General features: G+C 35.8%; 2 protein-coding genes across 2 annotated transcripts; both read right to left on the minus strand.

Annotated features, from left to right (window-relative positions):
- Nucleotides 1-1,167: 1,167 nt before the first annotated feature.
- Nucleotides 1,168-72,510, minus strand: gogo (thrombospondin-1 like protein golden goal). The gene is made up of 9 exons (XM_073982463.1): nt 71,675-72,510; nt 59,273-60,619; nt 42,998-43,128; nt 31,867-32,094; nt 9,788-10,142; nt 9,560-9,724; nt 9,217-9,502; nt 2,328-2,754; nt 1,168-2,256 (listed from the first exon to the last, which is right to left on the minus strand). The coding sequence occupies exons 1-9, from the start codon at nt 72,153-72,155 to the stop codon at nt 1,240-1,242; spliced, it is 4,437 nt and encodes a 1,478-aa protein (XP_073838564.1). The 5' UTR covers nt 72,156-72,510; the 3' UTR covers nt 1,168-1,239.
- Nucleotides 35,318-37,353, minus strand: LOC141401214 (cilia- and flagella-associated protein 157). Its single transcript, XM_073981224.1, has one exon. The coding sequence runs from the start codon at nt 37,238-37,240 to the stop codon at nt 35,414-35,416; it is 1,827 nt and encodes a 608-aa protein (XP_073837325.1). The 5' UTR covers nt 37,241-37,353; the 3' UTR covers nt 35,318-35,413.
- Nucleotides 72,511-144,179: the final 71,669 nt, after the last annotated feature.

The raw sequence follows: 144,179 nt of genomic DNA on the forward strand, positions 1-144,179 counted from the left end.
TTTTCTTTTGCGTACTGTAGACATCGAAAGGCCTAATGAAGTGCTTAGAAGAACTTCTTCTGTTTTTAAAATACCTTAGACGGTCTTCCTCTGCACTTAAGAGACCTTAGACGGCCGTCTTCGGCACTTAGAAGACCTTAGCAGGACTTCCCCTGGCTATAGAAGACCTAAGAATGTATTATTCTGTCCATAGAAATTATTTTCTGTTCTTCTTATGCATATAGAAGCCGTCAGAAGGACTTCTTCTATATTATAAGGCCTTCTTCCGTCCTTGGAAGGCCCCAGAAAGTATTATTTTGCCTATGGAAGACCATAAAAGTCTTCTTCTGCCTATAGACGACATCAGAAGGACTTATTCTACCTTAGAAAATATTCTTTTATTCTTCTTCTGCCTATAGAAGACCTTAGAAGGCCTTGGCCTGAGCAAAAAATACCTTACAATGTCTTCTTCTACCTGCAGGATACCTTAGAATCTTGGAAGGGCTTCTACCATCCTTAGAAGCCCTGAGAAGGTTTTCTTTTGCGTATTGAAAATCTTAGATGGTCTTCTTCTGTCCTTAGAAAACCTTCGGAGATCTTAAAATACCATTCACTGTCCTTAGAAGTCCTCAGAAGAACTACTTCTACCTATGAAAAACCTTAGAAAGTCCTATTCTGTCTACAGAAGACCTTAAGAAGTCTTCCTATAAAATAACTTAGAAGGCTTTCTTTGCTCGATAAAACATAAGAGGTTTTCATCTGTTTTTAGAAAACCTTAAACGAGCTTCTTCCCTCTGCAGAAGACCTTAAAGGGTCTTTGTATGTCTCTAGACATTCGATACCATCAACCTTGCCAATATGTTCGAGGACATAGAAAAGACTTCCCCCTGTCGCGTTTGAAACGTCGTTTATGGAGTTCTGAGTCAAAGACCCGTAAAATAAAAGAGGAGTTCCCCAATACGGAGGTGATATTTCCGGAACTACTTAACTTCTACCTTTCTGAAGTAGAACAATATAAAACTTCTATATTTTATTCTGAATTAAATTCTGGATTTAGAATTATGGGATACCTATTAACATAGAATTTAAACGACATGTCAGGTAATACGGATCTTTCCCACTAATTAAACATAAATGGCGCCTAACGTTGAACTTTTTTATTTTGCAATAAATATTCGTCTCTATTTGTAAAGAGAGCTCTATTTTAAACCCTTTATGTCCTTATCACACCCTAAAACCTTCGTTCCTTCCCTCCCCCTTTTAAACCTGTGTCCTTTTCATTGTAAGCGTTTGTTGTTGCTGCTGCTGCAGCAGTGTTCCGCTCACCTTTTTCATATCACGCACAATTTTACACTCTTCAGCTAAAATTTCTTTAGCCGATAATTTGCGCTGTTTCTCTTTTTGTCCTATGGACGATATTTCTGGATCACTTTCATCACTATCAGCATCGGCAAATTGGATATCGGTATAATTTTGTAAATCACTTGGTGATTTAACCACCGTTGTTTCCTTCTCGATATAAGAACCATTCATGGAATCGGTTTCTAAAATGGTTTCTGGTTCCACTTGTTGTAGCTGAATTTCTTGACGCAGCAGCAAATTTCTGGCCGACTTAGTTACATTTAATTCTTTCAAGGGAATTGATTCTTCCTCCTCATTGCAACCCAATGACATTGAGGATTTGGATTGTTGCCTGGCAGTTTTACGTTTTTTGCGTGATAGATATGGTGTTGAGTGTTTGGAGGAATTTTGAGAATTTGACGAGGAAATGGCCTTACGTATTAGGCAATTTTTCAAATCTGTTTCGGAGGGTGTGGTTGCCTTGGAATGGAAATTACTATTCAGGGGGGAAAGTTCATCTGATATGGGACTGGTATTTGTGGTAGTATTGTTGCTGGAATTTGTGTTGCTGTGGGGACTGAGATAGTGGCCATATTTCGGCATTTTAATATCTTCATAGAGGGGTTGATTTTCATCTGGCATGGGTTCTGGGGTTTTATCATCATCTCGCTCCGGGGAATCGGGTATATCATCAAATGGTGGTATCCATATTAAATAGGCAGGATCCATGCCCAAGAAAGAACCCGGCACCGCTTCCGCATTTGTGACATTGTAGTCGTAATAATCCAACTCAAAATCCTCTTGATTTCCCAACGAGAATTCAGAACCTGGTCTGGCCAATAACTTTTTGCGGTTTTGTTTCTCTTTGCTTTCCTTGGCATTTGTGCTCCGTATGGTGGCCGAGCTGATGATGCTGGAGGCAGGGGAATAGCAGCCCTAAAAGACAAAAAGAACATTTTAATAAAAATTTAGTCCCTTCGTAGCCTCTAAAACTGGTCCAAACTTACATTTGTCAAATTAACACTGCTGCACCGAGGTTGCCTCCTCTGTTGCTGCTGCTGTTGGTGAATTATTATCGATTTCAGCGACTCACAATCGGTTTTCTCTTCCATATAGGAATTGGTCATCTTTAGAGTGGCAGCATCATACCGCTCCGAATATTTACTACTTCGCTTGGTATTCATTGGTGGGCTATTACAGATCGAGGACATTCCTGATGATATAATACTCTCGGAATCCTTGGCACTATCCTTCCGCTTCAAAGTGGCATGCTTGGGATCATTTTCATCTTCTTCACCATTCGACGAATCAGTGGGTGTACCATTTACCAAACCGTCTTCGGTGGAGGGAGTACGACTTAACGTCTCGGTGGTGGGGGATATGATTTCATTGCGCAGAGTCACAATGGAACCAGTGCTGCCAAGTTCATCAACACTGTGGAAGAAGACGAAAAATGTAATTTTTATAAAAAAACATTTCAAGGACGTGGATTTTTAAAACAGCATTTTTCAAGTAGGCGAATTTTTAGAAAATATTTTTTTAAGGACTTGGATTTTCAAAAGAAAATATTTTTTCAAGGACATGGATTTATAGAAATTAGTTTCTAGGTCATGGATTTTTAGAAAATATTTTTTCAAGGACCAGGATTTTTAAAAACATTTTTCCAAGGTCATGGTTAAAAAAAACATTTTCAAGGACAAAGATTTTTAAAAAAATATTTTTTCAAGGACCTGGATTTAAAAAAAAATATTTTATGAACGACGTGGATTTAAAAATATTTTTTAAAGAAGGTGTATTTAAAAAAAGATATTTTTAAGGACGTGGATCCTACAAAAATATTTCTTAAGGACGTTGAAATCCTCAATGTCGAGGATTTTTGAAGATATTTTTCCAAGGACGGGGATTAAACAAAAACATCTTCAAGGACGAAGATTTTTAAAAAATATATGTTTTGAAGGACCTGGATTTAAAAAAAAATTAAGGACTCGGATTTTAAGAAAATATTTTTCAAAAACGTGGATTTTTAGCAAATATTGCTTCAGGGACCTGGACCTTTGTTGGGACCTGGAATTAATATTTTTCATATATTTTTATGGACACCGATTTTAAAAATATTTCTTAAGGATGTGGATTTTTAAAAAACTACTTTTCATGGATATGTATTTGAAAAAAATATTTTTTTAAGGATGTGCATTTTAAAAACAAGTAAAAAGTTGTTAAGCTCGGCCGGGCCGAACTTTTTATACCCTCCACCATAAAATAGTCTTAATTAAAATGGAATAATTAGGGACCTTTCACAATTTTAGGTGGAACAACATTTCGATAATATATATAATACTACTGCCACCCACTATTGCTTAAAATACACTGTGAACACAAATGTTGGGGCAGAGATAATTCCTTTTGGAGATGAAAGCCCTTAGTGTGTGTATATTAAAAAAACCCGAAGGACAGATGCGCCGTGAGTCGAACTTCCGCGTTATGGAGTGATGAAGTTTTTGCAAGAGACCCTGTAAGCCATCATGAATTAGTATTATATCTTTGTTTGTTGTTTTTGTAGAGCACTTAAGCAACAGTGAACAAAGATATAACGCTAATTTCTGATGGCACACAGGGTCTCTAACAAAAATTTCATCACGCCATAACGCGGAAGTTCGACTCACGGCGGATCTGTCCTTCGGGGTTAATAATATACTCACCAAGGCCTTTCATTTTCCGTACCCCAGACTTTCACATCCATTTTGTTGCACAGTGTTATCTAATATAATCTAAAAAAATGTGTTCAACTAGGTGAAAGGTACCACCTACGGGGCTGTATCAAAGAGTCAACCTATCTTTAAATTTTTTGGCGGAAAACTTTTATAGCTTATAGGAATTTATAGAGTCACATTGAGGGTAGTTTCATCAAAACAATGTAGACTCTCAAAAATGGACCCATGTTGACGAATTTTAATGAAGAAATTTCGTGATCACTGAAAATTCCCGAAAATCGGGAGGTACAGTTATATGGGGGGATATACCAAAACATGGACCTATATTGACGATTATTTTTGAATAGACAAAACTGTAGCTAAAATTCTTAAAATACCGATCATTACAGCTAGTTCGGTTTAAAATTGCAGCTAAAATTGTCAAAATACCGAAAATCGGGAGGTACCGTTATATGGGACTATACCAAAACATGGACTTATGCCCATATGCTTTGGGATATAAGTTTGTTGATCACTAGGAACCCTAAGTGCCAAATTATAGCTAATTCGGTCTGCAAAGGTGGCGAATAACGTCAAAATGCCTCAAATCCGGAGGTACCGTTATATGGGGGCTATACCAAAGAATGGACCGATATAGCCCATCTTCGAACTTGACCTGCCTATGGAAAAAAGACCCTCGGGTGCAAAATTTCAGCACTCTATCTCAATTATTGCGGACGGTAGAGTGATTACAACAGACAGACGGACAAACGGACATGTCTAGATCGTCTTAGAATTTTATCCTGATCAAGAATATATATACTTTATAGGGTCGATTAGTTCGATGTGTTACAAACGGAATGACAAAATTAATACTATGGTGGAGGGTATAAAAAACAAGTAAAAAAGTATCAGTCAGCTTTGCCGACAGAGATATACCCTCAGCCTGTGCATATCAAAACAATTTTTCCGAAAAAAAAACATATTTTGGATGTATGAAACGACAAAAATGTTGATTAGGATTAAAAATCAAAAGTTTTGCGGAGGAGATACTTAAAGGAATAGATCGACATTGACCATTATGGAAGTGGATCTCCACCCACTGTATATGGTGCCATAGGAGATTTTTACACCCTTCGGGCTGTTTGTTCAAGAAGTATGGACTTGCCCCTGAAAAAACTTCTACCATCGTAATTGAGGCAGCGAATGCATGTTGCTTCAACAAAAATCAAAGTGATTCGATTGCAGGTCTTAAGGTGAACTCATCCGAAATTTTGTGTGGGAGGTACCGGATGGAGTGGACAAATATAGTCCATATTTGAACATGATCTATATCTGGTACATATATTAGGACGTGTAAAGTATGGACCAATTCGGCCACTCCCTTCAAGAGTTACCGTACGAATAATTTTTCCGAACATTTTTGAACTTTTGTGGGGAAGGTACCTGAAGGAGTGGACCGATATCTTCGATATCTTCGAACTTAAACTATGTTTGGACATAATATTACTAAGGCCAAATTTTGGACCGAATCGGCAGATCCGTTCGAGAGTTATCTTGCGCTCCAACCACCTCAGACGGTGTCATAGGGGTTTTTTGCAACTTTCAGGCCATTTTCGCAGGAAGTGTGGACTTGCCCCTGATGAAACTTGTACCGTCGTATGGGGGGGCAGTGAATACAAGTTGCTAAAACAAAAATCAAAGTGATTCGAGAGCAGCTCCTAAACTGAACTTATCCCAAATTTTGCGTGGGAGGTATCCGAAGGATTGGACCGATTAAGTCCATATTGGAAGCTCATCTAAGTCTGGTAGACATTTCACGATTTGCAGAGTATGGACCAAATCGGTTACTCCCTTCAAGAGTTATCGTACGTACAAATTTTTCGAACATTTTCGAACTTTTGTGGGGGAGGTACCGGAAGGAGTGGACCGATATAACCCATCTTCGAACTTAAACTAAGTTTGGACAAAATATTACGAAAGCCAACGTTATCGTGCGCTCCAGCCAGCCAGACAGGCAGACGGACAGACAGACGGACGGACATTGCTCAATCGACTCCAAATTGTGTGAAACACATTTCGTCCAAACATACTTGGGGTCTAAAACCATTATTTCGATGAGGCACATTTTGCCCGTATGAAAGTGTATATCACGAATGTTGTCAAATATTTCATATTCCATTTCTAAAAAAATGTTAAATTTTTTTTCGCGCTACATCAAAGATTTTTGGTACATAGGTTAAGAAACAAATTCTCAGTACGAATCCGCTCGCGAGCCTGTTTTTTGTTGATGCGGACAAAAGTTATGGCGGTTTTATTTTCGTTTTAAAGAAAAAATTATTATAAAAACGCTAATCATTTTACCGCAAGCAATTGCTACTAAAAAGTTATGTGGAAGTGGATTCAGTTAGTAGATTGCATAATATTTGTTAAATGTTACTCAGTACTCGCGAAATGTATAATAAATTGATAAATTATTGAATGTAAGTCAACATCTTTCAAAATAAAGGTCCATTTACCCACTATAAAATTACGAAAAAAAATCGTATGGGAGCAAAACTTCACGGCGAATCAAATGAGACTAAAATCATACAAATTGGTATTATAGTTTCGATGTCACAGCCAAAATAAACACATATTTTGGTTAAAAAAATAATTTTTGTTTGAAAAAATATTTTTTCACATTCATTATGTAGTATAAAATTTTGGAAAAATCTATAGGAATACTTCCTTCATTTTGCTTAAATCTCCAATTAAAATATACGGATTTTGCTTTATAGACATTAATATAAAAGCTTTTCTATTGAGGAAGATAATTGGGTTGCTGAGGATATAACTCAAGGCTTCTGAAATGGAAATAGGGGTCACATAACCAATTTTAATTTCTATGCATTTTTAAATACGTGTAAATCGCGTAATTATCAAAATCATGTTGTCCGCATGTGATTTTCATGTACAGCAAGACCATATCTTTTAATTTGTATATATTTTTCGAAATTTAATTTGGAGGCTAAGATGTAGCATCGGCTGCATCTTAGCACTAAAAAACCTATAAAATATCGCTAATTTGCGCAAAGTGAATACAATTTTTGTCCGCATCCGATTTCAATGTTCATCATGAAAATCTACATCGATATATATATCTATTTCAAGGCGATCAGTCAGGAACCGTGGATGTAGCATCCCACACTATTTTTTGGGATAAAATGAATGTAGCTCCCTTATCATTGAAGTTTTCAAATCTCTGTTTCCGCTAAAACGAAGATGCTGTACTAGTTGTTTCATTGCAGTGGAAACGAACCGCAGAAAACGCGATAAAATACGCGATATTTTCAAAAACATTTTTAGGTGATTTTTCTACTTTGGAATTTATCGTAACTCGCGTTTTAGTAGATGGATTTTCACGGGGAATGATTTATTGGATCCGGAACGTAAAAAACTAAAATGTGCAATCAAGTACAAGGAATTCGAATGGCAATTGTAAAAATTAGGCCCGAAAAATATGATTTTTAGAAAAATGTTCACACAAAATTTCCGTATTTGGATGCAGATTTCTATGAAGCTGTGTAGACTACATTCACGGCACATATATCAAATAACTCAGAATCGCGAGTTCTACAATCCTATATACGATTTTTTGAAAAACCTGTTTGCGGAATGAAATTAGAAGAACATTTCAAAAAACACTGTAAATCTGGCTTCAAAATGTCAGCATCATTTAATGGTAGAAGCAGATCCAATTTTGAAAAGTCATACATTAGTGAGATGATCCTTATTTAGTTTGCTTCTACTTTTACTTTGACAGGAAAATTGAGAGAAGTGTGATTTACTCACAAATCAAGAGAAAACAAAAAAAGACACGTTGGCTTCAACCCATGTTTACCTATTTTTATACCCTCCACCATAGGATGGGGGTATATTAAGTTTGTCACTACGTTTGTAACTACTCGAAATAACCATTGTAGACCCCACAAAGTATATATATTCTTGATCAGCGTGCAATTCTACATCGATATAGCCATGTCCGTCCGTCTGTCCGTCTGTCCGTCTGTCCGTCTGTGGAAATCACTCTAGCGTCCGAACGGATTGACGTAGGTTGATGAAATTTTGGGAAAATCCATTATTTGTACGTAGGACTTTTGGTATTGAAAGTGGGTTATGTAGGTCCACTCTTTCGTATAGCCCCCATACAAAATGACGCGTGACGCGTCGTCGTTTTAAGGAATTTTGAAGATATTTGTCCCATTTTACCACCGAATTGGTTGTAATTTGGTACTTTGTGTCTCCAGAGGCCAAAAAATATTCCTACCAAAGTTGGGTTATATAGGTCCACGTTTTGGTTTAGCCCCCATATAAGGCCCCATATAAAGTACGCGTCATTTCAATATATTTTGAATGTATTAGACCCATTTGACCACAGAATTGGTTGTAATTTGGTATTTTGTGTCTCCAGAGGCCAAAAAATATTCCTACCAAAGTTGGGTTATATAGGTCCACGTTTTGGTATAGCCCCCATATAAGGCCCCATATAAAGTACGCGTCATTTTAATATATTTTGAATGTATTAGACCCATTTGACCAAAGAATCGGTTGTAACTTTGTATTTTGTGTTTCCAGAGGCTAAGAAACATTTCTACCATAACATGTTTATATAGGTCCACGTGTTGATATAGCCCCCATAATACAATATCTCCCGATTTTCGATGTTTTGAACGTTTTAGCCTCATTATCACACCGATATGGCTGAAATTTGGTATTTAGTCTTCTTTAGGCGTATAAAACTTTCCCCCAGAAATTTGTAGGTATAGGTCCACGCCATCATATAGCCCCCATAGAACGGTACCTTCCGAATTTCGGTATTTTGAAGGTTGTGACCACATTAATCCACCGAAATGGCTGAAATTTGTGGTGGAGGGTATAAAAAGTTCGGCCCGACCGAACTTAACGCTTTTCTTACTTGTTTTTTTTTCAACTTTTTCAAGAAAGAAATTATAATTAGTTTTTTCGTAATGGAAAATGTGGATTTTTAAACAAATATTTTTTCTTTAAAACATAAATTGTTCAAAGAATACTTTTCAAGAAACCGAAGTCCTTGAAAACATGGATTTTTTAAGAACGTTTTTAAAGACCACCAATCCCCTATTATAAGAATTATAAAGAATATTTTTTCACGGACCAACATGACTCATTTCGCACTCCTGCTCACCTCTTAATGGTTGGTTCCTTAACAATCTTCTCATTCATCTCCGTTTCCCTTGCCAAATTCTCAGCATCAACACTCTCACGGAGTATGGAGTGCCTCAACTGATGTTTAGGACGCATTTTTACCATATAAATCACTTCCGAAATAAGGGTGGTTGTGGATATGGCTCTCGATGGAGGGCTGGCCAGTGAATTCATTGATGCACTCGGTGTGTGGAGGCGGGAACCTTCATCCCGTCGCTTAGCTATGGCCAAATGATATTTGCGATAACGTACCACATATTGGGCGCCTGGGGGAGAAATTCATTTAAGTATATAGAAGGTAAATGGGGGGCGAGGAAACTTACCCAACAAAGCACTTATTAGAATAATGATACTGGCAAAAACAATGGCACTCAAATGGACCAAGGTAAATTTCGTTTTCAGTTTAGGTTTTTGAAGAAATGCTCTACTTTTCACGGTTAAGCCGGTGGCAGCCATTACAGGTTTTGAGGAGGCGGTGGAATTTTTTCCTGAAAAGAAAATTTCACAGATTTAAAATTCAACAAATAATGCCTCAGCTAAAAATCACCTACCAATTTGTTCCACATTAGCCAAAAAACCACCAGTACATATCAGGCCCGTATGAATTTCAGTATTGTTTGCAATGCTGCCACCGCTGCCATCCTCACCGGCAAAGAATTCCAACAACAATTGTGCTCCGCTGGATTCCACAATAACAGGTGAATTGTCATTTCCCTTGGCTGTTGTGGCTCCAGTTGGGTTGCTGCTGCTACCAGCAACCCCAATTCCCCTGCCACCACCACCACCCTGTAACTCTATCAACAAAGTCGATGATAATGATGGTCCATCACGTATTTTGATGTATTGTGTGGCGCAGGGCAAACGTAGGAAGCTTAACTGCAAAGCGATAGTCTCTTCACCATCAACCTGAAATAGACAGAAGGTAAATGGAAAACAGAGGTACAAAATGAATGAATGTTGGATGAATGTTAGTTAAAAGTGGGAGATTTAGTTTTTTGTTTTGTATTCAATCAATAGCTCGCATTGTCTAGGCCTTTGGGGAAATTGAAAAAAACGAAAAAATTGAAATGTGTCTGGTTTGGTGCTGGTGATACTGCAGGCTATGTGCCACCATTGTAGTTAGCTATGCAGTCGATATCATTTCAAAATTGAATTCATCACTCATAATGTATGTACACATCCTTTCAACGTTTTATGGACCACTGCGTTTGACAGTTAACCCTTAAACCACCGTGAATTTTTTAAAGAATATTTTTTAAAGGATCAAGAATAAAAATATTTTTTTAAGGATCAACCTGCGTGGATTTTTAAAAAATATTTTTCAAGGATTATCAACAGTACGTGGATTTTTAAAGAATATTTTTCAAGGATCATCCACAGTACGTGGATTTTTTAAAGAATATTTTTCAAGGATCTTCAGCAGACGTGGATTTTTTAAAGAATGTTTTTCAAGGATCATCAACAGTACGAGGATTTTTTAAAGAATATTTTTCAAGGATCATCAATAGTACGTGGATTTTTTTAAGAATCTTCTTGCAAGGATCATCAACAGTACGTGGATTTTTTAAAGAATATTTTTCAAGGATCATCAACAGTACGTGGATTTTTTAAAGAATATTTTTCAACGATCATCAACAGTACGTGGATTTTTTAAAGAATATTTTTCAACGATCATCAACAGTACGTGGATTTTTTAGAGAATATTTTTCAACGATCATCAACTGTACGTGGATTTTTTAAAGAATATTTTTCAAGGATCATCAACAGTATGTGGATTTTTTAAAGAATATTTTTCAAGGATCATCAACAGTACGTGGAGTTTTTAAAGAATATTTTTCAAGGATCATCAACAGTACGTGGATTTTTTAAAGAATATTTTTCAAGGATCATCAACAGTACGTGGATTTTTTAAAGAATATTTTTCAAGGATCATCAACAGTACGTGGATTTTTTAAAGAATATTTTTCAAGGATCATCAACAGTACGTGGATTTTTTAAAGAATATTTTTCAAGGATCATCAACAGTACGTGGATTTTTTAAAGAATATTTTTCAAGGATCATCAACAGTACGTGGATTTTTTAAAGAATATTTTTCAAGGATCATCAACAGTACGTGGATTTTTTAAAGAATATTTTTCAAGGATCATCAACAGTACGTGGATTTTTTAAAGAATATTTTTCAAGGATCATCAATAGTACGTGGATTTTTTAAAGAATATTTTTCAAGGATCATCAACAGTACGTGGATTTTTTAAAGAATATTTTTCAAGGATCATCAATAGTACGTGGATTTTTTAAAGAATATTCTTCAAGGATCATCAACAGTACGTGGATTTTTTAAAGAATATTTTTCAAGGATCATCAACAGTACGTGGATTTTTTAAAGAATATTTTTCAAGGATCATCAACAGTACGTGGATTTTTTAAAGAATATTTTTCAAGGATCATCAACAGTACGTGGATTTTTTAAAGAATATTTTTCAAGGATCATCAACAGTACGTGGATTTTTTAAAGAATATTTTTCAAGGATCATCAATAGTACGTGGATTTTTTAAAGAATATTTTTCAAGGATCATCAACAGTACGTGGATTTTTTAAAGAATATTTTTCAAGGATCATCAATAGTACGTGGATTTTTTAAAGAATATTTTTCAAGGATCATCAACAGTACGTGGATTTTTTAAAGAATATTTTTCAAGGATCATCAATAGTACGTGGATTTTTTAAAGAATATTTTTCAAGGATCATCAACAGTACGTGGATTTTTTAAAGAATATTTTTCAAGGATCATCAACAGTACGTGGATTTTTTAAAGAATATTTTTCAAGGATCATCAACAGTACGTGGATTTTTTAAAGAATATTTTTCAAGGATCATCAATAGTACGTGGATTTTTTAAAGAATATTTTTCAAGGATCATCAACAGTACGTGGATTTTTTAAAGAATATTTTTCAAGGATCATCAACAGTACGTGGATTTTTTAAAGAATATTTTTCAAGGATCATCAATAGTACGTGGATTTTTTAAAGAATATTTTTCAAGGATCATCAACAGTACGTGGATTTTTTAAAGAATATTTTTCAAGGATCATCAATAGTACGTGGATTTTTTAAAGAATATTTTTCAAGGATCATCAACAGTACGTGGATTTTTTAAAGAATATTTTTCAAGGATCATCAACAGTACGTGGATTTTTTAAAGAATATTTTTCAAGGATCATCAACAGTACGTGGATTTTTTAAAGAATATTTTTCAAGGATCATCAACTGCACGTGGATTTTTTAAAAAATATTTTTCAAGGATCATCAACAGTACGTGGATTTTTTAAAGAATATTTTTTAAGGATCATCAAAAGTACGTGGATTTTTTAAAGAATATTTTTCAAGGATCATCAACAGTACGTGGATTTTTTAAAGAATATTTTTCAAGGATCATCAACAGTACGTGGATTTTTTAAAGAATATTTTTCACGGATCATCAACAGTACGTGGATTTTTTAAAGAACATTTTTCAAGGATCATCAACAGTACGTGGATTTTTTAAAGAACAGTACGTGGATTTTTTTAAGAATATTTTTCAAGGATCATCAACAGTACGTGGATTTTTTAAAGAACATTTTTCAAGGATCATCAACAGTACGTGGATTTTTTAAAGAACAGTACGTGGATTTTTTTAAGAATATTTTTCAAGGATCATCAACAGTACGTGGATTTTTTAAAGAATATTTTTCAAGGATCATCAACAGTACGTGGATTTTTTAAAGAATATTTTTCAAGGATCATCAACAGTACGTGGATTTTTTAAAGAATATTTTTCAAGGATCATCAACAGTACGTGGATTTTTTAAAGAATATTTTTCAAGGATCATCAACAATACGTGGATTTTTTAAAGAATATTTTTCAAGGATCATCAACAGTACGTGGATTCTTTAAAGAATATTTTTCAAGGATCATCAACAGTACGTGGATTCTTTAAAGAATATTTTTCAAGGATCATCAACAGTACGTTGATTTTTTAAAGAATATTTTTCAAGGATCATCAACAGTACGTGGATTTTTTAAAGAATATTTTTCAAGGATCATCAACAGTACGTGGATTTTTTAAAGAATATTTTTCAAGGATCATCAACAGTACGTGGATTTTTTAAAGAATATTTTTCAAGGATCATCAACAATACGTGGATTTTTTAAAGAATATTTTTCAAGGATCATCAACAGTACGTGGATTCTTTAAAGAATATTTTTCAAGGATCATCAACAGTACGTGGATTCTTTAAAGAATATTTTTCAAGGATCATCAACAGTACGTTGATTTTTTAAAGAATATTTTTCAAGGATCATCAACAGTACGTGGATTTTTTAAAGAATATTTTTCAAGGATCATCAGCAGTACGTGGATTTTTTAAAGAATATTTTTCAAGGATCATCAACAATACGTGGATTTTTTAAAGAATATTTTTCAAGGATCATCAACAGTACGTGGATTCTTTAAAGAATATTTTTCAAGGATCATCAACAGTACGTGGATTTTTTAAAGAATATTTTTCAAGGATCATCAACAGTACGTGGATTTTTTAAAGAATATTTTTCAAGGATCATCAACAGTACGTGGATTCTTTAAAGAATATTTTTCAAGGATCATCAACAGTACGTGGATTTTTTAAAGAATATTTTTCAAGGATCATCAACAGTACGTGGATTTTTTAAAGAATATTTTTCAAGGATCATCAACAATACGTGGATTTTTTAAAGAATATTTTTCAAGGATCATCAACAGTACGTGGATTCTTTAAAGAATATTTTTCAAGGATCATCAACAGTACGTGGATTTTTTAAAGAATATTTTTCAAGGATCATCAACAGTACGTGGATTCTTTAAAGAATATTTTTCAAGGATCATCAACAGTACGTGGATTTTTTAAAGAATATTTTTCAAGGATCATCAACAATACGTGGATTTTTTAAAGAATATTTTTCAAGGATCATCAACAGTACGTGGATTCTTTAAAGAATATTTTTCAAGGATCATCAACAGTACGTGGATTTTTTAAAGAATATTTTTCAAGGATCATCAACAGTACGTGGATTCTTTAAAGAATATTTTTCAAGGATCATCAACAGTACGTGGATTTTTTAAAGAATATTTTTCAAGGATCATCAACAGTACGTGGATTCTTTAAAGAATATTTTTCAAGGATCATCAACAGTACGTGGATTCTTTAAAGAATATTTTTCAAGGATCATCAACAGTACGTGGATTCTTTAAAGAATATTTTTCAAGGATCATCAACAGTACGTGGATTTTTTAAAGAATATTTTTCAAGGATCATCAGCAGTACGTGGATTCTTTAAAGAATATTTTTCAAGGATCATCAACAGTACGTGGATTTTTTAAAGAATATTTTTCAAGGATCATCAACAGTACGTGGATTCTTTAAAGAATATTTTTCAAGGATCATCAACAGTACGTGGATTTTTTAAAGAATATTTTTCAAGGATCATCAACAGTACGTGGATTTTTTAAAGAATATTTTTCAAGGATCATCAACAGTACGTGGATTTTTTAAAGAATATTTTTCAAGGATCATCAACAATACGTGGATTTTTTAAAGAATATTTTTCAAGGACCATCAACAGTACGTGGATTCTTTAAAGAATATTTTTCAAGGATCATCAACAATACGTGGATTTTTTAAAGAATATTTTTCAAGGACCATCAACAGTACGCCGATTGTTTTAAAGAATATTTTTCAAGGATCATCAACAGTACGTGGATTTTTTAAAGAATATTTTTCAAGGATCATCAACAGTACGTGGATTTTTTAAAGAATATTTTTCAAGGATCATCAACAGTACGTGGATTTTTTAAAGAATATTTTTCAAGGATCATCAACAGTACGTGGATTTTTTAAAGAATATTTTTCAAGGATCATCAACAGTACGTGGATTTTTTAAAGAATATTTTTCAAGGATCATCAACAGTACGTGGATTTTTTAAAGAATATTTTTCAAGGATCATCAACAGTACGTGGATTTTTTAAAGAATATTTTTCAAGGATCATCAACAGTACGTGGATTTTTTAAAGAATATTTTTCAAGGATCATCAACAGTACGTGGATTTTTTAAAGAATATTTTTCAAGGATCATCAACAGTACGTGGATTTTTTAAAGAATATTTTTCAAGGATCATCAACAGTACGTGGATTTTTTAAAGAATATTTTTCAAGGATCATCAACAGTACGTGGATTTTTTAAAGAATATTTTTCAAGGATCATCAACAGTACGTGGATTTTTTAAAGAATATTTTTCAAGGATCATCAACAGTACGTGGATTTTTTAAAGAATATTTTTCAAGGATCATCAACAGTACGTGGATTTTTTAAAGAATATTTTTCAAGGATCATCAACAATACGTGGATTTTTTAAAGAATATTTTTCAAGGATCATCAACAGTACGTGGATTTTTTAAAGAATATTTTTCAAGGATCATCAACAGTACGTGGATTTTTTAAAGAATATTTTTCAAGGATCATCAACAGTACGTGGATTTTTTAAAGAATATTTTTCAAGGATCATCAACAGTACGTGGATTTTTTAAAGAATATTTTTCAAGGATCATCAACAGTACGTGGATTTTTTAAAGAATATTTTTCAAGGATCATCAACAGTACGTGGATTTTTTAAAGAATATTTTTCAAGGATCATCAACAGTACGTGGATTTTTTAAAGAATATTTTTCAAGGATCATCAACAGTACGTGGATTTTTTAAAGAATATTTTTCAAGGATCATCAACAGTACGTGGATTTTTTAAAGAATATTTTTCAAGGATCATCAACAGTACGTGGATTTTTTAAAGAATATTTTTCAAGGATCATCAACAGTACGTGGATTTTTTAAAGAATATTTTTCAAGGATCATCAATAGTACGTGGATTTTTTAAAGAATATTTTTCAAGGATTATCAGCAGTACGTGGATTTTTTAAAGAATATTTTTCGAGGATCATCAACAGTACGTGGATTTTTTAAAGAATATTTTTCAAGGATCATCAACAGTACATGGATTTTCAAAGAATATTTTTCGAGGATCATCAACAGTACTTGGACTTTTTAAAGAATATTTTTCAAGGATAATCAACAGTACGTGGTTATTTTAAAGAATATTTTTAAAGGATCCCCAACAGAATGTGGATTTTTTAATGACTATTTTTCAAGGATCATCAACAATACGTGGATTTTTAAAGAATATTTTTCAGGGATCATCAATAGTACGTGGATTTTTAAAGAATATTTTTGAAGGGTCAACGCTCCTATAAAGAACATTTTTTTCAAGGATCAACTTTATATCGACGAAAAAGTGCGACATTTTTGATTGTATTAAAGTTTGTATTTCCTTGGCTTAAAAGCTGATGGCACATATAATATTTAGGTGTTTTCCATGCTGAGTGACCCTTTGACTGGCGAGAGCTTGCTTAGCTTTTGAACTGTTTCAAACCAAATTTTTTATTATTCGTTTTCTTCCTCAAGAGATTCAAAGATAACAAGAGCCAACGTTCAATTTCGAGTAAACAGAAAAGGTCACGAATTTTTAATAAATTGTGGGCAAATCTCAAATACGAGTGTATTGTAAAAAACAAATACATACATATGTGTGTTTAAGTTGCCTATAGTGCAGAAGGGCAACCACTAGCTACTGGTAAAACACACACAGCAAACAACTGTCCTTGTCCATGTAATAAATATTCACTACAAAAGGGTATGGATGAATGATTGGCTATCAGCCACATACAATCAACTACCGGTTTAAGCACCAACTTGCTTTAGGTCAAGTATATAAAAGTCACGTCACATATATCTCTCTGTAGCACTTACTATGAAGGTGCCTATAAATATTCTTCTGGAGAAAAATACAGACACAACACACACCAACAGGAGAGTACCTTAAACATATCCTTTATGTTGAGTGAAAGAACATCAATGTAGTATAAAAAAGACATTGATATCTTTTTTGAAAACGGTTGAAGATAATGTGATGTAAAATCCTGAGGATGTGCTATATTCTTGTCTGCCTAACATCTTTAAGGGCGCAAAAATACATACAACGTTTTTCAGTCTATGCCATGCTTAATCTCCTTTACAATAGAATCAAGAAGCTTAGCAAAGTTCACATGTGATGGGATGATATAACTTCATCCCTTAACATGAATCAGTGTTACAGGCAAAAAAAGTAACCCAAAGGTTAAAGGTAGCATGTATGAATATGCTATACTGCCTTTGAAACAATCTAGAGAAGTTTTTTCATCAATGGGCATATAGAGAGATAGAGATAAGGCACTTAGAAACGGTTCAATTTTTTACACCTTAAGTTCGTTAATTCGGGGGTTGCAGTACTCGAGCGAGTATGTCATGGTGTTGCTGTACTGGAAGAACCTTTGTCTCCATTGGAGACATGAGGAGGCACTTTGTTGTAGTTCTCAGGGTGCCGTTCTGACAGGTTTGAATAGTTTTCCATTCCGTTGCACTTATATTCACTTAGCTAACCACAGATCGACCTATCGCGTTATATGTGGTCAACAAGGTTTCTTTATCTCCATGTCAAGTGCTGCCGGGTAGGGACTTGAGGACCTTGTTCTTACATCTGAGCTTGTCGCAGATAGCTTTGGCATGCTCGGACGAGGTGAACATGCTGTTGAATGTGACCCCTAGAATCTTGGCATAGTTACAGGTCGGAATTCTGCTGTCATGGCATTTAACTCAGTGCTCACCTTTGCCGTCCACGTTGTGAACAGAGTGGCCGTAGATTTAGAGCGGATATTTGCATATTACTTGTGTGGAAAAAAGTGTTCAGCTTTTCACAAATGACATCAGCACCTGATGCCAAGGTCGTACAATCATGCGCTTCTTGTGCTTGAATTCCACATACAAATGGTGTCCACAAATATAATTGATTATCCAAGGTTTTAAACACGGCCGGAGAGTAGTCTGCTCGATGTCCTCAAACAGCGTGGAGTGCTTTACAGTGTCAAATGGTCTTGACAAGTCAATCGCCACCATCACTCTTAGATCACACAGCTTGCTCTGGTTGTGTCCACGACTAATACACCGTGCTGTGCTGATTACGGGACGGACGTTTTTGTAACACTGGGGAGGATTAAAGCCTCAAGTGTTTGCTATGGGTGACAAAAGAGAAATCGGTCTGTACGATTCACCTTTGCTGGTATTCTTGACTAGCTTCAGCAGCGGGACCACCAATTTTCCAGACTTCGGGAACGATGTGGGTGGCTAGTGCCAGTTAGATGGCCCTTGAGGCAGCCTGCGGTTAAGTAAATGACCCTTGAGATTATCTACGGTTAAGTCAATGGACCTTGGGCTCGTCTACGGCAGAGTATATGTCCCATGGGGACGTCTACGGCAGAGTAGATGGCACTTGGGGTCGTCTACTGTAGAGTATATGGCCCCTAGGGTCGTCTACTGTAAAGTAGAGTGACCCCTAGGGTCGACTACTGTAGAGTAGATGGCCGCTAGGGTCGTATACTGTAGAGAAGATGGCCCCTAGGGTCGTATACTGTAGAGTCGACGGCCGCTGGGGTCTTCTACTGTAGAGTTGATGGCCCATAGGGTCATCTACTGTAGAGTAGATGGCCCAAGGGTCATCTACTGTAGAGTAGATGGCCCCAAGGTCGTCTACTGTAGAGTAGATGGCCCCAACGGTCGTCTACTGTAGAGTAGAGGGCCCTTAGATCGTCTACTGTAGAGTAGATGGCCCAAGGGTCGTCTACTGTAGAGTAGATGGCCCAAGGGTCGTCTACTGTAGAGTAGATGGCCCAAGGGTCGTCTACTGTAGAGTAGATGGCCCAAGGGTCGTCTACTGTAGAGTAGATGGCCCAGGGGTCGTCTACTGTAGAGTAGATGGCCCTGAGGGTCGTCTACTGTAGAGTAGATGGTCCCTAGGGTCGTCTACCGTAGAGTAGATGGCCCCTAGGGTCGTCTAGTGCAGAGTAGATGGTCCCTAGGGTCGTCTAGTGCAGAGTAGATGGTCCCTAGGGTCGTCTAGTGTAGAGTAGATGGCCCCTACGGTCGTCTACTGTGGAGTAGATGGCCCCTAGGGTCGTCTACTGTAGAGTAGATGGTCCCAAGCGTCGTCTATTGTAGAGTAGATGGCCCCAAGGGTCGTCTACTGTAGAGTAGATGGCCCCAAGGGTCGTCTACTGTAGAGTAAATGGCCCCCAGGGTCGTCTACTGTAGAGTAAATGGCCCCTAGGGACGTCTCCTGTAGAGTAAATGGCCCCTAGGGTCGTCTACTGTAGAGTAAATGGCCCTTAGGGTCGTCTACTGTATAGTAAATGGCCCTTAGGGCCCTACTGTAGAGTAAATGGCCCTAGGGTTGTCTACTGTAGAGTAGATGATCCCTAGGGTCGTCTACTGCAGAGTAGATGGCCCCTAGGGTCGTCTACTGTAGAGTAGATGGACCCTAGGGTCGTCTACTGTAGAGTAGATGGCCCCTAGGGTTGTCTACAGTAGAGTATATGCCCCCTAGGGTCGTCTACTGTAGAGTATATGGCCCCTAGGGTCGTCTGCTGTAGAGTATATGACCCTAGGGTCGTCTACTGTAAAGTAGGTGAGCACTAGGGTCGTCTAGTGCAGAGTAGATGGTCTATTGTAGAGTAGATGGCCCCTAGGGTCGTCTACTGTAGAGTAGATGGCACCTAGGTTCTACTGTAGAGTAGATGGCCTCTAGGGTCGTGTACTGCAGAGTAGATGGCCCCTAGGGTCGTCTACTGTAGAGTAGATGGCCCCTAGGGTCGTCTAGATGGCCCCTAGGGTCGTCTAGATGGCCCCTAGGGTCGTCTAGATGGCCCCTAGGGTCGTCTACTATAGAGTAGATGGCCGTCTACTGTAGAGTAGATGGCCCCTAGGGTCGTCTACTGTAGAGTAGATGGCCCCTAAGGTCGTCTACTGTAGGGTAGATGGCCCCTAGGGTCGTCTACTGTAGAGTAGATGGCCCCTAGGGTCGTCTACTGTAGAGTAGATGGCCCCTAGGGTCGTCTACTATAGAGTAGATGGCCCCTAGGGTCGTCTACTGTAGAGTAGATGGCCCCTAGGGTCGTCTACTCTAGAGTAGATGGCCATTAGGGTCGTCTACTCTAGAGTAGATGGCCATTAGGGTCGTCTACTCTAGAGTAGATGGACCCTTGGGTCGTCTACTGCAGAGTAGATGGCCCCTAGTGTCGTCTACTGTAGAGCAGATGGCCCCTAGGGTCGTCTACTGTAGAGTAGATGGCCCCTAGGGTCGTCTACTATAGATTCGACGGCCCCTAGAGTCGTCTACTATAGATTCGACGGCCCCTAGAGTCGTCTACTGTAGAGTAGATGGCCCCTAGGGTCGTCTACCGTAGAGTAGATGGCTCCTAGGGTCGTCTACTGTAGAGTAGATGGCCCCTAGGGTCAACAAATGCACACATAAACAACAACACTTTAGCGACAACAAGTACTAAACCCTTTAATTTTGTTGTGTAGTGTTTCTAGTGCCATGAACACGACAATCGCCCACCTCCAGTTCATAGTCCCTGTCATAGTACCTCGCATGGACGAGTCCAGAACAACGCCTGAGATGCCCCACTTCCAGTTGAGTGTAATGGGTGCGGATGTGACAAACAAAACACATCCATATTGGTACTGGGGTTTCCTCCGTCCTGGCATGGACCAAAAGAATCCGGAGCAAACACAAACATGTGTACACTGAGGTGGCAATCGCTGCACTATTGGTAATTTGGACAGGTTTTTAGGCGAAAAGTCGATCTTTGCACTTTTAATAACGCGAGTTTTCTATTTAGATTCGAAGAAAGAACATGTCAAATTCTATGGATGTGCAATTTGTTTTCAAAAATATTCACACCCTCTCTTGCTAGGTTAACCGAGATAAGGAACCGAGATACCACATCCTGCATATGGTCGGCCAAAGCTTTCGCTTCTAACTTATCGTCATAGATGGGCTCATTATTTTAGTTCCTCAGCTCTTCTACAGATCGCTAGATTTATGGCCAGCCGCTTTTTGACCCGTCCAAAGGTTCAGTTGTATACAGTGATTCCCTCGTGGAAGATTTGAGACCTCTATGGCTCAAATATGCGGTTTCAATCTTCTATTATATGGTCAAGATTCCGCATGTCTGCTCTTAATGTAGGACTCGGGAGTAGGGTGGGGCGATTGGAACACCACCACGGGCGCCTGGATTTTGTGATTATTGGGATTGTACTGAGCAAAAAAGTCTACTAGACCATATGTCTACGGTGAAAATCGAGCCCCCGGATTTTGACTTGAAGTTTCTTTTCAAGGTTTTTGGATATTTTGGCATGTATGTAACAGCCAAAGCACTGAGATTTTCGATCCAACACAAAGACAAAAATTGTAGCCAAGACAATAATTAAGAACTCTCTAGTACATCGCAAAAGCATTGGAACGCTCCTTCAGGTAGTTATGGCCCCGAGAAAGTGCACATTTTTCGGAAAATATCGATAAATTACACTTTGCTACAAAATTTGACTCAAAGTCAGTGGGTGGAAATTTCCTTTTGGAGATGAAAACCCTTGGTGAGTGTATTAAGAACACAAAAGAAAATTTTCATGATAGGTCAAGTTTCTGAGATATGGTTTGGCCAAAATATCCATGAAAAATTTCAAGTCAAAATCCGGGGGCTCGATTTTCACCGTAGACATATGGTCTAGTGGACTTTTTTGCTCAGTACAATCCCAAGAATCAGAAACACCAGGCGCTCACTATCACTTTTTTCCTTTTATATAAATCGCCCCGGTCTACTCGGGAGGGATCTTGTGTACCCCACAATGTCCTGCAAATTATTCTACACGTCCGAAAGAAGCCGAAAATTCTAGGGCAGAGGTTTCCCAGGGATATTCGTTTCGATTTTTGTTTTGGGACAAACGATCGCAGTTCTGAAGACTGATTCCAGATCATTATAGTGTCTATCTCCTCAATAGAAACCCCACGGGGAAGGCAAATGTTTGACAGCCCCTTCGCAACTTACAAGAAGACCTAATGGCCTTCTATAAGTAGACCTAATGGTCTTCTATAGGAAGACCTAATGGTCTTCTATAGGAAAACCTAATGGTCATCTATAGGAAGACCTAATGGGCATCTATAGGAAGACCATATGGTCTTCTATAGGATGACCTAATGGTCTTCTATAAGAGTACCTAATGGTCCTCTATAGGAAGACCTAATGGTGTTCTATACGAAGACCTAGTGGTCTTCTATAAGTAGAGTCTTCTAGAGGAAGGCCTATTGGAATTCTATACGAAGAAGAAGACCAAATCGTCTGGTCTCCTATACGAAGAGTAGTAGTCTTCTATAAGAAGACCTAATGGTATTCTATGAGAAGACTTAATGGTCTTCTATAAGAGACCTAATGGTCTTCTATATGAAGACCTAATGGTTTTCTATAAGAAGACCTAATTGTCTTCTATAAGAAGACCTAATTGTCTTCTATAAGAAGACCTAATGGTCTTCTATAAGAAGACCTAATGGTCTTCTATAAGAAGACCTAATGGTTTTCTATAAGAAGACCTAGTCTGGGTCTACGGATTGAGAATTGGAGAACTCTAAATACCTTTCCGAAGAACCATACCAAAAAGGCAGGAAGGACCACACGAAAAAGCCAAAAAGGAGAGGGGTGCTAAAGTCGTGTTTCGGGAAGGATGTTTTTCTGAATACCTCTGAAGCACCAGTAGGAAGTACAAATGCCATATGGAGTATCATTTTGGCACAGCCCCAAGTACCATGTAAGAATTAATTTTTTAGTATTGATTTTATCCCGAGGGACCCAAGCAAATTAAGAATCAACATTCACGTTCAGAAAAAGCAACCAAAAGTCGTCGCTGTTAAATAAATTGTGGACAAATTTCGAATATAATTGTAAAATCAAATATTTGTAAATTGCCTGTTGGACAGAAGGACAACCATAGCTGTGATAAAACACACATAACAAACAATTGCCTTTCCATGTAATAAATATTCACTACAAAAAAGGATATGGAAGAATGATTGGCTATAAGCTGCATTTAATCAACTACCGGTTTACACACCAAGTTGCTTAAGGTTAAGAACATAAAACTTACATACGTCACATACATACACATTCCTCTGCAACACGTACTAAAAAGGCCTATATAAATATTATTCTGGAAGAAAATATCGGCACACACACTAGCAGGAGATGACCATAAACATATCCTTTATGTTCAGTGAAAGAAACCCACTGCAGAATAAAAAAGGACATTGATATCTTTTCTGAAAAGAATTGAAGGATGAGCTACTTTTGTCTGTCGAACATTCCTAAGGATGCAAAAAACACACACACAACGATTTTCGGTCTATGCTATGCTTAATCTTCTGTACAATAAAATCAAGAAGCTTAACAAAGTTCACATGTGATGGGGTAAATATAACTTCAACCCTCAACATGAAGCTGTATTAGTGATGCAGACAATAAAATGAACCAAAGGTAGTGGGTGAAGTGAATGCATAGATTTTAGACATTTACAGTAATCAAAGTGTTTTGTTTTGTTAAGCTTCATCATCATTGGAATTGTGTATCGAGTCCATAATTCCTCAGGTAATAGTTCAAGAACACCAAAAAGCTTGCCGGCACATACTTTTGTCTGTCGAACATTCCTAAGGATGCAAAACACACACACACAACGATTTTCGGTCTATGCTATGCTTAATCTTCTGTACAATAAAATCAAGAAGCTTAACAAAGTTCACATGTGATGGGGCAAATATAACTTCAACCCTCAACATGAAGCTGTATTAGTGATACGGACAATAAATTTAACCAAAGGTAGTGGGTGAAGTGAATGCATAGATTTTAGACATTTGTAGCAATCAAAGTGTTTTGTTTTGTTAAGCTTCATCATCATTGGAATTGTGTATCGAGTCAATACTTCCTCAGGTAATAGTTCAAGATCTCCACAAAAGCTTGCCGGCACATACTAAAATAGGCAATACGTAAAGTAAACCCCGAAGGGATACCCCAATTTGGTCCAAACAACCAAACCACTCTTTTGGCTATTTCCCACACAATGTTTGCGGACCTAGTTACGAAGGTAAACATTTTTTGGGGGAAAGTCCAACACTACACTTCCTGAGAAATTGGCTCAATAACTCAAAAATCCCGTAGTATTGTATTTGCTTCTTTTCCTTATCGTGTCGATTCTGCTTATATGCATATTTTTCATCAGAAATTGTAGCGTTTTATGATAATGGGATTCAATGTTTGCACATTTTAATCCAATAAGCGAAACAATCGAAATGATTGGAAAATATTAGAAATTAAGGGGAGACAAAAAAAAAACAACAAAACCTCTAAGGCCAAGGATAGCCAAAATCCTTACAACAAATTTTTACTTCATGCTTTCCCTTCAAAATCCCCCAACACCTCTCTCTCTCTTCAAACACCGCCTGGCCTTCAACTGAAAGTTCAATACTAAGCCACACTTCACTCTCACCTTCTTTATTTGCTTTTATGGTCTATTCTCAAAGTTTATTGCGTTACCATCTTTTTCATCCTCTTCATCTCTAATAACCTTAAGTGACCTAAACAATTTCCTTGAGAATGTGTCTTCTTCATTTTCAGTCTATTTGTCTTGATATCTATCCGCATGTATTTTCATCTTTTTGGTCTGTTGGTGCTGTTGTTGTTGTTGGTATTTTTTTGTTTTTTTTTTTTTTGGAATCCTTGTCAGCCGTATGGACCATGTAGTTGCTGCTATTAAATTGGATTTACATTATGTAAACGACAAAATCTTTTATAAATTACATTATTTTACATTTGCAATCATGGCCATTCTATACGGAAGGCATAACGTCAAGAGTAATTGAGAATAGAGAGCGAGAGGCAGACACAGTGACCAATACTACTCACACATATTAGAGATTTAAATATTTCGAATAAAATATTTTTACAAAGAAAATTAGGAAAATATGCAGAGGAAAGATCTTCATAAAATAATTTTCCTCTACATCCGTTCTGTTAAAGAAAACAAATCGTCAAGTCGAGATATTGTATGTAAATATTTTATGATCATCATTACTTACCCACTGTTCCTTAAACCTTTGCTATAACCATATCTGTTTCAATAGAGGATTATGTTAAAAAACCCTTGTCTTGATGGCTGCAATGTGCTTATGGTCCCTGAATATACACCTACTACCTCTGGTTCCTTTTATTTATTGCCGGTATCACTAATACAGCTTCACATAGTGTGCGTGAACTTATCTGTGAACTTTGCTAAGCTTCTTGATTTTATTGTAACGAAGTAAGGCAACAATGAGTGGAAAACATGTTGGTTTATGTCAGTTTTACACACGTAGAGATGCTACTAGACAGATGCTACTATACATGTCAATCTCATCATGAGGATTTCACATAATCATTTTTATGGGTTTTCTAAAATGCGATGAGAGAGAATTTTTGTAGTACTACAGTGGTAGTTTCATAAAGAATGTGAAGAATATGTGGAATATCCTTTGAAGGATATGTTTTGGTGTGGTGTGCTTCCTTCTGTGGATGATGAAGGATAGCGTGTAATGTTTTTGTTGGTGAGTGCTTATCGTAAAGAAAGGTTGTGTGATCCAGTTCACACGCTTTGATTAAATGTTAACTTGGCGAAGTTAACGGCGTTTGGTTTATGTGTCTTTTCAATTGTTATTGATGTCTCTTCGCAAATCACAGCCATCTTACCAGCCTCAACTTGCCTTCCATGATCAATTCTGAGGAGATAAAAATTTATGGATATCCGCATTCAAAAATATTAACATACATACATATAAACATTATACTGGGCAACACAAAGAAATAATTTCAGTCCCACGGTGGCGAATTAACCCGAAACCACCCAACACCCATATTCCGACCAGCGCACTATAGGTAATTTGGCCTGTTTTTGAGGCAAAAATTAATAGCGGTGAACTCATGGGCTTTTTATATATTTCTAATGGTTTATATGCAAAAGTAAGATAAAACAAAGAATTACACAGTAAAATTCGGATATAGCGAACATCGGTTATAAGAAACTTCGTTTATAGCGAACAAAGTTTTGTGTTTCCAAAGAATTTTCTTAATATTTGTACACACATTCAACTTCTTAAAACGACCACGATTATAAGAAACAAAAATTGTTACGACGCGAGTAAATATTTGTACAATTTGTTAGGATTTTCAGGCCCGCTTTTGAGCACACGCGGATAGCGACGAATTTAAGCACTGTTTCAAAAATTTTAACACATGATATTTAAAAGTAAGCTTTAAAAAAATTTTACAGTTGAACACGTTTATTACGAACGCCGGATATAAAGAACAAATTTTCTTTTACCTACCCCCTATTCATATTTTACATATTTTATTCGTTCTAACCCAATGAACGCGGTTAAAACAAAAGAAAAATGGTTCGGTAGCGCGAGCTACCGTTTATAAATTACATTTGTCAACTTGAACAGTGGCCATGCGTAATTTGTTTACGCACACACCACATTAATCATGCCGGCGTCACGTAATTGGTGAACCGACAGAGTAATCTAATTTTGAGTAAATAACTTTGGTTTTTTCGTTTCGATCACTCTCTCAAAAGTTCTGTTAAGAAGAAGTTGAACGTAGAAATCGCACCATACTGTCGCCCAAAAATATTGTTTTGAAAAAGTGTAGTGTATTAAAAGTATAAATAAACTTGTCAAATAAACTAATAAAAAGGACAAAGTGTTTGTGGTCATTTTATTTCTATCGGCATCATAACAAAATCCAACGAGGTAAAGTGAAAAAGAACAAATAAACTGTTCGTCAAACAATTACAAAAAGGGAAACATCGCAGCGAGCTTAACAGTTTCTAATGAACTAAAAGACCGGCCCGCCAAAAGATTTTTATAAACATGTTTAAAATATTGATTCGCAAAGAGATATTTATCAATAATATTTCAAGAAATTATGATCCCTAGTTAGAACGTATTACGGCTATAGTTAACAATAATGTTGTCCGTACTGTGGTTTGTAGATTTTTACATCAAAAGGTGAATATTTCTTTAAAGAAAATGTCTTTTCAGTTCAAATCGGATGCTTTTTTCTGTTTTTTATACCCTCCACCATAGTATGGAGGGTATATTAAGTTTGTCATTCCGTTTGTAACACATCGAACTAATCATTTGCGACCCTATAAAGTATATATATTCTTGATCAGGATAAAATTCTAAGACGATCTAACCATGTCCGTCTGTCCGTCCGTCTGTCCGTCTGTTGTAATCACTCTAGCGTCCGCAATAATTGAGATAGAGTGCTGAAATTTTGCACCCGTGGGTCTTTTTTCCATAGGCAGGTCAAGTTCGAAGATGGGCTATATCGGTCCACTCTTTGGTATAGCCCCCATATAACGGTACCTCCGGATTTGAGGTATTTTAACGTCCTTCGCCACATTTGCAGACCGAATTAGCTATAATTTGGCACTTAGGGTTCCTATTGATCAACAAACTTATATCCCAAAGGATATGGGCATAGTTCCATGTTTTGGTATAGTCCCCATATAACGGTACCTCCCGATTTTCGGTATTTTGAGAATTTTAGCCACAATTTTTAACCGAACTATCTGCAATTTGTCATTTGAGGTTCTAAGTGGTCATGCAATATCTCCACCAAACATCGTCAACATAGGTCCATATTTTGGTATAGCTCCCATATAACGGTACCTCCCAATTTTCGGTATTTTGAGAATTTTAGCCACAATTTGTAACCAAACTATCTGTAATTTGACATTTGAGGTTCTCAGCGGTCATGAAATATCTCCACCAAACATCGTCAACATAGGTCCATGTTTTGGTATGGCCCCCTTATAACCGTCCCTCCCGATTTTCGGTATTTTGAGCATTTTAGTTACAATTTTTAACCGAACTAGCTGTAATTTGACATTTGAGGTTTTCAGTGGTCACGAAACATCTCCACGAAACATCGTCAACATATGTCCATGTTTTGGTATAGCCCCCATATAACGGTACCTCCCGATTTTCGGTATTTTGAGAATTTTAGCCACAATTTGTAACCAAACTATCTGCAATTTGACATTTGAGGTTCTCAGCGGTCATGAAATATCTCCACGAAACATCGTCAACATAGGTCCATGTTTTGGTATGGCCCCCTTATAACCGTCCCTTCCGATTTTCGGTATTTTGAGGATTTTAATTACAATTTTTAACCGAACTAGCTGTAATTTGACATTTGAGGTTCTCAGTGGTCATGAAACATATCCACGAAACATTGTCAACATAGGTCATGTTTTCGTATAGGCCCCATATTTCGGTATCTCCCCATTCTTGGTATTTTGACAATTTTAGCTACAATTTTTAACCGACTAGCTGTAATTTGTCATTTGAGGTTCTCAGTGGTCATGAAACATCTCCACCAAACATCGTCAACATAGGTCCATGTTTTGGTATAGCCCCCATATAACGGTACCTCCCGATTTTCGGTATTTTAAGAATTTTAGCTGCAATTTTAAACCGAACTAGCTGTATCGGTATTTTGAGAATTTTAGCTACAATTTTGTCTATTCAAAAATAATCGTCAATATAGGACCATGTTGTCAACATGGGTCCATTTTTGAGGGTCTACATTGTTTTGATGAAACTACCCTAAATTTGACTCTTGAAGTTCCCCGCAGCTATAAAACTTTTCCGCCAAAAAAATTTAAAGATAGGTTGACTCTTTGATGTAGCCCCGTAGGTGGTACCTTTCACCTAGCTGAACACATTTTTTTAGGTTAGATTAGATAACACTGTGCAACAAAATGGATGTGAATGTCTGGGGCACGGAAAATTCCTCTTGGGGAAGAAAGGCCTTGGTGAGTTTATTATGAACCCCAAAGGACAGATCCGCCTGGCCTTTAGGAATTAGCGTTATATCTTTGTTCACTGTTGCTTAAGTGCTCTACAAAAACAACAAACAAAGATATAATGCTAATTCATGATGGTTTACAGGGTCTCTTGCAAAAACTTCATCACGCCATAACGCGGAAGTTCGACTCACGGCGCATCTGCCCATCGAGGTTTTTAATATACACACACCAGGGGCTTTCATCTCCAAAAGGAATTATCTCTGCCCCAACACTTGTGTTCACAGTGTAATTTAAGCAGTAGTGGGAGGCAGTAGGAGTCTATCCATTGTCGAAAAGTTGTTCCACCTAAAATTGTGAAAGGACCCTAATTATTCCATTTTAATTAAGACTATTTTATGGTGGAGGGTATAAAAAGTTCGGCCCGGCCGAACTTAACGACTTTTTACTTGTTTTTCTTCATTAAATCATAAATTAAAAAAAAAATTTTCTGCAAGGTAATTATGTAGTTGATTCAAATCCACTTGCTGAAGATATTCCCGGTGGCAGAATTTCAGACAAAGTTGGACAATTTTGTAAAAGTCTATAATACAAAAACTATAATTTTGTAAAAAAAATCTTAGGTTGTATCCTATATGATGATTTTTTCTGCTGCAACAAACATTTTGAAGAAAATTATTTCTTATAACAGAAAGTACACACCTCCACCATTCCACTGAATATCATATCTGAATATCAAACTCTTACAAATTGCGTTTAAATTCTGCTCTGAGTTTTAATCTTTTTTAACATTTTTTTTATTTTTTCTTCAAAATTTTGATTTTAACTTCGAATTATTCCGCTAGTTTTGAATATTTTTGAAAACAAATTGCTCATCCACAGTATTTGACATGTTCTTTCTTCGAATCAAATTAGAAAACTCGCTTTATTAAAAGTTCAAAAATCGACTTTTTGCCTAAAAACCTATCCAAATTACCTATAGTGCACTGTCTGAGTCTGGGTTATTTTTCAACAACATAGAAAAAGGCTATGGTAGTACCCATCCTCAAAAGAGACTCTCCGTCCAATAAGTGTGGAAGTTATAGACCGATGTCTATGCTATCTGCCTTTGGCAAACTCTATGAGGGCTCTTGTCGAAGACAAGAGAATCTTTAAAGACTGACAATTTCTCATCCTTCGTGGTAAGTGAATTTGATAACAGATGTGGAACGATCGCATTGGCTCTGGATTTTGCCAGAGTGTTCGAATCGGTCTGGCACTATGGCTTACTTTTTAAACTGAAATTAAACTTAAACCGGTAGCAATCTTTACAGGTGTAGGAGCTTTAAGTTCGAAGTCGTAGACTCGCGTGAACATGTTAGTGTAGGGGTTCCTCTGGGATCTCTACTGGGTCTCATGCTCTATAATATTTTCATTAGCGATATTCCTGAATCCGCTGGTGGAGGCCTCAAGCTTCAACTTGAATGTGGGCAAAGAAATGTTCAGCCATAGTATACAGGGGAAATCAATGGTGGAATACCCCAATTTTAAATCATACCGAGTCCTTAACATTGGAGGTCAGAAAATTAAAGTCCCTGATAAGTTTAGATATCTTGGCAGCCTTTTCTGTGAACGGTTAGAGTCATAGAAGTTTCTTATATAAGACAGGAATGAGTTTCTAGAGTGTGTCGACAGATTTGTTATTTCAATTTCATCATTAAACGCTTTCATCTACCTTTTGCCTTTTTGGTTTCCAAATTGACAAAAGGATTCTATGGATTTATATTCCATAGAAATCTATGCATTAATTTTCCTCTATTATTCTGCTGATTTATAGCAGTTGACTTAGCAGCTGAATTTTTCATTGCTTGTCTTCTCTTCTATTGCTTTTTTAACTTTACATTGTTTGCTTTCTAGTTATTATTTTGGATTCTTTACTTCCATTTCTTTTAACCAATTTTAATTTATTATTTTACATTCTATAACATTCCATAATTTTCATGAAAATTTCATTCCATTCTTGGGTTGGCATCTACCATAAACTTTTTGTGGAACATGCATGGATGAGCATTCATTCACATATTCAACACATTCAACTGGAATGCTTGCTCATTCAGCTGCGTTAACTACAGTTAGCTGTGAATTGGTTTATCCTACAAAAGACCATTCGATGGTTTATGTATGTGGGCGGATGTGTTGGTATGTGTGTCTTATGTTACAGTTAGTTATTCTCTGGGGATCAATAGTTTATATGGTTTAGTTAGTTGGTTGACTTTTGTTGCCTCTGCTGGTCTTTTGTTTATTTTCCCTAGTGCTAGGATTGCTTGGAGCTTTTATGCTGCTGTTGGATGAAAGAGATGAAAATGGGGGTTTGCCTTTGGAGGATATTTTTCATGGTTTATTGTTGCTCACGAAGCTATTTGTTTGTGAGGAGTTTGGAGTAGAAGTTAAGATTTGTTTGTTATTGGAACCACATACACAAAACATATGAGTGTGTATGTGTCAGCATAGTGGAAGGGTAGTGGAAGGCTAGATTTATTTGAACAAAAAATCGCTGAAATGTCGCTTTGTTATTGCCACAAGCACTGCGATTGACACACCAAGGGATATGTCCCATCCCTGGGCGTGTCAATGAACAGTAAATAAGACTTAATGTGACAATGCTCGAGTATATTTCATGTTTTTTGGTATTTGACTCAAGATAAAATTGACTTACTGGTAACCTCTCATTTTAAAGATTTAAGTGTAAAATTTCTCACTTACCTGCAATAACCAAAATGAACGCCCTGGACAACTTTGTGTTGCCCCGGCAATAATCCTTTTGGGTTTCGAAGCTCCTAGATGCACAATACAGCCACACCGACAACCGGGACCAATTTCCTGGGAAACATCTGTGCGATTTTGTTTATTTCCCGTTCCTGCTGATTCGTAAATGCAATCCCAGGTGTCTGCCACAGATTGACCGCATTTCTCCGTTTGGACTGAAGGACCCTGAAAAGAAAAATAAATATTTTTAAATGAATTAAAAAAAAAATATTTTTCAAGGATTAACCAAGCGTGGATTTTTTATAAAAATATTTTTTATAGACAAATCAAGCGTGGATTTTTTAAAAAAATATTTTTTCAAGGATCAACCAAGCGTGGATTTTTTAAAAAATATTTTTTCAAGGATCAACCTAGGGTGGATTTAAAAAAAAAATATTTTACAAGGAAAAACCAAGCTTGGTTTTTTAAAACATATTTTTTTCAAGGATCAACCAAGCGTGGATTAAAAAAAAAATATTTTACAAGGACCAACCAAGCGTGGTTTTTTAAAAAAATATTTTTTCAATTATCAACCAAGTGTGGATTTTTAAAAAAATATTTTTTCAAGAATCAACCAAGCGTGGATTTTTTAAAAAATATTTTTTCAAGAATCAACCAAGCGTGGATTTTTTAAAAAATATTTTTTCAAGAATCAACCACGCGTGGATTTTTTAAAAAATACTTTTTCAAGGATCAACCAAGCGTGGATTTTTTAAAAAATATATTTTTTCAAGGATCAACCAAGCGTGGATTTATTTAAAAATATTTTTTCATGGATCAACCAAGCGTGGATTTATTTAAAAATATTTTTTTAGGATCAACCTAGCGTGGATTTTTTAAAAAATATTTTTTTAAGGATCAACCTAGCGTGGATTTTTTAAAAAATATTTTTTAAGGATCAACCAAGCGTGGATTTTTTAAAAAATATTTTTTTAAGGACCAACCAAGCGTGGATTTTTTAAAAAATATTTTTTTAAGGATCAACCAAGCGTGGATTTTTAAAAAAATATTTTTTCAAGATCAACCAAGCGTGGATTTTTTAAAAAATATATTTTTTCAAGGATCAACCAAGCGTGGATTTTTAAAAAATATATTTTTTCAAGGATCAACCAAGCGTGGATTTTTAAAAAATATATTTTTTCAAGGATCAACCAAGCGTGGATTTTTTAAAAAATATATTTTTTCAAGGATCAACCAAGCGTGGATTTTTTAAAAAATATATTTTTTCAAGGATCAACCAAGCGTGGATTTTTTAAAAAATATATTTTTTCAAGGATCAACCAAGCGTGGATTTTTTAAAAAATATATTTTTTCAAGGATCAACCAAGCGTGGATTTTTTAAAAAATATATTTTTTAAAGGATCAAGGATTTTTAAAAAATATTTTTTCAACGATCAACCTAGCGTGGGTTTTTTAAAAAATATTTTTTCAAGAATCAACCAAGCGTGGATTTTTTAAAAAATATTTTTTCAAGAATCAACCAAGCGTGGTTTTTTAAAAAATATTTTTTCAAGAATCAACCAAGCGTGGATTTTTTAAAAAATATTTTTTCAAGAATCAACCAAGCGTGGATTTTTTAAAAAATATTTTTTCAAGAATCAACCAAGCGTGGATTTTTTAAAAAATATTTTTCAAGAATCAACCAAGCGTGGATTTTTTAAAAAATATTTTTTCAAGAATCAACCAAGCGTGGATTTTTTAAAAAATATTTTTTCAAGAATCAACCAAGCGTGGATTTTTAAAAAATATTTTTTCAAGAATCAACCAAGCGTGGATTTTTTAAAAAATATTTTTTCAAGAATCAACCAAGCGTGGATTTTTTAAAAAATATTTTTTCAAGAATCAACCAAGCGTGGATTTTTTAAAAAATATTTTTTCAAGAATCAACCAAGCGTGGATTTTTTAAAAAAATATTTTTTCAAATAGCAACCAAGCGTGGATTTTTTAAAAAATATTTTTTCAAATAGCAACCAAGCGTGGATTTTTTTAAAAATATTTTTTCAAATAGCAACAAGCGTGGATTTTTTTAAAAATATTTTTTCAAATAGCAACCAAGCGTGGATTTTTTTAAAAATATTTTTTCAAATAGCAACCAAGCGTGGATTTTTTTAAAAATATTTTTTCAAATAGCAACCAAGCGTGGATTTTTTAAAAATATTTTTTCAAATAGCAACCAAGCGTGGATTTTTTAAAAATATTTTTTCAAATAGCAACGATGCGTGGATTTTTTAAAAAATATTTTTTCAAGAATCAACCAAGCGTGGATTTTTTAAAAATTATTTTTTCAAGAATCAACCAAGCGTGGATTTTTTAAAATTATTTTTTCGAGAATCAACCAAGCGTGGATTTTTTAAAAAATATTTTTTCGAGAATCAACCAAGCGTGGATTTTTTAAAAAATATTTTTTCGAGAATCAACCAAGCGTGGATTTTTTAAAAAATATTTTTTTAAGAATCAACCAAGCGTGGATTTTTTAAAAAATATTTTTTTAAGAATCAACCAAGCGTGGATTTTTTAAAAAATATTTTTTTAAGAATCAACCAAGCGTGGATTTTTTAAAAAATATTTTTTTAAGAATCAACCAAGCGTGGATTTTTTAAAAAATATTTTTTTAAGAATCAACCAAGCGTGGATTTTTTAAAAAATATTTTTTAAAGAATCAACCTAGCGTGGATTTTTTAAAAAATATTTTTTTAAGAATCAACTAAGCGTGGATTTTTTAAAAAATATTTTTTTAAGAATCAACTAAGCGTGGATTTTTTAAAAAATATTTTTTCAAGAATCAACCAAGCGTGGATTTTTTAAAAAATATTTTTTCAAGAATCAACCATGCGTGGATTTTTTAAAAAATATTTTTTTAAGAATCAACCAAGCGTGGATTTTTTAAAAAATATTTTTTTAAGAATCAACCATGCGTGGATTTTTTAAAAAATATTTTTTTAAGAATCAACCTAGCGTGGATTTTTTAAAAAATATTTTTTTAAGAATCAACCTAGCGTGGATTTTTTAAAAAATATTTTTTTAAGAATCAACCTAGCGTGGATTTTTTAAAAAATATTTTTTTATGAATCAACCTAGCGTGGATTTTTAAATATTAAAATGCGTGGATTTTTAATTTTTTTTAATTATCAAAAGGCGTGGGTGTTTTTTTTTTTAAAAATATTTTTTTATCAAAATATTTTTTATCAAAAGGCATGGATTTTTTAATATTTTTGTAATTATCAAAATGCGTGGATTGTTTTTTTTTAAGTACCAAAAAGTGTGTCAGAAGTCGTGGATATAGAAAAAAATATTTTTTTAATTATCGAAAGGCGTGAATTTAGAAAAAATATTTTTAAGGATCAATATTTTTGAAGTATTTGAGTATCAAAAGGCGTGGATGGATTTTTGAAAGAAAATATGTTTAGGATTAATATTTTTGAAGTATTTAGAGTTTTTATTAAAATATACATATAAAATTTAAAATAGGCATTAAAATATATAAAATTTATAATAAGCATTAAAATTAATAAAACAAATTTATGGAAAACGCCTCGTCATCGGTTTGGGGTAAGCTCTTCTGTCGCGACATTCGTGAAACCCTGGAACCTCGAGATAACGTTTCTGATGTTGATGCAGCAACACCTCCTCCTCCAACACCACTTACTCCTGCCGCCTCCTTATCAGACTCCCCTGTCATAGCTCCAATTGATGGCTCTTCTTGGAGCATTGCTGACTTACGTTGTTCCCCAATGGGTCCTGCCGCCTCCGGCTGGCCATATTCACTGCTACTACCCTCTTCACCCATATCTTCGGGTTCTTCATCTTCCTGCACCGCAACATCCATTTCATCGTGAGAATCGGAGACATAAAGCGTCGAACCCATTTGTACATCTAAGATCGATCCAGCTTCGCTTACCCTATCTTTAGGTATAATTTTCCCTTCCTCCTTTTTCGTTTGATAGGCAGTGGCAATGATTTCAGCGGAAACTAAACGATGAACATCACGTTTGAAGATTTCCATCAGGGAAGATGTGGTGCGTGTCATGAAGCCCATTTTTCCTGGGCGATATAAAGAAGTTTTCGATTGTGATGGTGTGGCTAGTGAGGAGAGTGTATCACCGCCCTCGTCTTTCTTTTCTTCCGCTTGACTGCTAATAATCTCCAAAAGTTCATGGAGGAGATCTTTGCGCTGCAACTTGTTGATGGCAGCGGAATCCTCCACTTTCGTGGAGCTACGACGACGAGTTGGTTTCATGCCAGTTATGGCCTGATGTATGGCATTGCGTATTTGCTGTATAACTCCCTTTAGGCGTTGAATTTCCTCTTCATAATGTTCATGCTGGGCGCTTAGACGTTGTTTCTCAAATTTCAGGCTCTCCACACGCTGTGACATAATTTTCATTTTCTTCGACATATCATTCAGGGTGAATCGCTCACAAACGTCCTGCCTGGCCAGATTTTCATAGAGGCTGCGATATTTCAGTAACTCAACATGTTTGGCCTTTAAACGCTCGTAGTTATCGGTTAGCTTTTCAATAATTTTAATTTTATTTTGATTGCTGCGTATCAACTCACTTTTCAGCTGATCCAAGGCATTAAATTGCTGCACCATGTCCTTGTGTTTGGCCATTGTTTCATTGTATTCGTGCTGCATTCGTATTTGACTCATAACCAGCGAATCGATTTCCTTTTGCAAGGCAATATTTTCACGAATCAGACGTCGGGTATAGCCCGCATTACGTATCTCACTTGAACGGGTAAAATCTTCGGAGACCTGTAGTAACTTAGCCTCTACTTCCTTCTTCAAAGCATCCTTTTCCACAATGGCCTTTTGTTCCATGCTATAGATAAGCTCCTGATGCAATCTTTCCTTTTCCTTGGCCTCCGCCTCTTGGTCATCAAATTTTGCCATGAGGACATCTCGTTGTATGCGAAACTCATCGAGAGAATTTAATTTACCATTCAGCAGCTTTATTTCCGAAGTCAGTTGTTCATGCATGGACTTGTATTTGGCCTCAAGATCTTTAATCTTCTCAGCTGCCTCTGCCTTTTCTTTGTTGCGCACCTTTATGGTTTCTGTTAAACGTTCCTCCAATTCGGTAATGGTGTCGTTGCGTTGTGCCAAGGTCCTTTCCAAATGGGCCGCAATATCGGTGCGATCTTCAGTTATGGTTTTTAGTTGCTCCTTAAGCGTTACATTGTTCTCGTCCAACGTTACCAAATGACTTCGCAAGCGAGCCAATTTTTGATTTAAATCGGTTATGGTCAATTCATAAAAGGTCCTATCCACTTGGGTTAATTTGTTAGGATCATCTTTAGGTTTCTTTTCCTTTTTGCCTTTTTTACCCATGATTTCGCGGAGGAACTTTAAACCAAAACTTCTTTTTCAAACTTCCAAATGGAAAAATATGTATGTTTTCAATTCTATTTTATTTACTTGGTTGTCATTGACAACAGGTGCCATGGCTTGCCGGCTTGTTTGTATACTTTGCCATAGTTGCCAACAACTTCAGTTTTTCGTCGTGGAAGAAGAAGTTTTCCCATAAAAATTCAACAAAATTCCTTTTCGTAATTTTTGTTCATAAATTCCGCATTGCTGGCGAATGGCAGGATGGAGAAGCAAGTAAAAACTAACAATAAGTTTTCGTTGTTATGATTCCTGTTTTGCTGTTTTTGTTAATATTTTCGAACAAACTTAAAATATTGCGCTCGAAAAACCCATTGTCTCCTTCTATGCACCGTCATCTATATTCGAGAATAGTTGTTTAAGAGCAAGAAGAAGAATGTGGCCTCGCAAAACAATCTATAAAATTAAAACTTTTCCTTATTTTCCAACAACAAAACCTACATCTTTGGTTTTATTATTGTTATGTCTTTTTAACTTCGTGCTGCCATGAGAAGGATAATAACCAGAAGGATTTGCACGTGAAAGTATTGCAGTGTAAATCTTAACTGATTTAAAAAAAAAAAATGTTTTCAAGGATCAACCAACGTAGTTTTTTAAACATATCTTTTGAAGGATCAAACAGCATGGATTTTTTAAAAAATTTTTTTTCAAGCATGGATTTAAAAAAATATTGTTTAAAGGATCAAAAGGTGTGAATTTTTAAAAAAATATTATTACAAGGATCAAATATTATTTCAAGGATTTTTAAAAAATATTTTTTAAGGACCAAAAAGCGTGATTTTTTTAAAAACAATTTTTTAAGATCACCCAAGCGTGGATTTTTTAAAAAATATTTTTTCAAGGATCAACCAAGCGTGGATTTTTTAAAAAATATTTTTTCAAGGATCAACCAAGCGTGGATTTTTTAAAAAATATTTTTTCAGGGATCAACCATGCGTGGATTTTTTAAAAAATATTTTTTCAAGGATGAACCAAGCGTGGATTTTTTAAAAAATATTTTTTCAAGGATCAACCAAGCGTGGATTTTTTAAAAAAATATTTTTTCAAGGATCAACCAGGCGTGGATTTTTTAAAAAATATTTTTTCAAGGATCAACCAAGCGTGGATTTTTTAAAAAATATTTTTTCAAGGATCAACCAAGCGTGGATTTTTTAAAAAAATATTTTTTCAAGGATCAACCAAGCGTGGATTTTTTAAAAAAATATTTTTTCAAAGATCAACCAAGCGTGGATTTTTTAAAAAAATATTTTTTCAAAGATCAACCAAGCGTGGATTTTTTAAAAAAATATTTTTTCAAAGATCAACCAAGCGTGGATTTTTTAAAAAAATATTTTTTCAAGGATCAAGCAAGTGTGGATTTTAAAAAAAATATTTTTTCAAGGATCAAGCAAGTGTGGATTTTAAAAAAATATTTTTTCAAGGATCAAGCAAGTGTGGATTTTAAAAAAATATTTTTTCAAGGATCAAGCAAGTGTGGGTTTTTTAAAAAATATTTTCTCATGGATCAACCATACCATATGGATTCTTAAAAAATATTTAATCAAGGATCAACCAAGCGTGAATTTTTTAAAAAAATATTTTTTCAATGATCAAGCAATTGTGGATTTTTTAAAAAATATTTTTTCAATGATCAAGCAATTGTGGATTTTTTAAAAAATATTCTGTCAAGGATCGGCCAAGCGTGGAATTTTTAAACAATATTTTTTTAAGGATCACGTAATCGTGGGTTTTTAAACAATATTTTTTCAAGGATCAACCAACGTGGAGTTTTTAAAAATTATTTTTTTCAAGGATCAACCATGGGTGGATTTCTTAAAAATTATTTTTTTCAAGGATCAACCACCAAGTGTGGATTTTTTAAAAAAATATTCTTTAAAGGATCAACCAAGCGTGGAATTTTTAAACAATATTTTTTCAAGGATCAGCAATCGTGGATTTTTTAAAAAGATATTTTTTCAAGGATCAACCAAGCGTGGATTTTTTAAAAAATATTTTTTCAAGGATCAACCAAGCGTGGATTTTAAAAAGATATTTTTACAAGGATCAAACATGCCTGGACTTTTTAAAAAATATTCTTTCAAGGATCAACCAAGCGTGGATTTTTTAAAAAATATTTTTTCAAGGATCAACCAAGCGTGGATTTTTTAAAAAATATTTTTTCAAGGATCAACCAAGCGTGGATTTTTTAAAAAATATTTTTTCAAGGATCAACCAAGCGTGGATTTTTTAAAAAATATTTTTTCAAGGATCAACCAAGCGTGGATTTTTTAAAAAATATTTTTTCAAGGATCAACCAAGCGTGGATTTTTTAAAAAATATTTTTTCAAGGATCAACCAAGCGTGGATTTTTTAAAAAATATTTTTTCAAGGATCAACCAAGCGTGGATTTTTTAAAAAATATTTTTTCAAGGATCAACCAAGCGTGGATTTTTTAAAAAATATTTTTTCAAGGATCAACCAAGCGTGGATTTTTTAAAAAATATTTTTTCAAGGATCAACCAAGCGTGGATTTTTTAAAAAATATTTTTTCAAGGATCAACCAAGCGTGGATTTTTTAAAAAATATTTTTTCAAGGATCAACCAAGCGTGGATTTTTTAAAAAATATTTTTTCAAGGATCAACCAAGCGTGGATTTTTTAAAAAATATTTTTTCAAGGATCAACCAAGCGTGGATTTTTTAAAAAATATTTTTTCAAGGATCAACCAAGCGTGGATTTTTTAAAAAATATTTTTTCAAGGATCAACCAAGCGTGGATTTTTTAAAAAATATTTTTTCAAGGATCAACCAAGCGTGGATTTTTTAAAAAATATTTTTTCAAGGATCAACCAAGCGTGGATTTTTTAAAAAATATTTTTTCAAGGATCAACCAAGCGTGGATTTTTTAAAAAATATTTTTTCAAGGATCAACCAAGCGTGGATTTTTTAAAAAATATTTTTTCAAGGATCAACCAAGCGTGGATTTTTTAAAAAATATTTTTTCAAGGATCAACCAAGCGTGGATTTTTTAAAAAATATTTTTTCAAGGATCAACCAAGCGTGGATTTTTTAAAAAATATTTTTTCAAGGATCAACCAAGCGTGGATTTTTTAAAAAATATTTTTTCAAGGATCAACCAAGCGTGGATTTTTTAAAAAATATTTTTTCAAGGATCAACCAAGCGTGGATTTTTTAAAAAAATATTTTTTTAAGGATCAACCAAGCGTGGATTTTTTAAAAAAATATTTTTTTAAGGATCAACCAAGCGTGGATTTTTTAAAAACTATTTTTTCAAGGATCAACCAAGCGTGGATTTTTTAAAAAATATTTTGTCAAGGATCAACCAAGCGTGGATTTTTTAAAAAATATTTTTTCAAGGATCAACCAAGCGTGGATTGTTTAAAATATATTTTTTCAAGGATCAACCAAGCGTGGATTTTTTAAAAAATATTTTTTCAAGGATCAACCAGGCCTGGATTTTTTAAAAAAAATATTTTTCCAAGGATCAACCAAGCGTGGATTTTTTAAAAAATATTTTTCCAAGGATCAACCAAGCGTGGATTTTTTAAAAAATATTTTTTCAAGGATCAACCAAGCGTCGATTTTTTTAAAAATATTTTTTCAAGGATCAACCAAGCGTCGATTTTTTAAAAAAATACTTTTTCAAGGATCAACCAAGCGTCGATTTTTTAAAAAAATACTTTTTCAAGGATCAACCAAGCGTCGATTTTTTAAAAAAATACTTTTTCAAGGATCAACCAAGCGTCGATTTTTTAAAAAAATACTTTTTCAAGGATCAACCAAGCGTGGATTTTTTAAAAAAATACTTTTTCAAGGATCAACCAAGCGTGGATTTAAAGAAAAAAACTTTTCAAGGATCAACCAAGCGTGGATTTTTTTAAAAAAATACTTTTTCAAGGATCAACCAAGCGTGGATTTTTTAAAAAAAATTTTCAAGGATCAACCAAGCGTGGATTTTTTTAAAAAAATACTTTTTCAAGGATCAACCAAGCGTGGATATTTTAAAAAATACTTTTTCAAGGATCAACCAAGCCTGCATTTTTTAAAAAAATATTTTTTCAAGGATCAACCAAGCGTGGATTTTTTAAAAAAATATTGTTTCAAGGATTAACCAAGCGTGGGTTTTTTAAAAAATATTTTCTCGTGGATCAACCAAGCGTGGATTTTTTAAACAAATATTTTTTCAAGGATCAACCAACCGTGGATTTTTTAAACAAATATTTTTTCAAGGATCAACCAAGCGTGGATTTTTTAAACAAATATTTTTTCAAGGATCAACCAAGCGTGGATTTTTTAAAAAATATTTTTCAAGGATCAACCATGTCTGGATTTTTTAAAAAATATTTTTTCAAGGATCAATCATGTCTGGATTTTTAAAGAAAATGTTGTTTCAAGGATCCACCAAGCCTGGATTTTTTAAAAAAAATATTCTTTCAAGGATCCACCAAGCCTGGATTTTTTAAAAAAAATATTCTTTCAAGGACCAACCATGTCTGGATTTTTAAAGAAAATGTTGTTTCAAGGATCAACCAAGCCTGGATTTTTAAAAAAAATATTTTTTCAAGGATCAAGCAATCGTGATTTTTTTTAAAAAAATATTCTTTCAAGGACCAACCAAGCGTGGATTTTTTAAACAACATTTTTTCAAAGATCAACCAAGCGTGGATATTTTAAAAAATATTTTTTCAGGGATCAACCAAGCTTGGATTTTTTAAAAAATATTTTTTCAAGGATCAACCAAGCGTGGATTTTTTAAAAAATATTTTTTCAAGGATCAACCAATCGTGGATTTTTTAAAAAAATATTTTTTCAAGGATCATCTAAGCGTGGAATTTTTAAAAAAATATTTTTTCAAGAATCAATCAAAAACTTTTCTCAGGGAATGCTCACTCAATCTCGTTGGTTGTATTAAATATCCACAGGTAATACTTTCTCATATAGGAAGTTTCCGGCTGAATAAAATCTGTTATGAATTAATGGCTTTCAGACGTTAATATTAAATATTATTTTTATTTGAATTTTATTGTAGTTACGCAAGTTGCACTTGCAGCTTATGACTTGTGATGCATTGAGGGCATCTTTATTTGGTACCTAGGATGTGGTTTCGAGCATTTTTGAATTGTTCTTAAAAAATTTTTCCATTTATGAAATTGCTATTAAGATGCTCGCGAAGAAGAAGAAGAAGAGGAAAAAGGGAATGTACAAATATTTTCATATTAATGGTTGGCGCTGGGAAGAAGGTTGCGATTGAATGAACGAAGTTGGAAAACTATTGCTAAGAAATTAAAAGCACGCAGTGGGGTAAAGTGCAAAATGATGGAAATACCAAAAAGAGTTGTTGTCGGTTTGTTAGCATTTTTAAAGATGTTTTCGAGAATCCAAAGGGAGATTTTAAATTTTAGTATAGTTTGAAGAGGGCTCTTCGCAGACCTCCTTGGTTCTGGGCATTATTGTGGTATTAAACATTGCCCTTAAGATGGACCTTATATTTTTTTTAATTTTGTAGAAATAAAAATTCCCGTCAAACTTGCAATTGAAAACTTCTGAATTTAGGTGCCATAAAAATCGGGTTATAATTAGGTTATTTATTTACTTAAATGTTACTTAATCTCAATGACATTTCTTTTCAATTGTAAAGTGTCTCATAAGGTTACACTCTGCCAGTTAGCGAGTGACATTTATTCATATTTATGCATACATACCTCACAAAATTTCGCGCCATAACGTGGCGGTGGTGAATCACAAAAACGATAGCGATTCCTTGTGCCACCCAGGCAGTTTGTTGAACAAGGCGTCCACTCACTCCATGGTCCCCAGCCTCCTGTATCAGATTCTAAAAAAAAAAATAAAGCAAATGTCAAGAGGGTTAGAAGGAAGAAATATTTTTTGTGTTAAGTGAGGATGATAGGAATGATGATGATAGAGCTCATGTGCTGCTATCTACATACATAACTATTCAGTTGAATAGTAAGCAAATCTCAAGGATTACATGGGTGACCTATTTATCCATACAGGCAAAGAGTCAGGCATTGTCATTCAAAATAAAAAATAAAACAGTTCCACTACTACGATTACACCCTTTTTAAGCTGATAAGTAAGTAGTTTTCCTCATTTTCGCTACTTTGCATGTCAATATTTTAGCGGCGAACAATAGCTGTTGATATATCTGAGGATTGTGGAAGTTGCAAGTCTTAAATTTGGGTTAAATCGGATTGCTATTCGATTCAATATACACATAAAAACCTGAATTACCACAAGGAGAGGTATTTAGCGTAGAATGTTTTGCCGTCATTATGTTAATAGCATAGGATAATATACAGGCTCGTGATAAGATGTTGTTACAGTAGAGGTAGTTAAATCATTTCAAGAATCGTTTCGGAATTGCTTAGACTATTACTTACTTAGCTAGCCCATTACAGAACATTTGTCCCATATACCGAACTAAGAAAAGATATCCAATTCTCTCTGTTTTTCACTTCGCTTTCTGGAATACCGCACCTTTTCATTTCTTCATCAACTTGTATGCTCCATCGAAGCTTAGGCCTGCCGATTCTGCGTGCACCGCCATGTGACATGTATTCATACGCCTTTTTAACGGGTTTATCATCGCTCATGGGTGCCACCGTGGTGCAATCGTATGCACGCCTGCCTTGCACGCAGAAGGTCGGGCGTTCAATTCCCCGGTCAGGCAACATCAAACATTTTTCAACGGTGGCAAAACACCCCTCAGTAATGTTGGCGACCTTTCCTGAGTATTTCAGCCTTGAAAAACTTCTCCACAAGTGGTGTCTTAAGACACGCCGTTCGGACTCGGCGATAAACAGTAGGTCCCATATCATTGAGCTTAATATGAATCGGGGTGCACTCATTGATATGAGAGAAGTCTCCCTTGTCCCGTACGGAATGTTGTGGAACAATGTTTTTTTTTGTCATCATCGCTCATTCTTATGTTGTGGCCTAGCCAACGCATCTCGATACGTTTAACTATATTCATGTCTTTGTATAGCTGATATAGCTCGTGGTTTATACGACGTCGATATTCACCGTCAACGCAAATCGGCTCGTAGATCTATCGAAGAATTTTCCTCTCAAACACAGCAAGCACTGCCTTATCTGCTTGCGCAAGTACCCATGCTTCGGAGCCATACATTAGCACGGGTAGTATCAGCGTTTTGTATAGTGTTATTTTTGTTTGACGAGATGTGGCTTTGTTTTTAAATTGCTTACTTAAGCCAAAGTAGCATCTGTTGGCCAATACAATTCTTCTTCTTATTTCACAACTGATGTTGTTTGTTGTGTTTATGGCAGTGCCGAGGTAGACGAAGTCTTTAACTACCTCAAAATTATAGGTACCTACTTCCACAGTTGGTCCGAGCTCTATGGACGCTTTGCGCGTCGACACCATCAATTTGGTCTTTTCGCCGCTTACCGCCAGACCCTCTTTCGCAGATTCTGCTTCGACCTCAGTATCAGTTACTTCCTTTACTGATCGTCCCATGATGTCTATGTCATCAGCATAAGCAAGTAACATGTGACTATTGGTGTATATTGTGCCACTTCTTTTGACGTTTGCCTCTCGTATAACCTTTTCCAGCAGGATGTTAAAGAGATCACACGAAATTCTGTCTCCTTGTCTGAAACCTCTTTTGGTACCAAACTCTTCGGAGAGGTTCTTTCCTATTTTAACTGAGGACCTCGTGTCAGTTAAAGTCATTTTGCAATGCCGGATGAGCTTTGCGGGGATACCAAATTCAGACATGGCTTGGAATACCTTTGAACGCAGCGGGCTGTCGAAGGCTGCTTTATAATCGACAAAAAGGTGGTAGGTTTCGATCTGCATCTCTTGGGTCTTCTCCAGGATTTGCCGCAGGGTAAATATCTGGTCAATGGTGGACTTGCCAGGTCTAAAGCCATATTGGTATGGTCCAATTATCTAGTTGACCATAGGCTTTAGTCGTTCGCACAATATCCCTGACACGATCTTGTAGGCAATAGGGAGTAGACTTATGCCCCTATAGTTGGAGCATACAGTCTTATCTTCTTTCTTGTGGACGGGACACAGGATGCTCAGGTTCCAATCGTCGGGTACGCGTTCTTCCTGCCAGATGGTGCTAACTAGCTGACGCATACACCTTATCAGTGCGTCGCCTTCGGTTTTAAACAGCTCGGCTGGTAAGCCATCGACTCCTGCTGCTTTATTATTCTTCAGCTGGTTGATTGCTGCTTTTACCTCATCCTAGCTAGGCGGTATACATTCTATACCATCTTCTGGTATTGGATCTGTGGTATCATCGTCTTCGCTGCTATTGGATACCAGCAGATTGGAGAAATCCTGAGCAAGCTATCTTTACCTGTTACCAGATTACCTTCTGGTCTCTACAGGAGGATGTGCCTGTATCAAAGCCATCTGTCTGATGTTTCACTCTTTGGTAGAATTTTCGGACTTCATTCTGGTCCTGTACATCTCGATTTTTTCACACTCCCGCTTTTCCATTTCTCTCTTTTTCTTGCGGAAAAGACGTTTCTCTTCTCTCCTTTTCTCCCGATATCTCTCTCGTGCGCTACGCGTTGCCACTGATTGTAAAATAGCCCTATATGCCGCGTTTTTCTCTTCGGTAGCAGCACGACACTCCTGGTCATACCATGAATTTCTTTGTGCAGGTCTCCAATCGTCGGGTACACGTTCTTCCTGTCAGATGGTGCTAACTAGCTGATGCATACACCTTATCAGCTCGTCGCCTCCGGTTTTAAACAGCTCGGCTGGTAAGCCATCGGCTCCTGCTGCTTTATTATTCCTCAGTCGGTTGATTGCTGTTTTTACCTCATCTTGGCCGGGCGGTATACATTCTATACCATCTTCTGGGATTGGATCTGTGGTATCATCGTCTTCGCTACTATTGGAAACCAGCAGATTGGAGAAATGTTCCTTCAATATCCTGAGCACGCTATTTGTATCTGTTACCAGATTACCTTGCTGGTCTCTGGTTTGATGTTTCACTGTTTGGTAGAATTTTCGGACTTCATTCAGGCTCCTGTACATCTCGATTTTTGCACACTCCCGCTTTTCCATTTCTCTCTTTTTCTTGTGGAAAAGACGTTTCTCTTCTCTCCTTTACTCCCGATATCTCTCACGTGCGCTACGCGTTGCTACTGATTGTAAAGAAGCACTATATGCCGCATTTTTCTCTTCGCTAGCAGCACGACACTCCTGGTCATACCATGAATTCCTTTGTGGAGGTCTCTGGAATCCAAGTATGGATTTTGCGGCTGTTTGCATGGAGTGGACAATATTTTGCCATTGTGTTGTTATGTTATCGGGACAAGGAGTACTCTCATTAAGCAATTGGGCTAGTTTAGTGGAATATGCTGTGGCTATCTGTTGTGTTTGCAGCCTATCGATGTCCAACTTCTGCGTTGTGTCTGTTCGCGCTTTATTTGCAACATTTAGACGGGTACGTACCTATGCTGCGACAAGGTCATGGTCCGAATCAATGTTTGCGCCTCGGAACGATCATACATCCAACACGCTCGATGAATTTCTTCCGTCTATCACAACATGATCAATTTGATTACTTGTACTTTGATCTGGAGACAGCCAGGTGCCCTTATGAATATCGAGATGATTAAATCTGGTACTGCTAACTACCATGTTTTTTGCAGCTGCAAAGTCTATCAGCCTCATACCATTGTCAGATGTTTCACTGTGGAGACTGAATTTCCCGACTGTTGGGCCAATGATATTCTCCTTTCCAATTTTGGCATTAAAATCGCCTAGAATGATTTTAATGTCATGGGCAGGGCAACGGGCATATGTTTCTTCTAAGCGCTCGTAAAATATATCTTTGGTCTGTTCGTCCTTTTCTTCTGTGGGAGCATGAGCGCAAATAAAGCTGATGTTGAAGAATTTAGCTTTTATTCGAATTGCAGCAAGTCTTTCATTCACTGGGGTGAAGCTGGATACCAGATGTTTTAGTCTCCGACTAACTACGAATCTGCAACTAAACTCATGCTTTACGTCATGGCAGCTATAATAGAGTGCGTCACCTTTAGGTGTTGTTGTGACGCCTTTCCCAATCCATCGTATTTCCTGTATAGCAGTAATATCGGCCTTGTACTTTTCAAGTACGTCTGCCAATGCGAAGACTGCACCTTCTCTATAAAGAGTGCGAACATTCCAGGTGCAGATTCGGAGATCGTGGTCCTTAAAACGTTTGCGGGGTTCGTCAACTTTCTGTTCTTTCGTTTTTTCATAGTAGACTGTTTTTTCTAGATGAGGGTTACTAACCCGACGCCCAAACCCACGTTTTTAACGTTCTTCTTATCTTTGTATTCTCTATGGAGCCATCATTACCCTGCCAGTATTGGCAAGACAATAGCAAAAATACAAACATTTTTCACAAATACATTTATAAATTTTTAAATATGTATAGAGAAAAGTATGAGTATGAACAAGTAAAAAAGTATCAGTCAGCTTTGCTGACAGAGAATGTTTTTTCCGAAAAAAACTTATGTATTTAGGGGGTTTTAAAAATTTTGGATGTATGAACCGACAAAAATGTTGATTAGGATTAAAGATCAAAAGTTTTGCGGAGGAGATACTTAAAGGAATGGATCGACATTGACCATTATGGAAGTGGATCTCCAGCCACTACATATGGTGCCATGGGGGGTTTTTACACCATTCGGGATGAAGTATGGACTTGCCTTAAAAAAAATTTACCATCGTAATTGAGGCAGCGAATGCAAAGTTGCTTCAACAAAAATCAACGTGATCCGATTGCAGGTCTTAAAGTGAACTTATCCGAAATTGTGTGTGGGAGTTACCGGATGGAGTGGACAAATATAGTCCACATTTGAACCTGATCTATATCTGGTAGATATATTAGGATGTATAACGTATGGACCAATTCGGCCACTCCCTTCAAGAGTTACCGTGCGAACAATTTTTCCAAACATTTTTGAACTTTTGTGGGGGAGGTACCTGAAGGAGTGGACCGATATGGCTTATATTCGAACTTAAACTATGTTTGGACAAATTTTGGACCGAATCGGCAGATCCGTTCGAGAGTTATCTTGCGCTCCAATAACCTCACACGGTGTCAAAGGGTTATTTTGCAACTTTGGGGCTATTTTCTCAGGAAGTGTGGACTTGCGCCTGATGAAAATTGTACCGTCGTATAGGGGGCAGTGAATACAAGTTGCTAAAATAAAAATCAAAGCGATTCGAGTGCAGGTCCTAAGCTGAACTTTTCCGAAATTTTGTGTGGGAGGTACCCGAAGGAGTGAACTGATTGAGTCCATATTGGAACATTATCTAAGTCTGATAGAAATTTCACGATGTGCAAAGTATGGACTAAATCGGTGTATTCCTTCAAGAGTTATCGTGCGCACAAATTTTCCGAACATTTTCGAACTTTTGTGGGGAAGGTGCCGGAAGAAGTTGACCGATATAACCCATCTTCGAACCTTAACTAAGTATGGACAAAATATTACGAAAGCCAAATTTTGGAGCGAACCGGTTGATCCGTTCGAGAGTTTTCGTGCGCTCCAGCCAGCCAGACAGACAGACGGACGGATGGACGGACAGGGCTAAATCTACTCCAAAGTGTCTGAAACACATTTCGTCCATTATTTCGATGAAGCACATTTTCCCCATATGAAAGTGTATATATACCCCCGTTAGCACAAATGCTGAGGGTATAAAAAACTACAAATGTGACCTGAACTTCTATATTTCAAGAATGTTAAAACCTAGGAACAAATCATAACGGACATTCCTCTAGAAACTTGTTCTCTATAAACAGTCCTACTGGTGTTCTATAAGAAAACTTGCTGGTCTTTGATAAGAAGACCTACTGGTCTTCCATTAAAAAAAGCTAAAACATGGGGAGACCTAATGGTCTCCTACATGATTCACATAATGGCCTTCTATAAGATGAGATGTCGAGGCCTCTTTCATTTAAAAATGCAAGTCCCGACTAATGAGACTAGTTCGCGGTCTTCTAAGTCACCTTCTATACCCGCACTAGCATATACGAGGTGAGACTGAAAATGGGCAGTGCACTGGCCTCAACCATCACCGCTCCAGTGATAATCAAGAAAGTGATCTCAAGCCACCACTTAAGAGACACAAATCCTTTCTTTTGTCCTAACTTCGCAGCGGCCTTGTGCTCTTGCAAAGTCTACTGATGGACGGTTCTTCGCATCATCAGATGGTCTAAGAAAAGCAATCATCGACAGCACTGAACCCGCTTACAAAGTTGTCGAGGTAATTAACTGTGAGAATAAGAAATCAGTTGATTTCATTATGCAGAGACTTAATGACATTGGATCTCTGTAGGAAGACAGTAAAGTGCGTAAGTCTCCTTGTATCGAGCTGGGCAGAATACTGAGGTTAGTCATGAAGCAGATCCTGGGTCTACGGATTGAGAATTGGAGTATTCTAAGTACGTTTACGAAGAACGACAGTCGTGTCGTAAACTCTGCTACCGACACTATCCGAGAATACAACGTAAAACGGAGAGGGGTGCTAAAGTCTTGTTTCGGGAAGGGTATTTTTCCGAATACCTCTGAAGCACCAGTAGGACGTACAACTGCCATATAGAGAATCCATTTGGCTGGCGAAAGTTTGCCTTACTTTTGAAGTATTGACACAGCCCCAAGTAACATGTAAGAATTTATTTTTTAGTATTGATTTTATCCCGAGGGACCCAAGCAAAATAAGAGTCAACATTCAAGTTCAGATGAACCAAACAAAGGTCGTCGCTGTTAAATAAATTGTGGGCAAATGTCGAAAATAATTGTAAAATCAAATATTTGTAAGTTGCCTATTGGACAGAAGGACAACCATAGCCGTGATAAAACACACATTGAAAACAATTGCCTTTCCATGTAATAAATATTCACTACAAAAGGGTATGGATGAGTGATAGACTATAAGCTGCATACAATCAACTACCGGTTTACGCACCAACTTGCTTTAGGTTAAGAACATAAAACTTACGTCACATACATACATATTCCTCTGCAACACGTACTAAAAAGGCCTATAAAAATATTATTCTGGAAGAAAATATCGGCATACACACACCAACAGGAGGGGACCTTAAGCATATCCTTTATTTTCAGAGAAAGAAACCCACTGCAGAATAAAAAGGGACATCAATATCTTTTGTGAAAAGGATTGAAAGTGTAGAAATAAAATATCGAGGTGGAACATTCTTAAGGATGCAAAAAACACACACACAACGATTTTCGGCCTATGCTATGCTTAATCTTCTTTACAATAAAATCAAGAAGCTTAACAAAGTTCAAATGTGATGGGGCAGATATAACTTCAACTCTCAACATGAAGCTGTATTAGTGATACGGACAATAAAATGAACTAAAGGTAGTAAGTGGTGTGTATGCATAGGTTTTAGATCTTTGCAGTAATCAAGACAAAGTGTTTTGTTTTGTTAAGCTTCATCATCAATGGAAATAAGCATCGATATAGAGATAGTTTATTTAGAAACGATTGATTTTGTTACATCTTAAGTCCAATTAACAGTGCACAGTGGCCAATTTTCCGAAAAAAAAAAACTGGCCAAAATCGACAAAAAATTATAAATTTACACTAAATAACGTCAAATATTGTTTAAAGGATACACTTTTTTCGGAGGCATGTCCATACTTCCTGAGATAATGGCCTAAAAGCTCCAAGAAACGGCACCAACTAAAATTCGGAAGATAAATCTCGCAGGAATTTGTTGTTTGCTCCAAACTTTCATAAAGTCATGTATCAGGTTGGAATATGAACTATATCGGTACACTCCTTCGGGTACCTTCCCCACAAAATTCGGAAAAAGTGAAATTAAAGAGTTCCTCTCAGATCCTTTTAGTTTTTTTTTTATTTTTTTTTTGAACAAGTTCTTTTTGCTGTCCCTGTCACGAAGACGTAATTTTACGGGGGGTAAGTCCATACTTCCTCGGGTAATAGTTCAAGAGCTCCAAAAAGCTTGCCGGCACATACTTAAATGGGCAATACGTAAAGTAAACCTCGAACGGGGACCCCAATTTGGTTCAAACGACCAAACCACTCTTTTGGGTATTTTCCACACAATGTTTGCGGCCCTAGTTGCGAGGGTAAATTTTTATTGGGGCAAGTCCTATACTATACTTCCAGAGAAATTGGCCCAATAATAGTTATAAAACACCGCCTTTGTCTTCCAGCCTTTCATATCCGATATGCCTGATGAACTGAATAATCACCAGCGAAACGATCGTAGCATATTGGTTGGGTGTCAGGGATTTCATCGATTTTTTCTTGTTTTTGGATTTTTTCATCTATGAAAACTGCTGTTTCAAAATCCGCAAAAACTTCCCAGGTGTAAGCGGTTTTCACTTAATGTTAGTTAAGGCGCACCACGTATGACATTGTTTTATAAGGAAGCGATACAGTCAATGCAATGTCCCAATTTGAAATTCTATATCTCAATAACGGTAAAACCTACGAAAATACCATAAATGCCAATCTTATAGAGAATTTTCATAGCTACAATATTTATTTTAGTCCCATTTCGATAGAACTTTGCGGTTTCCAAGCAAGATCGTGAAAACCTAAAAAAAATCCTAAAAATGTCAACTTGAATCGCAATTTATTTAAAAAGCGCTCCGACAATTTTTTTTTTTGATTTTTCTCACCTATGAACATTGTAGTTTCAGAATCCGCAAAAACTTCCCAGGTGTAAGCACCTTCCATTTACAATTGGTTCAAGAGCACCGTGATCCTTAACTTCAAACTTTATATGTATGTTAAGAAAATATTATCCCTGGGCTCAATTCTTGATTTATGAAAAATTTTAAATGAAAACCTTTAAAAAGACAAACAATCTCAAATGAAACAAGTAAAAAAGTATCAGTCGGCTTTGCCGACAGAGATATACCCTCAGCCTGTGTATATTGAAAAAAATGTTTCCCAAAATACGTATGTATTTAGGGGGTTTTAAATATTTTGGGCGTTTGAACCGACAACAATTTTGATTAGGATTAAAGATAAAAAGTTTTGCGGAGGCGATACTATAAGGAATAGATCGACATTGACCGTTATGTAAGTGAATCTCCAGGCACAACATATAGTGCCTAGGGGGTTTTTACACTCTTCGAGCTGTTTGCTCAAGAAGTATGGACTTGCCCCTAAAAAACTTTTACCATCGTAATTGAGGCAGCGAATGCAAGTTGCTTCAACAAAAATTAAAGTGATTCGATAGCAGCTCTTAAAGTGAACTTATCCGAAATTTTGTGTGGGAGGTACCGGATGGAGTGGACAAATATAGTCCATATTTGAACCAGATCTATATCTGGTAGATATATTAGGATGTGTAAAGTATAGACAAATTCGGCCACACTCTTCAAGAGTTACCGTACGAACAATTTTTCCGAACATATTTTAACTTTTGTGGGGGAGGTACCTGAAGCAGTGGACCGATATGGCTTATCTTCAAACTTAAACTATGTTTGGACAAAATATTACTAAGGCCATATTTTGGACCGATTCGGCAGATCCGTTCGAGAGTTATCTTGCGCTCCAACCACCTCACACGGTGTCATAGGGGTTTTTTGCAACTTTCCTGCTATTTTCTCAGGAAGTATGGACTTGCCCCTGATGATACTTGTACCGCCGTATGGAGGGCAGTGAATACAAGTTGCTAAAACAAAAATCAAAGCGATTCGAGTGATGGTCCTAAACTGAACTTTTCTCAAATTTTGTGTGGGAGGTACCCGAAGCAGTGGACCTATTAAGACCATATTGGAACCTCATATTACTCTGGTGGAATGTTTACGCTATACAATGTATGAACCAAATCGGTTACTCTCTTCAAGAGTTATCGTGCGCACAATTTTTCCGAACATTTTCGAACTTTTGTGGGGGAGGTACCGGAAGGATTGGACCGATGTAGCTCACCTTCGAACTTAAACTAAGTTTGGGCAAAATATTACGAACGCCAAAATTTGAACCGAATCGGTTCATCCGTTCGAGAGTTATCGTGCGCTCCAGCCAGCAGGACAGACAGACAGACAGACAGACAGACGGACGGACATGGCTAGATCGACTCCAAATTGTCTGAAACACATTTCGTCCAAACATACTTGGGGTCTAAAACCATTATTTCGATGAGGCACATTTTCATCGTATCAAAGTGTATATACCCTTCATAGCCTAAAGGCTGAGGGTATAAAAAATTTATAAAGAAAATGTTTTTCTTTTCACAGTTTCATAAAACAAGAATCCAGGGTCAGAGGATTTCATCCGAAATAAAATTCAATTAACAAATTAATGAGGTTAAAGATTTAATTTTATGCATTTTCATTAAAGCTCAATTTGCCATAATAATTTTAATGAATAAACCCATTGATGCTTCAATTAAATAACGATGGCAAAATTATCACTTTCACCGTTGGCAGTTGGAAACGATATCAACATATTCACTTTCCCTTATTTTCTGTGTCACACATCGATGGATGATATGCTTTCATTCATTTAACATAAAATATATTATTTGTATGAAAGAAAGTGTTTTTTTTTTTTTTTTGGAATGATGAATGCAGATATGCCTCCACATTAATACACAAACATGATTTCATGGCTGTTTCTCATGTATTTTTCTTCCCGAACACATCCTTTAAAATCTCCTTGCATGGTTTGCATTCACATCATTCGTTTCAATATGTTTGTTCGTTGCCATTAGTGTTATTTCTGTGTGTCATCAGTCATTTGTTGTCATTTTGTCGTGTGTTTTTTTGCTGAGGCAGCTTGGTTGTCATATTGCAAGGAGAACGATTATCCGTTTTATTTCATGTTTGCCTTTAGCCTTTCAGCAATTGCAACAGCGTTACAGTGACATGAACTCAATACACTTTACAAATGCACACAGAAACACCAACACATATACATACGTACATTACCAGAAAGGCGAAGCAGTGTTCCATATCATAATGTCCCAATGTGGGATGTCATCGTATTTGTGAATTGGTGTTAATGTAATTGTCTGATATCTCATCGAGGGTATGTTCCGTGGCTTTATTGTAATTCTTTAGAACAACAGGGCTTTTATGCTATCTGTCTTCCTCTCGTTGGAGGATGATTATCCTCGAGGTTTTATTCTTAATCACATGGCTAAGATGTGTGATTGTTGCCTCGAGATGTAAAAAACAATAATGTGAAGTGTTCTGATTTCATTGTTTAATGTGCTATAAAGGGAAGATGGATATGCCCTATTGTATCTCCTCACTCTCCACAAACTCGTTGTGAGATATTACATTGTCCATATGATAAGAATGTGTGTGTTATTTCCTATGGAATTCACAGTATCTTGCAAGAATATTGTATGCTTTCTAAGGTTTAAGGGACTTTTCTAAATATACCGTAAAATATCCAAGATGTTGGCCAACATCATAAAAATACTCGTATTTGTATATGTCACAATCTTTAAAAATGCAGGAGACACCTAAATATATTCTTGAAAAATGCACGAGACTCCTAAAAATATTCTTGAAAAATACACGAGGCACCTAAAAATATTATTTAAAAATGGTCGAGCTTCCAAAAATATCCCTTAGAATTCCACAAGCCCTTGAAAAATATTTCTTAAAAATAAACAGGCCTCCAAAAACATTCCTTAGAAATCCATAAGCCTTTGAAAAATATTCCTTAAAAATACACAGGTCTCCAAAAATTGTCATTAAAAATTCACAAGCCTATAAAAATATTCTTTAAAAATCCACAACCCGGCTAAAAATATTCTTTAAAAATCCAGGAGCCTGCTAAATATATTCTTTAAAAATCCACGATTGTTCTAAAAATATTCTTTAAAAATCCACGATTGTTCTAAAAATATTCTTTAAAAATCCACGATTGTCCTAAAAATATTCTTTAAAAATCCACGGTTGTCCTAAAAATATTCTTTAAAAATCCACGGTTGTCCTAAAAATATTCTTTAAAAATCCACGATTGTCCTAAAAATATTCTTTAAAAATCCACGATTGTCCTAAAAATATTCTTTAAAAATCCACGATTGTCCTAAAAATATTCTTTAAAAATCCACGATTGTCCTAAAAATATTCTTTAAAAATCCACGATTGTCCTAAAAATATTCTTTAAAAATCCACGATTGTCCTAAAAATATTCTTTAAAAATCCACGATTGTCCTAAAAATATTCTTTAAAAATCCACGATTGTCCTAAAAATATTCTTTAAAAATCCACGATTGTCCTAAAAATATTCTTTAAAAATCCACGATTGTCCTAAAAATATTCTTTAAAAATCCACGATTGTCCTAAAAATATTCTTTAAAAATCCACGATTGTCCTAAAAATATTCTTTTAAAATCCACGATTGTCCTAAAAATATTCTTTTAAAATCCACGATTGTCCTAAAAATATTCTTTAAAAATCCACGATTGTCCTAAAAATATTCTTTAAAAATCCACGATTGTCCTAAAAATATTCTTTTAAAATCCACGATTGTCCTAAAAATATTGTTTAAAAATCCACGATTGTCCTAAAAATATTGTTTAAAAATCCACGATTGTCCTAAAAATACTGTTTAAAAATCCACGATTGTCCTAAAAATATTGTTTAAAAATCCACGTTTGTCCTAAAAACATTGTTTAAAAATCCACGATTGTTCTAAAAATATTCTTTAAAAATCCACGATTGTTCTAAAAATATTATTTAAAAATCCACGATTGTTCTAAAAATATTCTTTAAAAATCCACTATAGTTCTAAAAATATTCTTTAAAAATTTACGATTGCCCTAAAAATATTCTTTAAAAATCCACGATTGTCCTAAAAATATTCTTTAAAAATCCACGATTGTCCTAAAAATATTCTTTAAAAATCCACGATTGTCCTAAAAATATTGTTTAAAAATCCACGATTGTCCTAAAAATATTCTTTAAAAATCCACGATTGTCCTAAAAATATTCTTTAAAAATCCACTATTGTCCTAAAAATATTGTTTAAAAATCTACGATTGTCCTAAAATATTCTTTAAAAATCCACGATTGTCCAAAAAATATTCTTTAAAAATCCACGATTGATTTAAAAATATTTTTTAAAATCCACGATTGATTTAAAAATATTTTTTAAAATCCACGATTGTCCTAAAAATATTGTTTAAAAATCCACGATTGTCCTAAAAATATTGTTTAAAAATCCACGATTGTCCTAAAAATATTGTTTAAAAATCCATGATTGTCCTAAAAATATTGTTTAAAAATCCACGTTTGTCCTAAAAATATTGTTTAAAAATCCACGTTTGTCCTAAAAATATTGTTAAAAAATCCTCGATTGTCCTTAAAATATTGTTTAAAAATCCACGTTTGTCCTAAAAATATTGTTTAAAAATCCACGATTGTCCTAAAAATATTGTTTAAAAATCCACGATTGTCCTAAAAATATTGTTTAAAAATCCACGATTGTTCTAAAAATATTGTTTAAAAATCCACGATTGTCCTAAAAATATTGTTTAAAAATCCACGATTGTCCTAAAAATATTGTTTAAAAATCCACGATTGTCCTAAAAATATTGTTTAAAAATCCACGATTGTCCTAAAAATATTGTTTAAAAATCCACGATTGTCCTAAAAATATTGTTTAAAAATCCACGATTGTCCTAAAAATACTGTTTAAAAATCCACGATTGTCCTAAAAATATTGTTTAAAAATCCACGATTGTCCTAAAAATATTGTTTAAAAATCCACGATTGTCCTAAAAATATTGTTTAAATATCTACGATTGTCCTAAAAATATTGTTTAAAAATCCACGATTGTCCTAAAAATATTGTTTAAAAATCCACGATTGTCCTAAAAATATTGTTTAAAAATCCACGATTGTCCTAAAAATATTGTTTAAAAATCCACGATTGTCCTAAAAATACTGTTTAAAAATCCACGATTGTCCTAAAAATATTCTTTAAAAATCCACGAGCCTGCTAAAAATATTCTTTAAAAATCCACGATTGTCCTAAAAATATTCTTTAAAAATCCACGATTGTCCTAACATTATTTTTTTAAAAATCCACGATTGTCCTAAAAATATTCTTTAAAAATCCACGATTGTCCTAAAAATATTCTTTAAAAATCCACGATTGTCCTAAAAATATTCTTTTAAAATCCACAATTGTCCTAAAAATATTCTTTAAAAATCCACGATTGTCCTAAAAATATTCTTTAAAAATCCACGATTGTCCTAAAAATATTCTTTAAAAATCCACGATTATCCTAAAAATATTCTTTAGAAATCCACGATTGTCCTAAAAATATTCTTTAGAAATCCACGATTGTCCAAAAAATATTCTTTAAAAATCCACGATTGTCCTAAAAATATTCTTTAAAAAACCAATGTTGTCCTAAAAATATTCTTTAAAAATCCACGATTGTCCTAAAAATATTCTTTAAAAATCCACGATTGTCCTAAAAATATTCTTTTAAAATCCACAATTGTCCTAAAAATATTCTTTAAAAATCCACGATTGTCCTAAAAATATTCTTTAAAAATGCACGATTGTCCTAAAAATATTCTTTAGAAATCCACGATTGTCCTAAGAATATTCTTTAGAAATCCACGATTGTCCTAAAAATATTCTTTAAAAATCCACGATTTTTTAAAAACCCACGATTGTCCTAAAAATATTCGTTAAAAATCCACGATTGTCCTAAAAATATTCTTTAAAAATTCACGATTGTCCTAAAAATATTCTTTAAAAACCCACGATTGTCCTAAAAATATTCTTTAAAAGTCCACGATTGTCCTAAAAATAATGTTTAAAAACCCACAATTGTCCTAAAAATATTCTTTAAAAATCCACGATTGTCCTAAAAATATTGTTAAAAAACCCCCAATTGTCCTAAAAATATTCTTTAAAAATCCACGATTGTCCTAAAAATATTCTTTAAAAATCCACGATTCTCCTAAAAATATTTTTTAAAAATCCACGATTGTCCTAAAAATATTGTTTAAAAATCCACGATTGTCCTAAAAATATTCTTTAAAAATCCACGATTGTCCTAAAAATATTCTTTAAAAATCCACGATTGTCCTAAAAATATTCTTTAAAAATCCACGACTGTCTTAAAAATATTCTTTAAAAATCCACGATTGTCCTAAAAATATTTTTTAAAAATCCACGATTGTCCTAAAAATATTCTTTAAAAATCCACGATTGTCCTAACAATATTCTTAAAAATTCACGATTGTCATAAAAATATTCTTTAAAAATCCACGATTGTCCTAAAAATATTCTTTAAAAATCCACGATTGTCCTAAAAATATTCTTTAAAAATCCACGATTGTCCTAAAAATATTCTTAAAAAATCCACGATTGTTCTAAAAATATTCTTTAAAAATCCACGATTGTCCTAAAAATATTCTTTAAAAATCCACGATTGTCTTAAAAATATTCTTTAAAAATCCATGATTGTCTTAAAAATATTCTTTAAAAATCCATGATTGTCCTAAAAATATTCTTTAAAAATCCACGATTGTCCTAAAAATATTCTTTAAAAATCCACGATTGTCCTAAAAATATTCTTTAAAAATCCACGATTGTCCTAAAAATATTCTTTAAAAATCCACGATTGTCCTAAAAATATTCTTAAAAAATCCACGATTGTTCTAAAAATATTCTTTAAAAATCCACGATTGTCCTAAAAATATTCTTTAAAAATCCACGATTGTCTTAAAAATATTCTTTAAAAATCCATGATTGTCTTAAAAATATTCTTTAAAAATCCATGATTGTCCTAAAAATATTCTTTAAAAATCCACGATTGTCTTAAAAATATTCTTTAAAAATCCACGATTGTCCTAAAAATATTCTTTAAAAATCCACGATTGTCCTAAAAATATTCTTTAAAAATCCACGATTGTCCTAAAAATATTCTTTAAAAATCCACGATTGTCCTAAAAATATTCTTAAAACATATTTGACTTACCTTTCACTGGCAAGGTGGGTACACAATCCATTCTCACATCCGCCACTGCTCCCGATATGGCCTGGGTGACATAGACAAAACAATATTCCACATATTTCTCCGTAAACAGCTCGCAATTAAAGTAGAGCGAATATTGATTTTTCACCACTCTCTGTTCGGCAATATAATGCAGCGAAGTTGGTGGCTTCAGGGAGGCCACATCGGCTCTTAACTTGGCATATACCCTGACACGATCTCCCTGTTCCAAAATACAGCTCGGGTATTCATAAAGCACCCCGATTCCCGTGTGAGGATCACATGGAAATATGCTGCGGGCATAAACATTAAAGACATATTTTTCACTCCAATCGACGGAGAGGAATCTCCTAGTTATGGGTAGATGTGGTGCCGGTATCATGGGCCTCAACTGCACCGCATAATTACCAGCCAATCCAAAAAGATCACATGACAATTTAAATGACTTTTGCTTAGGAAATCCTCTTACTTGTTCCGCAAAGAGAATACTTGATTTGGTGATGTTTTGAGGCATAAGCTGCGCACAATTACGTTCCTTTCCGCAATAGATAAGTTCAAGCCAGAATTCTGGTAGATCTTCACGTTTCCAGGCATTATCACAATTGACCTCGGGAAAACGTAATGTCACCTCTACTGGTCCCTCGGGATATGTTGTCAAACGTACTGGACTAACAATCATTTCAGCACTGGGCCATCGTACATCCAAAGTTTGCCGCAGACGTTCATCGTCGGCAGGTATAAGGGTAGTGGTTGTTGTTGTCGATGACATGGTGGGTGTAACTTCGTTTGTAGTATTGGAGGGATTTTTATTGGTAATTTTTAGATTGGAAACTAATTGCATTTCATATAGGCCACCCCACATGAAAGTTTGGCATGGTACTGCCACCTGGGTAACATTGTGCCGTGGATCGGGATATACGGGTATATTTTGGACAATTTCTTTACGTTTGCGTTGCAAAACTAGGGTATCATTTGTAGGTGTTGGAGAAGAAGAAGAAGAAGATGTACTGGTTGTAGGCGTTGTGTTATCCGTTACTGTAACCATTGGTGTCACTGCATCCTCTTCGTCAATGTATTTGCTAATGACCAGGGTATTTGTTATGAAATTCTCCGATTCAGAATTATCGCCACTGGGGTGTATCTCATTATTGGTGATGCGTGTTGTTGTTGATATTGCATCCTGTTGCGAAGTTTTATTCTTAGATTTCCCTCTTAAAGTGGCATTTTGAAATTCATCTGGCGAGAATTGTATCTGTATGTGTAGATCTCCGCTCAGCGCTGTAAATGTGCTTGGAGTCATAAGACGACCCTTTCGTATTGCCAACACGTGACCTTTTTGGCGTTTTTCGGTTTGTAAAGATTTCATAGTGGCAGGATTCATTGATTAGAGGGTTATTGTTTCATTATCCAATATTCAAAGTGTTGGTAAGCCACAGAGGAGCATCAAAGGAGAAAGAAAAGAAATCAAAATGTTAGGTTAGAATTGTTGAGATATACATACATATACACTACATAAAGAAGTCATAAAAACTGAGGATGTAGCAAAAAGGATTAAAAGAGTATAGGATATAAATTTTGCAATACAACGAACTCAAACCATTTTAAATTTGCCGTACCCAATCTCCTCCACCCACCCTAAAGACATAAATCCAAAAACAGAAGATATTCATTTATTTCTCACTTTTCGGTTTACATCGCCACGTTCTTTATCTTCATTCCAAGCAAGAGAAACGGGGTAATTTAGATAAATCTTTAATGCAATTTTACAACTGTAATTTAATACCTTTGTTATTTTTCTAAGAATGGAGTGTTGGTATTGAGATAAACATATCCTTGATTATCTGTATAATTCACAAAAAATAACAATAAAGAAAATATTTGGGATCTAATGAAAATTCACACTCCTATGTCGGAAAAGTTTTAGAGTGAAGGCTATCTTTGATTGTCCTAAATAAATTCTTTAAAAACCCACGATTGTCCTAAAAATATTCTTTAAAAATCAACGATTGTCCTAAAACAATGCTTTAAAAATACACGATTGTCCTAAAAACATTCATTAAAAATCTAAGATTGTCCTAAAAATATTCTTTAAAAATCCACGATTGTCCTAAAAATATTCTTTAAAAATCCACGATTGTCCTAAAAATATTCTTTAAAAATGCACAGTTGTCCTAAAAATATCTTTTAAAAATGCACGATTGTCCTAAAAATATTTTTTTTAATCTACGAGCCTCCTCAAAAATATTCTTTAAAAATCCACGAGCCTCCTAAAAATGTAATTTAATATATTTCCCAAGAAATAAACAAATATGACTGAGGAAAAGCAAAAGGCGAATGAGACAAATATTACGGAAATGGGTCAAGGGATCTAATGAAAATTCAAGCTCCTATGTCGGAAAAGTTTAAGAGTGAAGGCTATTATACGATCCGACAATTTTCAACAATTTTTGTAATTGTACTGTTAATATTCTTTATGTAGTGCAACACTTCCCGAAATTTCAATATCCTAGCATTGTAAGCCCAATTGCTTAATCAAAGCACTCCTCATCCCGATAACATATCAGCGCAGTGGCAAATCATTGCCCACTCCATGCAAACAGCCGCAAAATCCATATTTGGATACCAGAGACCTCCACCAAGGAATCCATGGTATGATCAGGAGTGTCGTGCTGCCACCGAAGAGAAAATGCGGCATATAGGGCTACTTTACAATCCGTAACAACGCGTAGCGCACGAGAGTGATACAGGGAGAAAAGGAGAGAGGAGAAACGTCTTTTCCGCAGGAAAAAGAGAGAGATGGAAAAGCGGGGGTGTGAAAAAATCGAGATGTACAGGAGCAGGAATGAAGTCCGAAAATTCCACCAGAGAGTCAAACATCAAACTGATGGCTTTGGTACAGGCACATCCTCCTGTAGAGACAAGCAAGGTAATTTGGTAACTGATACAGATAGTGTACTCAGGATATGGAAAGAACATTTTTCAAAACTGTTGGTATCCAATAGCAGCGAAGACGACGAAGATACCACAGTCCCAATCCCAGAAGATGGTATTGAATGTATACCGCCCAGCCAAGATGAGGTGAAGACAGCAATAAACCGGCTGAAGAATAATATGGCAGCAGGAGCCGATGGCTTACCAGCCGAGCTGTTCAAAACCGGAGGCGACACGCGGATTAGGTGTATTCATCAGCTAGTTAGCACCATCTGGCAGGAAGAACGAGTACCCGACGATTGGAACCTGAGCATCCTGTGCCCCGTCCACAAGAAGGGAGATAAGACTGTATGCTCTAACTATAGGGGCGTAGACTTATACTCCCTATTGCCTACAGGATCGTGTCAGGGATATTGTGCGAACGACTAAAGTCTATGGTCAACGAGATAATTGGACCATACCAATGCGGCTTTAGAGCTGGCAAGTCTACCATTGACCAGATATTTACCCTGCGGCAAGAGATGCAGATCGACACCTACCACCTTTTTGTAGATTATAAAGCAGCCTTCGACAGCCCGCTGCGTTCAAAGGTATTCCAAGCCATGTCTGAATTTGGTATCCCCGCAAAGCTCATCCGGCTTTGTAAAATGATTTTAATTGACACGAGGTCCTCAGTTAAAATAGGAAAGAACCTCTCCGAAGAGTTTGTTACCAAAAGGGTTTCAGACAAGGAGACAGCCTTTCGTGTGATCTCTTCAACATCCTGCTGGAAAAGGTTATACGAGAGGCAAACGTCAAAAGAAGTGGCACAATCTACACCAATAGTCACATGTTACTTGCTTATGCTGATGATATAGACATCATGGGCCGATCAGTAAAAGAAGTAACTGATGCCTTTCTGAAGGTCAAAGGAGAATCTGCTAAAGTGGGTCTGGCGGTATACGGTGAGAAGACCAAGTTGATGGTGTCGACGTGCAATGCGTCCATTGAGCTCGGACCGTGGAAGTTGGTTCCTATGATATTGAGGTAGTAAAAGACTTCGTCTACCTCGGCACCTCCGTAAACACAACAAACGACATCAGTTGTGAAATAAAGAGAAGAATTGTATTGGCCAACAGATGCTACTTTGGTTTAAGTAAGCAGTTTAAAAACAAAGCCACATCTCGTCAAACAAAAATAACGCTCTACAAAATACTGATACTACCCGTGTGGATGTATGGCTCCGAAGCCTGGGTACTTGCGCAAGCAGACATGGCAGTGCTGGGTGTGTTTGAGAGAAAAATCCTTCGAAAGATCTACGGATCAATCTGCGTTGACGGTAAATATCGACGTCGCATGAACCACGAGCTGTATCTGCTATACAACGACATCAATATTGTTAAACGTATCGAGATGCAGCGATTGCGTTGGCTAGGCCATATCATAAGAATGAGCGATGATGAACCCGCTAAAAAGGCGCATGAGTACGGACTGCTTGGCGGGGCACGCAGAATCGGCACGTCAAGGAATAGATGGCGCAAACAAGTGAATGATGAGATGAAAAGGCGCGGTATTCCAGAGTGCGAAGCCACAAATAGAGAGAAATGGAGATCTTTTCTTAGTTCGGCCTATGGAACAAATATTCTGTAATGGGCCAGCTAAGTAAGTATGTAAGTAAGCATTTTAAGTTATTTTTTAATAAAAATTTACCTGAAATTCTTCAAAGAAAACAAAACATTGTATTCTACATAACTGTGCGACACAAACAAAATTAACCATATTCTTACAAAGCAGCCTTATAGAAGCCCTAAAATAGGAAGACACAATTCCCAGCGTTTTTGCCTATCACTTCCACTAATTCTGCTCACATTGTATAATCCACCAATAAGGACCGTTCATAGACAGTTCGTATATTCCAGAAAGTTGTTGACTGATATCCTTGCTACGTTATTGTTTAGAAGATCCTGTCAAAATGATCCCTTTGACAACAAGGCCTCAAACCTTTTGGGGGCCCATAACCACAAAAGTGCAAGTGATGGGGAAAAACGCCGGAACACGTGTCAAAATAGGGTTAATTTTGTCGCACAGTGATATAGCATAAAATGTTTTGTTTCTTTGAAAAAATTCATGTAAATATTTATTTAAAAATAACTTACGAAGCTAGGATATTGAAATTTCGGGAAGTGTTGCACTACATAAAGGATATTTATACCCTCAGCTAACAGACTAAAAAGTAATTAACAGCCAGTAAATTCAAGTGTGCAAAAATTATGTAGAGATGTTTTTAATACTCCACGTATGCTGCAAATTAATATAAAGTTAATTTCTAATACTAACGTGGTTGCGTGTTGAGAGGCAAGGAGTTCTGTTTATACCCTCAGCATTTATGCTAACGAGGGTATATACACTTTCATACGGGCAAAATGTCCGTCATCGAAATAATGGTTTTAGACCCCAAGTGTGTTTGGACGAAATGTGTTTCAGACAATTTGGAGTCGATTTAGCAATGTCCGCCCGTCTGTCTGTCTCGCTGGCTGGTGCGCACGATAACTCTTGAACGAATGAACCGATTTGGTCCAAAAGTTGGCTATCACAATATTTTGTCCAAATTTAGTTTAAGTTCGAAGATGGGTTATATCGGCCCACTCCTTCCAGTACCTCCCCCACAAAAGTTCGAAAATGTTCGGAAAATTTGTGTGCACGATAACTCTTGAAGGGAATAACCGACTTGATCCATACTTTGCACATCGTGATATTTCTACCAAACTTAGATGAGGTTCCAATATGGACTCAATCGGTCCACGCCTTCGGGTACCTCCCACACAACATTTCGGAAAGGTCCACTTTAGGACCTGCTCTCGAATCGCTTTGATTTTTGTTGCAACAACTTGTATTCAGTGCCCCCCATACGACGGTACAAGTTTTATCAGTGGCAAGTCCATACTTCCTGAGAAAATAATCTAAAAGTTGCAAAGAACATCTATGACACCGTGTGTAGTGGTTGGGGCGCAAGATAACTCTTGAACGGATCTGCAGATTCGGTCCACAATTTGACTTTCGTAATATTTTGTCCAAACATACTTTAAATTCGAAGATAAGCCATATCGGTCTACTCCTTCAGGTACCTCTCCCACAAAAGATGAAAAATTATATCTTTTAAAGGGAGTGACCTATGTAATACATACTTCGCACATCCTAATATATCTACCAGATTTAGACCAGGTTTGAATATGGACTATATTTGTCCACTCCTTCGGGTACATCCCACACAAAATTTCGGATAGGTTCACTTTAAGACCTGCTCTCGAATCACTTTGATTTTTGTTGAAGCAACTTGCATTCCCTACCTCAATTACAACGGTAAAAGTTTTTTCAGGGGCAAGTCCATACTTCTTGAGAAAACAGCCTGTTAGGTATAAAAACACCATATTTAGTCGCTGGAAAACAGGATAACTCTCGAACTGTTCAACCGGTTTGGTCCAAAATTTGGCCTACCTCATATTTTGTCCAATCTTAGTTTCAGTTCGAAGATGGGCATTACCGGTCCACAACTTTCGGGGCTTCACCCCAATATTTAAAAAAAAATTCACTAAAATGGTATGCACGATATCTCTTGAACGGGGCAACCAATTTGGTTCAAACATTAGATCTCCTAATATTTTGTCTAAATTTAGTTTATCTCGGCCCATATCAGTCTTCTCCTTAGGGTACATCTCCCACAGATGTTCAACATTTGTGTCTAAGTGCAGTTTAGGGTCTGTTCGAAAATCGTTTGGAAATGTATACCGATGCTGTTCGTTGTGGTCCTGTATACAGAGATATTATATTTTCGTGGACAAGTCCATGCTTTCTGGCATACTGGTCCAAAAGTTATACGATGACCCCCATCTATGGAAAAGATATGACTCCCAAAATAAGATCCATAACACTGTGCAACTTTTTTAAGGATATCTTGTGCAAACAATTCGAACTGAGGATATTTTGAAAGTACAGACCCAAACGACAAGCAACCCTAGTTGTGGTTTGTTGTGTCAGATCCAGCTCGGATTTTATGGTCCCATCTAAACATGGTTAAATATTGAGTTTTTAAAGAAATTCGGGGCTATATCTCTGAAACCAATGCGAATCTTCTTCTGACCTCCGAAGCAAATTTGTAGATAAGGACAAGAATAAAATATTTGGAGAAATAATGAAATCCAAAAATTTCATTTATTGCCTCAAATTTCAAAATATATGCAAAAATGCCACAATTTTTATACATTTCGCACCGTATCTCGAAAACTGTTAATTTTTTCTGAAAAATTTCTTTTGGAAAAATATTCCCTGGAATGTAATAAATACACATGCCATTGTTGTAAAAATACCTCTATTCCGTTGTTTTCAACGACGATTTAATAAAAATGCCAATAATGCACAGTGGATCCACCCATTGGCCAAAAATTAAAAAAATTAATGTCAAAATTTTGACGCAACCAACCTCTGGCAATTCTGACAGCTATGACATTGACCTTTTTAAAAATATATTAGTTTTCGTTTCATTCGAACGCGATCTTGAATATATTTACTTGCACTTAAAATATAGGTTGTACTCACAACAAAAACTATTAGTCAAATGTTCCGATTTTTGAAGCTATCCTTAACTTCAAAAGTCGGAACATTTGACTAATAGATTGTCACGCTCGTGGTTTCTTAAAACAATCTTCGCGGCAGCAAAGCTGTAACCGGCGCATTGGCTTGATTTTTACACTCTAAATATTTTTGGCCACTTTCTCCATACAAGTGGATCCACTGTGTAATGTAGTGAAATCCGAAATGCGAGAAAAAACTGATGGTGTGAACTGTGTTTGAAATACGTGTTGTAAAAGATATGATGCAAAATACCGCTGTTTGCATTTTCAGTGTTGAATAGTGTAATGGTCCAAATAGAAAAAAACTATTTTTTAGTATTTTTTGTTGTTTTATCAGGTATCTAATAAAAAATATAAAAAAAATTGCAGAGCGGGCTTGGATGGCATTTTCGCAACTTAAAATGTAAAATCAATTTTTATCAAAGATTGTACTCTTCGATTTTTTTGAATTTTTTTTTGTATTAAACTAAGATTAATTTCAAAAATTTTAAGACCTATTTGGTAGTGGGATTCGAATGATTACTATTTTTTATAATTTTTTTAAAATCTGTCAATACAATTTTTCCTTTATACCAGTGTGAAACATTTGTTATTTTACCAAAAAAGTTAAAAAGTAAATTTTTCAACATTTTTTTTTTACTATTATTGGGAATTTTTCTTAAACATCTTAAAAACGTAGTCATTTTTCGATTTTGAAAATGGTTTAGCTGTTATTGTACCAGCCGGACAATAAACTAACTAAATTTATGATCAAAAATCTGCAGCTTAGGAACTATATGAATGGGCATCCGAGACGAATAATCTACCAAATATTAAAGCGATATTTGCATCAGAAGATAACTATTAAAATACGAACGAGGATTTGGATTTGAGATATTCAACGGCTAAGCCTATCGTGGGCACAAAAAAACTTCATTCAGTAATACACACTGATGCTGATACACTAATTGCTACACCATTCTTAAAATCGCCAAATGAAGAAGTTTTTCAGATTTTTAAGATCAAAACAAATGTTTATAAATGGAACTTTTTTGTTTCTGGTAAAATAACAAATGTTTCACACTGATATAAAAGAAAAATAGTACTGACAAATTTAAAAAAAAAATAGTAATCATTCGAATCCCACTACCAAATAAGTCTTAAAATTGTTGTAATTAATCGTAGTTTAATACAAAAAAATTTCAAGATAATCGAAGAGTACAATCATTTATAAAAATTGATTTTAAATTTTAAATCGCGAAAATACCATCCAAGCCCATTGATAGCTTATAAAACAACAAAAAATACAAAAGAAGATTTTTTCTATTTGGACCAATATTAAAGAAGTTATGAGTATTTCTTTGCACATAGTTTTTACAGAATTTTGGAATAGTTAGTCAAAAAAATTCTGAAAATATACTAAAACGTTTTGTTGATGAGCAGCATCACCACAGCAAAAAATAAGGGAAATCAAAAGCCTCATCTTGAAAAGTTGTCCGATTTCACTCAGAAATTTCCATATATATGTATGTCTGTGTCCTTAAGGCATCACTCAATCATTTTAACTCTCCTTCTTCATCTAACTAACTTTACTGCTACACAAACATTAAAGCCTATATTATTTAAAACACAATTTCATTGTTCGAGAGGTCATTGTATTTAATCCATATAATTATTATTATTAATTTTCCCGGAATTTCAGAGTATTAATGACAAATACTTAACGAATTTATAGAATTGCGTTGCAGCTGGTATACCATTGGAGTCCTTGAGCATATTATTGTTCTAAAACCAATCAGTTTGTGGATTTTAATCAAATTTACCTTCCCTTCTCCCCAAATGACTTATTCCTTTAATATCTTACAAGTGTCGGCTGTCAATAAAGAACATTAACAATTAGAGCGAAATTTTATTTAATTAAAACTCATTATTACAAGATTCATCTTCTTCGTCGGTAACTAGGATCTACAATACAATTCAATTCAAAGAAAATTACAAGAATAACAGGATAATAATGCAATTAATATGCAGAAATAAAGGCGATAATATGTCACAGGACATTGAGGTGCGTTTTAACGTCTGACATGTATGGCAATTGATGAGAGGGTAAATGAATGTCTGAATTAAAAATAAGTAAGAACGGAGTTAAGTTCAGCCCTCCACCGCGAGTCGTATTGAAATAAAACTGAACAATTAATTTACTTTCGTTTATGAAGAAGACTAAATACCAAATTCCAGGATTTCGGTAAAAGAATTTGACTAACTTTCAAAATACCGAACGTCGGGAGGTACCGTTCTATGGGCGCTATATGAAGGCGTGGACCTGTACGTATAAATTTCGGTGGAAATATTTTATACGATCAACGAAGACTAAATACCAAATTTTAGCCATTTTGGTGAAATATTGAAGCCACAACTTTTAAAATACCAAAAATCAGGAGGTACAGTTCTGTGGGGGCAATATGAAGGCGTAAACCTACAAATTTGAATTCTGCACCCCCAACGAAGACTAAATACCAAATTCCAGCAACTTCTGTGGAATATTGGGGCCACAACCTTCAAAATACCAAAAATTCGGATGTACCGTTCTATGGAGGCTATATGAAAACGTGGTCTATACCGACAAATTTAGAGGGGAAAGTTGAATACCCCTAATTAATATTGAATCCGCAACCTTCAAAAAACCGAAAATCGGGAGGTGCACTTCAATAGGGCAGTGTGAAGGCGTGGACCCACACTTACAAGTTTCAGGTGGAAAGTTTTGCACCCCTAATGATGACTAAACACTCAATTTAAGCCATTTCGGTGGAATATTGAGACCACAACCTTCAAAATACCAAAACTGCGATGTGCCGATCTATGGTGGCTATATAAAGGCGTGGACCTATACCGACATACCGAAAGTTTAATACCCCCACCGAAGAAAAAATACCAAATTTCAGTCATTTCGACGGAGTATTGTGGCTATAACCTTGAAAATACCGACAATCGGGAGGTACCGTTCTATGCGGGCTATATGAAGACGTGGCCCTATACCGAAAAATTTCACTAATAATGCGGAGAAGGTACCTGAAGGAATGGATCGACATACCGCATTTTGGAAGTAGATCTTATTTTAGGAGTCATTTCAGTTGGTCACCGTATAACTTAAATGTTTTGGGCCAGTATGTCAGGAAGCATGGACTTGCCCAAAAAAGAAATATCGCTGTAAAAAGGAGCACAAAGAGTAGCATCAGTATAATTGTCCGAATGATCTTCGAACAGATTCTGAACTGCACTTAGATAAAAATGTTGAACTTTTGTTTTTAGGGATGCACCCTAAGGAGAGGACCTATATGGACCATGTTCAAAGTTAAACTACTGTAGGGACACGATTTATATTTTGTAGAAACGTGTTTATTTAATAATAAGTTTTTATCGAATGACATACAATTAATAATGAACAAATATGGAAAATTCAATATTATTATTCAAAAGCTAACTTGATGAAAATACATTAACAATTTCAAAGTAGATATTTATAAAAAATACTAGGAATCCAAAGTTTGGAACCAATTGGTTACCGCGGTCAAGAGATATCGTGCATACCATTTCAGTGATAATTGTTAAATATTGGGGGGAAGTGCCGGAATTTGTGAACCTGTATTGCCCATCCTCGAACTGAAACTAAGTTTGGACAAAATATGACGAAGGACATTTTGGACCAAATCGTTTGATCAATTCCAGAGTTATCGTATGGTGCCATAGGGGTTTTTTACGCCTTTCAGGCTGTTTTCTCAAGAAGTATGCACTTGCTTCTGAAAAAAACTTTTACTGTCGTAATTGAGGCAGCGAATACAAGTTGCTTCAATAAAAATCAAAGTGATTGGAGAGCAGATCTTAAAATAACTTATCCGAAATTTTGTGTGGGAGGTACCAGAAGGAGTGGACAACTATAGTCCATATTCGATCTTGATCTATATCTGGTAGATATATTAGGATGTGTAAAGTATGGACCAATACGGTCATTCCCTTCAAGAGTTATCGTGAGCACAATGTTTCCGAACATTTTTGAACCTTTGTGGGGAAGGTACCGGAAGGAGTGGACCGATATAACCCACTTCGAACTTAAACTAAGTTTGGAAAAAATATTACGAAGGCCAAATTTTGGACCAAATCGGCTGATCCGTTCGAGAGTTACCTTGCGCTGAACCACTACACACTGTCATAGGGTTTTTGTGAAACTTTCAGTTTATTTCCTCAGGAAGTACGGACTTGCCCCTAATGAAACTTGTATCGTCGTATAGGGGGCAGTGAATACAAGTTGCTATAACAAAAAACAAAGCGATTCGAGAGCAGGTCCTAAACTGAACTTTTTCGAACCTCATCTAAGTCTGGTAGAAATTTCACGATGTGCAAAGTTATCGAGGGCACAAATTTTCCGAACTTTTGTGGGGGAGGTACCGAAAGGAGTGGACCGATATAACCCGCCTTCGAACTTGAACTAAGTTTGGACAAAATATTACAAAAGCCAAATTTTTGACCGATTCGGATCAACCGATTCGAGAGTTATCGTGCGCACCAGCCAGCCAGACAGACAGACGGACGGACATTGCGAAATCGACTCCAAATTGTCTGAAACGGATTTCGTCCAAACATACTTAGGGTCTAAAACCATTATTTCGATTAGGCACATTTTGCCCGTATGAAAGTGTATATACCCTCGTTAGCATAAATGCTGAGGGTATAAAAAATCGACCTTTAATCGCCTGATAGTCTTTGAAATAAATCTTGAAAATGTTAACAATCGTGGCGTGGTCTCAATGTATTCCCTAACCGCTGGCAACATTGTATAAAATTAAAAGAATTGTTGTATTCACATTATACTCACTTGTGCAAGATAATAAAATAATTATCGATAAGACAACAATTTGCCACTTGTCAAAATGCGTCGTTGACAACACTGATGACGCTGATGATGGCGACGACAACGTTGGATACAATCTCCTTAAGCCTTTGCGTTTTTGACGCTCTTTTATACCATTTCCATATCCAGTTTTGATATAACTCCAGCATGGCTGCGAAGGAGGAGTTGTTTTTGGTGGGGAGGTGATAATATTTTCCGTGGAAAGATAACAATTACAAGCTATTGTTATTGTTGATGATGTATTTGATGTCGATAACTGTGTAGGTTGGGCTGTTGACACATTACAGTAACAGCTAGCAGCTGATGATGATGATAATTTGAATGATTGTGATGGCAATGTTCCTGTCGCGTAAGATATGACTTTTGTTGTTCTTGATGTTATTGTTTCGAAAAAGCTTTTAATATTGCGGTTAATGCTGCTATTGTGCAGCATAGAATCGCACATTTCAAAACACACAGTGAGTCCTTTTCGGAACAATAGGCTTTTCAATTTTACGTTTTTAGTGACATTTGTAGACAAAATTTTATATTTTTCTTCGTTTGCTATTCTGCATTTTCACTATCACCAATCTTGTTGAGAAGACAAAAATCGACTAAAAGCCGGCTATTGTTTTTCTTGTTTTTGCCTAAAATATAGGGCAGTGTTTTTCCGGAAGTATTTTTGTTTGTTGTTGTTTGGTTGGTTATTATTAGGGGGTGGGTGAGAGTGATAAAGTTGAAAGGTGGTTTGATGTTGTTTTTTTGATGTGTATTTTCTATTAAACCTCTTGGGTATTAGATTTATTTCTCTCACTCTTTCTGTCTCTCTCTCAGTTTTTCGCTCTCACGCTCATTTAAGGACTTGCTCTAGTAGTAATGCCAGCATTTCCATCCATTAACAATGTAAAACGTTGCAGCTTAGAATGCACTTTTAGTCGTCACAACAAACCACTCTTATTCTCTCTTCAATTATATATAACGTTGTTGAGCCAGGATGTGACTTGCCTGCATCCTATTTCACGAACTATTTGCACTATATTTGATCCTTAAATATTTCTTTCTTACAGCATTTAAATTTGGTCCTTGTTTCCGTATTTCTTATGTGAATCTTGATACCACCTAACCACCAAATCCAATTGCATTTGTCCAGTTGTATTCTCTTCCATGCAAGGTATATTTATTTACCTTCTCTCTCTCTCACCTTCTCTCTCTATTGTACATTCACAATGAAAATGAATAGTACTTTGAAATTTCCACCTTTCGATATTTTACGTTTACTCTCTCCATTCAAGATTACTCTGCATTATTTTGGCACGTGGTTATAACTCACCACCTTTCTCTCTTCTTCGCCACCACCACTATTATCTGCTGGTCTTTGTGTGTTTTTAAGGGTGCAGGATATTTCGTTGAATGCGTTTTAATCATTCATCAAATGCGAGATTGTGTCCTTTGAGACCGAAACAAAAACAGTTTTTTGTCAAATGTCAACATATGACGCTCTCAAGCAAGATATGCGAATATATTTTGTAAGATTTTATGTTTTTTATCCTTTAACTCTTTTGTGACATTGTTTTTTATGTGTTTCGGTGGCTGTGTTAATTTGGTTTTAATTCATGGTATTAATGTCAAATTGTATGGCTTTGAAGTGGTTGACTGGTTGCTGGGTCGAATGCATTTGAAGTGATTGAAATTCTTTACTTTTCCGTTCGTTCTGCTGTTTGTTTCTCAAGTTCCCATTTGACTGTTCCGAGTTATTTATTCAATTCAGGAAATGTTACAGTCTATAGCAGCAACATGTCAACGAGTTGAACATACAAAACCGCAGCATCATATCTGCAAAGAACAAAATAAAAGAGAAGAGAAAACATCAGTTTTTGACACAAACGGGAAATAGAAAAAAATTTTATTCAATGTAGAGCTATGTATATATTCTATATTCAGTAGCAATTGTTTACAGCCCAGAGAAACACAAAGCATTACTACCATGCTGTGGTAACTGCTGGCAAGACTTGAAATGGAAATTGAATTTCCAATGATTGCGTTTTTATATTTTAATATAATTTTTGACAAGCATCCATTTATTAAAGACTCTCGGCGATTTTCTTCCTTTTTATTTAGATTTTTTACTTACTATTTGAAGGTAAGACAATCTTAATCTCATATTTGTTGTTTTCAAATTTAAAAACAACAAGTTTAAAGTGGGATGTAGTTAAAATTGATTACTTTAGGGGATGGCAGAGAAGACTAGTTTCGTCCAACGCCACTTAGACTTATCAGTTCTGTTAGTTCTTTGTATTGAAACAAAGAACCCTTACCCAATTTTATGACGACTCGAGCTCAAGAATTTTTTTATTATACCATTAGCCTTTGGGCTAACGAGGGGATATACTATTTGATTGGGATAAAAATATATTGTATCGTGTTTTTGTGTTTGGGTGCCACCGTGGTGCAATGGTATGCACACCCGCCTTGCACGCAGAAGGTCAGTGGTTCGATTCCCCGGCCAGGCAACATCAAACATTTTTCAACGGTGGCAAAATACCCCTCAGTAATGTTGGCGACATTTCCTGAGTATATCAGCCTTGAAAAACTTCTCTACAAGTGGTGTCTTAAGGCACGCCGTTAGGACTCGGCGATAAACAGTAGGTCCCATATCATTGAGCTAATATGAATCGGGGTGCACTCAATGATATGAGAGAAGTCTCCCTTGTCCCATATGGGATGTTGTGGAACCATGTTTGTTTTGTGTTTTTTGTGTTTAGACACAAAGTATTTATTTTATTTTATTTTATTTTACTTTATTTTTTTTTATTTTATTTTTATTTATTTATTTATTTATTTATTTATTTATTTATTTATTTATTTATTTATTTATTTATTTATTTATTTATTTATTTATTTATTTATTTATTTATTTATTTATTTTTTTATTTATTTATTTATTTATTTATTTATTTATTTATTTATTTATTTATTTATTTATTTATTTATTTATTTATTTATTTATTTATTTATTTATTTATTTATTTATTTATTTATTTATTTATTTATTTATTTATTTATTTATTTATTTATTTATTTATTTATTTATTTATTTATTTATTTATTTATTTATTTATTTATTTATTTATTTATTTATTTATTTATTTATTTTATTTATTTATTTATTTATTTATTTATTTATTTATTTATTTATTTATTTATTTATTTATTTATTTATTTATTTATTTATTTATTTATTTATTTATTTATTTATTTATTTATTTATTTATTTATTTATTTATTTATTTATTTACTTTATTTTACTTTATTTTTATTTATTTATTTTATTTTATTTTATTTTATTTTATTATATTTTATTTTATTTTATTTTATTTTATTTTATTTTATTTTATTTTGTTTTATTTTATCTAGTTGCTTGTTTTATCTAGTGCGAAGATAGGCCATATTGGTCCACTCTCTTAGGTAACTCCCACACACAAGTTCCAAAGATTTCGCTAACATTGTGCGAAGATATTTCTCGAAGGGAGTTATGGATTTGGTTAAAATGTTGTACATCGTAATATTTTTTCTTGGCATAGATATGATTCGAATATGGGATATATCGGTTCCCACAAATTTTCAAATTTTTTAGTAAAAGTACAAGTTAAGACCAACTCTCGAATCGTTTTGAAATTTGTTGCCGCAAGTTTCGGAACAATACTATAGTTCCTAAGAAAATGTCCCAAAATCTTGACCTGTAGAGTGAATAAGGGTTTTTACAAGGCACGGCGATATCTCTATCTTCCTAAATTCCACACCCTCCAGACCCCATAAAAATCGTAATGTGTAAGTTTAGTATCTACAATGTAGGTTCTACATATCTGACTTTGTACAGTTCATTGATCTGAGGAATATGAAAATATCCACGGCTAAATCTACTTTCACACTGTTTATATCCTGAACGTATAAAATGAGACCTGTACATATTGGTCTATGATATCTTGATTCTGCCCTCTAACTACTCATTGGCGCAAGCCACAGCTATTTGCTACAAAATCGGAAGTAAGAACAAGGTCTTAAGTCGTTGGTCGGCACCACTTCGGTTGCTGTCAAAGAAACTTTGTTGACATAGGTCTACGATAATCCATGTAGCGCCAATGTAGTATGCAAACGTTAAAGCTACGCAATAGAGAATATTTGAACATGCCAGAATGCCACCCTGAGGACTGCAACCGGGTGCCCCCTCATGACACCAGTGACCATCATCACCATGCATCAGCACAACAAGATGTGGAGTACCTGCTAGTGTGCTATAGTCGTGAGCATCCCTGCCACAGGCACGTAAAACGAAGGCAGGCTTTGTTTAAAGGTATAGTGCGAATGTTGTACTCCAAGACCACGATCTATCTGTAGCAGCAGAAGAAATCCAGCCGATTCTTTATGGAATTTTTGAATCTGGACAAAGGGGAATCGGTACACCATAACTGAAATTGATACATGAACGAACATATGTTTGTTGCTACAACAATAACACTGTGATACACGAAAAAATTAACCATATTCTGTCACCGCAATAAGAAGACACGTGCCCTGTTCCCTGTTACTTCGACTTTCGCCGCAAAGACCTGATGCCTTGATGTCTAAAAGGGATAATTTTGCCAGGCTCATATCTTCTAAACCGCTAAGAATTTTGGTTTACTCATGGAAGCAAAATTGTAGCTCTCATCTTATAGAATAATAATTGTTAAGGCATAGAATCCATTGAACCTCATCTTCAAGGTCAAAATCGTTAAGGTCAAATTTCCGTTATAATTTTTTCTCGGATTTTGGTCTACAGATATCAAACCGATAAAAATTGAATCAGACAACCAACTACAAAAATGTACCTTAGATCTCAATAAACAAAAGTTCACAAAACTCCTACTGTTGGGCACGATAACTATTGAAAGAAGTGACTGACATGGGTCCAACCTTTTTACATCGTAACATTTCTCACAAACTTAAATCAAGTTCCAAGATGTAATATTTCGGAGAATTCCTTACGGAGTTCACAAAAGTTCAAAATTTTCGCTTAAATGCAATTTGAAAGCTGTTCTAAAATTGGCACGGTGCTCTTGAAGCAATTCTAAATGGAAGGTACTTACACCTGGGAAGTTTTTGCGGATTCTGAAACTACAATGTTCATAGATGAAAAAAATTAAAAAACAAAAAAATTGCCGGAGCGCTTTTTAAATAAATTGCGATTCAAGTCGGCATTCTAAGGTCTTTTTAGGTGTTTTTACGATTTTGCTTGGAAACCGTAAGTCCTATCGAAATGTGACTAAAGAAAATTTTGTAGCCAGGAAAATTCTCTACAAGATGAACTTGAGTATCTTTTTCCTGGGCTGTACCACTTTTGAGATATATAAGTTTAAATTGGAAAATTGCAGTCATGACACTGTTTTATAAGGAGACAATACAGTCAGTGCATTGTCCCAATTTGAACTTCTATATCTCAAAAATGGTAAAATCTACGAAAATACCATACAGGTCAATTTTGTAGAGAATTTTCATAGCTACAACATTTTCTTTAGTCCCATTTCGATAGGACTTGCGGTTTCCAAGTAAAATCGCGAAAACCCAAAAAGCCCTTTAAAATGCCGACTTGAATGGCGATTTATTTAAAAAGCGCTCCGGCGATTTTTGTTTTGTTTTTCGATTTTTCTCATCTACGAACATTGTAGTTTCAGAATCCGCAAAAACTTCCCAGGTGTAAGCACCTTCCATTTAATGTTGGCTCAAGTGCACCGTGTTGGTCTGAAGTTTTCATTGTAGGTACCTGCGATTTTGATTAGATTGATATTTTTGATATTTCATGAGAAAGTCCATGCTATCTCACATAATGACCCCGAAACACTAAAAATTCTACTGTGGTCAACTAAAATGGCAGGTGGGTACGTTAACTATCGATAGGAATAACTCCCAAAACTAACAGTTCTAAGTTCAGGTACCTCCTAAAATACAAATTTTCAACATTGTATTTTTTTGGTTGGTGGAAGCCAATATTAATGTATTAATATTATGGGACACTCCATTATACATCTCATGCTCCAAAGTGTTAGTTTAGTAGTCTTTGTGGTCTTTATTACAACGTTATAATTGTGTTCCCCACACATTCCTCGATACTCTCACTTCAAATGTTTCAAAAACCCCGTCCAAGTGGCAATGAAGAGGAATTACGGTTTATTATCCCCTTTTTTGTGACCAACAAAAATGCTATTTACTTTTAAAATTAGAGATCTGTTCATAATACCTATATGTCTGTCGCTCATGTTACTGGTTTTTGTACAGTCACATTCTGGGGGTATTTAGCTGTCGGCCTATTTTCATTTCCAATTTTTATCGGCGTTACAAATCTATGCACAACAGTTGGTAATTTGTAGTCTGGATATTCTGCACTCACACCAAAGCTGAAGGACTTATGTCTCTCTCTCCATCTGTCCGCTCCTCTTTTGCTTAAATTCCAAATAAGTATTTTTTCATACTTGACTTTGGCTTTATTTATTTGGATTACAAGTAAAATAAATGAATGAAAACATAGTTGCTTAGCTGACAGACAGACAGACTGGCATTGCAGTCTGCTATACTATACAGTTACTCTTCTATTTTTGCCTTTTTCGGAATAAATGTTTTTCATTGCTCCCCTCGATGTATACCATTACAACATTTAGTGCTGCTTTTTTCTACTGAATTTTTAGGTTAACTTTTTTTAGTTGGAATGATTTAATTTGTTCCTCTTCTTCCTCGTTTGTTGTTGTTGCCTACTTAAAAAAATGTTTTAAATGTCTGTCCAAATATTGTAACCAAACTCTCGTAATAGTAGCAGTTTCGAGTTTCCAATTCTGTTATTTATGCACTAAATATTTACACTGGCTTCGTATATTTTGCTGTTTATCTGTCTGCTCTGCTGGACGATTTATGTGCAAAGAATATGTTGCTCGGCGAAAAAATACGAAACATGAACAAGTTTCAATTACATTTATGTAATTAAATTGAAATGCAACTAATTTCGAGTCACCAGCGTTGAAGTTGTTGATTTCTCATTTAGGGTTCCAAAGAAATCTTATAAGAATTTCCATATTTTTCATTTTTTTGGTTTGGTGTCTATATCGTATCCTTTCTTCATTTTTAATCCTTCGTCTTTTGAGTAATTTTGTTAATTTATTTGAAACAAGTAAAAAAGCATCAGTCGACTTTGCCGACAGAGATAGAACGTACCTAGGGTCCTTTCAAAATTTGGTGGCCCTTTTCGGACATTTGAGCTTGCCGACTAAAATGTGCCGACAAAGATATACCCCCAGCCTATGTAAATTTAAACTTACAGACAGATAGAAAATACCTAGGGTCTTTTCATAATTTTGTGGCCCTTTTCGGACATTTGAGCTTGCCGACAAAAATGTGGATTTTATTTTATATTTTCGGTAGATATCGCGCCCACTAGTCATTTCAGTGGGTCATCGTATAATTTTTGGGCCAGAGTGCCAGGAAGCATGGACTTGTCCACGGAAAATATAATATCGCTTTAACAGGATCACAACGAACAGCATCGGTAAACATTTCCAAAGGATCTTCGAAAAGAACCTAAACTGAACTTAGGCACAACTTAGGCCCTAAGGAGAGGACCGATATGGACCATTTTGGAAGTTAAACTAAAATTGGACAAAATATTAGGAGATCTAAAGTTTGGAACAAATTAGTTGCCCCGTTCAAGAGTTATCGTGCATACCGGCAGTTGTGGACCGGTATTGCCCATCTTCGAACTGAAACTAAGTTTGGACAAAATATGACGAAGGTCAAATTTTAGACGAAATCGGTTTATTAGTTCGAGTGTTATCGTGCTCTCGAGCCACTACATATGGTGCCATAGGGGGTTTTCACACCTTTTGGGCTGTTTTCTCAAGAAGTATGGACTTGCCCCTGAAAAAACTTTTACCGTCGCAATTGAGGCAGGGAAATTTTGTGTGAGAGGTATCCGAAGGAGTGGACAAATAAAGTCCATATTTGAACATGATCTATATCTGGTAGATATATTAGGATGTGTAAATTATGGACCAAGTCGGTCACTCCCATCAAGATTTATCGTGCGCGCAATTTTTCCGAACATGTTTGAACATATTTATGGGGGAGGTACCTGACGGAGTGAACGTATATGACATATATTCGAACTTAAACTAAGTTTGGACAAAATATTACGAAGGCCAAATTTTGGAGCGAATCGGCAGATCCGTTCGGGAGTTACTTTGGGCTCCGACCACTACACACGGTGTCATAGGGTTTTTTTTGCAACTTTTAGACTATTTTCTCAGGAAGTATGGACTTGCCCCTGGTGAAACTTATACCGTCGTATAGGGGACAGCGAATATAAGTCGTTGGCACGAGTTTTGTTGTAGCAACTTGTATTCACTGCCCTCCATACGACGTTACAAGTTTTATCAGGGGCAAGTCCGTTCTTCCTGAGAAAACAGCCTGAAAGTTGCAAAAAAAAACCCTATGACACCGTGTGTAGTGGTCGGAGCCCAAAGTAACTCCCGAACGGATCTGCCGATTCGCTCCAAAATTTGGCCTTCGTATTATTTTGTCCAAACTTAGTTTAAGTTCGAATATATGTCATATACGTTCACTCCTTCAGGTACCTCCCCCATAAATATGTTCAAACATGACACCGTGTGTAGTGGTTGGAGTGCACGATAACTCTCGAACGGATCTACCGTTTCGGTAATATTTTGTGCAAACTTACATTAAGTTCGAAGATAAGCCATATTGGCCCACTCATTCAGGATAACTTTTGAAGGGAGTGACCGATTTTGTCTATACTTTACACATCCTAATATGTCTACCAGATATTGATCAAGTTCGAATATGGACTATATTTATCCCCTCCTTCGGGTACCTCCCACACAGAATTTCGGATAAGTTCACTTTAAGACCTGCTCTCGAATCACTTTGATTTTTGTGGAAGTAACTTACATTCTCTGAAGCAATTACGACGGTAAAAGTTTTTTTCAGGTGCCAGTCCATACTTCCTGAGAAAACAGCCCCAAAGGTGTTAAAAATCCCCATGGCCCCATATGTAGCGGCTGGAGAACACGATAACGATAACTGTTCCCTGTAGTTTCAGTTTGAAGATGGACAATACCGGTCCACTCCTTCAGGTACCTCCCGTACAAAAGTTCAAACATTTTCGACATAGATCACTCCTCCGTGCACTCCTTAGGGTACATCCCTGCCCAAAGTTCAACATTTTTGTTTAAGTGCAGTTTAGGATTTTTTGGACCGATTTTGTCTATACTATGCACATTCTAAAATGTCTGCCAGATATAGATCAAGTTCGAATATTGACTATATTTAACCACTCCCTCGGGTACGTCCCCCACAAAATTTCGAATAAGTTCACTTTAAGACCAGTTCTCGAATCACATTGATTTTTGTTGAAGCAATTTGCATTTTCTGCCCCAATTCCGATGGTTAAAGTTTTTTCAGGGGCCAGTCCATACATCCTGAGAAAACAGCCCGAAAGGTGTTAAAATCCCCATGGTACCATATGTAGTGGCTGGAGAACATGATAACTCTCGAACTGATACGGTAACTGTTCCCATTTGGTCCAAAGTTTGACCTTCGTCGTATTCTGTCCAAACATAGTTTCAGTTCAAAGATGCGCAATACACTCTTTCAAAAGTTCAAAGTTCAACATTTTTGTTTAAGTGCAGTTTAAGATCTTTTGGAAAAATATACCGATGTTAGTCCTTGTGGTCCTGTTTACCGCGATATTATGTTTTCCGTGGACAAGTCCATGCTACTGGTCCAAAAGTTATACGATGACTCCCTGAAATGACTAGTTGGCGTGATATCTATAGAAAAGATATGACTAGCAAAATAAGATCCACTTCCATAATAGGTTATGTCGGTCCATTTTTTCAAGTACAAAAGTGTTGCGGACTTTTGAACAATAATCCAGATTCACATTTTTGTAGGCAAGTTCAGATGTCCAAAAAGTGCCACAATTACATTCAATTTGTCCGTAGATGAAAGTTTCAATTCACATTGGCTGAGGGTATATCTCAGTCGACAAAGCCGACTGGAACTATTTTACTTATTTAAGCAGCTTTTGATTTCCTTCGGGGTACAAAATATATCAACATTCAATTTTGAAAGAAAATAATGATTTCTGGTGCCCTAACCTTATTTTTATTTTTGCTCTATTCAATCTATACAGTCGTCATTTTTTTGTTTGTTTGATATTCCCTACCCAAACAAAACCTTACAAAAAACCGAAGACATAATGTTTCCTCCCTCTCGCTGTCTATCCTATTTCATAAGAATCCAAATAAGTGTTTCTTCATACTTGACTTTGGCATTATAATTGTGTTTGTTTGTTTGCTGGCTGGTAGCAACAGATTGGGGAATTGCAAACGGAATAAGTGAATGTAGGGATAAATGACTGCTAAGCTGACAGACTGGCTGGCATTGCAGTCAGCTAAAGCTATTTGCCAGTTTTTGCTTTTGTGAAATACTTGTTTTTCGTTGCTTCCCTCGATGTGATTAATTCCAACATTTGCTGTTGTTGAATGTTTATGTTCAAATATTTTTTTCCTAGTCATTTCCGCTTGCTGTAGTTACTTATTTAAAAAAAGTATTAAATTTCTGTCCAAATATTGTGAGCACACAACGAAACATGAACAAGTTTCAATTACATTTATGTAATTAAATTGAAATTCAATTAATTCCTTGGTTCCAGTTTTTTTGTATTGCAAGCAAGCTTGTCATCGTCATCGACGTTGACGTTGTCGATTTCTCATTTAGCGCTTCAAAGAAATCTTATAAGAATTTCTCTTTTTGAAAGTCTTCTTATTGGTGTGTATATCATAGACTTTCTTCATTTATATCCTTCGTTTTTTAGGTATTTAGTTAATTTATTTAAAACAAGGGTGATACTTCACCTTCACGAACAAGGGTAGCATGATTAGAATGTTTGCCATTAATTGAATTAAGATTATTAAGCAATTATTTACTTAACTTATTTTTAAAATTTTTGGTTAAATAAGAAAAAATTGGTTAACTAAGGGAAGTTTGAGTTTCGAGGTTCGAATGTTCTTTCATCTTGAATAACAAAAAAATGGACTTGAGCTGAAATAAACACATAATGATGTGCCACCGTGGTGCAATGGTATGCACACCCGCCTTGCACGCTGAAGGTCGTGGGTTCGATTCCCCGGTCAAGTAACATCCAACAATTTTCAACGGTGGCAAAATACCCCTCAGTCATATTGGCGACATTTCCTGAGTATTTCAGCCATGTAAAAATTCTCTGCAAATGGTGTCTTAAGACACGCCGTTCGGACTCGGTGATAAACAGTAGGTCCCATATCATTGAGCTGATATGAATCGGGGTGCACTCATTGATATGAGAGAAGTCTCCCTTGATGTACAATTCTGTAGTCCAACAATAAACGCCAACAACAATTTTTAATGAATATTTTTTGCATGAAACCTTTTTAATGACTATATTTCAAGTATATCTGCAGACAAAAACCTTAAGGTTTTAATAATGATTTTTTTTTTCTCAAAAATTTTCCATTTTATAGTGACTAAATTACTCAAGCTGTCAATTAGCTTATATTATTCTTGTTATCCTTGTACAACATCCTCCCATGGGACGCAAATATTTGTTGTTTTTTTATTCCTTCTTCTTATACTCCCCATTGTGGTCATTTGTTATCACCATTTCGTGTACACCCTCACATACACACACAGCGAGTGGTTGGTGGATCTCACTATGCGTCAAAAAAAAAAAAAAAAAAAAATACCAAAAACATAATTTATTACCATTTCTTAACCATAACAAGTAAGGACTACGTTAAGTTCGGCCCGACCGAACTTGTTATACCTTCCACCACGAGGTATGTATATTGAAGTAAAATGGAACAATTACTTTTCTTTCGTTTATGAAGAAGACTAAATACCAAATTTCAGCAAATTCGTTTAAAACAATGTGGCTATCCTTAAAAATATCGAAATTCGGGAGGTACCATGCTATGGGGGCTACATCACAACGTCAAGCTATGCCGACAAATTTCTGGCGGAAAGAAGACTAAATACCAAATTTCTGATATTTCGGTAAGATAATGTGGCTAAAACCTTCAGAGGCGACGGGATTAGCAAATGAGCCTGATGAGCTTCGTCGAGCCAACCCCAATGACCCTAGAGTCAGGGAACTGACACTAAAGGTTAACAGGCTGGTCGGCGAGCATAAGCGGAACAAGTGGTTAAATCATCTAAAAAGTTGCAACATTGGAGCCGGTATAGGTGAATTGTGGGCAACGGTTAAGTCACTCTCGAACCCTGGAAAAAGGACAGATAGGACCTCAGTCACGTTTGGCGACGTTACGTTGACTGATCCGATAGTATTCACACGGACGCAGTTGCTAAGGCCATAAGCAAATATTGTGTGAATAAAGTTCTCGGAGTACATCCCCCATCTATCGTAGCTGGCGAGCGTCAGCTGCCCCGACAAACCAGAGTAGTTTTGGCTCAACTACGCTCGGGATATTGCAGCCGCCTAAATTCTTATTGGGCGGTAATCGATCGCGCCGTGCAAGACATTTGCCCAGTATGCGCCATGGGCCCGCACGACACAAAGCACCTTTTCAACTGCCCCACCAAACCTACTCATCTAACTCCAGTGGATCTGTGGCTACATCCCATTGAAGCAGCCATTTTTCTGGAACTGGAGATATACCTTGGAGGTACCGTTCTATGGGGCTATATGAAGGCGTGGACCCATAACGACAAATTTAAAGGGGATACATAGTTGAATACCCCCAACGAAGACTAAATACCAAATTTCAGCCATTTCGGAGGGTTATTGCGGCCACAACCTTCAAAATATCGAAAATCGGGAGGTACTGTTCTATGGGGGCTATATTAAGGCGTGGACCTGTACCGAGAAATTTTTGCGGGAAAGTTGAATACCCCAAACGAAGACTTTATACCTAATTTCAGCCATTTCGATGGAATGTTGTGGCCAAAACTTTTAAAATACCGAAAATCGGGAGGTACCGTTCTGTGGGGCTTACTAAGGCGTGGACCTGTACCAACAAATTTCTGGGGGAACGTTTTGTACCCACAATGAAGACAAAGTACCAAATTTCAGCCATTTCGGTGGGTTATTGTGGCCACAACCCTCAAAACACCGAAAATCCGGAGCTAACTCTCTATGGTGGCTATATGAAGGCGTGGACCTGTACTGAGAAATTTCTGGGGGAACATTTTGTACCCACAATGAAGACAAAGTACCAAATTTCAGCCATTTCGGTGGGTTATTGTGGCCACAACCCTCAAAACACCTAAAATCCGGAGCTAACTTTCTATGGGGGCTATATGAAGGCGTGGACTTATATAGGCAAATTTTGAGGTGAAAGTTGAATATCCCCAACGAAGACTGAATACCAAATTTCATCCATTTCGATGGAATATTGTGGCCACAACCTTTAAAATACCGAAAATCGGGAGGTACCGTTCTATGGGAGCTACATGAAGGCGTGGACCTATGCAGACAAATTTCTGTGGAAAAGTTTTACACCCCAAACGAAGACTAAGTACAAAAATTTAGCTATTTCGTTGTGATAATGAAGCTAAAACCTTCAAAATACCGAAAATCTGGTGGTACCGTTCTATGGGGGCTATATCAAAACGTGGACCGATATAGCCCATTTGCAATACCAAACAGCCTAGGGGTAATAGAAACTTCTATACCAAATTAAAAATTGCGAGCTGTATCTTGATTTCAACAGACGGGCGGACGTACAAACGGACATGGTTATATCGACTTATAATTTTACCCTGATCAAGAATATATATCTTTTATAGGGTCTCCGATGAATATTTCGATGTGTTATAAACGGAATGACAAATTGAATTATACCCTCCATACTATGGTGAAGGGTATATAAATGATAATAACACTGTGCAACAAACTGGAGGTGAAAGTCTGGGGCACAGAAAATTTCTCTTGGGGAAGAAAAGCGTTGGTGAGTATATTAAGAACCCCGAAGGACAGATTCGACGTGAGTCGAACTTCCGCGTTATGGCGTGATGAAATTTTTGTTAGAGACCCTGTAAGCCACCAGGAATTAGCGTTATATCTTTGTTCACTGTTGTTTTAGCTCATTTTTGAGATGACATGTCTTCAGTAAAATCGAATAAGGATTATTTTCGTAGAGCACTTCGACCTTCTAACTCGCTTCCTTAAATGTCCTTTTCGTCCTTTATTTTAAGAGCCGCTATAAAAGTTCCAGAAGATGACGTTTTTCAGCTTCGAAATGTTCTGCAAAAATGTCGCTCAGAAAATTTTAGGTTCGGCTCTCATTGACAACTAATCGATTTTGTCGCGTTTCCGTGGTCGTACTTTATAATGTACAGAGATATTGTTTTATTTTTTATATATATTATTACCAATTTTTTCATCACAACAACAACAGCAAGACTGTTTTTAGCACAATGTATGACATCCGTCCGGACTTGGCCTACAAAATTATATTTTTTCATGCTTATTAACTACTACCTGCATATAATTTGCTTCATTTGAAATTCTAACAACTTTTAGTTTTAACTAGTTTAAAATAACTTCGACGAGTTACAAATTATTCAAACTCGACATTGAGTCTTCTTTATTCTTATTATCCTTGTACAACATACTCCCATGGGACACAAATTGTTAGTATTCATTCCTCTGTCCTATTCTCCCCATTGTGGTCATTTATTTCCACCGCATCGTGTACACCCCCGTACAAAGTGAGGGGTTGGTTGGTGGCACTCACTATGTGTCACCAACAAATAAAGAAAAACATAATTTATTACCAGTTCTCCACCATAAAAATGCTTGGACACCATTGACAATTTTTGTTTTTCTTTTTACAAAGTAGTGTATGATCATTGCTGTTGTTTACTGCATTTATTTGGTTTTTAACGAATATTAATGATTTCCAAACTTTCATTTAAAAATTGAAAAAAAAAAATGGATGAACAAACCTCCAACTTATCTGTCAATAACATTCCAAACAATGGCGAAAAACGGCACAAGAATCGGGGCACAAAAAAACTATTGAAATCTCCACAAAAATTGGGTGTAAACATAAAAAGTGGAGTCAGCTCTTTTTATGTTTACACCCAAATTACATAAAAAAGAGGAAGCCACGAAGGCACAACATGGAGCACAAAACCGCCGCAGCAAAAATCTCATAGTTATTGTTAACAAAACAATTATTTTACAATTTACGGTTGCAATTTACAACGACAACAATTACAATACTAAAACAACGGTAAAAGCACAATAAGTCCCCAACAATATGAGTGGACTACTTTTTATGTAACCAACCACTATTTATATTTAAATAAAACCATAAACACAAGGACCTCAAGTAAAAAAAAAAACAACAATAAGTAAAAAAAGATTTGAAATTGTTATGGAAACTTATGCACGGATTTGTATTCACCAAAGTGAGACACTAATGGTGAGAGGGAAAGAAACAATAATAAGTTAAGAGTTGACAATAACAATCTTAATAACAAAGCAATCATCTCACAATAAATGTACAACAAAAGTAACATTGCTTATGAAACACAGGAGATAATACTATGATAATCTATATACATATATAAAAGGTGCTCGATAAGGCTGGGTTTTTGGAAATTCGTCCTTTAAGGGTACGAAAAGTACTAAAATGTACTAAAAATGGTACCATTTGTGTGGGGGGCCGAATAAGAATCAACGCCCAGACGAAACGGCTGAAGCTAGAATTCCCAAATTTTAGGTGAGGATTAGTCTTGGGGCGAAGGTGCTCGATAAGGCTGGGTTTTTGGAAATTCGTCCTACCAGGGTGCGAAAAGCACTAAAATGTACTAAAAATGGTCAAATTTGTGTGGGGGGCCGACTAGGAATCAAAGCCCAGACGAAACGGCTGAAGCTAGAATTCCCAAATTTTGGGTGAGGATTAGTCTTGGGGCGAAGGTGCTCGATAAGGCTGGGTTTTTGGAAATTCGTCCTACAAGGGTGCGAAAAGCACTAAAATGTACTAAAAATTGTCAAATTTGTGTGGCTGACCGCCTAATAATCAACGCCCAGACGAAACGGTTGAAGCTAGAAACCTGAAATTTTGTGTGAGTGTTAGTCTTGGGGCGAAGGTGCTCGATTAGGCTGGGTTTTTGGAAATTTGTCCTACAAGGGTGCGGAAAGCACTAAAATGTACTAAAAATGGTAACATATGTGTGGCTAACTGATTAATAATCAACGCTCAGACGAAACGGCTGAAGCTAGAATCTTGAAAATTTGGGTGAGGGTTAGACTTGTGGCGAAGGTGCCCGATAAGGCTGGGTTTTTGGAAATTTGTCCTAGAAGGGTGCGAAAAGTACTAAAATGTACTAACAATGGTGCTTTTTGTATGGCTGACTGATTAATAATCAACGCTCAGACGAAACGGCTGAAGCTAGAATCTTGAAATTTTGTGTGAGGGTTAATCTTGGGGCGAAGGTGCTCGATAAGGCTGGGTTTTTGGAAATTCGTCCTAGAAGGATGCGAGAAGCACTAAAATGTACTAAAAATTGTCTCATTTGTGTGGCTGACCGCCTTATAATCAATGCCCAGACGAAACGGATGAAGCTAGAAGCTTGAAATTTTGAGTGTAGTTTGGTGTTGGTATGTAGGAAATTTTTGGAAATTCGAACTGGAAGGGTACGAAAAGTACTAAATGGTACTAAATATAGTACCCTTTGTATTAGGCAAACGGGAAAAGCTAGAATTCTGAAATTTGGGATGAGGGGCACTGGTGGAGAGTTAGAAAGATGTACCAAAGGGTTTTTGAATTTCGACCTAGAAGTGTACGAAAAGTTCTAAAAGTTATAAAATTTAGTACCAGTTGTATATTTTGAACGGCTATAGCTAGAATCTTGAAATTTGGTATGGAAATAAAGGATGGGAGGTGGTGTTTATGAAAGGAAATTCGTTCTCATGTGTACAAAAAGTACTAAAGTGTACTAAATTTAGTAAATTTGGATTTGAGTGAACGGATAAAGCTGGAAACTTGAATTTTAAAATTAAGACAACTATTGAAGAGTAGGATTGAGATATGAGGGTTATTTTTGGAAATTCGTACTTATGTGTACGAAAAGTACTAAATTTGGTACAATTTGGATTTGGGTGAATGGATAGTGGTGGAATCCTGAAATTTTGAATTATTATTACTGTTAGATTATAGGATTGAGGTAGTTTTGAAAATTTGTACTTATTCGTACGAAAAGTACTAAATGGTCGTGAATTTGGTACAATTTGGATTTGGGTGAATAGATATAGGTGGAATCCTGTAATTTGGAATCAACATTACTGTTTGACTGTAGGATTGAGTTAGTCTCGGAAATTCGTACCTATGGGTACGGAAAATTCTAAATTTGGTACAATGGTACGAAATTTGGTACAATTTAAATTTAGGTAAACGGAATCCATCGGAATCCAGAGCTGGAATCTTGAAATATTGAATTAAGATTTCTATTGGGCTGTAGGATTGAACAAGTTGTGGAAATTTGTACGAAAGTACTAAATGGTACTCAATTTGGATTTGGGTGCACGGATAGAGCTAGAATCCTGAAATTTATAATTAAAGTTAATTATGGGGTGTAAGATTGAGGTAGTTTTGGAAATTCGTACTTATGGGTACGGAAAGTACTAAATGGTACTAACTTTGGTATACTTTAGATTTGGGTGAACGAATAGAGCTGGAATCCTGAAATTTGGAATTAAGATTACTGTTGGACTGTAGGATTGAGTTAGTCTTGGAAATTCGTACTTATGTGTACGGAAAGTACTAAATTTGGTACAATTGAAATTTACGTGGACCGATAGAGCTGGAATCCTGAAAAATGGAATTATGATTACTTATGGAGTGTAGGATTGAGGTAGTTTCGGATGTTCGTACTTATGGGTACGGAAAGTACTAAATGGTACTAAGTTTTGTACATTTTGGATTTGGGTAAACAGATAGAGCTGGAATCCTGAAATTTATAATTAAGATTACTTATGGAGTGTAGGATTGAGGTAGTTTTGGAAATTCGTACTTATGGGTATGGAATGTACTAAATGGCATTTAATTTAGTACAATCTATATTTTGGTGAACGAATAGAGCAGGAATCCTGGAGTTTCGAGTTAAGGTTATTGTTGGAGTGTAGGGTTAAGGAAGTTTTGGAAATTCGTTTTTATAGGCACGGAATGTACTAAGTGGTACTAAATTGGTACAATTTATATTTGGGTGAACGGAGAGAGCTGGAATCCTGAATTTTAGATTACTGTTGGAGTGTAGGACTGAGATAGTTTTGGAAGTTCGTACTTATGGTTACGAAAATTACTAAATGGTACTTAATTTCGTACAATTTAGTTTTAGGTGGACGGATAGGGTAGTATCCTGAAATTTGGAATTACTGTTGGAGATAGTTATTGAAATTCGTACTTTCATACGAAAAGTATTAATGGTATTATGAATAGAGATGGAATTCGGAAATTTGGTATTATAGACCCTCTTGATGTGTAGGGTTGAGATATGGATGTGGTTGTGGATATACTTACAAAATTACAAAATGGCACAGAATTTGGTTCAAACTGTTATTGTGTAAATTAGTAGAATTGAAATTGTGAAATTCGATGTTATGTACGTACTTATGTATACGAAAAATACTAAATTGCGGTTGGGATTATATTTTGGATAAAAGGGAGTAATTTTTTAACTTATACATATTATAGGTACTGAATTTGGTACCAGTTTGGCGTTGAAGGGATAAAGTGGAATTTCGAATTGTTGTTGAGGGATGGTGTTGGTGTTTAGATAAGAATTTTTTAATTTTCTTCTTCTAATAGTTTGGCTTAAGGTCATAAAGAATTAAAAACAGAACATTTTCTGTTTTTAGTTTTTATTTTTAATATCCGATATTTCGATTATCATCGATAGTCATCATCAGGGATTTTATTCAATTGTATTGCAACTAATTGTTGTTAAACTGCTACCGTTTTTTCATCCTCGTCTGTTGAGAATAACTTGCCAAAAAACGAAAATGTTCTGTTTTTAATTCTTTATGACCTTAAGCCAAACTATTAGAAGAAGAAAATTACTGATCAAAGGTAAACAATAACCATATACAAAATAAGATTTTTTTTTTTTTAAATGCATACAAATTCTGAAATTAGACTTAGGGCTGGCTGACTTATTGAGAAATACACAATGGTATTAAATTTGACGTTGGTGTAGCAATGAAGCTGGAATAATATAATTAGTGTGTGAAAAGTACAAAATTGCAATCAATTTTCATATTGGGCTAAGGAATAGGTATATTATCTATTTGACAGGTTCATTTTTAGAAGTGGTCGTACAATAAATGAACTAGGAGTATTAAGTAATACTAAATATTGAAGCACTGGTATTGGGTGAATCGATAATTGAAATTTGTTGTGAGGATCACTGTTGAGATTGGATCAGAATGTTTATTAAAATCCACCTTTAAATGTATGAAAGGTTTCCACATGTAATACTATTGACATTGGGTGAACAAGTAGAGCTAAAACTGTAAAAGCTAATGAGCTAAGGTTCTGGATTCTAAAAATTGTACTGAATAATGTTCTATTGTTTCTATGTTAACACGAATTCGGTTTCTAAATAATGTAATAATTGTTTCACAAACATCCCAGACGGGACAAGGGAGACTTCTCTCATATCAATGAGTGCACCCCGATTCATATTAGATCAATGATGTGGGACGTACTGATTATCGCAGAGTCCGAACGGCGTGCCTTACGACACCATTTGTAGAGAAGTTTTACATGACTGAAATACTCAGTAAATGTCGCCAACATTACTGAGGGGTATTTGGCAACCGTCTAAAATTTGATGTTGCCTGACCGGGGAATCGATCGGTTTTCAACATTTTGATATCACAAATTCCAAAATTCGGACTGAAATTTAAAATGTAGGTCGCTGTTGAAGTGTAGAGGTCTTTTTTTTTTGAGATTCGAACAAAACATGCACGAACAGTACTTGAAAGAAATTAAATATCAATTTAAATAGCTATAAGTACATAAAAATGTTCAGTGTTCACCATATTAAATGTTTATTTGAATTTATTATTACTATTTCTTTTCCGCATACGAAGTAGCGGGCATTTTGCTAGTAATACTATATCCACAGAGAAAGGCTGGGGTGAAATAGCGTTGTATTCTTATTCAATTTTTTTTTCTGTAAACAGAAGGCCATCGAAATGAATTCAACAGACAGAAACTTTTTTAACACAAGTAAAAATGAATAAGTCGACTTTGCCGAAAGAGATATACCCTCAGCCTATGTGAATTGAAACTCTTATCTACGGACAGATCGAATGTATTTAGGGTCTTTTCAGAATTTCGTAGCCCTTTTGGACATTTGAACTTGCCGACAAAATGTGGATTAGGATTAAAGTTCAAAAGTGTTGCGGAGGAAGTACTTAAAGAATGGATCGACATAGTTCATTAGGAATTGGATCTTTTTTATACCCTCCACCATAGGATGGGGGTATATTAAGTTTGTCACTGTCGAAATAATCATTGTAGACCCCACAGACTATATATATTCTTGATCAGCGTGCAATTCTACATCGATATAGCCATGTCCGTCTGTCCGTCTGTGGAAATCACTCTAGCGTCCGAACGGATTGACGCAGGTGGATGAAATTTTGGGAAAATCTATTATTTGTATGTAGGACTTTAGGTATTGAAAGCGGGCTATGTAGGTCCACGCTTTCGTATAGCCCCCATACAAAATGACGCGTGACGCGTCGTCGTTTTAAGGAATGTTTAAGATATTTGTCCCATTTTACCACCGAATTGGTTGTAACTTTGTATTTTGTGTCTCCAGAGGCCAAAAAACATTCCTACCAAGTTGTTTTATATAGGTCCATGTTTTGGTATAGCCCCCATATAACGCCCCATATAAAGTACGCGTCATTTTAATATATTTTGAATGTATTAGTCCCATTTGACAACAGAATCGGTTGTAACTTTGTATTTTCTGTTTCCAGAGGCTAAAGCTAGGGTCACATATTTGATCTAGCGACCGGCAGTGTGCGCTTATTGAGAGCAAATGAGCGTAAATAATGCATTGGAATTTATGCTCACTTGCTCTCAGTAAACACACACTCCCTGTCGCTGGAGCAAATATTTGCCTAGTGTGACCCTAGCTTAAGAAATATTTCTACCATAAAATGTTTATATAGGTCCACGTTTTGATACAGCCCCCATAGACAATATCTCCCGATTTTCGGTATTTTGAAGGGTTTGGCCTCATTATAAACCCGAGAAGGCTGAAATTTGGTATTTAGTCTTCGTTGAGGGTATAGAAATTTCCCCCAGAAATTTTTAGGTATAGGTCCACGCTATCATATAGCCCCCATAGAACGGTACCTTCCGCTTTTTAGGTATTTTGAAGGTTGTGGCCACATTAATCCACCGAAATGGCTGAAATTTGTGGTGGAGGGTATAAAAAGTTCGGCCCGACCGAACTTAACGCTTTTCCTACTTGCTTGGGAGTCATATCTTTGCGATAGATATCGCGCCCACTAGTTATTTCTGTGGGTCGTCGTATAATTTTTGGAGCAGTGCACCAGAAAGCATTGATAACAAAATATCGCTGTATACAGCACCACAACGAACAGCCCCGACATACATTTCCAAAGATTTTCGAACAGACCATAAACTGCACTTAGATACTAAACTGCACTTAGACACAAAGTAGAGGGTCATTATGAGCCATTTTAGGAGTTAAACTAAATTTGGACACAAGGAGATCCAAAGTTTGGACCAATTTGGTTGCCCCGTTCAAGAGATATCGTGCACTGTTATTAGATATTGGGGGGAAGTACCGGAAGTTGTGGACCGGTATTGCCCATCTTCTAACTGAAACTAAGTTTGGACAAAATATGACGGTTGCCGAATTTTAACTAAATAGGTTGATCAGCTCGAGAGTTATCGTGCTCTCCAGCCACTACATATGATGCCATAGGGGATTTTTACACCTTTCGGGCAGTTTTCTCAGGAAGTATGGACTTGAAAAAATATAGTCCATATTCAAATCTAGTAAATATCTAGTAAATATGTTAAGATGTGTAAAGTAAGGACCAGATCGGTCACTTCCTTCAAGTGTTATCGTGGCCACATTTTTTCCGAACATTTTTGAACTTTTGTGGGGGTACCTCAAGGAGTGGACCGATATGGCTAATTTTCGAACTTAAACTAAGTTTGGACAAATTATGACCAAGGCCAAATTTTGGACCGAATCGGCAGATCCGTTCGAGAGTTATCTTGTGCTTCGACCAATACACACGGTGTCATAGGAGTTTTTTTGCAACTATCAGGCTATATTCTCAGAAAGTATGGACTTGCCCCTGATGATAATCAAAGCGATTCGAGAGTAGGTCCTAAACTGAACTATTCCGAAATTTTGTTTGGCAAGTACTTGAAGAAGTGATCCGATTGTGTCCATATTGGAACATCATCTAAATCTGCTAGAAATTTTACGATGTGTAAAATATGGACCAAATCGGTTTTTTCTTTCAAGATTTATCGTGCGCACACATTTTCCGAACATTTTCGAACTTTTGTGTGGAAGGTACCGGAAGGAGTGGACCGATATAACCCATCTTCGAACTTAAACTAAGTTTGGAGAAAATATTACGAAAGCCAAATTTTGAACCGAATCGGTTGATTCGTTCGAGATTTATCGTTCGCTCCAACCAGCCAGACAGACAGACGGACAGTGCTAAATCAACTTCAAATTGTCTGAAACGGATTTCGTCCAAAAGTACTTGGGGTCTAAAACCATTATTTCGATGAGGAACGTTTTACCCGTATGAAAGTGTTTATACCCTTGCTAGTGTAAATGCTAAGGATATAAAGAGTTTTTGAAGGTCTTCTATAGACTCAAGGCCTCTTGACGGGCATTTTATAGACAGAAGAACTGTTCAAGGTCTCCTATCAAGAGAAGATATTTTGAAAGTCTTCCATAGACAGAAGAGTTTTTGAAGGTCTTCCATAGACAAAAGCCCTTTTGAAGGTCTTCTATAGGCAGAAGGTCTCTTCTATCAACAGAAGACCTTTTTCGGGCCCTTTTTAACATAAGCCGTTGTGAAGGTTTTCTATAGACAGAAGGCCTCTTGAAGGTCTTTTATAGACAGAAGACGTTTTAAAGGTTTTCTAAAGACAGAAGACCTGTTGAAGGTCTTTACTATCAACAGAAGACCTTTTGCAGGTCTTCTATAGACAGAATACGTTTGGAAGGTCTTCTACAAATAGAAGATATTTTGAAAGTCTTCTATAGAAAGAAGGCATCTTGACGGCATTTTATAGACAGAAGACCTTTTCAAGGTCTCTAATCAACAGAAGATATTTTGAAAGTCATCTATAGACAGAAGAGTTTTTGAAGATCTTCTATGGACAAAACCCTTCTGAAGGTCTTCTATAGGCCGAAGGCCTCTTGAAGGTCTTTTCTATCAACAGAAGACCTTTTGCAGGTCTTCTATAGACAGAAGGCCTCTTGACGGCATTTTATACACAGAAGACCTTTTCAAGGTCTCCTATCAACAGAAGATATTTTGAACGTCTTCTATAGACAGAAGAGTTTTTGAAGGTCTTCTATAAACAGATGGCCGTGTGAAGGTCTTTTATAGACAGTAGACGTTTTAAAGGTCTTCTATAGGCAGAAAACCTGATGAAGGTTTTCTACAAACAGAAGATATTTTGAAAATCTTCTATAGACAGAAGAGTTTTTTAAGGTCTTCCATTAACAGAAGGCCTCTTGAAGGTCTTTTCTATCAACAGAAAACCTTTTGCAGGTCTTCTATAGACAGAAGGCGTTTTGAAGGTCTTCTACAAACAGAAGGTATTTTGAAAGTCTTTTGTAGACAGAAGATCTATAGACAGAAGGCCTCTTGAAGGCATCTTATAGACATAAGACCTTTTCAAGGTCTCGTATCAACAGAATATATTTTGAAAGTCTTCTAAAGACAGAAGAGTTTTTGAATGTCTTCTATAGACAAAAGCCCTTGGAAGGTTTTCTATAGTCAGAAGGCCTCTTGAAGGTCTTTTCTATCAACAGAAGACCTTTTGCAGGCCTTCTATAGACAGAACACGTTTTGAAGGTCTTCTACAAACAGAAGATATAATGAAAGTCTTCTATAGACAGAAGAGTTTTTGAATGTCTTCTATAGACTAAAGCCCTTTTGAAGGTCTTCTATAGGCAGAAGGCCTCTTGAAGGTCTTTTCTATCAACAGAAGACCTTTCGCAGGTCTTCTGTAGACAGAAGATGTTTTTGAAGGTCTTCTACAAACAGAAGATATTTTTAAAGTCTTCTATAGACAGAAGAGTTTTTGAAGGTCTCCTGTAGACAAAACCCCTTTTAAAGGTCTTCTATAGGCAGAAGGCAACTTGAAGGTATTTTCTATCAACAGAAGACCTTTTGCAGGTCTTCTATAGTAGACAGAAGACGTTTTGAAGGTCTTCTGCAAACAGAAGATATTTTGAAAGTCTTCTATAGACAGAAGAGTTTTTTGAGGTCTTCTATAGACAAAACCCTTTTGAAGGTCTTCTATAGGCAGAAGACCTCTAGAAGGTCTTTTCTTTCAACAGAAGACCTTTTGCAGGTCTTCTATAGACAGAAGACGTATTGAAGGTCTTCTACAAACATAAGATATTTTGAAAGTCTTCTATAAACAGAAGAGTTGTTGAAGGTCTTCTATAGACAGAAGATATGTTGAAGGTGTTCTACAAACATGTGATATTTTGAAGGTCTTCTATAGACAGAAGACCTTTTGAAGGCCTTCTTTCAAGAGAAGAGCTTTTGAAGGTTTTCCATAAACAGGATACCTTTTGAAGATCTGTTATAGACAGAAGACCTTCTGGAAGCTTAAGGTTTTCTATAGGCCTTCTGAAGGTGTTCTATGTACAGAAGATTTTTGAAGGTCGTCTGTAGTCAGAAGACCTTATGTGGGGCCTATATAGGCCTTTTAGAGGTCAACTTTTTATAGTTAGAAGATTTCCAGGGTCATCATAGACAGAAGACCTTTTAGGTGTCTTCTATAGTTAGAATAACTTTTTGGGGTTTACTACATACAGAAGACTTTTACATTTGAAACTATCCTATCGAAAGGAACCCTTTTAAAGATCTTCTATAACCAGAGGATATTTTGAAGGTCTTCTATACACAGACATGTTTATGCCAACGAGGGGTGGTTGGAGTATATTTAGCAATGTTCGTCCGTCTGTCTGTCCGGCTAGTGCGCACGATAACTCCCGAACGGATCAACCGATTCGAACCACATTTCGGGTATCGTATTATTTTGCCTAAACTTAGTTTAATTTCGAAGATGGGCCATATCGGTCCACTACTTCGGGTACCTCCCGCACAAAAGGTCGAAAATGTTCGGAAATTTTGTGCGCACGATAACTCTTGAAGGGGGTAACCGATTTAGTCCATACTTTGCACATCCTGAAATTTCTTCCGGACTTAGATGGGGTTCCAATATGGACTCAATCGTTCCACCCCTTCGGGTACCTCCCACACAAAATTTCGGAAAAGTTCAGTTTAGTACCAGCCCTCGAATCGCTTTGATTTTTGTTGTAGCAGCTTGTATTCACTGCTCCCATACGACGGTACAAGTTTCATCAGGGGCAAACCCATACTTCCTGGCAAAATATGTAGCCTGAAAATTACAAAAAAACCCTATGACACCTTGTGTAGTTGTTGGAGCTCAAGGTTCGAATATGGACTATATTTGTCCACTAAGTCGGGTACCTCCCATACAAAATTTCGTATAAGTTCACTTTAAGACCTGCTCTCGAATCATTTTGATTTTTGTTGAAGCAACTTGCATTCACTGACCCCTTTACGATGTTACAAGTTTTACAAGGGGCAAGTAAATACTTCCTGAGAGAATAGCCCGAAAGTTGTAAAAATCCCTATGTGTAGTTGCTTGAACGCACTTTGGAAATGTATAGCGATGCTATTCGTTGTGGTCCTGTTTACAGCGATATTATATTTTCCGTGGACAAATTCATGCTTCGATGCATACTAGTCCAAATGTTATACGATGACTCACTGACATGACTAGTGGGTGCGATATATCGGCGGTGTCATGCTTAAGTGTTCCATACGCCTTTTTGAGATATAGGTGGTTTCCAGGGTTTTCGCGTAGGCTATTTCTGAATTTTTGGACGGCTTTTCCTACCTGCTCGAGTTTTGGAGATATCCACGTTTCGGTCCGAAAGCTTAAGTTCTTTTCAGGTATGAAATTAGTATTTTAATAACTTACGAATTTAATATCCACTTTCATAATGGACTATGTCGGTCCATTCCTTCAAGTACTTCCTCCGCAACACTTTTGAACTTTAATCCTAATTCACATTTTTGTCGGTAAGTTCAAATCTTCAAAAAGGGCCACAAAATTCGGAAAAGACCCTAAATACATTCGATCTGTCCCTAGATGAAAGTTCTCTGTCGACTGATACTTTTTTACTTGTTTTAAAGGTCTTCTATAGACAGAGTTTCCATAATCAAGGGACCTTCAAAATGTCTTCTATAGATAGAAGAACTTTTATAGGTCTCCTATAAACGTACGAACTTTTTAATGATTGCTATAAATAGAGGATTTTGTAAAATTCTTCTATATACAGAAGACTTTTTAAAGGTTTTCAAAAGACAAAATTTCTTTCAGTGGCAGAAAACCTTTTTGAAAGTCTTTGATAAGCAGAAAATCCATTAAAAGGCTTCTATAGACAGAATATTTTTAAAGGACTTTTTAGGTTTTTTATAGACAGACATTTTTTTGACGAACACAAGACCTTCCTGGATCTTTTCATGAATGGAACACTTTTTATAATATTATTCTTTCGGCCTTCTATTGATCTTAACCTCAACTCTTTGTACATCTTGGGTTATAAATGTTCTTCATATTTTATACAATTTATCAATTTTGTTTTTTAGCTGTTATTCTAGGTCAATATAAGTTTTGAAGTGTTTATATCACAAAAAGTATTCAAGGGTTTTCTACTCTCTTTAACATTTGATAGAGAATGAATATGTCGATGTTCTCTTTGAACTGCACGATGACAATACTCGTATTGTTGCATTGTTCTGTCGCATAAATGTATTTGATGTTGGAAATGCTCTCATAAGGTACTTAACAATTTTGAATCTATTTTGTTCTGTATATTGATTTCTCCTTTGCCAACCACCAGCCTCCTCCTGCTCAACGGGGGGGAACTAGAGAAAGAACTCTTGCAGCACTCAATGGTAGACTTTCAATACAAAATGCATTTTTCTGCCGCAATGACCAAACGCGTGGCTGGTTTTGGTTAGGTCGGTAAAGCAGGAGGGTGAATGGTAATGTTTTTGTCTGCAGGACATAATGATGATAGTGGTGGTGTGCTGCTGTTGGTAGCGGTGCATGTGGTTGATTTTAATTTACAATTTGGAAACGACATGCAGCCAAAATGCATTACTGATGTTGTACCTACAAAAAGCTACAAATCTAAACTGCTACCGGTTCCAGCAAAGCATTTATCAAAAAAAAAAAAAAAAAAAAAATACTCGCAGAGAATGTATGTATGTAAATAGTGTGTGAGTTACAATAACTTGTGATAAAAATGGGTGATTGTTTATTTTCATTTTACCTTGGCAAACACACACATTAACATCAAATACATAACCTCCAACTCTCAGAACCATAAAAACAAAACCAATGCAGACCAGAGAACAAAATTGACTCAATGCGAGGTAGTTTGAGAACAATAGTGAACGTGTAAATTGTATGGCCTGTTGTGATGAAGTGTAATGTGTACACATTTCGTTATCCTTTGTTTGCATGAAGGGGACATGCCTTGGTCGTTGTATGTATATGTTTATAGACATACATGAATCCATAAATTTTTACCTTGTTGACAATACAATTATACGGTTTTGAACCCCGTTTAATACTTCAGAATAAAAACATATTTGTTCATGATTGGATTCAATTTTATAGAATCAGTAGCAGCAACAACGGTGATAACAACAATAAACCAGCAGAATTGAATGTGTTCAATCAGATTTTCAATTCTAAAGTAGAAGCTAAAACTCCGCAACACAAAATATTATAATGGTTGTAATAACATGCCCCCTTTTATTCTGAACGTCTAGGCTAGACAACATATACAATTGTCAATAAGTACATCCCTTTTCTAATTGTAGCCCAAATTATGGAACTATACTGAATAGATCTATACTGTTGTTAAAAGAACCTCTATTGAACCTTTGTAGACTCTCTCTATTTGTTTTATGCCAAACTATTTCCGACTATACAGAAGAAACTTATTAAAGTCATCGCACAGTGGTCCCATTTGTATGGGAAGGTGCGGCGAAAATATTTCTATTCGTCGGATCGATCTGATTTTTTTAGGAAGTGCCCTAAATAAGTAAAATCTACTTCAGCCAAAAAAGAAATCATCAATATGGGTCTAGTTTTTCCTATAGCCCCCTAATACTAGTACCACCCAATTTCAGGTATTTTGAAGCTTTTAAATACATTTTCGGCCAGAACTGGCTGTAATTTGGTATTTGTGGTGCTCAGTAGTCTGTAACAATATGCACCAAAAATTTGTGGATATAGGTTCAAGTTTTTGGTATAACTCAATACAATTGTACCTCCTGATTTTTGGATTTTTTAAATAATTTGTTTGCTTGGACCCATAGACCAATAAACGTGGATTTTTTTAACTAAATTTTTCTATGGACCAATAAACGTGGATTTTTTAAATAATTTTTTCCATGGACCCATAGACCATTAAACATGGATTTTTTAAAATAATTTTTTCCATGGGCCCATTGGCCAGTAAACGTGGATTTTTTAAATCATTTTTGCCATGGACCCATAGACCAATAAACGTTGTTTTTTTAATAATTTTTTTCCTTGGACCAATAGACCAATAAACGTGGATTTATTAAATAATTTTTTCCATGGACCCACAGAACAATAAACGTGCTTTTTTTAAATAATTTTTCCATGGACCCATAGACCAATAAACGTGGATTTTTTAAAAAAATTCATGGAGCCATATACCAATAAACGTTGATTTTTAAAACAAATTTTTCCACGAACCCTTGGACCAATAAATGTGGATTTTTTAAATAATTTTTTCCATGGACCCATAGACCATTAAACATGGATTTTTTAAAAATAATTTTTCCATGATTTTTAAAATAATTTTTTCCATGGGCCCATTGGCCAGTAAACGTGGATTTTTTAAATAATTTTTTCCATGGACCCATAGACCATTAAACATGGATTTTTTAAAATAATTTTTTCCATGGGCCCATTGGCCAGTAAACGTGGATTTTTTAAATAATTTTTGCCATGGACCCATAGACCAATAAACGTTGTTTTTTTAATAATTTTTTTCCTTGGACCAATAGACCAATAAACGTGGATTTATTAAATAATTTTTTCCATGGACCCACAGAACAATAAACGTGCTTTTTTTAAATAATTTTTTCCATGGACCCGTGGATTTTTTAAAAAAAAATGTCCATGGAGCCATGTACAATAAACGTTGATTTTTAAAACAAATTTTTCCACGAACCCATGGACCAATAAATGTGGATTTTTTAAATAATTTTTTCCATGGACCCATAGACATGGATTTTTAAAATAATTTTTCCATGATTTTTAAAATAATTTTTTCCATGGGCCCATTGGCCAGTAAACGTGGATTTTTTAAATAAATTTTTCCATGGACCCATAGACCATTTAACATGGATTTTTTAAAATAAATTTTCCATGATTTTTTAAATAATTTTTTCCATGGGCCCATTGGCCAGTAAACGTGGATTTTTTAAATAATTTTTTCCATGGATCCATAGACCAATAGACTGGGATTTTTTAAATAATTTCTTCCATGGACCCATAGACCAATAAACGGGGATTTTTTTAAATAATTTTTTCCATGGACCCATAGACCAATACACGTAGATTTTTAAATAATTTTTTCCATACACCCATAGACAAATAAACGGAAATTTATTAAATAAATTTTTCCATGGACCCGACCCATAGACCAATAAACGAGGATTTTTAAATATTTATTTCTGTGGACCCATACACCAATAAACGGAAATTTTTTAAACAAATTTTCCATGGACCCATAGACCAATAAACGAGGATTTTTAAATATTTATTTCTATGGACACATACACCAATAAACGGAAATTTTTTAAATAAATTTGTCCATGGACCCATAGACCAATAAACGAGGATTTTCAAATATTTATTTCTATGGAACCATACACCAATAAACGTGGATTTTTTAAAATAATTTTTTCCATGGACCCATAGACCAATAAACGTTGTTTTTTTAAATAATTTTTTTCCTTGGACCAATAGACCAATAAACGTGGATTTTTTAAAAAAATTTCCATTGAGCCATATACCAATAAACGTTGATTTTTAAAACAAATTTTTCCACGGACCCATGGACCAATAAACGTGGATTTTTTAAATAATTTTTTCCATAGACCATTAAACATGGATTTGTTTAAAATAATCTTTCCATGATAATTTGGTATTAGGAGTTCTCATTGATCGGGAAACTTTCCCACCAAAAAGTGTAAGAATCCCGCAACGGCCGGTTCTATGTACCGGATTGACCCAAGGAAAGATCTTCTTGGTCAGGGGCCGTCACCTCAGTAACTACTTGTTTGTGTTCGTCTTTATTTTTATTTCGGGAGGGGCATGTCCCGGAATGCCTGCTGCGGATTATGTTGGTCCGTGCCGGGATAGTAACTCCGGACCATGGTTTTGCACCGTTTGTCAGCGTCTCATCCACCATAGGTCGGTGTCGCTGAGATGCAACGGTTGCCTAGGACGGATGCATTTCAGGAATTGTTCAGGCCTGACCTTCTTGAGGGAGTATTACGACAGGGTTTATATTGCTTCGCGCTGCGCCAACATGATTCCCAGTGAGTCTTCATCATCATCATCGTATTATGAAACTCCCCCGCAATCTCCCCAAAAGCAGTATCATCGCGGTGATTCAGGAAACGAAGCTGAACAACAACTGCAGTTTTCGGAGTTGTAATGGGTACAACGTTGTCCGTCTGGATCGTACGAGAAGTGGGGGTGGTGGGCTTGCATTCCTACTGCGCCAGTCTGTCCAGTACAGGCCTATCACGCCTGAGCTGGACTAGGGGATTTCAATGCGCATCATTCCCTAGGGAAACACCAGAGAGGCACAAATCTGGCTGAGCAAATAGATAGCTCCATATTCTGCACTGCGAACGAAGACGCACCCACCAGGATTAGAGCGGACTGCCACAGTTAGCCTGACATATACATCGTGTCACCCGGTCTGACGAATGACGTGACATGGCAACCCGTCATTTCCCTTGGGTCGGAGCATTTCCCAATCTTCATCTTCATAAATAGACCACCAGACTTCAAAACCTCTGAACGCCGTACTTTTATCAACCATGGGAAAGCGGATTGGCAAAGTATCAGAGAGTTTACTAATCAAGGCTTCAGAGAACTGCCCAATCCCTCTGATGTTTGGGTAGCAGAGAGGAAATTCCGAGACATCATCACGGCTGCAGCCGCTCGTTATATTCCTGCTGGTCGAATACCTGAAATAAGACTTAATTTTCCAGCAGAGACAACGGTATTAGCTAATGAGCGTGATGAGCTTCGCCGCACGAACCCTAATGACCCCAGAGTCAGAGAACCGACAATGGAAGTCAATAGATTAGTCGGTGGAGGCAACGGGATTAGCTAATGAGCGTTATGACCCCAGGGTCAGCGAACTGACAATGGAAGTCAATAGATTTGTCGGTGAATACAAGCGGAAAAAGTGGCTAGAACATCTGACGTGCTGCAATATTGGAGTCGGTTGTAATAAATTGTGGACAACGATTAAGGCGCTATTGAATCCTGGTAGTAGAGATGATCGGACATCTGTCATGTTTAACGGTGTGGCTGTGACAGATCCTAAAAAGTGCGCAGGCTATTCCTGCCAACAATTTTTAGAGCACCCCGATAGTGACCGGGCGAAGGTTTTGCGTCGTTTGCGATCTCTTGCAGCGGGGGAAGAACCACCACAATTTACGATGAATGATGTTGCAGATGTTATCAGAGGCGCAAAGTTATCCAAAGCTTTTGGACCTGTCTAAATTTCAATGGTGATGCTAAAACAGCTGGATAACCCAGGAGTCGAGTATTTAAGTAAGGTCCTCAACTTATCGCTAGCCAGCCTAATAGTTCCCGATGTCGGGAAAATGGTCAGGGTGGTCCTGCTGCTGAAAACGGCCTAAGATGCCAGCAAAGGTGAGTCATATAGGCCGAATTCATCACTTCTATTGCCAGTAGCAAAGGTACTCGAGGCGTTACCCCTCCCCAGCATCAGAACGTGTTATTCAGTTGCGGATCATCAACACGGGTTTCGGAAGCAGCATAGTACCACAACAGCACCGCACGTCATTTCCACATATATTGGACGAGGACTCAACCAGGACAAACCATGCCACAGATCAGTGATGGTAGCATAGGATTGGACCAAAGCGTTTGATACGGTTAGCCATGCTGGGCTGTTCGAGGATATCGAGAATACTACCCTCCAGCCTTGTCTGAAACGCTGAGTCATCAACTATTTGTGTGATCGCCAGTCATATGTGGAATTCAGAGACAGGAAGTCCAAACCCCGTAGATTGAAGCAGGGAGTTCCCCAAGGAGGGGTAATATCTCCAGAACTGTTTAACCTTTACCTTTCTGCAATTCTACGCCCCCGACGGCTTTGAGTTAATTACGTATGCGGATGATTGTACACTCATGGCGTCAGGTTCCAACATTGGTAACGTTTGTGACAGGCTAAACTTCTATCTCATTGATCTTGTAGAGTTTTGTCACGTGAGGAATATGAAAATATCCACCACTAAGTCAACAGCCACACTGTTCAACACATGGATGGCGCAAATGAAGCTCCCACTGAATGTACAGGTCGACGTCCTAGGGGCCACATTCGATAGCATGTATAAGTCGTCCGAACATGCTACAGTTATCTGCGATAAGCTGAGAAACAGGAACAAGGTCCTCAAGTCCCTAGGCGGCAGCACTTTCGGTGCGGATAAAGAAACCTTGTTAACCAAATACAACGCGATATGTCGGTCTGTGGAAACCTATTCGGCGCCAGCGTGGTTTGCTAACGTAAGTGATACGCAATGTGATAACTCACAAGTATGCCAGAATGCTGCCCTCTGAACAGCTACAGGGTGTCACCTCATGTCTGCAGTGGACCATTTACATGAGAATACCAAGATCCTGACGGTGCGTCGATACAACAAGATGTTGACGATGCACTACTTCCTTGGATGCTATAGGTAAGACCACCCAAATCACCGTCTGGTGTATATGCCTGAACCCCTCACGCGAGTCAGAGATGATTATCGTGATCTAGAAAGGGAGTTCCAGAGACATAAAAGCGAAACTTTAGATCAACGTTCTTACCAGGCAGGTTTGAGAGATATTCACACTGATGCGGTCGCTGAGGCTCTGAAAGCCTATAGTGCGAATATCGTCCTCGAAGATCACTTATAACCCGTGGCAGCGGAAGAGCAACAGCTGCCAAGGCAAACGAGAGTTGTGTTGACACAACTAAGATCTGCTTGGTGCAGCCGCCTCAATTCTTACTGGGCCAAGATTGATGGCACGCAGAATATATGGCCGCATACTACAAAGCACCTTTTTAAATGCCCAGCCAACCCGAGTATCCTGACTCCACTCTCACTTTGGACTACTCCTATTCAGGTGGCGTCCTTTCTGAACTTGGAGTTGAAAGCAGAGCCGAATCAATAAAATGAAGACATACACATACTTGTAGAAGCTGATACAACAACAACAATAACCAAAAAGTGTGGCCGTAGGTCCAGTTTTTGGTAGAGCCCTCCATATAACGGTACAGTCAGATTTCAGGTTCTTTGAAGTTTTTATATACATTTTCGAACTCAATCGGCTGTAATTTGGTTATGGGGTTTTCAGTGGTGACAAAACATCTCAGCAGGATAATGTGGATTGGAAAGGAACTAATTATTTCATATGCGGTCAGAATAGTTTACGGTGGGTGTATAAAAAATTCGGGTCAGAGTAAAATTCTAAATCGATATAACCATGTCCGTCCGTCTGTTGAAATCAAGATACAACTCGCAATTTTTAAGATAGAGCTTTATAATTGTAGAGCTTTATAATTGTATTGCAAATGGGCTATAACGGTCAACGTTTTGGTATAGCCCCCATAGAACGGTACCACCCGATTTTCGGTATTTTGAAGGTTTTAGTCGTATTATCACACCTACGTGGCTAAAATTTGGTACTTAGTCTTCGCTGGGGGTATAAAACTTTCCCCCCGAAATTTGTCTGTCCACGCCTTCATATAGGGTAGGCGTGGTATAGGTCCACGCCTTCATATAGCCTCCATAGAACGGTACCTCCCTATTTCCCGTATTTTGAAGGTTGTGGCCTCAATATTCCACCTAAATGGCTGAAAATTGGTATTTGATCTTCGGTGGAAGTATTAAGCTTTCGTCCAGAGACTTATCGGTTCAGGCCTTAGTATAGCCTCCATTGAACGGTAACTCCCCTTTTCCAGTATTTTGAAGGTTGTGGCCTCAATATTCCTCCGAAATTGCTGAAATTTGGTATTTGGTTTTCGTTGGTGGTATAAAACTTTCCCCCAGAGACTTGTCGGTACAGGTCCATACCTTCGTATAGCCCCCATTGAACGGTATCTCCCTATTTCCGGTATTTTGAAGGTTGTGGCCTCAATATTCCACCGAAATGGCTGAAATTTGGTATTTGGTGTTTGTTGGTGGTATTAAACTTTCCCCCAGAGACTTGTCGGTACAGGTCGACGCCTTAGTATGGCCCCCATTGAACGGCAACTCCCTATTTTCGGTATTTTGAAGGATGTGGTCTCAACATTCCACCAAAATTACTGATATTTGGTATTTGGTCTCCCTTTGGGGTACTTAACGTTCCATATGAGTTTTGTCGGTATAGGCCCACACCTTCATATAGCTCCCATAGAACGGTATCTCCCGATTTTCGGTATTTTGAAGGTTGCGGCCACAGCAACCCACCGAAATGGTTAACATTTGGTATTTAGTCTTTGTTGGAGGTAAAAGCCTTTCTGACGGAAATTCGTCGGTATAGGTCCATGTTTCGGTATACCCCCCATAGAACGGTACTTTCCGATTTTCGAAATTCTGAAGGTTGTGACGTCTGTATCCCACCGAAAGACTGAAATTTGTTATGTGATCTTCCTTGGGGTTATAAAATATTCCAGAAGAGAATTATCAGTATAGGTGCGTAGGTTCTTATATCTGTATATTGAAGGTTTTACCGAAATATCGGAAATTTGGTATTTAGTCTTTTTTGAGTCTAAAAACTTTCCGCCAGATATTAGTAGGTATAGATCAACGTTTTGATATAGCCTCCATGGAACAGTACCTCCCGTATTTCGGTATTTTGATGGTTAGCAACATTGTTTTACTGAACTTGCCGAAATTTGGTATTTAGTGTTCTTCAAAAACGAAAGGAAACTAATTGTTCCATTTTACTTCAAATAGAACTCGTGGTGGAGGGTATAACAAGTTCGGCCCGGCCGAACTTAACTCCGCTCTTACATGTTTTTCATTTAGTATAGAGCATTATATATAAAAAATATACAAATGTAAATGTAAAATGCACCTATAAGTAGATTCCAAAACAAAAATATCTAAATCTTGCTTTGTTAAGTACCGCTATAAATTACAAAAAATATTTCTGGAATATTAAAATATGATATGTTAGAGACAATTTGCTGAAATGACATTGAAATTTGTTGATATCGATTTTTCGATTTTTGTCACAGGTTAGGTATTTGCATTTGAATCACCAAATACATATTAAATTCAATTCCACAACAGTCATCAGGCTAATTCCAATTAACAGCAATTAAAGCCTGCAATTTTCCCATCAATTTCATAGTGGTAATGACACAATTGTGGCCATTAACAATATGAAGATTTTTAATTTGTCCATATGTTCGTACCTTTAGCAATAACTATGTGTGAAACGTTATTTTCCCACGCTTTAGTTTCTACATAGTAATTATTCTTCATCCTCTATCAAAATATTTGGCAAAATCCCAATAAGTTCCTGTAATGTCAACTATTATAAAATTAACAATACTCTAAGCAATACAGTCACCCACCTACCCACAGCGAAATGCAATTACAAAAACCAACATATTCTAACCTTCCACCCAGTTCATCTATCAATCTAAGGCCTTCAATCTATGGCATTACCAAACGGCCATTTGAAAATTAATCTTGTAGCTGAGGTTAATTTACGATTTAAACAATACACCCACACTTCAGTTAACATCAACAATTTGGCAATTTGGCCATTACACAGTTTACAATGCAGACAAAAATGTTACAAACATATTGAAATTTTGTTGCATCCCGTTCCCAGCTCCCTGCCAATTTTTGCCATTAGTTTTGGCAAGCACCATGCTGCCTTGCATGTTTGACCATGTCACACAACATACATATAAACTTTGCAAAGATTAATGAAATGGTCAATGCAATCCATTTTCTTGGTGGGAGGGAACATTCACAATGTTTCCTCTTTAACTCCACCTTGAATGTCTGTATAATATGAGCTTGCTATCACAACTCACATTAGCTTGGTTGGCAAACGTGCTGTGAGTAGTAGCGTAAATCTTTGTAAATATTATCTGCATTCCCAAACCCCCCACCTTCAATGTTTCCATTTTCTTGCCTTGTGGATATTTGAGAAGAACAGTCTAATGCGACAACATGTTCTGCTAAAGAAGACATTTAACCCTGGGGATATTTGCCGGAACATAGCTACAATAAAGTGTATTTCATGGTGAGAAATAGTTGCAAGTGGACGATGAATAGTATGAAGGGATATTGAGGTGGAGTTAAATAGTATGATTTTGAAATACAATTTAAAATATATTAAATACAATTTAAAATATAATAAATTTAAAATATATTTTCATCAATATATGATAGGGTCACTCATGTCTCAGAAATTCCACGAATCAACATATTCATTTCAAAAATTGCTAATCCCAGTTTTAGAGTTATTTTCCAAAAAGTCATTTTCTTTTTTCAAAGAAAAATGGTCCGCCAAAAATCGGTTGGCTGTACTTAATATGATGATTGGTTCAGCGATTTCAAAACTATAATTTGGTTCTGTTATCTGTACTTAATAGGACCTCCAAAAACGTAAGATGGTTGGTTCAGCGATTTCAAAACTATAATTTTAAGAAAAATACTATTTTGCATTTCGCATGCAAAACACAAAGGATTCTTCCCTCTCGACATATCTCAGACAATTTGTTCCGCTCTACTTGAACCTGTACGCCTGAAGAAATTTTAATAGTCCTGCATTACCAACCCAATATATGTTTATGGCCTTTTCAGTCCTTTCTTGTGTCACTTTTTTCTTACGTTCTAACATAGTAGAATATTTGTAGCTGTAACCTCAGCTGTAGTATGTTTCCACATATGTTAGTAAATATTTGCACTATAACAAAAACACAGAAGCCTCATAGATGTATTTACACACGCATACGCAAACACACAAGAAATTTGAAAAGAACTCCAAGCAAAAAAAAAAGAAAAAAAATTAAAAAGAAAAAAAAAACACAAATTTGAAGGAAAACCGAAAGAAATATTAAGGCACTTGCACAAAAAGGGCTTAAAATATGCTTTTGGTATTTTTAACTAAAAATATTCTTGCAGATGTATAGTTTCAACATTTTTTAATATAAAAAATACAGCAAAACACTTACTTCTCTTGTTGGCCCACCATAAACCCCAATATGGCAAGTTCCTTAATAAAATACAAATAATTTAGTACAAGGAAAACCTACTGAAAATAATTCAAAACGAAAATAACTCAAAACGAGGAGCTCTTAAGCTACACTTTATCAGAATTTTGTGTGGGAGGTACCCAAAGAAGTTGACCGATATAGTCCATTTTCGAACCCGATATATATCTGGAACAAATAATACGATGTGCAAAGTTTGGACCAAATTAATTGCTCCCTTCTAGGGTTATCGTTCACCATTTTACAGAAAAATTTTGAACTTTTGAACTTTCGAACTTATACTAAGTCTGGACAAAATATTACGATAGCCAAAATTTGGTTCGAATCGGTTGATCCGTTCGAGAGTTATCGTGTGCACCAACCAGTCAGTCACACAGACAGACGGCCAGACATGGCTAAATCGACTGGAAATTTTCTGAAACGAATTTCGTCCAAACATACTTGGGGTCTAAAACCGTTATTTCGATAAAGCGCATTTTTGGTCGTATCAAAGTGTATATGAGCTGCAAAAATAACAGCGAAACTAGTCACATAAATTGGTGGTTTTGTGGGTTCGAATCGTCGGCTTTCCTTTTTCACTTGCAAAAATCAACGGCCATTAAACTCAACTCTAAACGAGAAAATTAATAAAAAATAAATAGATCGCATTGGTCATTTCATTACCTTTGGGGGCTTATATTTGTGTGGAACATTTGTCATACATGGATGGTTGGAGGATATAAGGAATAATAAATGCAAAAAGGAAATAAAAGGAGGAAGGTGTAATGTGCTTGTGTAAATTTTGTCCGCATTGTAAACTGCGTAATGGAGTTTGACCAAATTGGTGTTGTCATTGTAAGGGGTGGGGGACAGTTTAATTCGTATATTAACCTTAGTTAGAAGATTAAATTCCAATTGGCGAGTTATAGATGCCATAGATCATAGGTTCAAGAATGATTAATAAACTTGGCGGAAGGTTGGTAGATGTTACTATTGAATTACTTTTGTCGTAGGTTGTTGCGTTTATAGTTAAAGTAGTGTCTTTTGGTAAAAAATGTCATTTAACCAAAATTTACTGGGTTTTTTAATTAATGAGTTGGATTAATCGAGCTAACATGGCCTAAGGAGTTTTTGTATTGGAAAATGAATTCTAGCGAAATACCACACACTTAACCATTACGCTACGATCGTTTCGCCTGGTGGTTTAAGCCAGGCTCATCAGGCGTATTAGAATGCTAATGGCTAGAAGACAAAGGCTGATTTTGATAACTTCTATTTATACAAACATTTTTACAAATTTGTAATTATGAAGTATTTATTGAAGTCTTTTTCTTTATCAAGTCACCCTAGTGTCTTGTCTAGGAATCATTTTTCTCAATACATACACATATACAATCGAAGGGGGGGTTTCCTTCATGAATTGTAATGCCTTCAGTTTTTGAAGTTTTGGATATCATGGCGCCTGTTTGTTGATATGATACATTGGCATCATGTCGACTAGTTTGTTGATATGATACATTGGCAGTGGCTTAGAACGCTGAGATCTCGACAACATTGTCTGTTTGTTGGAGAGGACCCAGGTTCAAACCTCAGCCGGGGCAGCCGGGCTCTGCTGTGATGTTTCTTATTTATTATTGTCTTTTTAGGACGAAGGCCATTATTTATGAAAGTTTTTGGGTTTTTGTCTACAATTTTTACAGTAGGGGAAAATTTATGGTATGGAATTTCATGGGAAAATTTGGGCGAAATAATTCGAATAAATAAGTAGACGGGTAAATAGTGTAGAATATGCCGCATCATGTGACTATTCTGTACATAGCAATCCTCATATCAGTCTTCTATAACTACAGTTAGAAAATATCGAGCTGATAGGGCAGCTAAAAAAAATACAAAAAAATTCATTTGATCCAATCACCTTATATATGAAATTTTGTAGCGATCGATTAACTTTATTTCGTTTGATCCAATCACCTTATATATGAAACTTTGTGGAGATCGATTAACTGTATTTCGTACCAACCTATCGATTTTTCTTTCCATATTAATTTTATGTGACCAATTGTGAATTTTCGCCAAAATCCTCTAGAGGTCGCATTTATGGTCCAGTCGATGAAAAAACTTTAGCAGTTTTTGTTGCTGAGGCTAGCAAAAAGATTTCTACAAATATTTATGATGACCGGTTAAGGTTAACTCGCGTCCCCTGACCGATCTTTATTTCCATAGTACTGTGGATTTTTAGGAAATCGCTCTACAGACCACAATTATTTTCCAATCGATGAAAACAGTTTACCAATTCATTCTTGTGTCTAAAAAATGCATTCTACAAAAAAATTGTGAAGATCTCCTATCTGTAGAAACCTGAGAAAGAACTCTATATTAGGGATGTCCAAGAAATAACAAAAAAAAAAAAAAAAAAAACGAATAAGAACAGCCTTAAGTTCGGCCATGTCGAACTTGTTATACCCTCCACCATGAGTTGTATTGAAGTAAAAGGGAAAAAGTATTTTGATTCGTTTATGAAGAAGACTAAATACAAAATTTCAGCAAGTTCGGTAAAACTATGTTGCTAAGCTTCAAAACACCGAAATTCGGGAGGTACCGTTCCATGGCGGCTATATCAAAACGTGGATCTATATCTACAAATTTTTTGCGCAAAGTTTTTACACTCAAAAAACAGTAATTACCAAATTTCCGATATTTCGGTAAAACTTTCAAAATACCGAAAAGAGGCACGGTTCTATGGGGGATAGAGGAAACGGCGCACCTATACTGATAATTCTCTTCTGGAATATTTTTTAACCACATGGAAGACTAAATAACTAATTTCAGTCTTTCGGTGGGATATTGACGCCACAACCTTCACCTTCACCTTCAAATTTCTGGGAGAAAGTTTTATACCCCCAAAAATAAAGCTAAGTATCAAATTTCAGCCATTTCGGTTTGATAATGAGGCTAAAACCTTCACAATACCGAAAATCCGGTGGTACCTTTCTATGGAGGCTATATGAAGGCGTAGACCTATACCTACAAATTTCTGGGAGAAGATTTTATACCCCCAAAATAAGGCTAGGTACAATTTTAGGCATTACGGTTTGATAATGAGGCTAACACCTTCACAATACCGAAAATCGGGTGGTACCGTTCTATGGGGGCTATATGAAGACGTGAACCTATACCGACAAATTTCTGGGAGAAAGTTTTATACCCCCAACGAAGACTACGTACTAAATTTCAGCCATTTCGGTGTGATAAAGAGGCCACAACCTTCAAAATACCGAAAATCGGAAGGTACCGTTCTATGGGGGCTATATGAAGGCGTGGACCTATACCGACAAATTTCATATGGAACGTTTAATGCCCCAAAGGAAGACTAAATACCAAATTTCAGCCATTTCGGTGGAATATTGATGCCACAACCTTCAATATACCGGAAATAGAGAGTTACCGTTAAATGGGAGCTATACTACGGCATGGACCTGTACCAACAAGTCTTCAAAATACCGAAAATCGGGTGATACCGTTCTATGTGGGCTATATCAAAACGTGGACCGATATAGCCCATTTCCAATACCAAAAATTCTAGGAGTAATAGAGACTCCTATACAAAATTGCAAATCCCTATCTTAAAAATTGCGAGTTGTATATTGATTTGAACAGACGGACATGGTTATAGAATTTTACCCTGAACCAGAATATATATACTTATAGGGTCTCCGATGAATATTTCGATGTGTTACAAACAGGATGACAAATTTAATTATACCCTCCATATTATGGTGGAGGTATAAAAAAGGCTGGGGGTAGACCAGTGGTACAATTATTTGTCAGGTGTCTACCGATAGGAGATGTTCTGTCGCTTGTCTATAAATGCCTTCGATCGATCCATTATATACAATAGATATTTTGTCGGCTTTATATAGACAGAAAATCTGCTGTCTGGCTCCTATAGAAGATTTTTTGTTAGTCTTCTGCGCACTGCAGATAGAAGACATGCCGCGCAGTGGTTCAGAATCGTTTTTTTCCTGGTCAAAATTTTTAACGGATAGAGATATTTTCAAAATTCTTTTTTTGTTAGACAGATAACACAATAAGCTTTCAGAAGGATTGTTCAGGGTCAAAATTTAAGTTTTTTTTACTATTTTTCATCAAAATATGACTGTTTTTGTGTTTTTTTATATCTTCCTATATATTAAAGATGGTCAAACATCAATAAATAAACTATAAAAATGTCAAAAAATTTAAAAAATTCGAAAAATAAATTCTCAATATTTTTTTCAAAATTCTTAAAAAAAAAATCAAAATTTAAAAAATACTCCTTGGGGTTTCATAAAACTTATATAACTCGTATAAATACTCATAAATTCAAAAAATGTCCATTTGTGTAAAAAGCAGTAATTCATATGGAAAACGGTATGGAAAAACACACATTTTTACCCATTAATTTCAATAAATTAAAAGAAAGGGTTAAACGGAACGGGACGGACACAAAAAATATATATGGGCTGAAAGAGGAGGCTCTCCGGTATCTTTATGTGAAAACAGAACTTTGTTCCATGTTGTTCCACAAAAGTTCTCGTCCACTAAATTTGGAATTTCATAAAATTTAGTACCTGAGGAAATTATTATTATTTTATTATAAACATATGCTACATTTTTCTTCAATCTTCTTCGTAACCATCCGTTACTATTGGGTTTTATAACTTTAATGTAATTTCCATCATTACGAGAGTCATTATTTCTTTGATTTTATGGCAGAATAAAACCCCAAATTTGCCCGTAATAGATAACATTGGGTTATTTTTATAACATATGTTGCTTGAAACAATTTAATTTTTATGATTTATTTATTACACCCACAATCTTATCGACATGTAAAACACAATACCCACCATCCTATTCCTTTCTTTAGGCATGAATCTTTAATGGGCCAAATTCAATTTAAAATGAAAAACACCCTCTTTCATAATGGCAATTCAAAGTACAAGCCACAACGTTTATGACCAAAATGATGGTAATATGTTGCTGTTGTTGATAAGGATGATTTCATTATAATGACGTGTTGAAAATCATCGTCAAGAATTTTTGAATTTCATTAGGAAAATAAGAAAATTTGTAATCATGTTGCTTACAAGGAATTTTGTGTTTAAAGTTTTGCTCCCTATTCTCCCCTAAAAACATGCTGTAAAATTAAAATTCTTGAAAATTCCTTTCTTCTATGCCTAATGGATTTTTAAAAACTGTTTATCATGCTTAACCCTCGACAAGGGATATTAACGTGTATGAAAACTCAAACCTTAAATTTGAACAATTAATTTGTTACAAAAGAAATACCACAGTCATCATGGGCTGTGATGGTAATCCCAATGACTTCGTATTAAAAATTACCGTTCTTTAGAAACGAACCAAACTTACCACACAACAGATGTTTGCGCATGTAGAAAATACCTTGAGCATGAATCTAATTTCTTCCTATGTTGCGTGAGCCCTTTGTGAACAGTATTCAAAATATGTGTCTAGTGTCAGTTGTCTAATGAAGCCATTAAATCCATTTCCAATGATTTATAACTTTTGCTTGAAACCTTTTATAACATCATGTCTGTTAAGGAAATTGTGCAAAATCATTTCAAAAAATATTTATTTAATGGTCAATAATGGAACTTGTAAGTGTGTTGCCTATTGTTTATTTGGCATTAGAGGGATGTAACAACGTGGTTGAATGCTTAATGTTTTATTGTATCCACACCAGTTTAAATTTACGTCAGTTGTATAATTCATTATGGGAATTTATTTGGAATGTCAGGAAAATATTGGAAAATAAGTAAAAAAGTATCAGTCGGGTTTGCCGACAGAGGTATACCCTCAGTCTATGTCAACTTAAACTTTCAACTACGGACAGATCGAATGTATTTAGGGTCTTTTTAGAATTGCGGAAAAAATGTGGATTAGTTCAAAAGTGTTGCGGAGGAGGTACTTAAAGGAATAAATTTTGCCTATTAATCACTAAAGTAACGCTTAATCCATTGAAATATAAAATAGATCACGCACAAAACGATTTTAAAAAATATTTTTTGGAAAAATTTATAAAATTAATTTTTTTTTCAAAAATTATTTTGTATTGCAACTAAAATAACGTTTATTCCATTCTAAAACAAAAAAATAAAAAGAAAATTAACAAGTAAAAAGCCGTTAAGTTCGGCCGGGCCGTACTTTTTATACCCTCCACCATAAAAAAGTCTTAATTAAAATGGAATTATTAGGGTCTTTTTACAATTTTAGGAGTAACAACTTTTCGACAATGGTGAGTATATTAAAACCCCCGGAGGACAGATGCGCCGTGAGTCGAACTTCCGCGTTATGGCGTGATGAAATTTTTGCAAGAGACCCTGTAAGCCATAATGAATTAGCATTATATCTTTGTTTGTTGTTTTTGTAGAGCACTTAAGCAACATTGAACAAAGATATAACGCTAATTCCTGATGGCCCACAGGGTCTCTAACAAAAATTTCATCACGCCATAACGCGGAGGTTCGACTCACGGAGGATCTGTCCTTCGGGGTTCATAATATACCCACCAAGGCCTTTCGTCCCCAAGAGGAATTTTCCGTGCCCCAGACTTTCACCTCCATTTTGTTGCACAGTGTTATCTAATCTTATCTAAAATGTGTTCAGCTAGGTGAAAGGTACCACCTACGGGGCTATATCAAAGAGTCAACCTATCTTTAAATTTTTTGGCAGAAAAATTGTATAGCTGCAGGGAACTTCAAGAGTCAAATTGAGGGTAGTTTCATCAAAACAATGCAGACCCTCAAAAATGGGCCCATGTTCACGAATTTTAGTGAAGAAATTTCGTGACCACTGAAAATTCCCGAAAATCGGGAGGTGAAGTTATATGGGGGGATATACCAAAACATGGACCTATATTGACTATTATTTTTAAATATACAAAATTGTAGCTAAAATTCTCAAAATACCGATCATTACAGCTATTTCGGTTAAAAATTGCAGCTAAAATTCTCAAAATACCGCAAATCGGGAGATACCGTTTTATGGGGGCTATACCAAAACATGGACCTATGTTGACGATGTTTCGTTGGAGATGTTTCATGACCACTGAGAACTTCAAATGTCAAATTACAGCTATTTCGGTTAAAAACTGTAGTTAAAATTCTCAAAATACCAAAAATCGGGAGGTACCGCTATATGGGGGCTATGCCAAAACATGGACCTATGTTGACGATGTTTTGTTGGAGATGTTTTATGACCACTTAGAACCTCAAATGGCAAATTACAGCTAGTTCGGTTGAAAATTGTAGCTAAAATTATAAAATACCGAAAATCGGAAGGTACCGATATATGGGGGCTATACCAAACCTATGTTGACGATGCTTGGTGGAGATATTTCATGACTACTGAGAACCTCAAATGGCAAATTACAGCTAGTTCGGTTAAAAATTTTAGCTAAAATTCTCAAAATACCGAAAATCGGGAGGTACGGTTATAAGGGGGCCATACCAAAACATGGACCTATGTTGACGATGTTTGGTAGAAAAGTTTCATGACCATTGAGAACCTCAAATGTCAACTTGCAGATAGTTCGGTTACAAATTATGGCTATAATTCTCAAAATACCGAAAATCGGGAGGTACCGTTATATGGGGGCTATACCAAAACATGGACCTATATTGACGATGTTTGGTGGAGATATTTCATGACCACTGAGAACCCCAAATGTCAATTTGCAGATAGTTCGGTTAAAAATTGTGGTTAAAATTCTCAAAATACCGAAAATCGGGAGGTACCGTTATATGGGGGCTATACCAAAACATGGACCTATGCCCATATCCTTTGGGATATAGGGTTGTTTAACACTAGGAACCCTAAGTGCCAAATTATAGCTAGTTCGGTCTGCAAATGTGGCGAATAACGTCAAAATACCTAAAATCCGGAGGTACCGTTATATGGGGGCTATACCAAAGAGTGGACCGATATAGCCCATCTTCGAACTTGACCTGCCTATGGAAAAAAGACCCTCTGGTGCAAAATTTCAGCACTCTATCTCAATTATTGCGGACGCTGGAGTGATTACAACAGACGGACAGACAGACGGACAGACGGACATGGCTAGATCGTCTTAGAATTTTATCCTGATCAAGAATATATATACTTTATAGGGTCGCAAATGATTAGTTCGATGTGTTACAAACAGAATGACAAACTTAATATACCCTCCATACTATGGTGGAGGGTATAAAAAGAATTAATGAAAACAAGTAAAAAAGTATCAGTCGGCTTTGCCGACAGAGATATACCCTCAGCCTGTGCAAATTGAAACACTTTTTTCATAAAAAAAACTTATGTATTTAGGTGGTTTCAAAATTTTGGTCGTATGAACCGACAAAAATGTTGAATAGGATTAAAGTTCAAAAATTTTGCGGAAAACGTACTTAAAGGAATGGACCGACATAGACCAGGGGGTGCCATAGGGGTTTTTTACACCCTTCGGGCTGTTTTCTCAAGAAGTATGGACTTGCCCCTGAAACAACTTTAACCATCGTAATTGAGGCAGCGAATGTAAGTAGCTTCAACAAAAATCTAAGTAATTCAATAGCAGGTCTTAAAGTGAACTTATCGAAAATATTGTGTGGGAGGTACGGGATGCAGTGGACAACTATAGTCCAAATTCGAACCTTATCTATATCTGGTAGATATTATGAGAATGTGTAAAGTATGGACCAAATCGGCCACTCCCATCAAGAGTTATCGTGCCCGACAATTTTTCCGAATATTTTTGAACTTTTGTGGGGTAGGTACCTGAAGGAGTGGACCGATATACCTTATTTACGAACTTAAAGTAAGTTTGGAGACAATATTACGAAGGCCAAATTTTGGCCGGAATCGGCATTTCCGTTCGAGAATTATCTTGCGCTTCCACCCATAAACATGCTGTCATAGGGTTTGTTTTTCAACTTTCAGGCTATTTTTACAGGAAGTATGGACTTGCCCTGGAGGAAACTTATACCTTCGTATAGGGGACCGTGAATACAAGATGTTACAACAAAAACCAAGCCGAGTCGAGAGCAGGTCCTAAACTGAACTTTCCGAAATTTTGTGTGGGAGGTACTCGAAGGAGTTTACAGATTGAGTCCATATTGGAACCTCATCTAAGTCTGGTAGAAATTTCATAATGTGCAAAGTATGGACCAAATAATCAAGAGTTATCGTACGCACAAATTTTCCGAACATTTTCGAACTTTTGTGGGAGAGGTACCGGAAGGAGTGGACCGATATAATCCATCTTTGAACTTGAACTAAGTTTGGACAAAATATTACGAAAGCCAAATTTTGGACCGAATCGGTAGATCCGTTCGAGAGTTATCTTGCGCTCCAACCACTACACACGGTGTCATAGGGTTTTTTGTAACTTTCAGGCTATTTTCTCAGGAAGTATGGACTTGCCCCTAATGAAACTTACAGCGTCGTAAAGAGGACAGCGAATAAAACTTGCGTAAACAAAAATCAAAGCGATTCGAGACCAGGTCCTAAACTGAACTTTTCCGAAATTTTGTGTGGGAGGTACACGAAGGAGTGGACCGATTGAATCCATATTGGAACCTCATCTAAGTTTGGTAGAAATTACACGATGTGCAAGGTATGGACCAAATCTGTTATTCTCTAAAAGAGTTATCGTGCGCACAAGTTTTGCAACAATTTTTGAACATTTGTGGGGGAGGTACCTGAAGGAGTGGACCTATATGGCCCATCTTCGAACTTAAATCGAATCTGGACAAAATATTTCTATACCCAAAATTTGAACCGAATCGATTGATCCGTTCGAGAGTTATCGTGCGCACCAGCCTGCCAGACAGACAGACGGACGGACATTGCTAGATCTACTCAAAATTGTCTGAAACGGATATCGACAAACATACTTGGGGTCTAAAACCATTATTTCGATGAGGCACATTTTTGGTCGTATCAAAGTGTAAATACCCTCTTTAGCCTCAAGGCTCAGGGTATAATTAGTGAGAAACAAATGATATGTCAGTTTGGTTCTCTCATGGGTTTACAGTGTTTGGTTCTCTCATAAGGTGATTCGGTGAAAAAACCTCACGCACAAAATGATTTGAAAATTTGAATTTATCAGAATTATGGGCAATTCAAATTTTCAAATCATTTTGTGCGTGAGGTTTTTTCACCGAATCACCTTATAGAAAGAGTTTTATGTAATATTATGTAGAAACTTGTAAAAAAAGTCATAACCCTAATATACACTTTCATACAGGCAAAATGTGGCTCATCGAAATAATGGTTGTAGACCCCAAGTATATTTGGACGAAATGTGTTTCAGACAATTTGGAATCGATTTAGCCATGTCCGTTCGTCTGTCTGGCTGGCTGGTGCGCACGCTAACTCTCGAACGGATGAACCGATTTGGTCCAAAATTTAGAGTTAGTAATATTTTATCCAAACTTAGTTTAAGTTCGAAGATGAGCCATATCGGTCCACTCCCATACAAAAATGTGCGTACGATAACTCTTGAAGCGAGTAACCGATTTGATCCATACTTTGCACATCCTGAAATTTCTACCCGACATAAATGAGATTCCAAAATGGTATCTATCGGTCCACTCCTTCGGGTACCTCACGAATAACTTTGTTTTTTAATGTAACAACTTGTATTCGCTGCCCCCTTTACGGCGGTATCATTGGCAAGACCATACTTCTTGAGGAAATAGTCCGAAAGGTTTATAAACCCGTATGGCACCATAGTTAGTGGTTGGAGCGCATTTCATCTCAGAGGCAAGGTTGTAGCTCTTGTCTTAAAGAACAAAAATTGTGAACACATATAATCCATCAAACTTCATCTGCAAGTTCAAAATCGCCATAGTCAAATTTCTTTTAAAATTTTGTCCCAAGTTTTGTTATACAGCTATGAAACCGAATTTGAAGCAAACAACCAACTACAAAAATGTACCTCAGATCTCAATAAACATATTTCTAGAATATACGAACTTTGGAGAAACGAATCTTAATGGTCAAAATAGCAAAACAATTTCGATTTTTATCCTCTTTTCTCGGCTTCTGCTCCACAGATACTAAACCGTTCAGAATTCAAGAAAACAATCAACCGCAATGTTGTAGCAAAGTCATCAATAAGCAACTTTCTGGAACATATGTAATGTCTATGAACGGTTCTTAATGGTAAAAATAGCAAAAATCTTTTGAAAATATCCAATTTTTATACTTTTTTCTCAGACTCTGGTCCAAAGATTCGCAACCGCCCAAAAATTAAGGATCCTCTCTTTTTTTGTCTTCTATCACACTGTGGTGTCAGAAAATGGTTAATAATTTTCTTGTTACACAGTGTAACTGTCGAAGGGAGCAATCGATTTGGTCCAAACTTTTCACAATATGAATATGGACTATGGTGGTCCACTCCTTTGGATACCTCTCACACAAAATTCGGACAAAATGAAGTTTAAGAGCTCCTCTCGCATCGTTTTGAAAATTTTTTCAGTAAGTTGTCCCTGCGGCTCCCTTTACGACGATACAATTTTTTGTTGCACAAATCCATACTTGCTGAGATATTGGCCTAACAGCTCCAAGAAACCCTGACGGCACCAACCAAAATGGCAAATCCGCAAGATAATTACACTGTGCCACAAATTGGAACTCAAGGTCTGTGCGGTGGAAAATTCCTTTTGGAGATGAAAGCCCTTAGTGAGTATATTAAGAACCCAAAAGGAAATTTTCCCCATAGGTCAAGTTTCTGAGATATCGCGCGATGATTTTTTTGAAGTCTCGCCTATGATGCTTGAGAAAATAGCTTTATATCTCGTTTGCCGTTATTGTATCTTCGTTTTGAGATTACATGTCTTCAGTCAAATCGAAAGGCGAATATTTTTGTAGAACATTTCATTCTTCTAACTCAATTCCTTTCATGTCCTTTTCGTCTTTTCTTTCTTGAACAGTAGTAAAAGTACCACAAGATGAGATTTTACGGCATCCAAATATTCCACAAAAATGTTGCTCAGAGGATTTTAGGTACGGTTCTCATTGACAACTAATCGATATTGTCACGTTTTCATTGTCTTTTGTGACATTTACCCGGTTTTTGTTCAGAAAAACCTATGTTTTGTTTTTCTGTATATTCGTTATTTGTTATGTATTGGTAGGTAGACATACACATTGGTTATCGCTTATATTGACATCTGGGATATATCTGAAATATTTACCATATATAGCTCCCGATATGCTGAACACGTTAATGACAAATTTTCTTTGAGAATAGATCCGGTTATCTAATATTTTGAACCGGTTATAGAGACAATGAAAAAAGGACAATGAAAACGTGACAATATCAATTAGTTGTCAATGAGAACCGTACCTAAAATTCTCTGAGCAATATTTTTGTGGAATATTTGGATGCTGTAATATATCATCTTGTGGTACTTTTACTACGGTTCAAGAAAGAAAGGACGAACAGGACATGAAAGGAATTGAGTTAGAAGAATGAAGTGTTCTACAAAAAGATTCGCCATTCGATTTGACTGAAGACATGTAATCTCAAAACGAAGCTACAATAACGACAAACAGAGATATAAAGCTATTTTCTCAAGCATCATAGGCGAAAATTCAAAAAATTCATCGCGCGATTTCTCAGAAACTTGACCTATGGGGAAAATTTCCTGTTGGGTTCTTAATATACCCACTAAGGGCTTTCATCTCCAGAAGGAATTTTCCACCGCACAGACCTTGAGTTCAAATTTGTGGCACAGTGTAAACAAAAAGTTCATTCTCATCAATTGGCTATAACATATTACTTCGCCCAAAAAAGAAAAAATACAAAAAAAAATCACAAAAATGTACTATTTTAAGTTATTTGTTGAATACAATGCGGTATGCCAGTCGTCTTTGCCGACAGAGATATACCCTCAGCCTGTGTATATTGAAACAAATTTTTCCCCAAAATACGTATGTATTTAGGGGGTTTTAAAACTTTTGGGCGTTTGAACCGACAAAAATGTTGATTAGGATTAAAGATCAAAAGTTTTGAGGAGGAGATACTAAAAGGAATGGATCGACATTGACCGTTATGGAAGTGGATCTCCAGAAGTATGGACTTGCCCCTAAAAAAACTTTTACCATCATAATTGAGGCAGCGAATGCAAGTTGCTTCAACAAAAATCAAAGTGATTAGATTGTAGGTCTTAAAGTGAACTTATCCGGAATTTTGGTGGGAGCTACCGGATGCAGTGGACAAATATAGTCCATATTTGGACCTGATCTATATCTGGTAGATATATTAGCATGTGTAAAGTATAGACCAATTCGGCCACTCCTTTCAAGAGTTGCCGTACGAACAATTTTTCCGAACATTTTTGAACTTTTCTGGGGGAACTTAATCTAAGTTTGGGCAAAATATTACGAAAGCCAAAATTTGAACCGAATCGGTTCATCCGTCCGAGAAGTATCGTGCGCTCCAACCACCTCACACGGTGTCCTAGGGGTTTTTTGCAATTTTCATGCTGTTTTCTCAGGAAGTATGGACTTGCCCCTGATGAAACTTGTACCGTCGTATGGACGGCAGTGAATACAAGTAGCTAAAATAAAAATCAACGCCATTCGAGAGATGGGCCTAAACTGAATTTTTCCGAAATTTTGTGTGGGAGGTACCCGAAGGAGTGGACCTATTGAGACCATATTGGAAACTCATATTACTCTGGTGGAAAGTTTACGCTGTACAAAGTATGGACCAAATCGGTCACTCCCTACAAGAGTTATCGTGCGCACAAACTTTCCGAACATTTTCGAACTTTTGGGGGGGAGGTACCGGAGTGAAACGATGTAGTGAAACGATGAAGGAGTGAAACGATGTAGCTCATCTTCGAACTTAAACTAAGTTTGGGCAAAATATTACGAAAGCCAAAATTTGAACCGAATCGGTTCATCCGTTCGAGAGTTATCGTGCGCTCCAGCCAGCAGGACAGACAGACAGACGGACGGACATAGCTAGATCGACTCCAAATTGTCTGAAATACATTTCGTCCAAACATACTTGGGGTCTAAAACCCTTATTTCGATGAGGTACATTTTCAACGTATCTGAGGGTATAAAAAATAGGCGGGATATAAACACATTAAATAGGTTCTCTGAACTCCCTTCAAAAATTAAATTATGTTCTGACTTTTTAGGCATTTATGATCGGCTTTTCTAAGACGATTCCAAAGCAAATTTCTACTACCAAACTTCAGCGTTTAGAAAAATACTTGATTCTTTTTTGTTTCAATCAAAAAAAAAAAAAAAAAGAACAAATTCTACAATAACAATAGTTTGGTAATAATTCGAACTATCTACTTTTTTACTTCAAATGAATTCAATCGACTGCGTTTGATATTTTATAATTAAAAAAACAACATCACAAAGAATCGAAAAACATACACGTAGTAGCTTGATTCGTAAATGAATAAGCAAACAATCCATTTCCGTTGCAGCAACATAAAACGACATAATACGAACATTCGTATTGATGTTTTCAAATATGTTCAAATGGTTTCCGTTTGTATTTTCTCTTTTCTTTCCTACATTGGCACGGACATCGTCTGCAAAAAGGACTCGTTTGAAGACATGGAGATGTGTGTGTCAACATATTTGTCAGCAAGCGATAGTTTGGTTATATGGGTCGTTTATTTGATTTGGTTTGAATTTCACATATCGGCATTTCGTACATAAATCATTTCCGTTGTTCTCTTTTTCTGCCATGTCATAAACTCAAAGCAGGAAGGAAGGGAGAGGAGGGTAGGAAAATCTTTTCTAAGATTTGTTTTTATTTTCCCATTTGATTGAATTCCATTTGTGTGTGATTTAACAAAAACGAAAGAAATTGAATTGAATAGTCACACACTTAAAATCATAGCTATGATAGATACTCTACTAATCGGATAATAAAGATGAGTCATAAAGAAAGAAGTCACATAAAAAGATTGCCTTTTTGTATTACGAGAAGGAAATATTCTGCTAATGCTTGCAATCAAATGCTTTGTTTTATTAGGACGTTATTTTGTGTGATTTGAGAAGAAAGACGATTATAACAGAAATTTTGTTTTGAAAAAGGATACTGTGGCATGAATTTCAATATACAACGCAATTATGTTAATTGTCAAATTTGTCATTTGGCCTTCAAAAGTTCTACCAAATCTACGTTAAATGGGTTTAATAGCTTTTTAATATAACTTATAAAATATATAAGACATAATGTTTGAATATTTTTTTGAAAACATTCACGTCTGAGTGGCTACTAATATATCCTAATACAAGTTGACATATCCAAATACTAAGAACTAAATAATTGACTAACCCCCTTAAATCTGATTTCTGTACCCATTATCTTTCATTTTCTAAAAATACTTTAAGGTGTTGCATTTCGATCGACTTTAATTCCAGCTAAAAATTGCTCCATATATCAAGAATTTTCTTATTTATTGCTACATATGTCACAAAAATCAATTGAAATACAACTGCTAACCAGAAAAAAAGGATTAATTACACCCTGGTTTGCTATTAAACCAAATAGAAATAAAATACGCATTTCAAATAACATACAAAAAGCTTCGTTGATAACAGCTGTGGTTTGTAGTTTGTTAATCCACCATGACAAAATATTATTAATGGATGTTTCTTGTACACCGGCAATGACCAGAGTAACACTATGGAAGAATGCAAGGATACTATTTTGTTTATTATTGTTGGGAAATACATACGCATATATAAAACGTGACAAATGAGGTTTATATCGGATTAGGATTTAAAATTGGATAGGATTTTGGTTGCCACCGTGGTGCAATGGTATGCACACCCGCCTTGCACGCTGAAGGTCGTGGACTTGATTCGCTGACCAGGCAACATCAAAAAAAAATTCAACGATGGCAAAATACCCCTCAGTAATGTTGGCGACATTTTCTGAGTATTTCAGCCATGTAAAACTTCTCTACAAGTGGTGTCTTAAAACACGGCGTTCGTCGATAAACAGTAGGAACCATATAGTTTGTTGTCCCAATTACAACTATGAATTTTAAATATCATTTTTTAATATTCTCTTCTCTATAGAAGATCTAAGAAATCTGTTGTCTTTAGAATACCTCATGAGGTCTTTTATTGTCTATAGAAGACTTCATGATGTCTTCTACTGTTTATAAAAGATCTCGAGAGAGATTCCGGGTGACGTAGGGGATGAACGATACCAAGTAACGGTCTTGATCAAGTTTAAAATGCCAAATCCCAGGATTTATCTTGGCCCCTCTTTCATCTCAAGTGGACACTGACCTCCCCGTGGTGTCACCTGGGGAGCTGCCTTAAACATTCGTTAAAGGTAGTGAGCTAACATGTGCAGCGCGTTCACCCATAAGAACGTTAAAAACTTAGATTCGGCGTTGGTCTAGTAACTCACCCCGTCAAAACACCGCTTACTATGAAAAAAAAACAAACCCCTCTAAAGTTGACGAACCCCGCAAACGTTTTAAGGACCATGATCTGCGAATCTGCACCTGGAATGTCAGGACTCTCTACAGATCAGGTACAGTTTGCGCACTGGCGGATGTACTTGGTAAGTACAATGCTGATATTATCGCCTTACAGGAAGTGCGATGGAACCTGGCAGACGTAACAATAACAAACGATTACGCACTGTATTATAGCTGCCATGAAACGAAAAACGAGCTAGGTGTTGGATTTATGGTAAATCGGAGGCTTAAAAATCTCGTCTGCAGCTTCCCTCCGGTTGATGAGAGAATTGCCACAATCCGCTTAGAGAGAGTTTATGACCGCTGCCCTGGCCATGACATTAAGATTGTTCTAGGAGATTTTAATGCTAAAATTGGGAGGGAAAATATCTTTGGTCCCACGGTCGCAAAGTTCAGCCTCCATGAGGTAACATTCGACAACAGAATGAGTCTGATCGATTTTGCACCGACAAAAAACATGATAGTGAGCAGTACCAGGTTGGTTCCAACACCTCTACATACACCAGGTCACGTGGATATCCCCAGATGGGAAAACAAGAAACCAGATTAGTCATATTGTGATAGACGGAAGTCACTCTTCCAGTGTGTTAGATGTCCCATCGATTCGAGGAGCGAACATCGATTCAGACCATTACTTGTAGCAGCAAAGGTACGCACTCGATCCAACTCAGGACGGAAGCTGGATGTAGAGAAGCTGCAAACACAACAGATAGCACAAGCCTATTCCGCTCAACTGACTCACATGCTGGAAGACGGCACTGCTTGTCCCGATAATGTAGAAGTGCAGTGGCAAAGAATAGCCCACTCACTTCAAACTGCCGCAAAATCTGTGCTTGGGTACCAAAATTTTCAGAAGAAAAAAGAGAGAGCAAGAAAAAGAGCGTGAGAAACTCGAGATGTTCAAGAGTCAGAATGAAGTCCGCAAATTTTACCAGAGTGTAAAACACCAGACTGATGGGTATGGTGCAGGCACATTCTACTGCAAAGATCATGAGAGGAATCTGGTAACTGATACTGATAGCGTAGTGAGGATCTTAAAGGAGCATTTTATGAAGCTCTTAGTATCGAATATGGATGGCGATAAAGATACACCAGAACCAATCGCAAACGACAACGTTGAATGTCTTCCACCTAGCCAAAGCGAGGGCATGACAGCAATTAAACAATAAAGCAGCAGGGGATGATGGGCTACCCGCCGAACTGTTCAAGACCGGTGGCGAAATGCTGATAAGGAGTATGCATCAGTTAATTACCGAAATTTGGCAGGAAGAAAGCATACCAACGATTGGAACCTCTGCCACCTATGTCCCGTACACAAGAAAGGAGACAAGACGGTGTGTACAAACTACAGAGACATAAGTCTGTTACCAATCGCATACTAGTGCTGTCGAGCGTACTGTGTGAACGTTTAAAACCCATGGTCAATAACATAATCGGGACATACCAATGTGGCTTTAAACCTGGTAAATCGACAATTGACCAAATCTTCACACATACAACCTGTTCGTCGACTATAACACATCCTTCGATCAAAGGTGTTCCAACCCATGTAAGAGTTTGGTATCCCTGCAAAACTTTTACGATTGTGCAGAATGACATTGGCTAATACAAGATCAGCTGTTAAAGTAGGAAAGAACCTCGGAACCTTTTGAAACGTGGTTTCAGACAAGGTGACAGTCTATCGTGTGACCTATTTAACATTCTATTGGAAAAAGGTCATACGAGAAGCGAATGCATATACCGATAGAGATAAAAATAGCACTATACACAATAGGGATATAATGGTAATTGATCGGTAGCATCGACCTTCGCGAAAATTGAAAAAGAGTCTGCCAAAGTGGGTCTGGCAATCAACGGCGATAGGACCAAATTTATGATATCAACACGCAAGATGTCCAGTAGACTCGGACCAAATGTTGCTGTGCAGAATTACAATTTTTAGGTAGTAAATGACTTTATCTACCTTGGTACCGCCATAAATAAAGCTAACAACATCAGTTATGAAATCAAGAGGAGAATAATATTGGCCAACAGATGCTATTTTGGTCTAAATAAACAGTTCAAAAGCAAAACCACATCTCGTCGGACCAATTTACACTCTACCAGAGGTTGATAACACTCGTACTTATGTATGGATCTGAAGCATGGGTACTTCCGAAAACAGATGAGGCAGAACTTGGATCGCTTGAGAGAAAAATTCTTCGACAGATGTATGGACCAATATGCGTTGACGGTGAATACCGGCGTCGTTGAAGTAGATATCGCAAAACATGGCATCCAAAATTGGAGAAGTAAAGCAAAAGATCGGTGCGTTTGGAAATCTATTCTTAGTTCGGCTTATGGAACAAGACATTCTATTTAGTATAAAAGCCATCTAAGTAAGTAAGTCAAGAGAGCTTCCATTGTCTATAAAACACCTGAACAAAAATCTTCTATTGTCTCCAGAAGACCTTAAGAAAATTTCTGTTGTTTAGAAACTCTCAGAAGATATTTTACTGTCTATAGTAGAACTCAAGAAGACTTTAAGAAGTCTTCCGTTGTTTATATAGGTCCTCAACAACCATTATTTTGTTTACAGACGACTTCAAGAGGTCATCTACTGTCTATTGAAGATCTCAAGACGGCTTCTGTTGTCTAAACTAGATCCAAGAAAGTCGTTTGTTGTCTATTGAAAATCTCACGAGGTTTTCTGTTATATTTGATGATTCAAGAAGCCTCCTATTGTCCACAGAAGACCTTCGGAAGTCTTCTGTTGTCTACAGAATATCTGAAAAGGTCTTCTGTTGTCTATAGAAGACCTAAAGAAGTCTTCTGCTGTCTATAGAAGACCTCAAAAGGTCTTCTCTTGTCAGTAGAAAGCCTCAAGATGTCTTCAGTTATATATAGAAGACCTTCAGATGTAGTTTGCTGTCTAAAGAAGAACTCAAGAGGTCTTCTGTTGTCCTTAGGTGACCTTCAGAGATCTTGTCTACCGACAGAAGACCTCAAGAGGCCTACCAAAAACCTTATGAAGTCTCCTATAGTCTATACATATTTTCTTCTGTCTATAGAAGACCTCAAAAGGTAATTTGGTGTTTATGCTAGACCTCCAGAAATCTTTGTTACTAATAGAAGAACTCAGGAGGTCATCTGTGTTCCATAGGAGACTTATATAGGTCTCCTGTTTTCTTAAAAGCACCTCAAGTGGTCAGACCTCAAAAAATCTTCTGTTGCCTCAAGAAGTCTTCTGATGCTTCAGAAGACCTCCAGTGGTCTTCTGCTGACTACAGAATATCTCTAGACGTCTTCCGTTTTGTAAGGAACGCTTCAAAAACACTTTTGTTCTCTATAAAATATCCTTAAGAAGTCAGGTATTATCTATAGAAGTCCTCAAGAAATACACTGATGATTAAAGAAGACCTCATGTACCATCGGTATCATCCATCATAGTTCCTGATTACCTAAAAATGTCAACAATCCAATCTTTGAAATCCTTCATATAACTGACACAGTATAAAAGCAGGGAAAACGCATTTCATAATATAAATTTATTAAAACCTAAGATTGGAATATACTCATAACTTTTTTTATGAATAATCTGACTTTTGGGTCACTTAGCTACGACACGGTGTGCCTTAACTAATTTTACATGGAAGGTGCTTACACCTGGAAAGTTTTTGCAGATTCTGAAACTACAATGCTCATAGATGAGAAATATCAAGAAACAAAAAAAAAATCGTCGGAGGGATATTCAAATAAATCGCGATTTAAGTTCACATTTTTAGGTGTTCTTTAGGTTTTCACGATTTTGCTTGGAAACCGTGAGTTCTATGTAAATTGGCCTAAGGAAAATGTTGTAGCTGTGAAAATTCTCCACAAGATTGACCTTTATGATACTACGAAAAAACCTAAAGGTTTTGTAGAGAATTTTCACAGCTACAACATTTTCTTCAGACTCATTTCGATACGACTTGCGGTTTCCAAGCAAAATCGTGAAAACCTAAAAAACCGTACATTTTTGAATTTTGATCGAGATTTATTTACAGCTACAACATTTTCTTTAGGCCCATTTACATAGAAGTCGCGGTTTCCAAGCAAAATCGTGAAAACTTAAGGAACCCCTAAAAATGTGAGCTTAAATCGCGATTTATTTGAAAATCCCTCCGGCGATTTTTTTTTTGTTTCTTGATATTTCTCATCTATGAGCATTGTAGTTTCAGAATCTGCAAAAACTTCCCAGGTGTATGCACCTTCCACCTGGCGCACCGTGACGATTTCACAAATAAGTCATTCAGTTCACGATCTCAGGTGTTTATGCAAAAGTGGGGTATAATAAAAAACTACAAATACGACCATGAACAAAAACAACAGCATTTTACATATCTCAACAACAGAACATTCAACTTTCACATAACGATATGGAAAATTATGTCATTCAATTCAATTGAAATGCCTTGTTGTTTATGATTTTTACTTGCTAAGTGAGTGGATGCGAATTGAGGGCATTTTGTGTTTCCAATTTAAATAAAATTTTCATTTGCCAGGAACTTTTAATGGCGACGCACAGAGGCAAAAGAACCCCAACTAAATAGGGAGAGGGAATGAAGAAAGGGTGATTTTTCAATGATATTCCTGGAAAGCATAAAATTAGTGAAGATGGGGAATTTGCGTTGTAGATCATTGTGATTTGTTCTTTTTCTGGGAAAACTAATCTACTCACATAATAAAACTTTGTTAATTTGCTCATAATTTATTAAGCAATACAAATAGTTTGAGGAAACGCATTTAATTCCTCTCTGATCCACTAAAACAACTAACCCACTTCATGACTGGTATATTTAAAACTCTCCCATTAAGTGCCAATATCCCCATCTTTAAAACGCATATCCCTTCTGCAAACGAATGTCGTAGTGTTGGATAAAAATTAATAAAATAAGCAAAGGCATATGCATACAATGTTTACCCTATTAACCCCAATAAGTTGGTTTGAGAGAGAGGGGAACCAACCCTTAAATATAACACAAACAACTACACATAGACATAATAAAAACATCGACTGTAGACCATAACACAGAACACAGCTTAGTTCTATTCAATTTACTTCACTTTAACAGTTCACTAAAGCAATTATGAGCGGCACGAATATTCACTGCAACAAAGACTCCGTCTTTGCACAAAATACCCATTGCTGCTGGGGACAGTATCCAAAACATGTACAATGAAGTCTGCAATATTGGGAGCAATGACATTGGTTCCCCATCGCATGATTGCCATAAAAGGCCAATGGCTGGCATAGAAGAAAAAAGGGCAACAAGACATCAACGACAATGTCATTAGCCTATTGGAAATACAGTCCATGGCAGGTCATACATACATACCCTGCCAGCATTGGAAGTGAGATGGTTATGCATACTCGCTTTGCACTCTGAAGGTCCGGGTTCGCTTCCCAAGTCAGCAAAAAAAAAAAGAACATCGCATTTTTAAAAGTGACAAAATTAATGCAGGGGGAATTGCAAAGAATAAATCCTCTAAAAAATAAAATAATTAAATAAAAATACAAAAAATATATAGAAAAAATAAAAAAAAGATTTTTTTAATTCCAAGAACTATCGCGGAAATGATCTTCAAGAAGTGTCGCTGGAGTGACTTCCCAGACGACATGCGGGCGTGGTTCATTTGTTCACAAGTGAGGTCACTTCAGGTGACATCCGAGACTATCGCCGCTATTGTATTCATCGCCAAGGTGGCACGCCTAGGTCACTTCCGCGATAATTTTTGCTTGCAGGGCTTATAAACACATTTTCAATACACAGACAAGTATTAAAAAATAAAATTGAAAACCCGTTTTTCTATAGAAAAACTATTGGGACAAATGTTTTTCTACAGAAAAACTATTGGGAAAAATGTTTTTCTATAGAAAAACTATTGGGAAAATAAAAAACTATTGGGAAAATATTTTTCGATAGAAAAACTATTGGAACAAATTTTTTTCTACAGAAAAACTATTGGGACAAATGTTTTTCTATAAAAAATTATTGGGACAAATGTTATTCTATAGAAAAACTATTGGGACATATGTTTTTCTATAGAAAAGCTATTGGGACAAACAATTTTCTATAGAAAATCTATTTGAGCAAATGGGTTTCTATTGGACAAATGGTTTCTATAGAAAAACTATTGAGACAAATGTTTTTCTATAGAAAAATTATTGAACAAATTAATTTTCACAGAAAAACTATTGGGACAAATGTTTTTCTATAGAAAAACTATTGAGACAAATGTTTTTGTATAGAAAAGCTATTGGGACAAATGTTACTCTATAGAAAACTTATTAGGACAAATGTTTTTCTATAGAAAAACTATTCGGACAATTTTTTTCCTATAGAAAAACTATTGGGACAAATGTTTTCTATAGAAAAACTATTGGGAAAATATTTTTCTATAGAAAAACTATTGGAACAAATTTTTTTCTACAGAAAAACTATTGGGACAAATGTTTTTCTATTAAAAATTATTGGGACAAATGTTATTCTATAGAAAAACTATTGGGACATATGTTTTTCTATAGAAAAATTATTGAACAAATTAATTTTCACAGAAAAACTATTGGGACAAATGTTTTTCTATAGAAAAGCTATTGGGACAAACAATTTTCTATAGAAAATCTATTTGAGCAAATGGGTTTCTATTGGACAAATGGTTTCTATAGAAAAACTATTGAGACAAATGTTTTTCTATAGAAAAATTATTGAACAAATTAATTTTCACAGAAAAACTATTGGGACAAATGTTTTTCTATAGAAAAACTATTGGGACAAATGTTTTTGTATAGAAAAGCTATTGGGACAAATGTTACTCTATAGAAAACTTATTAGGACAAATGTTTTTCTATAGAAAAACTATTCGGACAATTTTTTTCCTATAGAAAAACTATTGGGACAAATGTTTTCTATAGAAAAACTATTGGGAAAATAAAAAACTATTGGGAAAATATTTTTCTATAGAAAAACTATTGGAACAAATTTTTTTCTACAGAAAAACTATTGGGACAAATGTTTTTCTATAAAAAATTATTGGGACAAATGTTATTCTATAGAAAAACTATTGGGACATATGTTTTTCTATAGAAAAGCTATTGGGACAAACAATTTTCTATAGAAAATCTATTTGAGCAAATGGGTTTCTATTGGACAAATGGTTTCTATAGAAAAACTATTGAGACATATGTTTTTCTATAGAAAAATTATTGAACAAATTAATTTTCACAGAAAAACTATTGGGACAAATGTTTTTCTATAGAAAAACTATTGAGACAAATGTTTTTCTATAGAAAAACTATTGGGACAAATGTTTTTCTATAGAAAAACTATTGGAACAAATGTTTTTCTATAGAAAAACTATTAGGACAAATGTTTTTCTATAGAAAAACTATTGGGACAAATAATATTCTATAGAAAAACTATTGAGACAAATGTGTTTCTATAGAAAAACTATTGGAACAAATGTTTTTCTATAGAAAAACTATTAGACAAATGTTTTTCTATAGAAAAACTATTGGGACAAATGTTTTTCTATAGAAAAACTATTGAGACAAATGTTTTTCTATAGAAAAACTATTAGGACAAATGTTTTTCTATAGAAAAACTATTGGGACAAATGTTTTTCTATAGAAAAACTATTGGGACAAATAATTTTCTATAGAAAAATTATTTCTATAGAAAAAACTATTGGGACATATGTTTTTCTATAGAAAAATTATTGAACAAATTAATTTTCACAGAAAAACTATTGGGACAAATGTTTTTCTATAGAAAAGCTATTGGGACAAACAATTTTCTATAGAAAATCTATTTGAGCAAATGGGTTTCTATTGGACAAATGGTTTCTATAGAAAAACTATTGAGACAAATGTTTTTCTATAGAAAAATTATTGAACAAATTAATTTTCAAAGAAAAACTATTGGGACAAATGTTTTTCTATAGAAAAACTATTGGGACAAATGTTTTTGTATAGAAAAGCTATTGGGACAAATGTTACTCTATAGAAAACTTATTAGGACAAATGTTTTTCTATAGAAAAACTATTCGGACAATTTTTTTCCTATAGAAAAACTATTGGGACAAATGTTTTCTATAGAAAAACTATTGGGAAAATAAAAAACTATTGGGAAAATATTTTTCTATAGAAAAACTATTGGAACAAATTTTTTTCTACAGAAAAACTATTGGGACACATGTTTTTCTATAAAAAATTATTGGGACAAATGTTATTCTATAGAAAAACTATTGGGACATATGTTTTTCTATAGAAAAGCTATTGGGACAAACAATTTTCTATAGAAAATCTATTTGAGCAAATGGGTTTCTATTGGACAAATGGTTTCTATAGAAAAACTATTGAGACAAATGTTTTTCTATAGAAAAATTATTGAACAAATTAATTTTCACAGAAAAACTATTGGGACAAATGTTTTTCTATAGAAAAACTATTGAGACAAATGTTTTTCTATAGAAAAACTATTGGGACAAATGTTTTTCTATAGAAAAACTATTGGAACAAATGTTTTTCTATAGAAAAACTATTGGGACAAATGTTTTTCTATAGAAAAACTATTGGGACAAATAATATTCTATAGAAAAACTATTGAGACAAATGTGTTTCTATAGAAAAACTATTGGAACAAATGTTTTTCTATAGAAAAACTATTAGACAAATGTTTTTCTATAGAAAAACTATTGGGACAAATGTTTTTCTATAGAAAAACTATTGAGACAAATGTTTTTCTATAGAAAAACTATTAGGACAAATGTTTTTCTATAGAAAAACTATTGGGACAAATGTTTTTCTATAGAAAAACTATTGGGACAAATAATTTTCTATAGAAAAATTATTGAACAAATGTATTTCTATAGAAAAATTATTGAACAAATGTATTTCTACAGAAAAACCATTGGGACAAATGTTTTTTCTATAGAAAAACAATTGGGACAGATGTTTTTCTATAGAAAAACCATTGGGACAAATGTTTTTCTGTAGAAAAACTATTGGGACAGATGTTTTTCTATAGAAAAATTATTGGGACAAATGTCTTTTTATAGAAAAACTGTTGGGACAAATGTTTTTCTATAGAAAAACTATTGGGACAAATGTTTTTCTATAGAAAAACTATTGCAACAAATGTTTTTCTATAGAAAAACTATTGCAACAAATGTTTTTCTATAGAAAAACTATTGGAACAAATGTTTTTCTATAGAAAAACTATTGGAACAAATGTTTTTCTATAGAAAAACTATTGGAACAAATGTTTTTCTATAGAAAAACTATTAAGACAAATGTTTTTCTATAGAAAAACTATTAAGACAAATGTTTTTCTATAGAAAAACTATTGGGACAAATGTTTTTCTATTGAAAAACTATTGGGATAAATGTTCTTCTATAGAAAAACTATTGGGACAAATGTTTTGCAATAGAAAAACTATTTGGACAAATATTTTCCTATAGAAAAAACTATTGGGACAAATATTTTTCTATAGAAAAACTATTGGGACAAATGTTCTTCTATAGAAAAACTATTGGGACAAATGTTTTGCAATAGAAAAACTATTTGGACAAATATTTTCCTATAGAAAAAACTATTGGGACAAATATTTTTCTATAGAAAAACTATTGGGACAAATGTTTTTCTATAGAAAAACTATTGGGACAAATGTTTTTCAATAGAAAAACTATTGGGACAAATGTTTTTCTATAGAAAAACTATTGGGACAAATGTTTTTCTATAGTTTTTTTCTATAGAAAAACATTTGTTCCAATAGTTTTTCTATAGAAAAACATTTGTCCCAATAGTTTTTCTATAGAAAAACATTTGTCCCAATAGTTTTTCTATAGAAAAACATTTGTCCCAATAGTTTTTCTATAGAAAAACATTTGTCCCAATAGTTTTTCTATAGAAAAACATTTGTCCCAATAGTTTTTCTATAGAAAAACATTTGTCCCAATAGTTTTTCTATAGAAAAACATTTGTCCCAATAGTTTTTCTATAGAAAAACATTTGTCCCAATAGTTTTTCTATAGAAAAATATTTGTCCCAATAGTTTTTTCTATAGGAAAATATTTGTCCAAATAGTTTTTCTATTGGGACAAATGTTTTTCTATAGAAAAACTATTGGGACAAATGTTTTTCTATAGAAAAACTATTGGGACAAATGTTTTTCTATAGAAAAACTATTGGGACAAATGTTTTTCTATAGAAAAACTATTTGGACAGATGTTTTTCTATAGAAAAATTATTGGGACAAATGCTTTTCTATAGAAAAACTATTGGGACAAATATTTTTCTATAAAAAAACTATTGGGACAAATGTTTTTTTATAGAAAAACTATTGAGACAAATGTTTATCTATAGAAAAATTATTGAACAAATGTTTTTCTATAGAAAAATTATTGAACAAATGTATTTCCACAGAAAAACCATTGGGACAAATGTTTTTTCTATAGAAAAATTATTGGGGCAGTTATTTTTTATAGAAAAACAATTGGGACAGATGTTTTTCTATAGAAAAACCATAGGGACAAATGTTTTTCTGTAGAAAAACTATTGGGACAGATGTTTTTCTATAGAAAAACTATTGGGACAAATGTTTTTCTATAGAAAAACTATTGGGACAAATGTTTTTCTATAGAAAAACTATTGGGACAAATGTTTTTCTATAGAAAAACTATTGGGACAAATGTTTTTCTATAGAAAAACTATTGGGACAAATGTTTTTCTATAGAAAAAATGTTGGGGCAAATTTATTTCTACAAAAAAATTATTGAGATAAATGTTTTTCTATAGAAAACTAATGGTATAAATATTTTCTACAGAAGTACTATTGGGAAAACGTTTAATTTATTTTTCTGTAAAAAACACTTGTTTTCCATAAAATATTTGTTCAATATATTTTTAAGAAATTTTTTGAATATCATAAAAAATTAATCTAAAATAAAAACCAAAAATGTTTTGCAATCGAAGAATCCGAGTTTCACCCTTTTAGAATTCGCGAACTGTTAACATATCCTATGTAAAATGACTGAAATTCTTTAAAATGAAGTGTTTTATGAGGGATCCCATAATGTCGACCATTAAAACTAATTTTCGTGCAAGCTGTGTGGGCATCAATGCAGAAAAATGGGTAAAAATGGGTTGAAGCCAACATGTTTTTTATGTTCCCTTCTGGCTTAACCTTACATTTTATAGACCTATGCCCAGAAAAGAATCACAGAATACTCCATGGGCAACATGATACTAGTGTTTGATTTTTCGATATATCCACTGCATCTACCTAAAATTGATGCTGACATTTTGAAGCCGGAATTTCGGGGTTTTTTGATTTTTTTTTAATAATATTTTATTCCAAACTCATAATAGAATTATAGAACTCGTAATTTTACGACGTTTTATGTATATCTCATGAGTGTGCTCCTTACAGTATCCTGGTAATTGGAGTATAAAGGCCAATATTTGATGCATGAATTTTTCTTAAAAAAACTATTTTTTGCGTTTAAAATTTACAAGTGTCATTCAATTTCCTTTGAACATTGCGTTAGTTTTTTTACGCGGCGGATCTAATGAGCCCTTCCGCAATCGAATCCGTCCACTAAAACCGCGGATATAGATACCTTGGAAATAGAAAAATCGCCAAAAATATATTTCGATAAATCCGCGTACTAAACCGCGATTTTGTTTCAAAATTTTTACATAAATGGAATTTTTTATACGCCATTATAATATTTGAGAAAACGCGCGTCATACATTACAGAGATAGCCGAGTAATATTTTTTTTAATCGAACAAAAATATATTTTTGGGATAATATTTTAACAACGCGGTTTTCTTTTATGTTGTTGCTATTATGCAATTTATGAAGCCAATTTTTATAATTTTGGTTTCATATTTTTTACGCGTTGTCGAGTTTCTCTACGTATTATTAATTTATTTTTTTAGGTTTATACGTACTCTGAGGTAGAATAATTTACTGAAATATGCATACATTTTCTCAATACAACAAATAAGAAATTTTATAATATTTTTTCTTTATAAGAGAATAAAAACTGCTTTAACTGCGCGCATCAGCCAATTTTGTGAACGCGAGCAGATTTGAAACCAGATTTTTTTCTCTAACCTCTATGCCAAAAATCGTAGATGTGCTCGGAAAAAAAATTTAATTTTTATACCCTCCACCATAGTATGGAGGGTATATTAAGTTTGTTTTTCCGTTTGTAACGCATTTAAATACTCATTTGCGACCCTATAAAGTATATATATTCTTGATCAGGGTAAAATTCTAAGTCGATCTGAGCACGTCCGTCCGTCCGTCCGTCCGTCTGTGGTAATCACTCTAGCATCCACAAAAATAGAGATAGGACGCTGAAATTTTGGGAAAATGCGTCTTTTGTTTGCAGGCAGGTCAAGTTCGATGATGGGCTATATCGGTTCACGTTTTGGTATAGCCCCCATATAACGGTACCCCCCGATTTACGGTATTTTGACGTTTTTAGCTACATTTTCAGACCGATTCGCCTATAATTTGACATTTAGAGTTCTAAAGTGTCAACAAACATATATAACAAAACTTGTGGACATAGGTCCACGTTTTGGTATAGCCCCCATATAACGGTACCCCCCGATTTGCGGTATTTTGACGTTTTAACCTACATTTTTAGACCGATTTAGCTATAATTTGAAATTTAGGGTTCTTAAGTATCAATAAACTTATAAAACAAAAGTTGTGGACATAGGTCCACGTTTTGGTATAGCCCCCATATAACGGTACCCCCCGATATACGGTATTTTGACGTTTTTAGCTACATTATCAGACCGATGTAGCTGTAATTTGACATTTGGGGTTCTTAAAAGTCAATAAACTTATATAACAAAAGTTGTGGACATAGGTCCACGTATTGGTATAGCCCCCATATAACGGTACCACCCGATTTACGGTATTTTGACGGGTTTAGCTACATTTTCAGACCGATTTAGCTATAATTTGACATTTGAAGTTCTTAAATGTCAATAAACTTATGTGACAAAACTTGTGTACATAGGTCCACGTTTTGGTATAGCCCCCATATAACGGTACCCCCCGATTTACGGTATTATGACGTTTTTAGCTACATTTTCAGACCGATATAGCTATAATTTGACATTTAGGGTTCTTAAGTGTAACTAAACTTATATAACAAAAGTTGTGGACCTAGGTCCAAGTTTTGGTATAGCCCCCATATAACGGTACCCCCGATTTACGGCATTTTGACGTTTTTATCTACATTTTCAGACCGCCTTAGCAATCAATTGACATTTAGGGTTCTTAAATGTCAATAAACTTATATAAGTAGTGGACATAGGTCCATGTTTTGGAATAGCCCCCATATAACGTTACCGCCCGATTTCAGGTATTTTGAGAATTTTACCAACAAGTTTTAACCGAATTATCTGTAATTTGAACATTTGACATTTGAAATTTTTAGTGGTCACCACACCTCTCCACCAAAAATTGTCAAGAAAGCCCCCATATAACGGTACCTCCCGATTTTCAGTAATTTGATGATTTTAGCTACAATATTAAACCGAACAAGCAGTAATTTGACATTTGAAGTTCTTAGTGGTCACAAAACCTCTCCATCAAAAATTTTCAACATAGGTCCATGTTCGGATATAGCTCCCATGTAACGGTACCTCCCAATTTTCAGTAATTTGGCAATTTTAGCTACAATTTTTAACAGAACTAACTGTAATTTGACATTTGAAGGTTGTAGTGGTCACCACACATCTGCATCAACAATTTTCAACATAGCCCCAATATAACTATACTTCCCTATTTTCGGTATTTTGGGGGTTTTTCTTAAAATGTTTAAAACAAACCTCCCGATTTTCCGTACCTTAGCTTTATTTTTTGGAAGAACTTTCTGTAATTAGAAATTTAAAAGTCAACAAAAATTCTGCAACAAAAATTGTTCATTTAAGTTCATATTTTCGTATAGCCCACATACCTCCGAACTAGCTGTTAATGACATTTGAAGTTCCCACGTTATATACCGATTTTCGATATTTTGAGGATTCTAGCTAAATTTTTTAACCGAATTAGGAGTTATTTGACATTAAAAGCTCCCATCAAAAACTGTCAACTTAGGCCCATGTACCTCCCAATTTCTAGCCCACCAAAAATTGTCAACAGTTAGATATAAGCACCACAAAAAGGGCCTCCCGAATGAAGCATTTTATGTACATTATCTGACATTTTAACGTACTCACTTAAAGTTGGGGACAGGAATGAATATTTTACGGTGGAGGGTATGAAAAGTTTGGCCCGGCCGAACTTAATGCTTTTTTACTTGTTTAAAATGGAATTGTAAAGGAAATTTGGTTTTTACCATATATTCAATCTTCCCATCGTGATCAGTAAAAGCAATTCTGGTTAACAAAGCAGCTTGAGCCTTTAAAAAAAAAACATAAAAAAGGACCATAAAATGCCATTCACATAGAACAAAAATTCAAAATTGACAATTCCATGGTCAAACGAATTGCTGTGCTTCAGTGAATAGCCAAACACAAAAATAACACTCAAAACTATTCACAAATATTTTCCATTAACAAACAAAGAACGGAAGCAACTAAAAAACTTATTTCAAACTAACTGTTGTTCACTTCTGGCAGCGTGGCCAAACAGATTAATTGGACTGGAGCATGGGCAACACAGTTAAATTTTTGAATGGGGTAGATGGCATAGTGGGTAGTAGATAAAATGTAAGGAAGGTGGGGTGGTGCATTGGTATCCGTGCAGGGTTACATACCCATGACCAACCATTATGTGTGCATAGTTTGATGTGTGTGGAGAGTGGCGGGTGGAAAAATGGTCAAAGAAAAACATTTTTGTGGCTTAATTATTTTAAATAATTTTTGTATTTAATAGTTGGTTTAGTTAAGCAAATAATTATTTGAATACATTTGAGTATACCACATGGCGTTAGTACACGTTTATGTTTATGGGGTGTTAGCTAGAGTTGTGCCATGTACGTTTTCGCACTAAGACAGTGGAGTAGGTCGTTCAATTGCCCAACTCCAGTGTTAGCTTAGGTTTAGTTTTGTGGGGTGTATTTACGGTTTTGGTTTGCTATTGGTGGCTCTTAAGGGATTTGTGTTTTTTTTACTCCAACATGTGTCGAACTCACACATTACTATCATTAGGCTGTTAAATGAGCCATGAATTTATTTTGAACTGCCAGTTTCCTCATTAAAATTGTTAATTTTTCATTCAGTTTTCCTTTAATTTCTACCGACATATATAATTATATTAATGACGGTGGGGAGCTTTAGGCCAATAACTTGCAATAAAATGCGCATGCGGTTAAAATGTTTAAATCAAATATTTTAATTTTATAATAACACGAAATTTGCATTCCGTCAGTAATGTTAATAATTAAATTAATATTTAATTTCTGTGTTATTTTTTGCCATTCAATCACAACAAGGAATGGCCTTTAGCCACATTTACATGAGATTTGTTTTTGTTGACATTCAGCTTGCCGATACATTAAAAGCGATCAAATTAGGTCTAGATATTGCAGAGGACTTCATGACTAATATTAATATTTTGAGTTTTTCTAATATTTTGCATCAAACTATGGGTTTTCATAAAACTCATAAAAAACCACTATATCAAAAAAAAAAAACACTATCTTCTAGACCGCGTCGAACTGTTTTTTACCCTCCACCATAAAAAATTGTAAACTAAAATAGAATAATCTGTTTCCTTTCCTGTCAACAATTTTATGTTAAACATTTTTTCGACCACGGATACCCCAAATGCCTAAATTATCTAATCTAATCTAAAAAAATGTATTCAATTAGGTGGTACATTAATATCATGGCCATGGGCTTGCCAATAATAGCAAGGGAGGGGCAGCTGCCCCCACCCCCTCTCAGACCCTACAAAACAGTTCATTTAATCTACAAACAGATCGAATGTATTTAGGGTCTTTTCAGAATTGTGGCATTTTTTGGACATTTGAGCTTGCTGACAAAAATGTGGATTAGGATTAAATTCAAAAGTTTTGCGGAGGAAGGAATGGACCGACATAGTGCAGTACGGAAGCGATCTTATTTTGAGAGTCATATCTTTTCCATAGATATCGCGACCACTAGACATTTCAGTGGGTTATCGTACACCAGTTGGACCAGTATGCCAGGAAGCATGGACTTCTTCACGGAAAACATAACAAAGAACATCATCGGTATAAATTTCCAAAAGATCTCCGAACAGACCCTAAACTGAATTTGGGCACAAACGTTGAACTTTTGCGGGGGATCCTAAGGAGAGGACCGATATGGGCCATTTTAGAAGATAAACTAATAGTACGTTTATATATAACCGGATTTAACAAACCCACTGGGTTTCAAATGCCAATTCCATTGCCGATATTTCAAATAAATCCTGATAAAGAAGGTTAACCCTGCAAAAGGCTATAATATAAACATGTCCTAAGTTTGGAAAAAATATGACCAAGGCCAAATTTTGGACCAAATCAGTTTATCAGTCGAGAGTTATTGTGCTTTCCAGCTATTAATATGGTGCCATAGGGGTTTTTTCAACTTTCGGGCTGTTTTCCCAAGAAGTATGGACTTGCCATTGAGAAAAAAACTTTTACCTTCGTAACTGAGACAGCGATTGCAAGTTGCTTCAAAAAAATCAAAGTTAGTCAGGAACAGTTCTTAAAGTGAACTTATCCAAAATTTTGTGTGGGAGGTACCCGAAGGAATGAACAAATGTAGTTCATATTCAAACCTGATCTATATCTGGTAGACATATTAGGATGTGTAAAGTATGCACCAAATCAGTTACTCCATTCAAGAGTTATCATGCGCACATCGAACATTTTTGAACTTTTCTGGGGGAGGTATCTGAAGGAGTGGACCGATATGGCTTATCTTCGAATTTAAACTATGTTTGGACAAAATATTACGAGGGCCAAATTTTGGACCGATTCGCAGATCCCTTCGAGAGTTATCTTGCGCTCCAACCACTACACACGGTGTCATAGGGACTTTTTGGATATTTCAGGCTATTTTCTCAGGAAGTATGGACTTGCCCCTGATGAAATTTGTACCGTCGTATGAAGGGCAGTGAATACAAATTGTGGCAGCAGAAGTCGAAGCGATTCGAGAGCAGGTCCTAATCTGAACTTATCCAAAATTTTGTGTGGGAGGTACCCAAAGGAGTGGACCGATTGAGTCCATATTGGAACCTCATCTAAGTCTGGTAGAAATTTCACGATGTGGAATGTATGGACTAAATCGGTTAATTCCTTGAAGAGTGGCGGATTTTTGATCGTATATATATTGTTGAATAAATATGTGTCGGCTACGTCTTCCAAGTCAGCATTATCGGAGCGACCTAGATAAGTACGCCCAGCTGATGGTCTGCTCGTCGTTCTCTGCCGTTGTGGGAGACCTGGATAAGTACTCCGGTAGATTGTTCCACGTAGCCCTGAATTGATACTCTTTCTCGTCGTTCCCTGCCGCTGTGGGAGACCTGGATAAGTACTCCGGTAGACTGTACAACGTAGCCGTGGATGGATACGCTGGGATGTTTGTCGAAGAATGAGTACTCCTTGCCCAGACGTTCCCTTTGCTGGCTTGGATGGAGACCTTGTTAAGTACTCCCTTCTGTCTCGGCGATACGGCTTGCGAAGTCCTGGTTCTAATGGTTAATATGGGTGTGGGGTTGGCTGGAGATCCGCGGGCGATACTAAGATCAAACGGGGGTTGACGAGGGGAAAACCAGGAGTTATGGTTACGACTTAGGACGATACAAGGGAAACAAGAGAGTTCCGGGCACTACTCAGGTTGACACTAGGGAAGCCCGAGAGTTACGGACACTACTCAGGTTGGCACGAGGGAAGCCCGAGAGTTACGGACACTACTCAGGTTGACACGAGGGAAACCCGAGAGTTATGGACAATACTCAGGTTGACAC

The sequence above is a fragment of the Musca autumnalis genome, unplaced genomic scaffold (genome assembly GCF_047663935.1).
Source record: "Musca autumnalis isolate F117 unplaced genomic scaffold, ASM4766393v1 scaffold_4, whole genome shotgun sequence".
NCBI lineage: Eukaryota > Metazoa > Arthropoda > Insecta > Diptera > Muscidae > Musca > Musca autumnalis.

What these genes read in the sequence shown, in the direction of transcription:
- LOC141401214 (XM_073981224.1), bottom strand. Translation starts at nt 37,240, where the DNA reads ATGGGTAAAAAAGGCAAAAAGGAAAAGAAACCTAAAGATGATCCTAAC.
- gogo (XM_073982463.1), bottom strand. Translation starts at nt 72,155, where the DNA reads ATGTGCGATTCTATGCTGCACAATAGCAGCATTAACCGCAATATTAAA. An exon ending in ACCCACCTTGCCAGTGAAAG is followed by an intron (nt 43,129 to 59,272) that starts GTAAGTCAAATA and finishes TTTTTTTTTTAG; the next exon opens with AATCTGATACAGGAGGCTGG. An exon ending in AAGGAACCAACCATTAAGAG is followed by an intron (nt 2,755 to 9,216) that starts GTGAGCAGGAGT and finishes CTTCTTCCACAG; the next exon opens with TGTTGATGAACTTGGCAGCA.